This window comes from Hibiscus syriacus, unplaced genomic scaffold (genome assembly GCF_006381635.1).
Source record: "Hibiscus syriacus cultivar Baekdansim isolate YM2019G1 unplaced genomic scaffold, ASM638163v2 tig00116969_pilon, whole genome shotgun sequence".
In the NCBI taxonomy this organism is placed as follows: Eukaryota; Viridiplantae; Streptophyta; class Magnoliopsida; order Malvales; family Malvaceae; genus Hibiscus; species Hibiscus syriacus.
Genome location: NW_024063493.1, coordinates 112,536 through 256,714, shown reverse-complemented (window position 1 = coordinate 256,714; position 144,179 = coordinate 112,536). Strand labels below are relative to the sequence as shown.

The following is a 144,179-nucleotide window of genomic DNA, read 5'->3' as shown; positions in this document are numbered from 1 at the left end:
AACTTGACCCCACCCTGATTTCTGTACTAATTTAGAGATAGAGGCTAGAGACACACACGTCCCATCTACCATGTGGGGAGTGTACCATTACGCTAGAGGATGTTTCAATGCAACTGAGGCTCTCGGTAGTTGGAACTACCATTTGTAGTGTGTTAGATGATGATTGGGTGGTCTATACAGGAAGTATCTTGGGAGTAGCTGATGTTATTTCAACGGTGGCCGAATAAGATTAAGGTGGTTGGAAAATGAATTTAAGGAGTTGCGCGAAAATTGTTCAGAGGACAAGGCAAAAGCATTTGCCCGGGCATATATACTGTAACTCATTGGAGGGATATTGATGCTAGACAAATCTCAGAACCAAGTTCGTTGTATGTAATTGTGATATCTAATCGATTTTGAAGTAACTGACACACTGAGTTGGGGGTCTACAGTGTTGGTATTTTTATTTAGAGAAATGTGTCGGGTCACAAAATATAGTAAGACTGTTATTGGCGGGTGTCTCATGCTTCTCTAATCGTGGGCATGGTACCACATGCCTGTTTTGTGCCCGATCATTAATGAGCCATATGTCTTTTTGTTACTTTCAAGGTATCAATACTAAATTTATTTTTAAATAATGTTTTGATTATTAAAGAATGGCATATATATATATTAAAGAGGTGGTCAAGTAATAGGAAAAATCATTGTGATATCCCATAAGAATTACAAGATATTTGATTACTCATTGACCATAAAGTTAGTTTAGAGGTACATTTTTTAATTTTAATTTTTTATTTATATAATTTGAATCTCATATTAATTTTGATAAGAAATGACCATCCAGCTCAGTTGGTAGAGCACAAGGTTCTTAACCTTGAGGTCGTGGGATCGAGTCCCATGGAGGGCATTTCATAATTTGGAGGTCTCTTACGGAAGTTGTTCTCAACCTAGTGTTGGGGGCAGCCTACTATCTTACCTCCCCCTTACCCATTACATATGGGAACAAGGGACAGCTATTTTTTTTATATTAATTTTGATAAGAAATCTATATTTTGGTTTTAATTCAAATTATTGTCATATTTGGATGACGAATGGAGGGTTTTTATCCCATCTAACTTGAGTGGGCTATTGGATGTATGGGTGGCGGTTGTGCCTCTTATTTGTTATGCTATTGTTGAGTGGCATCTGATTGATCGTGTGCTTCGTCAATTTGGTTTTACACAATATATTCCAGAAGCACTAAGAAGCATCGACAATATGCATAACTTCGATAGACGGGACAAAAAATGTCGATTGGTTAGTGAAACATAGAGACTGGTTAGTGATGTGGGAGAACTGACATCAACGCTTGCCCCATCGATAGTATATATTAAAAACTGGTTGCATGGTTTCACCTGGCTATATTGAATGATTTAACGCAAACGAGAAGCTATTCTTACTTTTAGAGGGAGCACGAAGGAGGCAAATATATCGTATCTGAAAAAACGTCTGATGTCATAACATCATCGTCCCCCAACTACTGGACGAAGAGCAGATGCTTCTGAGTCATCCTCATTTATGCCACCGAAACTATCACACCAGCAACTAGCTATACCAGTTTATATCCCTAACCCTCCAACTTACATGGGGACACCATCTCACTTTTAGACGCCCCGCAGCCAGTTTAGATACCACATTCGCCAGTTGAGATGCAATATAAGTCATTTCATATGCCACCATCACATGACTATACACAAAGTCCACAGAGTTTTATGACACCCACTGACAGATGCTTTTTGACTATTTTTATAGATCTAACATTTAGTTACTACGCGAATTATCTTGCGAGTGATCCTCCACCACAAACACCTCACCCGCAGTATGCGTTCCAAACATCGATGTTTGGTTTTTCACAGTTTTTACGGTTCTTAACGAGTGGCAAGATGGTCACTCAGACACCTCCAGGGTTCTTATTCTACAGAGGTCATACATTGACATTCAACCCTTATCGAGATAATGTTATTGAGAGTGATGATGATGATGAGGAAGACGAGATGATGATGATAAGAGTGTTAGGTATGGCTCATAAATATACTAGAAAAAGAAAGCCTCGTAGTGGGGGTTACGATTATGTGGGTTTCCACCCCACGATATGGTACAAAGTTATTTTTCTAAATATGTACCAGAGTTTATTTATTATAAAAGAAGATGTAACCTAAACCTATGAGACATTGAATTGAATAAAAATTCTAGTGCCGCCTAGGGCATCGAGGACGTAAGAACATTGATGAACCTCGATAAAAGTCTTGTGTTCTTTCCATTTTCTTTACCCGATTATTCAACAATTGGTATTAGATGTCATGAGCCAAATTCAAAGTTGCGAAATTCGATGGTCAAGGTAACTTCAGATTATGGAAAACAAGGGTGAAGGATCTATTAGCGCAGCAAGGGATCCTGAAGGTTTTGCGACCTACAAAGCTGGCATCGATGGAGGAGGAAGATTGAGAAGAATTGTAGCAGCGAGCGGAAGAAAGCATACGATTATGTTTAACGGATGAGGTCATATATCACGTCATACATCTATCGTCTCCAAATGAAATTTAGAAGAAGTTAGAAAGTCATTTTATGTCCAAATTCTTAACGACTAAACTGTATCTAAAGCAGTAGTTGTATGTGCTGAAGATGCAGGATGATCATGATTTGGCGCAACACGTAAATGCCTTCAATCAAATCGTTTCTGATTTGGCTCGGCTTGATGTGAAAATTGAGAATAAAGACAAAACAATGATTCTGTTGTGTTCGTTCATCCCTCTTACAAACACATGTTGACTACTCTTACATATGGGAAATAGACTATCAGAGTTGAGGAGATTATTGCAGCCTTGTTGGCTCAAAACCAACATAATCAGAATGTAGGGGAAAACTCTCAAGCTGATAGCTTATATGTCAAGGGTAATCGAGACCGTGGATGGAAGCCAGAGAAGGCAGTGTTTGGGAAGCGGAATTTCAGATCCAAATCTACGGATAATAAGACAATTCACTATTATAAGTGCAAGGAGGCGAGACATATGAAGCGAGACTATCCGAAGTTGAAAAATCAGACTGATGAGAAGCGTGATGACTCATCCAAGTCTGTGAATATGGTCGAGGATGACAATTCTGATTACAGTGAGGGTGATATACTATCTATTTCAACGACTCAACTGACATATGCCTGGATTCTTGATTTTGGATGTTCTTATCACATCACGCCAAATAGGGAATGGTTTTTGACATACAGGTCGGTTAATTCTGGTTCTGTTTATTTGGGTAATTATCGATGTTACAATATTGTTGGTATTTGTGATGTCAAAATTAAGATGTATGATGGTTCTGTTCGGACGTTGTATGGTGTTCGACATATCCCAAGTTTGAAGAAGAATTTGATTTCTTTGGGCACTTTGCACAAGATATCCCTAAGGCTGATAATGATAGGGAAACCATTCGGATTTTTAAAGGAGCTTTGATTGTGATGAAAGGAAAGATGATTGCAGGGAATATTTACAAATTGTTAGGGAGTACCGTTGTAGGTGGAGTTCATTCTGTTGAGTTATGTGATAATACAACCAAACTTTGGCATATGAGTCTTGCTCATCTTAGTGAACGTAGTATGGTTGAATTACATAAAAGAAATTTGTTGCACTGTGTTAAAAGCTGTAAGCTCGATTTTTGCAAGTATTGTGTTCTTGGTAAATAGACTAAAATTCGTTTTAAGACTGGGAAGCACACAATTGAAGGGATTCTTGATTATGTGCATTCTGATGTATGGGGGCCTTCCACGACATCGCCTTTGGGTGGATCTAGGTACTATGTTACTTTTATTGACGATTTTTTTATGAAAATTTTGGATGTATTTTTTGAAACAGAAGTCTGACGTTTTTTAGAAGTTCAAGCTGAGGTAGAAAATCAAACAGGATGAAAAATCAAGTGTTTGTGGTCTGATAATAGTATGGAGTACACAGATTCACAGTTTCTAAACTTCTGTAAGGAGCATGGGATTAAAAGACATTTTATAGTGCGCAAGACACCACAACAGAATGGTGTTGTGGAACGGATGAACATGTCGTTGAATGAGAGAGCCAAATGTTTGCGGTTGAATACAGGGCTTCCTAAACACTTCTGGGTTGAGGCTGTTAACATGGCATGTTATCTTATCAATAGATCGCCAAGGGCATCATTGGTTGGGAAAGTTGCAGAAGAGGTATGGACCGGTCATGATGTTACTTTTAATCACTTACGGATTTTTGGTTGTCGTGCTTATGTGCATGTACCTGCTGATGAGATATCCAAACTTCATGCAAAATCGAAGAAGTGCATTTTTCTTGGTTACAAGAAAGGTGTCAAAGGATTCAAGTTCTAGAATCCAGTTGCGAAGAAAATTGTGATAAGTAGAGATGTTGTTTTTAATGAACAACCCATGTTGCAGCAGAAGACAGACACGACAATGGTGGATTTCGAGCAGTTTTCAGTTGAGAAAACAGAAACTTCTCAACCGATTTCTGGTGGTTTCGCTACAGATGATTTGCAGGATTATAGTCTCGCTAGAGACAGGGTGAGACAGACGAATATAAAGCATCCGAATAGATTGGGTTTTAAAGACTTGATCTCTTTTGCACTTACTATTAGCAGCGATGATCCGATTACTTTTCATGATGCTGTTACTAGTCAGGAAAACAACAAGTGGATGACTGCCATGGTTGAGGAGATGGAGTCTTTGAATCACAATCGCACATGGGAGTTAGTTCTCCTTCTTGAGGGTAAGAAGCCTATTGGTTGCAAATGGGTGTATAAGAAGAAACCAGCAGTAACAGAAAAAGAGGGGGATAAGTCCAAGGCTCGTTTGGTAGCAAAGGGTTTTTCACAGCAGAAATGTGTTGATTATGATGAAATTTTTCTCCTGTGGTTAGGCACACTTTAATCCGAGCAGTACTTGCATTGGTGGCTAGTTGGGATTTGCATTTAGAGCATATGGATGTGAAAACTGCTTTTTTTCATGGTGATTTAGAGGAGTAGATCAACATGCAGCAGCTTGAAGGTTTCATTCAACCTGGAAACGAGCATTTAGTTTGTAGATTGAAGAAATCTTTGTACGGGTTGAAACAGTCTCTGAGACAATGGTACAAACGGTTTGACTCCTATACGATCAAGATTGGCTACAAGCGATGTGAGTATGATTGTTATGTCTATGTTAAGAGCCTTGATGATGGTTCTTTTATTTTTTATGTTATTGTATGTTGATGATATGTTAATTGTTGTGAAGAACATTGATGATGTTATCGGTTTGAAAACTTTATTGAGTTAGGAATTTGATATGAAAGATTTAGGTGCTGCAAAGAAAATTCTTAGAATGAAAATTTGCAGGGACAAAGACTCAAGGAAACTGTGGCTATCTCAACGGGGTTATGTTGAGAAAATGCTAGAAAGGTTTGCGATAAACAGCGCAAAACCAGTGAGCACTCCATTGGCGAATCACTTTAATCTCTCATTAGAACAGTGCCCTAAGACAGATAAGGAAGCTGAAGATATGGCAAAGGTTCTGTATTCTAATGTTGTTGGCTGCTTGATGTATGCAATGGTATGTACTCATCCTGATTTAGCTCATGATGTTAGTCAAGTTTGTAAGTACATGTCTAAACCTGGTAAACAACATTAGGAAGCAGTCAAGTGGATCTTTAGGTACTTGAAGGGTACTGTGGGACATGGAATTATTTTTGGTAGTCAGCGGGATAATCCTTTGGTTGTAGGATATGTGGATTCAGACTATGCGGGTGACTTGGATAATAGAAGATCTACGACAGGGTATGTCTTTACTCTTTGTGGAGGGCCTATTTGTTGGAAGTCAATTGTTCAATCTGTTGTGGTATTATCTACAATTGAAGAAGAATACATGGCAGCGGCTGAAGCAGTAAAAGAAGCTTTATGGCTTACTGGTTTAGTGAAGGAGTTGGGTGTTCAACAAGGTGGAGTTAAGTTGCTTTGTGAAAATCAAAGTACTATTCACTTGGCTAAGAATCAGGTATATCGTGCTAGAACTAAGCATATTGATGTAAGGTTTCACAAAATCAGAGAGTTGGTTGCATCTGGAGAGATTTTGTTTCAGAAGGTACATATTGATGAGAATGCCGCTGATATGTTCACCAAGCCAATTACGACAGACAAGTTCATGCATTGTTTGGACTTTGTTGAATGTTTCGAGTTGTTAAAGAAGTAAGGTAACCCAACCCACATTAAATGTTTCCTAAGGGGCAGGATATTCGCGAAGGTGGAGATTTGTTAGGTATGGCTCATAAATATACCGGTAAAGTGGGTTGGGGTTTATTTATTATAAAAAAAGATGTAACCTAAACATATGAGACATTGAATTGAATTAAAATTCTAGCGCTACCTAGGGCACCGAGGACGTAAGCACATTGCTGAACCTCGTTAAAATTCTTGTATTCTTTCATTTTCTTTACCCGATTATTCAACAGAGAGTGAAGAAGAGGATGAGGAGCATATAAAAAGAAACATTCCTCGAACTATACAACCACCTCCTCGCGGAACACATTCAAGGAGACATCAATAGATCCAATAATATTGTAATCTCGATGGATCTAATAAAATTGTAATCTTTTCATTTATTGTTTCTTGATTATGTATTTGACTCTTTTTTTTTATTATGTATTTATATGAAGTAAGGTTTTATATTATAAGATGTGCTTCCTTAGGCTTAAACCCCTAAAAACCTTAAAACTAATTACAAAACTCTAAACTCATTATAACATAAACCTTAAACCTAAAACTACCCTAAATGAACTGAAAATTGATATAACCAAGAGGCGCGTTCTCTAAGGGGCGCTTTCAAAAATACCCATAGAATATGTGTTTCATGGCACGCGCCTTCTCTCCCTTTTGGTTAAGGTGCATTTGGTGATGTGCGTCCCTTTCTCTCTCTTAAAAATGAGTGTTAGATCATGTAATATTTCAGAAATAGTGATTAACATATAATATTTAATTCAAACCATGATTTTTAGGTCAAAAAGCCTAAATTTTGAGCTAATCTTAATATTTACTGTAGGCTAAAAACCCAGTTCTGTTCCAAACAAACGTGCTTTTGTCCCCTATCGATCCTGTAATAAGCTCCGTCCAAGATGATGACAAATTTCGTCTCTAGACACGGACCATTTCCTTCCTTCCTTCCTTCTTCACAGTGCTTCTTCTTTGCAAAGGCAGATTAATGTGAACGCAAACCAAGCCGCCACCTTTCTTAAATGCCACTCCCTTGACCACCCTTGTTTCACTTTTTCTTCTTTCCAAGAAAAAAATAAAGTCTTCTCTTTCTTGTCGGTTTCTTCAAATCTCCGGTATGTTAAAGGCCTGTACTTGCCGGAAATTCTTCCTCTCTTTATGTCTCTTGTTCTGTTTCTCCTTCCCTTGCTGTGTAAAATCCGATGAGCTTCAAGTATTGCTGACGTTGAAATCCGCACTCAATAAATCAAGCACCGATGTTCTCGATTCATGGGAGGCTGCCGGTCCTGTTTGCAGCTTCAATGGAGTCACCTGCAACGGTGACGGATCGGTTAAGGAAATCCAGCTTTCAAATCAGAGGTTGACGGGAGTTCTTCCTTTGGATTCGATATGTCAGCTTCAATCCTTGGATAAGCTTTCCTTTGGGTACAATTTATTGTACGGTGCAATCACGGACGATCTCAATAATTGTTCAAAGCTTCAATATTTGGATCTGGGGAACAATCTTTTCTCCGGTTCATTCCCGGATATATCATCGCTCAGTGAATTACGGTTCCTTCATTTGAATAGCAGTGGAATTTCGGGTCCTTTCCCATGGAATTTACTTGAAAACATGACCAATCTTACTGTTTTGAGTATCGGGGATAACCCTTTGGATCAAACTCAGTTTCCAAGTGAAATCCTGAAGCTGAAGAAACTGAATTGGCTTTATTTGGGGAATTGCAGCATCGAAGGGAAGATCCCTCCCGCCATCGGAGATCTCACCGAGCTTATAAATTTGGAGCTCCAATTGAATTATTTATCTGGAGAAATTCCATCGGAGATTGGAAATCTTCACAAGCTGTGGCAGCTTGAGCTCTACGGCAATGAATTGACTGGAAAACTTCCTGTTGGATTACGAAATTTGACAAGCCTAGAATATTTCGATGCCTCAAACAACAATCTTGAAGGAGATATCTCGGAAGTGAAGTATTTGACCAACCTGGTGAGCCTGCAACTCTTTGAGAACCAGTTTACTGGTCAAGTACCCCCCGAGCTGGGTGAGTTCAAGAAACTGGTGAATCTGTCTCTTTACACCAACATGTTCACTGGTTCTCTTCCGCAAAAGTTAGGCTCTTGGGCTGATTTCGACTTCATCGATGTATCGGAGAATCTCTTGTCCGGTCCAATTCCTCCAGATATGTGCAAGAAAGGAACCATGAGAGGGCTGCTTATGCTTCAGAATAGGTTCACTGGTGAAATCCCGACTACTTACGCGAATTGTGCCAGTTTAAAGCGGTTTAGAGTGAGCAACAACTCACTTTCAGGCAGAGTTCCGGCTGGAATATGGGGATTGCCTCAAGTGGATATAATTGACATTGCTTACAATCAGTTTGAAGGTCCAATTTCATCTGATATCAAGAACGCAAAAGTGGTCGGGATATTGTCAGCCGAATACAATCGGTTGTCAGGAGAGTTACCCGAAGAGATTTCAGAAGCCACATCTTTGGTTAGAATTGAGCTAAACAACAATCAGATTTCGGGGAAATTCCCTCGTGGAATTGGGAAACTGAAAAGGCTGAGCAACCTTCAATTGCAGAACAATAAGTTATCTGGTTCTATACCAGAGTCATTAGGCTCTTGTGCTTCCATCAGTACTATAAACATGGCTAACAATTCTCTTTCAGGCAAAATACCATCATCTTTAGGATCTTTGCCGACATTGAACACACTGGATTTATCTCGAAATGAGCTTTCTGGCAGAATTCCAGAGAGTTTGTCTTCCCTCATGCTAAGCCTGTTTGATCTATCCTCTAACCGGTTAACTGGTCCTGTACCCCAGTCCTTCAGCATTGAAGCGTATAACGGGAGCTTGGCTGGAAACCCCGGCCTTTGCAGTTCGACCATCCAATCTTTCAAGAAATGTCCACCGGATTCCGGCATGCCAAAATTTGTTCTAATGCTTATAGTTTGTTTAGCCGTAGCTGCAATCTTGCTGGCTACTCTTGGGTGTTTCTTATATTTAAGGAGGACAGAAAAAGATGGAGACCGTTCATTGAAGGAAGAATCTTGGGATGTTAAGTCTTTCCATGTGTTAACTTTCTCCGAAGATGAAATTCTTGATTCCATAAAGCAAGAGAATCTGATTGGGAAAGGAGGGTCCGGGAACGTTTATAAAGTAATGCTTGGTAACGGTGTAGAACTTGCTGTGAAACACTTATGGAACACAGATTCTCATGGCCGCCGGAAGAGCCGGAGCAGTAGCCCGATGCTTGGCCGACATTCGGGAAAGGAAAAGGAGTTTGACGCGGAGGTGCAGACACTGAGCTCAATAAGACATGTCAATGTGGTGAAGCTTTACTGCAGCATTACTAGTGAAGACTCGAGCTTATTGGTATATGAGTACTTGCCTAACGGGAGCTTGTGGGATCGGTTGCATACGAGTCGAAAAATGGAGCTTGATTGGGATACTAGGTACGAGATTGCAGTCGGTGCAGCTAAGGGACTGGAGTACCTTCATCTCGGATGCGACAGGCCGGTGATCCACCGGGATGTCAAATCTAGTAACATTTTGCTGGATGAGTTCTTGAAGCCTAGGATTGCTGATTTTGGACTTGCCAAGATGGTTCAAGCCAATGGTGGTAAAGACTCAACCCATGTCATTGCAGGCACCTATGGCTACATAGCACCTGGTAACTAGTTGAACTTCAGTTGTTTACTTCCCAAAATGAAGCTTTAATTATGATTATCTTTACAGATTCAGTTTTTGTTAACAGTATTGCAAATATTGAATTCTGCAGAATACGGTTATACCTACAAAGTAGACGAGAAGAGCGATGTGTACAGTTTCGGAGTGGTATTAATGGAGCTAGTGAGCGGAAAGAGACCAATCGAACCAGAGTTTGGAGATAATAATGACATAGTGTCCTGGATCTGCAGCAAACTAAAGAACCAAGAGAGTGTTTTGAGTATAGTGGACCATAGGATCCCTGTTGCTTTCAAAGAAGATGCTGTCAAGGTGTTGAAAATCGCCATTTTGTGTACGACCAAGCTGCCCGCACTTAGACCCACCATGAGAACCGTGGTTCAAATGCTGGAAGAAGCTGAACCATACAAATTGGTCGGCATTGTAATCAATAAGGACGGTGAAGTGCAGAAAAAGGATACCATGGAATCCGCTGATAAGCTCAACCTGTAGTTGCAAAACTCTGTAGTAACAATTTTTGGAACATATTATTTGTAAAGCATCAGCTAGAGCCTGTAATAGTAGTATTAAATGTACTGTATGCTTCAGCTATAAAGAGCCTGTAACATATTATTCGTCTGAATCAACCTCGGAAATGGGAAATTGCTGTTCAATCAAATAAAAACTGTAAAATACATCATAGATCATTAAATCATGTTTATATAAGTGTTTTGATTACTAACTTTTCAAAGTTATAAAATAGTCATTAAATTTATAAAATTATTACTACCATATTATGATAGGTGTAAAAGTTTGATAAATTCAATGATCATTTTATAACATTTGATAAAATATAATGATCATTTTATAATAATTTGATAAATTTAATTATTATTTGTAATATTTAAAAGTTCAATGCTAAAACAGTTATTTGAGCATATTCAGTGATCTCTACTATAATTTATCCTAAAAAATGGTGATCTAAGCGCGTATGTAATTTTAGCAATTTGTTGAGTATTAACTTGATTATTTAGTTATGTCTTTCTCCATTTAAAAAGAAAATTGATAGAATGTGTGTGAAATATTATTTATCAAAAAACAAGTTAAACTATGTGAATAATCTCTTTTGTTTTTGGTATGATAGAATTTGGTCATCAATTTAAAAATTAACGTTATATGTATTTCCGGTTCAAGTTCTTAACGTTATCGATACGTCTTCACCGTTAACTTCCGTAAATCTCTTAATAAAAGTTCAATTTGTCCCATATAGTTCATTTTGGATTGTTTGTGCATGTTTTTAAATATTTGCTTTTAATATCGAATTTTCCTCAAACAATTATGTTTAATAAAATATATATTGAGGTTTGAAAATAAAAAAATCTCCTAAGTTTTAAATGTTTATTTTTAAGTTTAAAACAAATATGGATTATGTGAAGGACAAATTTAACGTGAACTCCCTAGATTTGACCTAATTTCTTTTAGGTCTGGTCTAGGAGATTACATTTAGTGATATTACAGCCCGATTCAACCTTCAGACTGTGGAGCTCGACTATAAAATTTTTAACCAAAAATTATTTTTTTGGGTAAAAATGAAATTTTTTGAAATAAAATTATTATTATTTCTTTACTTGTTTTTATTTTGGAAAGGGTAAATAAATATTTTGATTCAGAACTTCGAGTATCAACTCTGATATTAGGATAAAGCCATTTATAAATAGTTTAATATGTCACCCCGTAGGAGTTCTCGATTTACGATCGATCAAGGTTCAAACCACCTAGGTAGTAACAAGATATATCAGGAACTTAGACACTTGTATTGATAGTCGGGCATGAAAAAGAATGTGTCAGAGTTTGTCGCTAGGTTCTTAGTGTGCCAACAGGTTAAAGCGGAATACCAGGTTCCCTTAGGGTTACTCCAGCCTATTTACATACCTCAGTGGAAATGTGATAAGGTAACCGTGAACTTTATGACCAGATTACTGATGACCATACATAGATACAATACATTACTGATGACCATTAGGATGAATTATACATTAGAGTGGCTAGCTCGGTAGTACATCCATGAGATAGTGAGGTTACATGGAGTACCAACTTCCATCATTTCTAACAGTGATCCTCGGTTCACTTTTTGTTTCTGGAAAGCTCTTCATGAATCCTTAGGCACCAAACTAAACTTCAGTACTGCTTTCCACCCTCAGACATATGGTCAATCAAAATGCGTTATTCATATCTTAGAGGACATGCTTAGATACATCGTCATAGACCTCTTCTTTATTAGACAGAGCTTTTTGAAGGGAAGATCACATGCCCAGACTTAATTTGAGGAATTGAATAGAAGGTTTGGATAAATCAAGGTCGATTGAAGGAAGCTTCCGACAAAAAAATATGTTGACCTGAAACGCAAGGTTATAAAGTTTACGATGGGGGACAAGGTGTTCCTCAAGGGTTATCCATGGAAGAAAGTGTTGCGGTTTGGACGCAAAGGAAAGTTAACTCCACGCTTGATAAGACCATACGAGATTCTCAAGAGAGATGGACCAATGGCCTATCGATTAGCCCTACCCCTAGAGTTAGAGCATATACACAACGTGTTCTATGTATCTATGCTTAGAAGATATCTATTCGATCTTTCCCACGTCACACTCTTAGAATGGATCGAGGTGAGTCAAGACATGACTTATGAAGAGGAGCCATTATGATCCTAGACAAGGATATTAAAGAATTGAGGAACAAGAGAATTCCCTTAGTTAAGGTTCTGTGGAGAAATCATGGGGTCGAGGAAGTGACTTGGGAAACTGAGGAGGACATGCAGCTCCAGTATTTGTATGTTTTCTATCCACGTAAATTTCAAGGATGAAATTTCTTATTAGGAGGGGATAGTTGTAACCCCCTGAATCATGGGTTGGGAGTTTCGGGTTAACCCGGGAGGACCTTAGACAAAGTCTACTAGCTTGTGTGAAGCCCTAACCCAAGTTTAAATAAACTTGGGCTTGGTTAAAGCCCAAATAGTATGAAAAGGGGATGACTTTGGGATAAGCTTGAAATTATATGACCTAGGAAGCAATTACACCAATTTATTTTTGAAATGCTAGAATCCCATTAATTTGGATGATATCATGCTTGAGAACTTCTCTTTTTCTCCCACAAGGTTGTCTTCATCTTTCCCTCTTCATCTCCTTATTCCCCTCCAAAGAACAATTAAAGGTTGGAATTTTGAGGTCTTGCAAGTCCAAATTGTAAACACCATGGCAAGGGTTACAATCTACTCCTCATTAGCTTCCATTCAAGCCTTCAAAATTAAGATTAAGCTAAGTTACCCTAAATGGGGGGTTTAGTGAGAGTTTAAGAAACCATAGATTTTATCCCATTTTTTTTTATAGATTTAAGTTCTAGGAAATGTTCCTAAACATATCTTAAGTTCCTAAATGGTTAATAACTTATTTCCTTTGTCATGATTAGTGAGAGACGTTGTAGAAAGCTCCAAGGCCAAAGACAACGAGAAGTTGATTCTTGGTTAAGTTAGGACGTTTTCCAGCAATCTAGCACTAAGTTCCTTAAATCTGTATGGTTGGTTTGTTGAGTTCATGAAGCATGCTCAAGTATGTCATGGTAGATTTCATTTGTGATGTTTTCGAGCATGAAATATGACTCCTTTTAACCCCTAATAAATCACATAAGACATTAATAATGCTTGGTGGCCTTATAAGGGCATATGGGTAGAGTTTGGTCATATTTTCATGCTTAAAACAAAGTATTTTGGGCACAAGTATCGGTACTAGAAGAACAATGTCGATATTGTTCCTCAAATGGCTCAAAACAAGGCGTATTAAATACTTTCATATCCTCATACTTCTGCATGTCAGCATGTTCATGAAATGAATGCATGTAGTATATAATAGTTATTAGTCTGGCACTGAGCTTGTAAGCTTAGCGTTCGAAATTTTGTCTCCGTGCGCAGGTCAGTAGAGGATCGAGGAGCCTATTGCGCATACACATTCTAAATCAACCATTTTTTTAGAGTATGTCTTGAGTCTATTAGAAGGCATGTATTGTATGGACCTTGTATCAATTTAAGTCATAACTATGTTTAAACTTTAATATTATTGGAGATTTATCATTAGGTACTCCCTATTTTGTAAACTAAACTATTATGTTTTACCTTATTGTGTTCATGGATGGTTTATTTACTATAAATTTCACATGATTTTAAGGGAACAAAATTTGGGTAAGTCATTTCAGTGGTTCGTGTAATACTTTAGTCCTTCGATCTTCAGGTCTGATCGGATTAGGGTGTTACAACACCCTTGACCCATGGGAACCTGCTGCTGGTGCATCCTCTTCATCGGTAGTTCCCTCGGGTGTACTGACAGAATTTATATTTGAATCGAACCCGCTGTCAACATCCCAAACAATATGAAATTATTTTATTTATTCATTGTAAATTACTATTTTGTGATATGGAATTATCGAAATGGGTTTTGATTAGGACGTAAATTTTACAGGAAATTTCAAATGAAACGCGCAGTTCGTGTCGATCGTGAATGATGGTTGGGTGTATTTAGTTTGTTTGACTTTGTTGTTAAGATTAGAGTGTTAAATTAATTATTAAATATTTACCATCGGCACTGATTCAGTTTGCTGTTCGAGCTGATCATAGAAAAGGATATTATCGTCCTTAATTATTTATCGAAGTGTGCCTCATTATTCAATGCTACATTATTTTATTTGAATGCTTAATGGCTTGTTTGGTTAAAATTTATTTGAAAGAATGTTAGTCTGTGAAATTGATTGAGATAAATGTGAAAATGTCATGTGATACATGTTGAACTGTTGAAATTGGAATATTGTTGTGCATACATAATATATGAATGTGACGCATTATCGGAATCAGAATATATGCTTCAGAATATATGTTCATGAAATATTGTTATTTGGATCAGATCATACATTGGATATGTATGTCATTTGCATGTCATATTGGGACATATTTTGATAGGAGAAGTTTAGTGCATTTACTTGATGGGGTGATGTCACTTTCGAATTCAGTGGCCTCTACCTTTGTGGCGGACCTTACTTTATATGGTGTAATTTGATTGTAGATAGTGTGGTTCTGGGGAACCCACTCTACGAATGGTATGATAGGAGTATGGATGGATACATAAGCATTTGCATAACATTCAAATTTATGATTATCACTATTTGATTCAGACTATGATTAATATTGGTTGGTTCTGATTATGCTATGACTTATGTTTGTTTTCACTTTAGTGACACACTAAGCTTATTAGCTTACACCTCCATAGTTTTTCTTTTAGATACTTGTACTTAGGAGATCCGGTACTTGGAGAACTACATCATTTTTAGATAAAAATTGATACATTTAGCATGAGATTTTTATTTCGGATTTTTGTTCATATTTTTATTTTTGGATTATTTCTACTACTTGTATTTGGGACTTCGGACAACATAATTAATTTTGGATTGTTTATGCATTTTTTTAAAATATTTATTTTTCAAATCGAATTTTCCTCAGACAATTATTTTTAATAAAATATATATTGAAGTTTGAAATTGAAAAATATTGTTAAGTTTTAAATTGTTGTTTTTAAGTCAAATATGGATTACATGAGGGACAAGTTTTAACGTGAACTCTCTAGATTTGATTTAATTTCTTTTAGGTCGGGTCTAGGAGTTACAAATGAGTTATCTTGAATTTTTTTTTATTTTTAGTATAGTTTAAGTTTATATAATGGACATTTTATAATTTCTAACTCACTTTTTAACAATAATTTCAAATAGTTAAATCTTAAATTGTACTTTTGTAAACACTTATCAAAAGCTGTGCCAAACTGGCCCATAGTGAATTAATATTTAATTTATTTTTATGTAAGTTAAAAAGTAATATTTTAAATTAATAAAATCTATTAAAAATAAGTATTGATATTTAATGTACAAGAATTTATAATTTTATATATCGTTATTGAATTAAATGATAATACATTATTATAAACTTAAAATTATTTAAATTCATTTTTAATGATATACCATTATTTTATTCATTGAAAATACATAAAATTATAACAAATAGAAGATATAAGTAGACTGAAAAACAAAGAGAGCCAGACTTTAAGCCCACCAAGACAAGGCTTTCAATTAAATCAAAGGCGAAAGAGCCCACTAATTTACGGTCATCGCTGATCATGCACCCACAAAAATTGGCATGGGCCTAGCTAGATGCTAATGAAATGATATTATGCGATTCGTATGGCATGGATTAAATTTCAAGGTACATGTAATTTTAGACATGAATTTAAAGCTTATCCAAATTATTCAGGTGAAATGTCTTTGTTCATGCTTTTGGAAAGACAAAAAAGTTCATCGCAACTCTCAAAATGTCCTCCAAAGAATAACCTTATCCTCTCCCTCTTAAATGAAAAGCAAACTTCATACATGCAAACGTTGAGGAATATCATTCGGATACAGCATGTAGTTTTATTCAGTTGAAATAAAATGTTATTTGTTAATGTATATTTTGGTTCTTAATCATTTGTTTTATGCCTAATTTTAGTTTGAGTATTTTTATGGTATTTTGTATATGTATAATAATCAATTCTTTATGTATAAATGATTTATATAAATGCTTAATGTATTAAAGACTTACATACATTTTGTTATATTAATAATTTACATGAATTATGTCAACATCAAATATTTTATTCAAGAGTGGACTTCTGTATTTGATTAGTTGGTCAATAGCTCATCTTTGTTTCTTCATATATATTCCCTTAGGTTATGGGTTTCATACTCACCAGGAGCATTCTTCTCTCTTTTCGTAGAATCTCTCATTCTCCTTCCTTTTCAATAGGATTAGGTTTAAATTTAGAATTTATCGATATATATATAAAAAGGAGTGGGCATCTTTGCTTGCCTATTCATCCTTCAGCATAATGTTTCTATTCCCCCTCAATCAAACCCAGAGATTCCCCAATATCATTCATGAAATAAGCATTTAATTGTAAATGGAAAGCTTAGTTAAAATTCTTTGGTACTCTTAACTTAATCTGGTCCAGACAACAAACAAGTGAAAAAGGATTCACTCTGCATAAAACACAATTATTTAGTTCATAAATGATCTAGCCTGTTGTCAACACACCTTTTTCGTCCTACTAGGATTCAAACTCCTAAAAATAGGATAGAATTTTAGGATTCAAACTCCTAAAGATATGATAGAATTTTGCTAGGATTCAAAAAATAGGATAGAATTTTATGATTTAAACTCCTAAAGATAGGATCCACAAGCACTATAAATAGCCATTGTAACTCACCATTGTAAGACACGATTTACACACAAAACATAGAGGAAAGCACGAGAAGATACAAAGGCAAAGCTATTGTAAACGATTCGAAAAATAAATAAAAGGTAGTATCTTTTTTACTTTTGATTTGGTCTCTTACATTTACGTTTTAATTATTATTATTTTATTTATTTAACTTTATTTATAAGCACATTTTCCTTGTTACTCATTTTATTTAATTGTTTTGTTATTTTTCTTTTCTTTTTTTTCATGTAATATTTTTTACATTTTATGTATTTTCTTTTTTACTTTAGTATATATTTTATTTTTTTTAGATTATATATAAATATATTATTTTTTATTATCAGTTTTATTAATTATATATATATATATATTTACTTTTTTATTTTTTTATTTTATATATATATTATTTTTACTTTTTTATTATTATTTTATTTATTTGTTTTATTTCTATATTTTTTTCTTCTTTTTCTTCTTTTTCTTTATTTTTTATATTTATTTTACTTACTATTTTAGCTTTGTTTTCTTTATCTCATCTTTTATTTAATTTGTTTTCTCTTTATTTTAATTTAATTAATTTATTTATTTCTTACCTTTTTATCTATTACCTTTTTATCTAACATGGTTTTTTGACCTTCTTAAGGCCACACCTTTAAAACTATCTAAGGTAAGTAATTGTGATCGTATTTTTACCTTTTAATTTTAAATTACAATTTTCTTAATTTAAGACAACCGACAAATTACGTAGTACCGAAAGGGCGGTTCAAGGGTGCTAATCCTTCCTTGACCGTAATCGACTCCCGAATCCGACATATCTTTGGTAAGACGCAGATCAGGTAAGATATAAGGTATCCGATTAACATATTTATTTTTTAAATAAATAATCGGTGGCGACTCCAATCACATTTTTCAAGTCGAAGCCCAATTCCGGGGCCCAACCGAAAGACGGTTACGACAGCTTGGCGACTCCGCTGGGGACTTTCAAGTGAGTCAGGCTAAGGTAATTTTCAGTTGTCTTTTTAACGAAAAGGGTAAGTTTAAATTTTAAGGTAACATTTCGATCCTTATTGCTTACTTTTGATTATATTTTTTCGAGTAAATAGTTGTACTAACCGTTTTCTCAATGATTTCAGCACTTAAAGTCTTTTTTCATCTAAGGCTCTATACCCGAGCTCCAAACCCTATTTAAGTGGGGGTGAAAGCGACGCCTTCGTGTGAATTTATTCACCGTGCGGGCCTAGCAAGTAGCCTTCGGGATTCATATACCTTATGTCTTCGTGTGAATTTATTCACCGTACGGGCATAAGGGAATGTGTCCTCTCGAGTTTAACTTAGTCCACACAAGCCTGTGATGGGTTTAGGACTAAGGGTCTGGCAAGCCCAATGGGGCACCGGCAAGGATAACTCGGGTACATTTTTTAGAACCTAACCCGAGAGACTTTGAAGAATTAGAGCCTACCCCAAAACCTCATTCCAAACCCTAGGATGCCGGAATTATTTCCTAGTTTACTTTATGTTCAAAGCATGCGAACTAGAAATTTATGCGGTTAGGACTTGTTCAAAATCAACTTGCGGGATAGAGATCATGTTCGGGTAGGAATAATAAGCATGTGAGGTAGATATCATGTGGGGTAGGACTTTCATTTTTATGATCATTTTTTATTATTTTTCACCTCACTAACTCTTTTCATCTTTCTTTTATTTTATTTTATTTTCATCACTTGCATCATTCAAAAGAGGTCATTGATCCACTAAAACGTGTTTGTTAAAACTCGAATAATCTGAATCCATGGACAAAGGTGTTGTAATACAAGAGATGAAAATACAGAGGATAGTCTACAAGGCGACTATGTGTCACATTCAATCCAGAAGACGTGGTGCCCACAATTGAAGAGTATATCACTCTGCTGCATTATAAAGGACTCAGAATGAACCAGGTCTACATCAAGCACAATGAAAGCTTATCTTTGAAGAACTGACTGGCAGAGGTTGCAGGGGCAGGATGAAGGTTATGTATCTTGGAAGTCCCTTTGAACACGACAATGGCAAAATAATAGCTGAAATTGGAGACCATTGCTGGCGAATTCAAGAAACAGATTAATGAACTTCACATAGTTCCTATCAATTAAGGGCTCCAATGACGAATTCGTTGGGAACAGGCTCAACAAAAGTAAATGCTCGATATGCGATCATTCGAGACTTCTTGGACCAGTACGAAAAACAACTCAACATTTTCACGGTTCATCCAGAGAGGCCGGAGCGGTTCGACAGGTTATTCAACCGGTGAAAGATGAAAGCAGAAGACTAGTCAACATGTCAGAAGCTATCAGGATATTTTTGTCTCTTAAAAGATAAAACATTTTTGTTCCCAATAAGGATTATTCATAATAACAGACACATTTCTTGGATCAATGCCTCGAACATTTCATGCATTTTTGCATCTTCATCTACATTTTTAAGCATTTTCATGAAATTTCTTCCTAGAAGATTCGATGAAGTGGATTTAACCACATGGAAGCAAGATTGTAATCTTAAAGAAAAAAAACTGAAAATAATACAATGGGAGCCTGATCAGCTGATTGTAGGACAAAGCCTGCCATGATGATCTAAAGAATCTCCATATCCTAAGGGCTACGATGTTGAAGCTGTTAGCTGTTACCACATAAGAAACCCCAAACATTCCTCTAAAATCTGTAAGGCACTTATCGAATGGGGCATGACATATACCATTTGCACTTAGAGGATTGTTTTGTTTGAACACATCTTTTAAACGATTGAATTCATGTTACTTTCTAAGGTGGAGTAATTGAACAAATTTTAATCTTTAGTTATTTGAATATTAAATGAATTAAGGATTCTTTTAATTCTTCAAGAATTATAGATTTTTTGACATATGACAAGATTAGACATTTCTTATCCTCTCTCAAACCCCAGAATAAAATACCTTGATTCTTTGCCCAAAATAACTCATGGTCATTACCAAAAAGACCAAATTTTGACATTACCTCCCTTTGAAATTCTTGAACATTGCCTTTATCTTTTTGATACACCCATACCTTTCTTTGAGTCAATAAGATCACACCACTGTCTTTATAGACTCAAAATTGACATTTTAACCCAAGGCGTTGAGTTGTTCATCTGAACATGAGCTTTATTCTAAATACACAACTTGGGGCATCTTGCGGGGAGCTTGAACAGTGAGACATCTGGGGAAAAATAAGAATTCATCCGAAATAATTCTATCACACGTTAATTACACTTTTTCATGTGAATATAATTAATCCTGAAAATCTATCCCCCTGGGGATACCTTTCCTGTGAGGACTTCCATTTATGAAATGATGAACGGCTTTCTTTCTTTATCCCTTCACAACAAGAGAAAATATATATCCCTTGTGTCCCCTTTTGAGCATGTAGTATTTTTCTTCTGATTCAACCCTAACCAAGGATCACCCTCCATATTGGGGGGCAAGGTGGAAGAAATCTGCTCACATGAGTGAAGACATCAATCAAAAGGAGACACCAAAAGGTGGACCAAATGGCAAGTGCGAAGATCCAATCAAGAACAAAAAAGAAAAGAAGCAAAAAAGCAAAAAAAACACAAAGAAAAAGAGAAACAAGAACAAAAGGAAAAAAGAGCAAAAATCAAAAAGAAAAAGGGACAAAAAGCACATGCAAAGATTCCCTAAAGACAAATGGCACATCAAGCTTCAAACTATGAGATTGATCAAGCACAATCATTCCCGAATCTCTGAATCACTTCACTCGAAGATCATGGAACATCCAGAGAAAATCCAGAGAAACACATATGAGCAGATCCAAATTAAGCAAGACAGAATTGAAGGCATCAGAATGAATTGATCTTTGGTTCAACACCCTGAAACACTTGTTTGGGCCTATTTATCCTTTTCTTTCATAACCACGAACCTTGGCCTACATTACGTGCCTTAAAAGTCCCTTATAATCATACATGGATTTCTAAACAGAAGAGACTATCTTCAGATTTCATCCCGCCCATCAGGATTAATCTTTGTTTGCAAAAAAACAATGTAATTAATGTATGGTAGAGAAAAATAACAAAGGGGGGTTCAAGACGTAAATCCTGAATAACGTCTTGAAACCAAAGGAGGATTCGAGTTGAAAACCTGAAAAGGCGGCTCGAATATAAAAATTGTGCAACTGAGGCGATCACACAAATTACTTGATAAGGCATCGCACAATCCGAGTGTGACAACGAAGGTTGGGAGTCAGAGAACACTTCCAGTAGAGAAGTATGCAAGCTACCCCATCAATCCTTTGAGCATCAAATACCAAACCTTTGAGCATCAAATGCCAAACCTTTGACCAAACACAATGACCTGAAACTTTTTATCCTTTCTTTACTTGACCATCTCTCAAAGATAGCTTTGATCTTGACACTTGTCAAATAGCTATAATTTATTGAAGGATTAACATTTTAATTAATTCTTTGATATCCAATGAACTCTAGTTTTATGATTCGTCTCAATTGTAAAACCGTGAAAGGGGCAATATTTTTAAAACTTGGGATTAAACATTTTTTGAAACTCTTTTAATTGATATTAAAAGAGAAAGAAGAACATTTTTTTCAAACAAGACAGTCTCTCTAGAGTGAATCTTGGTAAATGACATGTGACTCTTAGACACAAAACTCATGCTCAGAATCAATGCTGAAGCAAGAAATGAGGAACATTTGGGGCATCTTTGAAGATTCAACATGAAATATTGGGGCATTTTTTGGGCATCTTTGGGGATTCAACATCCTAATGCAAATTATCAGGCCTTTTCAAGAGATAAAATATAACCAATTCATGTTATATGCATCTTATGCATACATTTTAGAGCATCATTTTTTTCCCACATACATAATTTTTGCAGCTTTTAGAGTCAAGTTTCGACTTCAAAATGAAGGATACTCGATTCAAAAGCACCTTTAAAGATTGATGTTGGTTGCTTAACTCAGCAGCAAGAAGCTACACTTCAACCAATTTGACATATTGAAAGATCGACAGATCTTAGAATCAACTTCAGACGAGTTCAAGAGATAATTCAGAATCGATCCAGTTCGCATTTTCAAGTTGGATTTCAACTTCACGACGAAGGATATCCAATTCCTGGCTCAACTTCATGACGAAGGGGCCACCCACGATTTCAACTTCACGACGAAGGGAATCGTGCTCACTATTGTCTCTCTTGAGACAGTTTCCCTTGAAACAAACTTTGTCTCTCTTGAGACAGTTTCCCTTTAAACAAAATTTTTTCTCCCTTGAGACAGTTTCTCTTGAAACATAAACATTGAAAACATTTCCCTTGAAATGAGTTTTGTCTCTCTTGAGATAGTTTCCCATGAAACAAAATTTCGTCTCCATTGAGACAGTTTCTCTTGAAACATAAACATTGGAAACATTTCCCTTGAAATGAATTTTGTCTCTCTTGAGATAGTTTCCCTTGAAACAAAATTTTGTCTCCCTTGAGACAGTTTCTCTTGAAACATAAACATTGAAAAAATTTCCCTTGAAATGAATTTTGTCTCTCTTGAGATAGTTTCCCTCGAAACAAAATTTTGTCTCCCTTGAGACAGTTTCTCTTGAAACATAAACATTGAAAACATTTCCCTTGAAATGAATTTCGTCTCTCTTGAGATAGTTTCTCTTGAAACATAAACATTGAAAACATTTCCCTTGAAATGAATTTCGTCTCTCTTGAAACAGTTTCTCTTGAAACAAAATTTTGTCTCCCTTGAGACAGTTTTCTCTTGAAGCATCATCTTTGAATATGTTTTCCTTGGAACTATTTTCATCTCCCCGTAAGACAATTTCTTTTGGAACTAAGTTTTGTCTCTCTTGAGACAGTTTTTCTTAAAACAAAATTTTGTCTCCCTTAAGACCGTTTCCCTTGAAACAAAAAATATCTTTGAGATCGTTTCCCTTGAAACGAGTTCTATCTCTTTCAAGACAACTTCTTTTGAAGCATCATCTGAACCATTACACTCAGCTCAGGCACATACTTGAGATGGTCGAGAATCATTTCTCAAATCAAAAATAGAATGTGCACATCAGATTTGAACATTTGAAGAATTCAAGATCAGGGATCAAAATTTGAAGATTCAAGAATCAAGATTCCAGTCAGGCAACTGGAGATCGAGATTTCTCTCTAGAGCCCTAAGATAACATATGTTGCATATGCATTTTAGGCACACCTAAGAGCATTGCATCCATAGCATCACATATATGCATAACTTTTTCAGGTTTTAGGTAGAGTCAATTTCAACTTCGCGGCGAAGGATATTGAACTCAAAGCGACAGGATTTGCTCGAGAGTGGATTTCAACTTCACGACGAAGGATATCTAGCTCGAAGCCAAACTTCTCAATTTCAGAGCCAATTTCAACTTCACAACGAAGGATATTGGACTCCAGACAACGCAAATTCAACTTCACGACGAAGGGACCGCTGCCTGTCAACAACAACTTCTCAATTTCAGAGCCAATTTCAACTTCACAATGAAGGATATTGGACTCCAGACAACACAAGTTCAACTTCACAACGAAGGGACGGCTGGTTGTCAACAATAATTTCCTAGTTTCAGGGCAAATTTCAACTTCACAGAGAAGGATATTGGACCCAAGACAGCACAAGCTCAACTTCACAGCGAAGGGGCGGCTGACTGTCGACAAGCAATTTCGGAGCCAATCTCAACTTCACAGCGAAGGATATTGGACTCGAGACAACACAAGTTCAACTTCACAGCGAAGGGACGACTGGTTGTCAACAAACAATTTCCCAATTCCAGAGCCGATTTCAACTCCACGACAGAGGATATCGTGCTACCCGAGACAACACAAGTTCAACTTCACAACGAAGGGACGGCTGGTTGTCAACGAACAACTTTTCAGTTTCATCCGCGATTTTAACTCCACGACGGAGGATATCGTGCCACTCGAGACAACACAAGTTCAACTTCACAACGAAGGGACAGCTGGTTGTCAACAAACATTTTTCAAATTTCAGAGCCAATTTCAACTTCGCAGCGAAGGATATTGGACTCGAGACAACACAAGTTCAACTTCACAACGAAGGGACGACTGATTGTCAACAAGATTTCGTTCAGAGTCAATTTCATCTTCACAGCGAAGGATATTAGACTCGAGACAGCACAAGCTCAACTTCACAGCGAAGGGGCGGCTGACTGTCAACAAACAATTTCCCAGTTCCAGAACCAATTTCAACTTCACAGCGGAGGATATTGGACTCGGAACAATATTTGGATTTCAACTTCATGGCGAAGGATATCCAATTCTCAGGCTCAACTTCACGACGAAGGGGCCCTGTACGATTCCAATTTCACAAACAGATTGACCCAACTTCACGATGAATGAGTCATCTGTAACGCATCAACACCGAAGTCTTCAGGTCAAGTTTCACCTTCACGACGAAGTATCTTGATCCAGAAGATGATTCAAAGGCCACTCGCCAAAAGCTTTGAGTTCGATTCCAACTTCACGACGAAGGATATAGTGCTCAGAAGCTTCCAGATGAACTCGACTTCACGACGGATGAGTCATCCGTAACTCAATTCGACAGGGAGTTATTGAAACATCATAGTCAATTTTCAACTCCACCGAACGAAAAGTGTGTCTTTCAATCTTTGCCCTATCCCCGTTACACGACTATGGGCAAAGAGGGGCAGCTGTCAACACACTTTTTTCGTCCTACTAGGATTCAAACTCCTAAAAATAGGATAGAATTTTAGGATTCAAACTCCTAAAGATATGATAGAATTTTGCTAGGATTCAAAAAATAAGATAGAATTTTATGATTTAAACTCCTAAAGATAGGATCCACAAGCACTATAAATAGCCATTGTAACTCACCATTGTAAGACACGATTTACACACAAAACATAGAGGAAAGCACGAGAAGATACAAAGGCAAAGCTATTGTAAACGATTCGAAAAATAAATAAAAGGTAGTATCTTTTTTACTTTTGATTTGGTCTCTTACATTTACGTTTTAATTATTATTATTTTATTTATTTAACTTTATTTATAAGCACATTTCCCTTGTTACTCATTTTATTTAATTGTTTTGTTATTTTTCTTTTCTTTTTTTTCATGTAATATTTTTTTACATTTTATGTATTTTCTTTTTTACTTTAGTATATATTTTTATTTTATTTTTAGATTATATATATAAATATATTATTTTTTATTATCAGTTTTATTAATTTATATATATATTTACTTTTTTTATTTTTTTTATTTTATATATATATTATTTTTACTTTTTTATTATTATTTTATTTATTTGTTTTATTTCTATATTTTTTTCTTCTTTTTCTTCTTTTTCTTTATTTTTTATATTTATTTTACTTACTATTTTATCTTTGTTTTATTTATCTCATCTTTTATTTAATTTGTTTTCTCTTTATTTTAATTTAATTAATTTATTTATTTCTTACCTTTTTATCTATTACCTTTTTATCTAACATGGTTTTTTGACCTTCTTAAGGCCACACCTTTAAAACTATCTAAGGTAAGTAATTGTGATCGTATTTTTACCTTTTAATTTTAAATTACAATTTTCTTAATTTAAGACAACCGGCAAATTACGTAGTACCGAAATGGCGGTTCAAGGGTGCTAATCCTTCCTTGACCGTAATCGACTCCCGAATCTGACATATCTTTGGTAAGACGCAGATCAGGTAAGATATAAGGTATCCGATTAACCTATTTATTTTTTAAATAAATAATCGGTGGCGACTCCAATCACATTTTTCAAGTCGAAGCCCAATTCCGGGGTCCAACCGAAAGACGGTTACGACACCTGTATAATGCGAATTGCCGAATTCCCCCACCAATGTTATACAGTAGAATATATATTATATGAATCTCACACGTGAGAGCAAATTCCTTTACTCAAGCCGATAGCTAACAGTACCATAGGAGTAGGACCCCATAAAGTGAACTTTGTGTTTGTATATTATTGAACCACGAATAGCAATAATGGACGAATCATGGAATCTGTCATGCAATGCCAGAAAAGCAGTTGGATTTTGATTACAAAAATATACATCACAAACATTATACACATGCATGGTCGTGACTTGATTAGTATTGTATATGGACGCATGCAAGTGGCAATATAGGTGACATATATATCTGCAGATTGTGGAACTTTGGGCCATGGCCATCCAAGAGAAAGCAGGACTAATCACATCAAGAGTAAAGAGATGTTATTCCTCTAATGTATAATATGAGCTAGTGGAGGTATAAAAACTTTGAAAATAAATTAAAAAAAAAGCTACTTTATGCAAAAATATCACATGCACAGGGGGGAACCTGCTTTCTTTTCCATCATCGAGGGGTTATTACTTACTGCTGCACCCAGTGATCCCCTCAATCACCTCATTTATATACTCTCTTTTTTCCACCTCCTCTTCTGCAAACAAAGTACTCCTCTTTCCTTTTTTTTAATGAAATGGCACCAAAAGTTGTTCATCTCCTTCTGGTGTTGTTGCTTAGCTTTGTGTTTTCTGATTCTTTTCAAACTATAAGAGATGATCAGCTGCAGTTCTTCAACCTCATGAAGGACTCTCTATCGGGGAAGGCCTTGTCTGAATGGAATGTCAGTGGAGGGAAACGTTATTGCGATTTCCAGGGTGTTGGCTGTAACAATCGCGGGTATGTTGAAAGTATTAACATCTCGGGCTGGTCCTTGTCGGGCAATTTTCTGGATGATGTGTGCTCGTATCTGCCGGAGTTGCGCGTTCTGGATATCAGCGGCAACAATCTCCATGGTAACTTTCTTAACCGCATTGTTAACTGCTCTCTCTTGGAAGAGTTCAATATGAGTTCCGTGTACCTTAGCGCAACACTTCCGGATTTCTCGAAGATGACTTCTCTGCGTGTGCTCGACTTGTCGTATAACCTCTTTACGGATGACTTCCCCATGTCAATAACTAATCTCACCGATCTCGAGGCGATCTACTTCAATGAGAATAATGGTTTGAACTTCTGGCAACTTCCGGGGAACATTTCCAGGCTCACAAAGCTAACGGTCATGATCTTCACTACTTGCAGGTTGCACGGTCCGATCCCACCATCAATAGGGAACATGACTTCACTCGTTGATCTTGAATTGAGTGGCAATTTCCTTTGGGGTCAGATTCCTAAGGAGCTTGGGAAGCTGAAAAACTTGCAGCTGCTTGAGCTGTACTACAACCAGCACTTATCTGGTCCGATACCTGAGGAACTGGGAAACCTGACAGAGCTCGTAGACTTGGACATGTCGGTCAACCGATTGAGTGGAAATATTCCGGAACCTTTATGTCGGCTTCCAAAACTTCAAGTCCTTCAACTTTATAACAACAGTCTTACAGGAGAAATCCCAGGTGCTATTGCAGAGTCAACAACCTTGACCATGTTATCACTCTATGAGAATTTCCTAATAGGAAAAGTTCCACAAAATCTGGGGCGATCGTCACCTCTGGTTCTTTTGGACTTATCAGAGAACAATCTATCAGGTACATTGCCAACAGAGGTATGTCGAGGGGGAAAATTAATTTATTTGCTCGTCTTAGATAACCAGTTTTCTGGAGAGTTGCCTGATAGTTATGTAAACTGCAAGTCTCTTATACGGCTCCGAGTTAGTAAAAACTATTTGGAGGGCTGGATACCAGAAAATCTTCTAGGACTCCCTCATGTTTCAATTATCGACTTGGCTGACAATAATTTTACGGGTCCTTTGCCAAGTTCAATTAGAAATGCTAGGAACTTATCTGAACTGTACATTCAGAACAACAAGTTCTCTGGTTTTATTCCTCTAGAAATCTCTGGAGCTATAAATCTGGTGAAGATTGATCTCAGTAACAATCTCCTGTCTGGATCAATACCATCAGAGATTGGTAATCTGAGGAAACTGAATACACTAATGCTGCAAAGGAACAATCTTAGCTCTTCAATCCCCAGCTCAATTTCTTTGTTGAAATCAATCAGTGTCGTTGATCTTTCCGACAATAACTTGACAGGCAACATCCCAGAGAGTATCGGTGAACTGTCGTCGAACACCATCAACTTTGCAAACAATGATCTTTATGGACCGATTCCAGTCTCATTAATTAAAGGTTGGTTGGTGGAAAGCTTTTCAGGCAATCCTGGTCTTTGTGCTCCAATCCATGTTCAAAGCTTCCCCAAGTGTTCACACGCTCACAACCAAAAGAAGCTGAATTCTATGTGGGCAATTATAGTTTCAGTAATTGTCATTACTGTTGCAGCTCTCCTGTTTCTGAGACGTTGTTATAGTAAACAATGTGCTCTAATACAACACGATGAGAGCTTGTCTTCCTCGTTCTTTTCATATGATGTGAAGAGCTTCCATAGAATATGTTTTGACTTCCAAGAGATCCTAGAAGCACTGGTTGAAAAAAACATAGTGGGGTGTGGAGGATCTGGCACGGTGTATAGAATCGAATTGCAAAGTGGAGAAGTTGTTGCAGTGAAGAAGCTGTGGAGAAGAACAGGAAAAGACTCCAATCCAAAAGATCAAATGATCTTAGACAAAGGGTTGAAGACCGAGGTCAAGACTCTCGGAAGCATAAGGCATAAAAACATAATCAAACTATATAGCTACTTCACAAGCTTCGACTGTAAACTGTTGGTGTACGAGTACATGCCGAACGGAAACCTTTGGGATTCTCTTCATAAAGGATGGCTGCTCCTGGATTGGCCGATTCGACACCAAATAGCACTTGGAGTTGCCCGAGGCTTGGCATACCTTCACCATGATCACTTTTCACCTATTATTCACAGAGACATCAAGTCCACCAACATCCTACTTGACGCCAATTATGAACCGAAAGTCGCAGATTTCGGAATAGCCAAGGTTTTACAAGCTAGAGGAGGCAAAGATTGTACCACAACTGTCGTAGCAGGCACCTATGGTTACTTAGCCCCAGGTAAATTCATGTGCATCTTGTAAATGCAGTCTTTGTCGTTTAATGTTTAAAATTAACTAAGATCAATTGAGATGGGTTTGACAGAATATGCATATTCAAGCAAAGCAACGACCAAGAGTGACGTGTACAGTTTTGGAGTGGTGTTGATGGAGCTAATAACCGGGAAGAAACCAGTGGAGGCAGAGTTTGGGGAGAACAAGAACATTGTGTATTGGATTTCAACAAAGCTGGATACGAAGGAGGGGGTGATGAAGGTGTTGGACAAACGGTTGTCGATGTCATTCAGGGACGAGATAATTGAGGTGCTCAGAATTGCGATGCGTTGTACGTACAAGAATCCATCCCAGCGCCCACCCATGAATGAGGTTGTTCAACTGTTGATCCAGGCTGACCCTTGCAGGTTCCACTCTTGCAACGTGTCAAACAATAAGACCAAAGAAGCATCAAATCTCACCAAGGTAAAGAACCAAGCAGAAGCGTGATCAGTGATCAGTGGTAAATGATGAAGCATAGCAGACCCTAAATGTTACAACTTAATCTCTTTTTTTTGGTTTGTTTTCTTTTGGTTTTACTCTTGTAATGACTTAATCACTATTACTGCTTTATGATCACGCATAGGCTCTGGATGACATCATTGCGTATATAGCTTTTAATAGCCTCTCTTTTGGTTTTTATTTTTTCCATGAGAATGATTCTTAAGAGGCTTTCATTGTAGCACCATAGAGGGAATAGTACCTGTTCTAAATATAAAATTGATGACATGATTCCCACGGTGAGGTCCACTCCATGCAAAGCTATCCATTAAGAGTAGATGAATTAGCTTGACTCGCTTCAATTGTCTCCGCATACAAGTTAGAGACAGATAGGCCTGTAAATGAATTGAACGTTCAACGAACCGTTCATGAACTGTGCGGCGGGAAGTTTGTTTATGTGTGTTTATTTATTAAATGAACGAACATGAACAAGATTTTGTGTTCGTTTAATTAAATGAACGAACATGAACATAGGTCTCGTTCGTTCATTTACGTTCGTGAACGTTCGGTTATGTTCGTTCGGTTATGTTCGTTTATATTCGTTCGGTTATGTTCGCTTATGTTCATTCATTTATGTTTAACCCAATCTTCTTAAATCAATTTTGGTGACCAATTTGTAAGTATCTTAAAAATATTAATTAATCTGATATTCTGATGACCAATTCCATAATTAACCCAATTTTATTCGAAGATTAAATCCAATATGTTAACCCGTGAGGAACCTCACACCTATATTCATTTCCCCCATTTTTTCCCAAACCCTAGTGTTCACTAGAGAGTGGAGACGATCGCTGAAAGCTTCAAAACAAGTTATATTATAGTGCAACCTGAAGTTTTACAGATATGCTTTCATCTCTTTCTCTGTTTTATTTGACTTAATAGTTGATATGTAAAGTTATTACTGGTATCTTCACATCTAAAACTCAAGAAAACATTATACTTCTTTCTAGAAATAGATGGGAAGATAAAGGTGACAATCGGAAGTATATGAGCATCAGTAAAGAGAAAAATATATAGAATTTTCCAGAAAACAAAACAAAGGTTTCTATGTAATTTCTGCAAAAGAGTGTAATAGCGGAAGTAATGAGTTTTTCAGGAAGAACCCATTAATAAGTAGAAAATACACTTTGACAATGAACTTTTGTTTTCATAGTTCTTGTGTGACATTTAGTTGTGGAGTAGACTTTAGGTACGTTAAAATTTTGAATGGTGGTTTAGCAATAATATCAGTTACGATATGTAGCATCGAAGGGATTTCAGATCTATGTTATTGCCTTGTAGTCCAATTTGTACCGTTCGAAATCTTCATGCTGTTAAATTTTCTACTCTTCCAACGGAAATGACCATTATTAACAAACCTCACTAAAGTCTGACATTGATGTCACAAAACTTTTAGCCGATAAATTTATTAGAATAACGTAATGGAAAATGATTGTTCATATGTAATCATGGACCACTAAGATAAATGTTATATCGTTAAATTAAAGTCGTGTGAATCATTTAATATCTTTAAAAGATCGATCGAAATATTTGATATCTTCAAACATTTCATCACTGCTAATCAGCTCTTACGCTATTTATCACTGTAGATTTAGTTGATTTGCATTGTCGACTATTTTTCATAAAAGAACAATGGAAGGTAGGGTCTCCAGCGTTTATGTTCGTGTTCATTTATGTTTGTGTTCGTTTATATTCGTGTTCGTTTATATTCGTTTATTTATTAAATGAACGAACATGAACAAGTTATATTCCTTAATAAACGAACATGAACAAAAAAAAAATTTGTTCGTTTTTGTTCGTGTTCGTTTATGTTTGTTTATTTATTAAATGAACGAACATGAACATACCTCCATTCGTGTGCGTTCGGTTCATTTACAGGCATAGAGACATATAAGGAAAGCATATGCCTTCATTTCTCTTTCAAAGTTTTCAAGCCTTCGTTTCTTAAAAGGTAATTGTGAGCATGAATGAATGCAAAATCAAAGTGTGCATGAATTTTAAAAACGACCATTGGGTTTGTGGGGTCTCCATGGAAAGAATGAGATTCAGGGGCGAGAAATGTAATATGTAACCAAAACGACAGGTGAATTAAAAAGCAAGGTTGGCCTTTCCAAAAAAGCATGGCCATAATGGATAAAGGAGGACAGGGATGGGATGTCTTCTGCTTAAGTACAATTATGTGATCAACATCAGGCTCACAAAACGCCCTTCACTGTCAATCAAATCAAATCATCTCAGCCTAAACTCAAAACTACCTGGACTGTCTAAAACCAATAGAACGGAAGAAAATTACTCCAAACTTCAACTTTATTAGACATTTGTATTACCAAAACACATCAGAAAATCAAAATTAAATTACTCATTTACTGGATTTTTCTATTTGATTTTATGTGAAACTTTAAACTGGTTTTATATCACCACTCAGTCAAAAAATAATGATTGGAGAACTTTTTAAAGAAAATATTTCATTTTATTTAAATTTCTATTCAATCTATGTTGTATCATATTAATTTTCATCACTCCATGACTTGAATGAAAGAAAAAATATATATATTTTTAATATTCTCTCAACAATTATTTATTTAAAAATTAATTAAAAATATAAAAAAATGTTATTATGATGTTAGTTGTATTTTAAAATAGGATTAATTTAATATTTTTTTAATTAAATTAATATTTAATTAACTAATAACATTATTTTTTTCAACATTTGAGCGTCAATAAAATTAAGCAATTCAGCCCTTTAAGATAACTTTTAATTTATTTTATATATAAACTAAGCCTTTCAAAGGCCCAAATGTTTTAAATTCTAGACTCATACCCAAATTTTCAATCACTTTATTTAATAGGTAATTTAATGGTACTGATGTTTGAGTAAGTCTCTTTCTTTCAACAATGTTTTAAAATTAACAATTTGATATTAATGTTATCGATGTATAACAGATTGGCCACTCAACCGTTTACAACCATTAGTGAGATAACGAATTACTGCTGTGATGTTTAAACCGATGGTTTGACATTATTTAACCACGCGTGACAATCATTTTGATCGTTCTTTTAACTCTCCTCTTCCAAGAGGACTCAATCCCTAAGAGACCCTAACTTACAATAGCTTCGATTCTCATTTTGATCTATAGCACCTTACATTCCCATAGAACTGCTAGCAGTGGCGAAACATCATGAGGTCAAGGGGAGCCTTAGCCCCCATAAATTATTATTTTAAATATTAATTAATATGAAATATATATATATATATTTTTAAAATATAAATAAAGAAAAATTTACTCGTTCTCCTTCAATTAAAAATGTGTTTATAAAAAATAAAAAATATTTTAACCCTGCTATAATAAATTTTTAGTTTTACTCATTATTGATTAATGATGAATTAGAGTTTAGCATAGACTCTGAAAAGGTTGGATTGATAATATGAATATAAAAAAAATACTAAACTGGATGATTTAATTTTAAACCACCTTTTGTCGAGTCTTCGTAAAACTGAGTCATCATTAGTTAGTAGTTTCATTGAAAGGTAAAATGTCACAAATCAAATTGAGGATTGAAATGGTGGTAAATTAAGGATTTTTTAGGAGCCCTTTGGTTTATGGAATGTAGCATTACTTATGAGAATAAGATTACGAAAATATAACATTATCTGACATATTATTAAGAATCTTACATTATTGTGGTGGTAAGTTAAGAATGTTATCACTGTTGTTGATAACAAAATAAAAAAATATAATATGTCTGAAAAAGTAAAGATAGCATGCTAAAACAAAATAAAGATACCATAACTTCTGTACATTCACACTCTATATTTTATTGAAATCTATAGACACTCGACATAAAATATGCATCAAATATTTGAATGAGAATTGTCTAAACACATGAACTATCCATGTTACATAAAATCTTCACCCATGTAATTTATAAGCTTACAATGTTTGTTTAGCTTACAATTAACCATAAAAAAACAACTATTTCCAACCTAAAAAATATAATAGTCATGACATTATAAACTTAAGCATATATGTTAACTATATTACATACACACACAAAAATTTATGTCAAAAATAGCTTAACATATACTTAGTGAAGTTAGACAAAAAAAAAGTTGACAGTATATTCTAAAGCCAAAACCAAAAAAGTGATCTACACATCTATAGAATAACCAAAGTCAAAAGGATGGTTGATACTTATGATATTCAAGTAATTGCTTAATCACATAATTTTTTTTGAATTTTTTTCACAAAGAAAAGAATAAATCTACCTTGTGTGCATCTTTGCTGATATACTCTCATGCAAAAAGCATTTCATCATTAAAGAGGCCTTCAATTTTCATGATTTCTATGAAAATTGACATTCTTCGATAATTACCTTCCGCCTTCCTTTTGAATAATGCAGTAATGTCCTTAATGTTTCGTGCAGTTTCACAATATGCAACACCAAACTTACTTATCTCCTCAACAAGATCGGATGACCCATCATCACTCTGAGACCTTTTCTTACTAACTACTTTGTTCATTGTAATGGTAGAGACAGTAGCAACAAATGTTTGGCAAGTTGAAGCATCAACATCCTCTCTTGATTCAGAATCTCTTACTCCATATTCTTGAACAAGTGCATCTATAACAAGCTGAAATTTCATCTCTAACATTCCTGTTTTCCATGGAAAAACCAAACACTTCAATATCAAATTACTTTTTCTTAAAAAAATGCAAAAGGAGGAATTAGTTGGTGATGCAGGGGGATCCGAGACAGATGATGTTGAGCTGTCAGATTGCACCTTGATGGCGCTGAGATACCATGAATTGGCAGATCAGCGCAAAGGCGGGAATTGATTGTGACATGTTCTTCATTGGGGTCGTTTTGAGTATGTTTCAGTCTTTTGGCCATAACTTTGGCTACAGGTGTCAGAATCGCGCATAAGACCCCAATCCGGAAAGCTCTTTTCGACGCGCACGCTCTCCACATGAGCTACGCTCCATGTGGCCTTTTTTTCAACATCAAATTCTGCCGTTTTCCCCTCCGAATCACTAGAATTAGATATTTTTTACTATTTATGGTAATATTTCGATTGTCAATTAGGAAGTCAATTTAAATCCGATTTAGGTTGGATTTTTTGGAGATTGCTTATTTTATTTCGAATTTCAATTTAGAGTGATTTTCGGGATTTTGCTATTTTTGGTAAAATTCGAATAAAGACGATTTTTGGCTATAACAGTTCGGCTTGTGGACTGATTTTGGGATTGTTTGATTTGATAATATTTTATTAAACCCTAGAGACTTTTTTTCTCTGGATTTTTTTGGGCGAATTTTCTCTTGTGAATCATCTGTTGGAGCGCTTGCAGGATAATCACTATTCTGTCTGGCGTCAGTTGGTCTAAAGTACTGCAAATCTAAGCTTCAACTAGCTGATATATTCAGAAAGCCTCTTACAAGAAGCAAGTTTGAATTTCTTAAAAGAGAAACTTGGAGTTTCCAACAACTAAACTAAGGAGGAGTGTCGAAGTTGTGCTTCAGATGCTGCAAGTTTTAGTCAAAACAATCTTACTGTATTTTTCTTTTTCTTTTTTCAAAATTTAATTACCTTATGATTTTAAATTTTAGAAGTTTGTTTAGTATAAATCTGGTTGTTGCTTGATTTTAGGATGAGGTTGTTATTTTATACAACATTTCAACTTCAATAAAATGTATGTATTTTCTTCCCTTCATTCTTTTAAGAAATTCAAACTTGCTTCTTGGAAGAGGCTTTCTGAATATATCAGCTAGTTGAAGCTTAGATTTGCAGTACTTTAGACCAATTAACCCCTCCTTTTGCATTTCTTTAAGAAAAAGTAATTTGATATTGAAGTGTTTGGTTTTTCCATGAAAAACAGGAATGTTAGAGATGAAATTTCAGCTTGATTATCAACAAACACTTCTGTGCATCCTTCTTGATTCAAGTTAGTTCAAATCTACCAAAATTTTTCTTAACCATAAAGCTAAGAATCAAAGCCTATCACAGACTACTATAAGTCAACATAATGAAGGTCTATAGAGTATGTTCTGCAATTTATGTGCTCTACTCTCCGGCTAAAGGGAGTGTGATGTTTGCGCATGTGGATATGAGCAAGGAGAGATTGCCTACCTCTTTTTCCTTAAGAGGTAAATCAAATGCAACTATGGTAAATAAAAGAACATCCTGTCTTGCATATTTGACTCGAAAAGGCTGCGTTGCAAAACTGTTATCTTTTTCATCGATCTTCCATACTCCATATCCACCAGCCTCACAACCCAAGTTTGGAGCTGCAATGTTTTTCTAGTCTTAATTAGGGGGAAATGCTGGTTGAGAAAACTTATTACATTATACATTGAGAGCATAAACAAACTTTAAAACAAGTAGGAGAAACCAACATAAAGTTCCAAATATATTCACCATTAAACAAAGATGAAAATCAATGATTGGTCATAATTTAAGTATCAAAGGAAATTAAATTTGTTTGCTTCCGCTGAATCTGAATCAGAATTTAGCATGGAAAATTCTTTCGTAAATTGCAAGGTCCCTGTTTAGGTCTCTAGAGGGACCAGTTTCAATACAAAACACTAGAATGTATCAACATTTCAAATGTTTATAATATAAACAACAACAAATAGCAAATTTATAACCTAAGACAAATGTTTTAGAAGAAAAAAACACTATTATTTCAACAACTTACCATCATATTGTAAGACTCTGGAAGGCGTAGCGAGAGAAGTAGATGCTTCATTGTCCCATCTGACTGTAATCTTGAGTCGATACCATCTAAACACTCAAATGAACATATGAATGACGGTGTGCAGGATCCAAAACCAACAGGAAAACACAAGAATTCCACCATACCCTTGCTGGAAAAGATCAAGGTTATGAAACCTATGGATGTAAATTGCAATCTCGTGGGTAGTATCCAACATGACCACCGGCTGTAATTTACCCGGGGCCGGCACTGCATCTGGTAACCTTTTTGCTTGTCGTCGTCTACTTTTTCATGTATTTATTTCTTCATTTCTCTATTATTCAAACCACTTGACCACCCATGATGTTGAAACACAAATAATCAAATATCCCAATACTTTCTTCTCTCCTTTGTTTTCACTCCCAAGTAAACCATCAGAGAACAAAAGAAACCACACGTAAAAGAAGAGGACTCTCTAGCAACTCTCTGTACCATCAAATGCTTCTTAACAATACGGAAAGCTGCAAACAAGGAATTGTAATGAACAACATTTAAGAAAGGAGCAATTATACTCTTTTTAAGAACTTCAATTTAGAATTTAAATATGATAATGTTAATCATACACTACTATTGTTTTTGCATTAAAGGCTGCTACATTATAACAATGCTGCTGTTTAAACCAACGTAACTCTAGCCTTTTTTTAAGGATATTATAAACAAAATCGAATTAGCGCTGTTTAGAATAAAATTATGAATCTTAATTTACACGTTACAACCCTAAAAAAAAAGAGAAATTTCGATTTGATGTTTAACTTAAAATAAGCACGAATCATTAAAAAGAAATGATGAGCACAAGAGAGGAAATTACGAGATAGAAACAGAATATGACAAACCTGGGCTTAGATCTGCAACTTTGTTTAATTACCCCCTTTTCCTTATTTATAATGTTTCATGTTTCAACGTGTTGTTTTTAGAGTTCGATTTAATTACCCTGCATGCATATAATACGAGCCTGCTAGATTAATTTTATTTAAAGGGGAAAATTACTTTAGACCATTGAATTTTGTCTGTTGATTCGTTTATACAATTAAACTTTTAATTTTGTCAACTATAACATTAAATTTTAGTTTTACATTCAGTTATATCACTCATTCGTTAAGCCAATAACGAGACGATGACATGACTAACGGTAGCTGACGTGGTCAGCCACACCAAAATGACATCGTTTAAGTGCGTCTGTTCAGATACATAAAACGACATTATTGTAGACACATAACTTTAGGGGTATATCGATTTTGTCACTCACATTTTAAACATTTTTCTTTTTTAGCACTACACTTTCCGGCAACCAAGCACCGACCGTCCTCGGTCATATTTCGAGGTAAATTTGATATCAAAATGTTTGTATTTCATTCACGTTTATTATCCTAGGATTGGTTAAAATTAGTTTCGATGTACGTTGTTCGTCTTCTCAAAATAATACTTTTCACCGTTCAGATTTTCAAACAAACACCACAAATCTCATAAATCTAAGAAAGTCTCCAAACATCTAAAAACTATATAAATTATTTTGTCTAATTTCATCAATTTTGAGTGAGTTTCTTAGGAAACTAATCATATGAGAATCATGAGGAGTGAAATACGAATATTTTGGTATCGATTTTGTCACAAAGATTGGTTGTTGATGGCGGCTAGAAAGTACAGTGCCAAAACAAAAGTATTTAAAAGTTAAGTGACAAAATCGATACACCCATAAAATTAGTTCAGTGTCTAAAACGATGTCATTTCAAACATCAGAACAATAGCAACGAAACGACTTCGTTTTAGTACGACAACAATCGTTAGTCATGTAATCATCTCGTTAGTGACTTAATGACGAAGTGGCATAATTGAATGTAAAATTAAAGTTCAATATTATAATTGATAAAATTGGAAGTTAAGTGATATAAAAGAATCAACGTGTAAAGTTCAATACCATCTGAAGTAGTTTTTGTTTGGCTCGATCGATCAACCGAAAACTGCCAAGAGGAGGTGAATTGGTTTTTTAAAAATTGAGAATTGAGGAGAAAAGATAGAAAAAATGACACAATGATTTATAGTGGTTCGACTTCTAAACTAAATTTATATCCACTACCTTAGCTCCACACTAATGAATTTACAACAAATTCACTATTTTTATTTTCTAGACTCAAGAGTAACATTTACAAATTTTCTAATTTTCAATGGATAAACTATAATCACCCCTTTTACAAAAAGTAAAAAATTTAAACAAGAAAAACTTCTCAAATGTAGGTGTTTACAATTTGAGCTTACAAAAATACTATGTACAAGAGAAAAGAAAGAATAAAGAGTGAAAAAAATTTTCTCTTGATCTTGATTGCTTAGATAGGTGTTGTAACATTCTTTGAGTACCCTAAACTTGTTTTTATATATTGGAATGAATTTGTAGCATTTTTAGCCTTTAGGAATGTTTTGAAGTCATTGAAGATAAATTTTCTACAAAACAAAACTGCTCAGGACGTAGAATATCGATACTCGAACTAGGAGTATCGATACTGCTTTTGTAATATTTAAATAAACTAATTGTTAAAAACATTTGGGATCACCAATATCGATATTAGGGTTTCATGGTACCAATACTACCAGTAGAGTATAGATACTTCTCTTAATTGTGGTATTGATACCTTAAGAATAATATCGATAATGTTCATACAATATTGGTACTACTTACCCAGAAAATATGTTTTGTGTTCAAATTCTTATTTTTATTAAATTAAAATAAATTTAATCCTACTTTTACATATTGTCTCAATGTAATTATACTTTTAATATATATATTAACTTTAGAAAATAGTTTTTACATTAACTTATTAAATCTATTTTATTATTACCTTAATTTAAAAATAGTTTATTTTTATTTAAAAATATATATTTTATTTTAATCTAAACTTTTAAAAATACATTTTATTATTATTTTAACTTTTCAAAGTATATATTTTTATCATAATTTACTTAATATATTATTTTATTAGTTTAAATTATTAAATATATTTTATTCTTATCTTAACTTCAAACTATTTTAACATAAAATATATATTTTTAAAATACAATAAAATAAAATATTTTTAAATTAATTTAATAATAAAATATATTTAATAAGTTAATATAAAAAATATTTTTAAAGCCCATATATATAAAATATTATGAATTTAAGTTAAGTATTTATATATATCATGTTGTCTATTTTAAACCAAACATTGGTCTTGACTTGGGTATATGCTTGGTTTCTCAAGTGTTTAGGTTCAAATTCTTTTAGCTTTAATTTGAGTGGAAGATTACATTAATTTTAATTTATTAAAAATATGACTAAATTGATAGAATATGTAAATAACAATAACTAAGTGTGTGATCATACCAAAATACTTAACTGATAGTGATCACATATAAATTAAATTAAAACAAATTGACCATATATTATTTTTTAAAATCAATGAGGAAAAGTAAACAAAACATAAACATAAGTGATAGTTAACTCTATAAAATATTAATCTTTTTGTCTTAAATTTTATAGCAATCTATATAAATTTAATTAATATTCGTATACAATATAATGTTATTACTTCTATTTGAGTTTAAACCTATCTCAAAATTAAATATTTAATTGATTAAATGTGATTTGAGTTATTATTTAGTATTTTTTTAAGAAAGTAACTGGTTTTATTAAAAATATAAAATATTCAGAATTAGAATAAAGATTTACAACAATAATTGTAAATGTAAACTAAATTATATTTAGAACATTTTCCTATGACCATTAACACAAAAATTAGCTACCTAGATCACACAAGGACAAATAAAGGAAAAGGATAAAGATACGAACAAATCTAACTTCATTGACAACAAACCACAAAAGGGAACGAAGCTACTGAAGACCACCGATAAATTATAAATAAGAGTCAAGGGACGTGAGAAAATTATTCATGAACACAAAACGTGTATCCAAATCAATCCGAGGGTCTAAAGCAGAGAAGATCATCATTATAACAAATAAGTATCATCTTGATCAGCCGTAGCGATATCAAATCCAACAACGGTCAAACAAGCGAAAATTATAAAAATATATATATAGAAAAACATGTCACAACCAAAAGACATTGAAAAATGTGTCACAACCAAAAGACGTTGAAAAACGTGCTCTGCAAGTTGGAGCCTTAAGAAACTCCTCCAACTCAGAACCGAAGCACTTCAAGTTCTTACTCCAGCTGCAAGTAAAACCAGTCAAATTTGGGATTCAATATGAGAAAAGAAAGATAAAGTACCATGGCAGAATCTGATATGGTTTCCCATGCACATTCCCAAGCACGGCCTCATTTCTTGGATGGCTTTCCTTGACAAGCTCCCAACTAAAGATCGACTGCTGCGAATTGGACTCATCAGCGAATCTCAATGTGTGCTCTGCAATTCTGAACAGGAAACAAGAGAGCGTCTTTTCCTCAAATGTTCTACTACTGACGCCATTTGGAAAGGTGTGTTTTCACTATCTTGTTTGCAATTCCAGAACTGTTCTTGGGAGGTTTTCATGGCTCGGGCTAGCTCTCTGTGGAAAGGCAAATCTTTACAAACTTTGGTCATGAAACTTGCTCTCAACGCTATTGTATACATGATTTGGGAAGAGAGAAACAAGCGGGTATTCCAGAACTGTGCTAAGCCAACTGAAGCAATCTTAAAAGCCATTAAAGATACTGTTAGTCTGCCACAACAAGCATAAAAATCAATGTCATAAAGAAAAGCTAAAAAACAAAAAGAAAAGATAAAAAGCTAAAAAATAAAAAGAAAAGGCAATCGATGGTCGACAACAAACATCAAAATCAATGTCGCCACAACTAAATAAAATCAAAGAATAAAAAATTGATTTGATATAAAGAAATTTACACAAGTTGTAAAGAAAAGAAAAAGGAGAGAGAGAAAAAGATATTGGCTCCTAGATATCAAGTTATTACGTGATAAATTTTCTAAAAAAATATTACATGCAGAAAAAATTTATTCTCATTGGTATAGTAACACGAACAACTTTTTATCTAATCTCACTCTAGTATCTATTTATATAGGTATAGTTATATGATTACAAAATAAATCTACTTAAACTATATTTCTTATTCTCGATCAATATAAAATAGAATGAAATCCCTACTTGCAATCAAATTAAATTTCATATTTTCTATAATTAATTTGAGATATATTAAATTTGGATAAAACTCTAATAATTACTGTCTGTTTCACTACAATTATTGATTTTTATAGTGAAATTTTTTAAATGTTGATTATAATTGTTTTAAATAGTTAAATTTTATAAATATATATAATAGTAATAATGTTTTCTTAAAATTTTGTAAAAATATTCTTAAATTTTCATTAATAATAAATATTAAATAATAAAAAGTTAAAATTACAAAAATGACAATTTTAATAGTAAAACATATGAGCAACAAAGAGGGGCGGCCGCCATGGCCATCCGTAGACCCCTCTGAATCGGAGTCAGCTTTATCTAATTCAGTCGTAATCCAAGAATGGCACGTCTCAGTGTGGTGGGGGGCCATATTTTTTATTTCATTGTCATCCTTTATGCAAAAGCCATAAGCAACCTGCTGGCGATAAGATAGACGACATTACTCGTGCTCTGCTTCCGCTTAAAAAGTCTATGAATTATTATTATTATTATTATTATTGTCATCCAATCCTTTACAACCATTCCTTCCACCATCTTTGATGAATCCTCCTCTGTGTCTCATTACCTTTTTGTTGTGATCTTGAAAAAATCTGTCCAGTTCTTGCAATTTTCAGAGCTGTCGGATCTGGAATATTTAACATAAAAAAAAATCAGATGTCAGGTTGGCACGTGCCCACCCTACCTTATACATAGATCCACCGCTGACTGCTGCCGGAGACATGGTTGAACTCGTGCATCACACCACCTGTGTCAAAAAGTGCATAATGAGATAAACGAACTCGAATTCTTAAAGTGGAAATTATTATGATCGTAAGTGGTGGTTTTGGTTATGGTCTATAGGCGGCAGCGAACGTGCCAGGTAGGCCGTGAATCATGAACAAGATTACTTTATTTAATGAAACAAAGTGTTTCCTTACACGAGATTGGGCATTTGATTTCCAAATAAAAACTCGGTGCATCTAATTCCCACTTGCATTGAATAAAAATGTAAAAGAGACAGAATGAAAAGGAAAGCAGATGAGCTCTGCTTCAGAGATATTTGTCCAAAGGGAAACTCACTGGAAATGCCTGGCCGCCACTAGTGAGTGATAACTTGGCAACTGAATCACTGTATTTCTGTTAACTTGTCAACTTGAAGTAAGCAAAGCTGGTTAAGTCAGCCGTTTCTTGTCATTTTTTTTTTCAATTTCGCATCATATTTTGAATGTTTGTTTTAGTTAAAAACAAGTCATTGTCCTTTCTGCAGGATGTTTGTTCCTTTGAGAATTGAGATGCATCAATATTATATAACCCATCAACTATAGATTGTAGCGTATGGGTTTTAGTTACTCTGCTTTGCCCTCATTATATTGATGGGGATATGTCAGTCTCTTCTTCTTTTTATCAAAAACTGTTTAAACTTCCAGTTAAATCAATCAAATTACTAACAAAATTGTCATTTATCTCAATGAATTATCATTAATCAAAAGATCAGAAGTCAAGATAGAAAATGAAATCAGACCCAAGCTAAAAGTATCTTTGAATAAAGTTGAATGATATAAATCTTTTGTCATCCAAGTCGTGAGGAGTGCACAAGAAAGTGATACCAGTGTATGGAGATATATACACTTTAAAGTGTTGTCACCTATTACATGTACAAGCAGGCCATTATAAATGTTAAAAGTCATGGAACTTATAATTATAGCGAGCAGCCCCATTACCAGCACGGTCCATGGTTGTGCTAAAACGTTTCCATATTCCATGGCTAATGTGACTAAATGGTTGGCTACCTAATTATTTATATATATTATATGTATACACTCTATATAGCCTGTTGAAAAAGTAACGAAGAGCCTAAGAGTAAAATAAAGCAAGATATTAGATTGGATCCAAAGAATATGTATTCCTCAGTGTGTTGGGGAAAAGAAGTAATTTACTTGTAGTAAATATTAGTGGCAAAGTCAAAAATCAAAACCCTGATTTGTTGTGGTTAGCTTGGGAATACCACATTGGATGGTTAACATTGAAATGTCATTTCCCGGAACAAAAGGATGGAGAGTGCGGACACTTCATAATCTAATAGTTTAATTTTTTTATTCTCAATATATATAAATAAATATTTTTATTATTATACTGAGATAATTAAATTTATATTTTTTACTAAATTCAAATCAATCCAAAACTCAAATTCTATTAATCCAATTCCTACCCTGTCAATGATTCCGCTGCCCCACGGCTCCCAAGCCTCCAACGATGCCTATATATGGCGATTGTCTTTCTCTCTCAACTCAGTATCTTCTCTTACTATCCTCAGAGCCAGTTTTATTTTTCTTTCATCCCCGTTAGTTTACGCTAGTTTCAACTCATTATCATTTAACCCTCGAGGCTGAAGAGATGGCCAAAGAGATGCAGAAGGCTAGCATGTCCATTGAGAGAAACCCCGGAGACTATGAGAATGGTGATGTCGGCAAGAACTTGGATGATGATGGTCGAGTCAAAAGAACCGGTACGGTACTTATTTGTTTCTTCTTCCCTTGGAATGCTTATCATTGTTATCCTTCTTTGCATGGTCCTTATTCTGCTTTGATTTTTTTTTATTTGAAGGGACTTGGCTTACTGCAAGCGCTCATATTATCACTGCCGTGATTGGATCTGGAGTGCTATCTCTTGCGTGGGCTATTGCCCAATTGGGTTGGGTGGCTGGACCGGCAGTTCTCATGGCTTTCTCCTTCATCACCTTCTTCACCTCCACCCTTCTTGCTGATTGCTATAGGGCTCCTGATCCTGTCCATGGAAACCGAAACTACACCTACATGGATGCTGTTAAAGCTTACTTAGGTACTCATTCCACCGCATTAATAGCGTATTAACTGATTGTTTACACTTCCAAGAAAATACGATATTTTTTAAGAGAAAAATTTTCCCCGTGTAGATAATTCAATCCATTCCCAAAATCCCACAGAAATCATTAATGAAACATCAAATTCAATGCTTATATTTTCGCAGGAGGAAGAAAAGTCCAACTCTGTGGATTAGCTCAGTATGTTAATCTTCTCGGAATAACCATTGGTTACACTATCACAGCATCAATTAGCATGGTGTAAGTTTGAAATTCTCCTGCATATTAAATTGTTGGAATTTCACTGGTTTTATTAATTGTTTCTTTTGTGGTCTCCTCTTTTGCTTGTAATCAGAGCTGTCAAAAGGTCAAATTGCTTCCACAAGCATGGCCATCATGTGAAGTGCCAAACATCGAACAACCCTTTCATGATCATCTTCGCATGCATCCAGATCGTTCTCAGCCAGATCCCGAACTTCCACAATCTTTCATGGCTATCGATTCTAGCTGCCATCATGTCCTTTGCTTATTCTTCCATTGGTCTTGGACTGTCCATCGCCAAAGTTGCAGGTAACTTTAACAGCTGATAAGAATGACAGTGAAGCTCTCTTTCCACCTTAAATCAACAAACAAAACCATCGATCAATTTCTGTTTCATTTGCTTGATAGAGTTGTTCGAATTTAATCTAAATTTAACTCTTCCCCTGAATTAACATCAAGGTGGGGGACATGTAAGGACAACCTTAACTGGAGTGACAGTAGGGGTGGACGTGTCAGGATTCAGAAGATTTGGAGGACATTCCAAGCTATTGGAGACATTGCCTTTGCCTACGCATTTTCTACCGTGCTAGTTGAGATTCAGGCAAGTATTTACATATATAAAATTCAGTTTGTCAGGAATTTGTATATATAAGATAATGCGATGATTGCATGGAAGTTGTGCCTAGTTAAATGTCTGTATGAAATGCTGAGATGATTATCTCCCCTGCATTTTTTCACATGTGCATACAAAAAATATGATTTTTTAGGATTGTAAGATGCTGAGATCCAAAGATTCCTATGGATCAGAATGTTTCAGAATTTGGTCCTATAGATTCTATTGCATTTTCCAAAAGGAAAAGTGAAAGCTTTATTTTTTTTCTCCAACTTTTTTCTTTTATCAGTTATCATGAACCTATTAGCAGTAGATTGTGACGTCCAATATAGTTGAGTATCAACTGTTTTTTGTCCCGTCTCGGAAAATAATCACCTTTTCAAAGTGCAGCCTCTCGATTCATCGCAATCGATAACTAACACATGCTGAAAAAGGGATACAGAGGTATCTAGAAGTCTTACTTTTTTTTTATGAACTCAGGACACGATCAAATCGAGCCCACCAGAAAACAAATCAATGAAGAGAGCAACAACCCTCGGTGTCTCAACGACCACTGTATTCTATGTCCTTTGCGGCCTTGTCGGATATGCAGCCTTTGGAAACGACGCACCAGGAAATTTCCTCACTGGCTTCGGCTTCTATGAGCCCTTTTGGTTGATCGACTTCGCCAACATTTGCATTGCCATCCATCTTATTGGTGCTTACCAGGTAAAACGCATACATATATATATATGAAATTTCATCCCATTGATGACTTCGTGGTCTAACCTGGTTTACATCTATCCAGGTATTTGCCCAACCCTTATTCGGATTCATCGAGAGCTGGTGTGCCAGACACTGGCCAGAAAACAAGTTCATTACAGGAGAGCATGCCGTTGATATTCCATGCTATGGTGTTTATAACGTCAACTTCTTCAGGCTGGTGTGGAGGACAGCCTATGTTATTGTGACAGCCGTGGTAGCTATGTTATTTCCCTTCTTCAACGATTTCTTAGGACTTATCGGGGCTGGCTCGTTCTGGCCATTGACCGTCTACTTCCCGATAGAGATGCACATTGCTCAAACGAAATTGCCCAAGTATTCGTTCAGGTGGATATGGCTGAAAATTCTGAGCATTATATGCTTGATCATTTCGCTCGTTGCTGCTGCTGGATCTGTTCAAGGACTGATTCAAAGCCTCAAGACATACAAGCCATTTTCGACTTAGGATTGAATGAATATATTTCTCTCTCTCTCTCTCTTCTTCTTCTTCTTCTTCTTCTTTTTATGTTCTAGGACTACAGTGCTTTGATTCCGTGTGAAATATTAAGAAATTAGTGACAAGTGTAATTTCTTTTTCTTTTGTTCAAGGACTACAATGCTTTAATTCTGTGTTAAATATTAAGAAATCTGTGGAAACTGTAATTTAGTTAACTTTTTCTTTTGATTTCCAAATCCGTATCTGTGTTAGAAAGCGTAATGCAAAAACTAACCTTTTCTTAAAATTTGTTCTAATCTGGAAGACAAGCTAACCCTATATTCAAATGAAAAAACAGATAAAAAGAATGTCGAAATTATTTAAGTCGCTGTTGACAACATTTTTAATATAACCAGAATATGGGGTATAGAAATCTAAACAAAATAAATATAAGACTACGACATTGACTTGAAATTTATCATTGTATTTCTCCATAATTCAATTTATTGTTGAATTCTAACCCGTTGTTATGTAAAATTAATGATGATTAGATTAAATTAGTGATAAGATCAATTAGATTATTAATTCTATATCCAACCAATTGATCGTTGTTTTTTTATAGTTCTCAATTTTTTACTAGTTCACGGTAATACATTATAATATTTTTCAATTATATGTTGACAGAAGTTATGATGTTTTGCAAATGAAAAGGAAAATGGAACAAATAAATTATCCTATGATGATTTAGGTAATAAAGAAACCTTCAAATTTTCAAACACGCTAATTTTAACACTTTTTTCCTTTTAAATTGATCGAGATTGATTATAAGTGATAATGTGTGTTTTAAAGACTCTTAATTATTTAACAATAAATGCTCAAATATCTTGTAATTAATGATATTCGAATCCTAAATCAATAAAAACAACAATCATTTCTTTAATCATTGAAAATCACTTGGATCATGGTTAATGCCTTCTAAATTTGCCACTAAGTTGATGTTTTAGGGGCTGTTTATTTGGCTCTGAATGGAATCATTTAGCGCTGAATGTTAAACCGTTCAGCATTCAGCGTGTTTATTTCTAACCTCTGAATGAAGATTGTGTTGAATGATTCAGCAAAACAGTGTTGAATGATTCAGCATCAAAATACATTCTGAATGATTCAGAGCTATTATCAAACATCATGTCACATTCAAAGCTAATTCATACAGAGCCTCTGAATCATTTAGGCCATTGAATCATTCAGCGCTTAATCATTCTGAAGTAAACAAATATGCCCTTAATAATATTTAATTATGTTTATAAACACCAGCGAACCAAAATATATATAAAAAATTCACATTGTTTGAAAGTGAAGTTTTGGTTGCCTTGAAGATGTTTGCTGCCTTTGTTAACAATCAGTTTTCTTCTAATATTCTTGCTCTGCAAACTGATGGTGGTGGAGAATTTAGATTTTTGGAAACCATATCTCATCACCTGGGTATTCAACTCTGAAAGTCTTGTCCACATACTTCCCAACAGAATGGAGTAGTGGAAAGAAATCATAGGCACATAGTGGAAACTGCCCCTTGCCCTGCTAGCTCATGCTTCACTTCCTCTATCATACTGGTCTCATGCAGTCTTGAGTGCAGTCTTCCTTACCAATAGAATGCCAACCAGGTTGCTTGGGAATGTCTCACCTCATCAGAAATTGTTTGGTAAGCCACCTAACTATAATTTTTTCAAGGTGTTCGGCTGTGAATGTTTCCAACATCTTAGACCTTTCAGTAAGTATAAAATGAACTTTCGCTCAAGATCTTGTGTTTTTCTTGGTTACCCACGGATGACTTAGGTAGTTCTGCTACAGATGCTAGTAGCTAGGATCACATGGCAATAGTGTCAACTCCTCAATCTGCAGATGAGTCAGAAGCTCAAATTCAGTTACTAACTGCAGAACAGGTAAATCAGTCACATGCAGAAAACAGGCTGAGGATGGGGCTGCTTCACGTGAATGCTCTCAAAGTCAAAATCAAGAAAGTGAGATAGGGAGAATGCTAAGGAATACACATGCTATGGCCACTCGAAGCAAACATGGCATCTTCAAACCAAAGGTTTACACGATTCAATGTAAAGGACTGCTTGTTGTCATTCATGTTGCACTTGAGGATCCCGATTGGAGAGATGTTGTTCTGAGTATAACGCACTTCTGAGCAATAATACATGGAGGATTGTTGAACTGCCAGCTGGAAGGAAGGCCATTGGTTGCAAATGGCTCTTCAAGGTTAAAAAGAATGCAAATGGCTCAGTTGAAAGGTTGAAAGCCAGATTGGTAGCTAAAGCGTATTCTCAAATACCAGGCTTTGATTTTATGGACACATTCAGTCCAGTTGTTCGATTCTCTACTGTAAATATACTACTTTCTTTGATTGTAACATGCAACTGACAGATAAAACAAGTTGATGTGAACAATGTCTTCTTAAAAGGTGAATTGAGTGAGGATGTTTATATGCATCAAATACCAGGGTTGAAGAAATCTCACCTAATTGAAAAATGCTAGTGTGCAAATTACAAAAGGCCTTATATGGTCTAAGGCAAGCTCCAAGAAACTGGTTTCCAAGAAACTCCAATAAGTCAGATTTTTATTTATGGCTTTCCTTTATTATATTGATTATAATATATCATTTCCTTGCTTTATTTTGGATTGATCCTTCAGATATTTATTATTTATAGGGTTTCTTGTATCTTAATTTTTGGCTTTGTTGCTGGTAAAAATGTAATTATCATTACTTAATATATTTTCAAGTTGAACCTTAAACTTCCTCCAATTCCTCCGTTGCTCTATGGGAATGGTATTTACTTATTTTTGATTAAGTGACTGGGACATGATCCTCTGCTAATATTAAAACATGGGTTAATTTCTGTTGTATTTTTAAATTTAGGGGTGTGGTAGTTTTGTACCTTGATGGGAAAAGAGGCTTTGGTTTGGCGGTTAGCATAAAGTTTATGTTGCTGTTGGCTGTTATTTGTTTCTATTGGGCGTTGGGAATGTGCAGGAAAAAGGGGATATTGTTTATTGCAATTGATCAAACTAAACCTCTTTCAGATCAAGGTCCTTTTGATATTGTACTGCACAAGGTTAGCAGGATATGTCTTTGCATACGTTTAATTGTATCTAGTTTATCTGTTATTAAATTCATGATGAGATGAAAAGAGAAAAAAGAGATGCAAATAAACACTTGCACATTTATGGTCTTACTTAATATGACTCATTTTTGTTTCTAATGCAGCTGACTGGAAAAGAATGGCGCCAGATTCTTGAGGTTGGTGTGCGTCCCCCCCTCTTTTCCCTTACAATGGATGTTGTGGAATGATTGAGTGTGAATCCACTTCTGTTTGATACATTATGTTGTGGTTTTGATGTGTTTTTACATGTGAGGAACCAAATAAGGACATGTGTCAGACAATTGTGGTGTTTAACTCTCATAAGTGGCTGACATAATTTGCAGACTTATTGCTCTTTCCTTCCTCATGAAATCTGACTGAGTAGTTGAGGTCGACGCCTTAAGATTCCAGCGGGTGAGGATGTTTCTACTTCCATGGCCATCTAGCTGATTTTTCAGGTTTTCCTTAGCATTACCTGTGAAGCAAACTTTGTTTTGAATGGCTTTATTTGTCCTGTGTATAGTATTACCCCTTTCTGTCCTGACTCAAACCTAGCAAGTATAGAATCTGTTGTTCCTCTATATTTGCTGTATCATGCTTGACGAAGTGACTGGAAAAAGGATTCAATTGTTTGTAGCTACCATAATGTGTTCTAGAATGACAGTAACCAACTTATGCCTAAGCAAGGTTAAAATTCTTTCAAATTTTATTAGTAGCTGTTTGCTGGAACTTGGATGTTGCTAGCTGTTAGATTTGTCTAGAAATTAAGTTGACAAGTTGGAAATTTTATCTTTTGTTGGTGGCCAACTTATTGGAAATTTCATCTTGGTTGGTGGCCAAACTTTGAACATGTGAATTTCATATTTGGTGGCTAACTTGTACACATTGGAAAATTCTTTGGTAGGTGGCCAAACTTTGAACATATTGTTCTTGAAACTCAACTATAAAAAGGCCTAAGTATTTCCATTAGATATCATCCCAAAAACAAGTTCTCTCTTCCTCTTGTATTCTTTATTCTCCCACTTTGGGAATTCCAAAGAATTCCATTTGTTGTAATATTGGCGATATAGTGAGGTTATCATCCGGTGTGGTGCCCGAGGAGTAGACGATATTCTCGTCAAACCTCGTAAATTTGGTGTGTTCTCTCCTTTATTATTTTTTTATTCGGTTCTTTTCCATTGTGTTTCAATATTCAATAGTTTGACAGGTTTATCCGCTGTGCAACATTTGGTGGTTTTAATCTTGACATTTTAGGTCAAATTTAAAACTACGTTCGTGTGGGAAATAACCTGTTTTCCCCAACAATTGGCATCAGAGCTTCGGTTGAGGTTATCCTGGTGGTTCCGTTGCTGAAAAGATACAGTTCGTGATATTGAATATTGTTCGTTAGAATTAAAATGCCAAAATACGGATCAGTTGAGACATCAAGCTCTTCATCTGGACCGGTGAGGAGGGTGATGTCAAATGTAAATTTCTCGGTGGAGTTGTTCGATGGATCCGGTCATTTTGGCATGTGGCAAGGCGAGGTGTTAGACTCTTTATTCCAACAAGGTCTAGACGTCGCCATTGAGGAAGAAAAGCCCGAATATATGGAGGAGAAAGAATGGGGAACAATCAATCATTTGGCGTGCAGCACGATTCGATCTTGTCTTTCCAGGGAGCAGAAGTATGGCTACAAGAATGAGACTTCTGCAAGTAAGATGTGGAAAGCTTTGGAGGAAAAATTCCTGAAGAAAAGCTCTCAGAATCGTCTCCACATGAAGAAAAGATTGTTCAGATTTGATTATCAACCAGACACCAGTATGAATGAACACATCATTGCGTTCAATGAGCTAGTGGAAGACTTATTGGGCATGGATGAAACCTTCAAAGATGAAGATTTGGCTTTGATGTTGTTGTCATCTCTTCCAGATAAATTTGAGCACCTTGAGACAACGTTACTTCATGGTAAGGATAATGTTACCCTTAAAGATGTAACTGCTGCTTTGTATAGTTATGAACTCAGGAAGAAAACCAAGAATGAGAGCAAGTACAAAGCAGCAGAGGCCATGGTGGCAAGAGGTCACTCGAAAAGTCAAAAGCCAAAGTGGAGAGGGAGATCAAAGTCGAAGTCCAGACTGGGAAAAGATGAATGTGCCTTTTGTCATGAGAAAGGTCATTGGAAGAAAGATTGTCCGAAACTGAAGAAGAAAGGCAAAGCTGCTCCAGATGCATGTGTTGCAGAGCATGATGCACATGACTCTGACATATCATTGGTTGCTTCATCAACAACATTCCATTCCGATGAGTGGATATTAGATTTGGGTTGCACCTATCATATGTCCCCTAATCGGGAGTGGTTCTCCGATTTAGTGGAACTAAATACATGAGTTGTTTATATGGGCAATGACAATGCCTGTAAAACTGTTGGGATAGGTTCAATTCGATTGAAGATTCAAGATGGATCAACCAGAGTTCTGACGGATGTCCGATACGTGCCCAGTTTGAAGAAAAATCTCATCTCGTTGGGAGCCTTAGAATCCAAAGGCTCAGTAGTTACTATGAGAGATGGAGTTTTAAAAGTCACATATGGCGCACTTGTGATGATGAATGGCATCAGGAAAAATAATTTGTATTACTACCAAGGTAGTACAATTATTGGAGCAGTTGCAGCAGCTTCCGGAGGTGATGATTTGGACGCAACCCAGTTGTGGCATATGCGGTTGGGATATACTGGAGAGAAATCCTTGCAAATTCTGGCAAAGAAATGATTGTTGAAAGGTGCAAAGGCTTGCAAATTGAACTTTTGCGAGCATTGTGTTCTGGGAAAGCAGAAGAGAGTGAAGTTTGGCACCACTATACATAATACAAAAGGTATTGTAGATTATATTCACTCAGATGTATAGGGTCCTTCAAAGACATCGTCTTTGGGAGGAAACCATTATTTTGTAACTTTTGTAGATGACTTTTCCAGAAGAGTTTGGGTGTATCCGATGAAGTGCTTTAAATTTTCCTGAAATGGAAAAATATGATCGAGAACCAGACTGGTAGAAAGATCAAACGTCTTAGGACGGACAATGGAGGGGAATATAAAAGTGACCCATTCTTTGACGTTTGACATGAGTATGATATTGTTCGACACTTCACTGTTAGACATACACCACAACAGAATGGGGAGGCAGAGCGTATGAATCGAACACTATTGGAGAAAGTTCGATGTATGTTGTCTAATGCTGGGTTAGGCAAGGCATTTTAGGCTGAGGCTGTGACATATGCTGGCCATCTCATTAATCGTCTGCCGTCATCAGCGATAGGAGGAAAAACACCATTGGAGGTATGGTCTGGAAAACCTGCTACTGATTATGATTCCTTACATGTATTTGGATCCGCTGCTTATTATCATGTGAAGGAATCCAAGCTTGATCCGAGAGCAAAGAAGGCTCTCTTTATGGGAATCACCCATGGAGTGAAGGGATTCCGCCTTTGGTGTTTAGACACCAAGAAGATAATTTGTAGCAGAGATGTTACCTTTGATGAATCTGCCCTAGTAAAGAAGGTAACAAGTGAAGCTGTCCAGACAAGTAGTACTCCGCAGCAGGTGGAGCATACTCCAAAACAGGTGGAGTTTCAGCAGATGATGATCCCAGAAGTTGATGCAGCTGATTCTTCAACTCCAATAGAAGAATCAAAAGATGAAGAGGTTCAAACCCAAGAACCATTGGAGACACCAGAAACACTTGCAGTTACAAGGCCAAGGAGAGAAATTCGTAGACATGCTCGATTTATTGATATGGTGGCCTATGCTCTTCCAGTTGTTGATGATGATATCCCTATCACTTACCAAGAAGCAATACAAAGCTTGGAAAGTGATAAGTGGAAAAGTGCCATGGATGAAGAAATGCAATCTCTCTAAAAGAACGACACTTGGAAACTGGCACAATTACCGAAAGGTAAAAGAGCCATTGGATGCAAGTGGGTATTTGTAAAGAAAGATAGATCTCATAACAAGAAAGATGTTCGCTACAAGGCACGGTTGGTAGCTAAAGGCTACGCTCAAAAGGAGGGAATCGACTACAATGAAGTATTTTCCCCTGTTGTGAAGTATTCCTCCATTAGAATATTGTTGGCCTTGGTAGCACAGTTGAATTTGGAGCTAGCTCAACTTGATGTAAAGACGGCTTTCTTGCACGGTGATTTAGAAGAGGAGATCTATATGACACAGCCAGAAGGATACAAAGATAGTGGTTGTGAGAAATGGGTTTGTAAGCTGAACAAATCGCTATATGGATTGAAGCAATCTCTGAGGCAGTGGTACAAGCGATTTGATAGCTTTATGAAGAGGCAAAAGTATACTAGAAGCAAATATGATCATTGTGTGTATTTGCAAAAGCTCAAATATGGATCTTTCATTTATCTTCTCTTGTACGTTGACGATATGTTGATCGCTTCGAAGAGTCAAAAGGAGATAGACAAATTAAAGGCTCAGTTGAATCAAGAGTTTGAGATGAAAGGTCTAGGTGAGGCCAAGAAGATTCTTGGTATGGAGATAAGTAGAGATACAAAGAGAGGGAAGCTTTATTTAACACAGAAACAGTATCTAAGAAAGGTATTACAATGTTTTGGCATGAATGAAAATACCAAACATGTAAGTATCCCATTGGCTTCTCATTTGAAACTTAGTTCTCAATTATCTCCTAAAACTAACGAAGAACGAGTGTATATGGCAAAAGTTCCATATGCTAATGCAGTTGGGAGCTTGATGTATGCAATGGTGTGTACGCGTCCTGACATTTCACAAGCAGTTGGAGTTGTGAGCAGGTACATGCATGATCCTGGAGAAGGACATTGGCAAGCTGTGAAATGGATTCTACGGTATCTCCAACAAACCGTGGATGTTGGTTTAGTTTTTGAACAGGATGAAGCACTTGGTCAGTGTATGGTTGGATATGTTGATTCCGATTATGCTGGTGATTTGGATAAGCGTCGATCAACTACTGGGTATTTGTTTACTCTTGCTAAAGCCCCAGTAAGTTGGAAGTCTACATTGCAATCTACGGTGGCCTTGTCTACTACAGAGGCAGAATACATGGCAGTTTCAGAGGCTGTAAAGGAAGCAATTTGGCTTAACGGGTTGATGGAAGACTTGAGAGTTGTTCAAAGTCACATTAGTCTCTATTGTGACAGTCAGAGCGCTATTCACTTAGCGAAAAATCAAGTCTACCATTCAAGGACTAAGCATATCGACGTGAGGTATCACTTTGTGCGGGATATCTTTGAAGAAGGAAAGATTGTACTTCAGAAAATTGCGACATCAGAAAATCCTGCAGATATGATGACCAAGGTGGTAACAGTAATCAAGTTAAATTATTGTTTGAACTTGATTAACATCCTGAAAGTATGAACACCTTCGGGTATGTGGCGCTTGTGAGCGCAATTAGAGGCACTACAAATTTGGGGAGTTGAAGAAGTTGAGTAGGCTTGTTAATTTCAAGCCAAGGTTGAGATTTGTTAGATTTGTCTAGAAATTAAGTTGACAAGTTGGAAATTTTATCTTGGTTGGTGGCCAAACTTTGAACATGTGAATTTCATATTTGGTGGCTAACTTGTACATATTGGAAAATTCTTTGGTAGGTGGCCAAACTTTGAACATATTGTTCTTGAAACTCAACTATAAATAGGCCTAAGTATTTCCATTAGATATCATCCCAAAAACAAGTTCTCTCTTCCTCTTGTATTCTTCATTCTCCCACTTTGGGAATTCCAAAGAATTCCATTTGTTGTAATATTGGCGATATAGTGAAGTTATCATCCGGTGTGGTGCCCGAAGAGTAGACGATATTCTCGTCGAACCTCATAAATTTGGTGTGTTCTCACCTTTATTGTTTTTTTATTCGGTTCTTTTCTATTGTGTTTCAATATTTAATAGTTTGACAGGTTTATCCGCTGTGCAACATTTGGTGGTTTTAATCTTGACATTTTAGGTCAATTTTAAAACTATGTTCGTGTGGGAAATAACCCGTTTTCCCCAACACTAGCCATTTTTATTACGTTAAGAGTAAATAAATAGTCCAGTAAACAGATCTTAATTTTTTTTTAGTAATTATAGGTCTGTAGAGGTATCAGCTTCTTAAATCATGCTCAACTTCTTAGGAATCTGTTGCTATACTGTAATTTCAGTTCATTAGTATGTAAGTGTAGGCACTGGTTAAAAATGTAGCACATGCCTAACTCCTTTTGATACTGTTTTTTTAATTGTCTTCTTTTAGTTGTAAGCTTTCATATAGTGAGCCCTTTTGATTTATATTTTCAAATGGCTTCATTTGCTTTATGTTGCTTAATTTGTTGAGTCTCTCTTTTTTGTGGTGGTCTGTTGATTTGGTTATTTAATGGGGTCCTGCTTTCCCTGTTGCTCTTCTTTCTTAAATATCTTGTTCTTATATGAAATGTTTCCAAGTTTCAATAGTTCAGTTTCTGTGTGGCTTTATGTTGCAATCAGAGGATGTTTTGCTGTTAGTCACAGTGCCGAAAGGAAAAACTAGAAACCTGCCTTGCGATTTTGTTTGAATACCCAGTGCATTATAAACATATGAAGCATTCTATGTCTGTTTCAAAAGTGTTTCTTCTGAATAGAGTGAATGGAATTCTTAAGGGGGAAATTATAAAAGGTGAAAATTAAGAAAAAGGGATTGTAGATCTTTTTCCTTTTCTTTCTGGGTAAGGGTTATGAAGTGTTTGATTTTGGACTGCAATTGGTTTCACATGCGTTGAAAGTTATTATAGTGAAGCTTGTCTCTAGGGTTATTTGTATGCTTTCTACACATTGTGTTGAGACCAATCCTTCTTACATTCTTTACCATGTAACTGCAGGATTATAGACAAACACATCCAGAAGTCACAGTTCTCGATCCTCCTGATGCTATACAACATTTACACAATCACCAATCAATGCTACAATATGTTGCGGACATGAATTTATTCAACTCCTATGGTAATTTGCGGTGTCTTTTATTTTGTTGGCATTAGAACGCATTCCTTTTCCTCCCATTCACACCAGCTACTTTTTGGTTTTTGCTGAAACATCATCACATGAACTCCCTTCCTGATCAAAGTTGATATTAATGTTTTACCATGCAGGAAAAGTTGGTGTTCCTAGGCAATTAGTAATTAAAAAAGACACATCATCCATTGTTGATGCTGTAAACAAAGCTGGGCTGATGCTGCCCCTTGGTATGCATGTTTTGTCTTGTGTTATCATATGTGGTAGCATTCTATAGGGCCATTGAAGTTGTACAAGCTAATATGAATTATAGATTGTGCATTAGGCTTAAAAATCTGTTGTGTGGTTTGCTTAATGCCTGTGAGATCAGCCAAAGAACATATAGAGATGCTTTAATTATATCATGCTCCCAATCATGTGATTTACTTAAAGCTTTATATATATATATTATAAGTGTGTAAAACTTATTCTACTCATAGTTTTCATGGCAATTTGTTCTAATCAAACTTGCATTTTCCCATCGTTTCAGTGGCAAAACCATTGGTTGCTGATGGAAGTGCAAAATCGCATGAATTATCACTCGCTTATGATCAATACTCTCTCCAGAAACTAGAACCTCCACTTTTTCTTCAGGAGTTTGTTAACCATGGTATGGAGCTGCAGTTCTTAAGAGGTTTTTATAACTTCAAGGTTTACGTCTTTAACGTGCAATGCCTAACTGCTGTACTGTTTTTCCTAACGTCTGTAGGTGTCCTCTTCAAGGTTTATATTATTGGAGAAGCCATTAAAGTGGTTAGGCGTTTCTCTTTACCTGATGTGACTAAAAAAGAGCTCTCCAAAATTAAGGGTGTTTTTCGGTTTCCATGCGTTTCCTGTGCTGCAGCTTCTGCAGATGATGCAGATTTGGACCCTAGTGTGGCTGGTGTGTTGCCCCATCCAGGAATTCACCCCTTCTCATTTGCTATTTTTTTTAGACTTTGCTTGTGGCCCATTTTTAACATGAATGTTTGATCAACATAATTGTATTTGGAATTTGTCTGAATAAGTTTGCTGGGTTTTGCCAGAAAAGGTTGAACTTAGTTGATTGAGGCGTTTCAGTTAATTTCATGCAACATATGTGGGGTATTAGAAAAATGGGCACCCTGTTCAAGTATGGAAGGCTGTCTTAAACCTTGCCTTTTACTAGATTAATAGACCCTTACTTTTGTCTTCTCTTCTATTGCAGAACTTCCCCCTTGCCCTTGTAAGGTTGGCCAAAGAGCTTCGGCGGCGCCTGGTAGTTTTACTTTTTAACTATTATTTCTCTGGTTTATACTTAGAGAAAATAACCCAGTGACCAAAAATCCCATATAATATACGATTTTAACCAACTTTTTCCGGATTTGCCAAAATGACCAACAAAATCGCAATGCGATCGCTAATTCGCAACGCGATCTCCATTATCGCAAATTCGCGTTGCATTTCGCGTTGCGATAGTTGGAAATCGCGTTGCGATGGTATACAGTGTCGTTGCGATTTTCCCAATTCGCAATGCGAATAAGTAAATCGCAACGCGAATTGGGAAAATCGCAATGCGATACTGACTATCGCAATGCGATACTTACTATCGCAATGCGATAATACAAAATCGCAACGAGATACTGACTTTCGCAACGCGATTCTGACTTTCGCAACGCGATTTACATAGCGCCATTCGTATTAACGCGTTTTTTTTTTCAAATTCCAAACACGGATTTTTTCTTAATAAATCGGAAACTGAACCGTCCACACTAATCGCAACTCATAACCTCAAACCCAAAATCACAACACTCAGTCCCATCTCCATCTCTCACTCTCTACGGCGAAATTCGTCCCCATCTCCGAAGATTTCCGTCCCATCGCCGGCGAAATCCCACAACCATTCACAGTCAAAAATCCCTCACAATCATTCAGAAATAGAAAATCAACCTCCGAGGTTAGTTTTTTTTTTTATTTTGAAATATTTGCATTATTTAGGTTTTTCATATTGAGATTGATGATAAGTTTACTGGTAATTTCAATAATAGATTAACCATTTCACTTAGATTTCTTATTAAATTCATTCGATTGCTGCCAATACTGCTAAACTGTTTAGCCTGTGAAGTTAGTATTTGTCTTTGTTTTGTCTTTTGGTTGAAGTAATGCAGAAGAAGAATAGTTTCGAGAATGAAAATCGCAACGCGGAAATAACTATCGCAACGAGAGAATCGCAACGCGAAATAAAAAATGCAACGCGAAACAAAAATCGCATTGCGATTTTCATTTCGCGTTGCGATTTTCATTTCGCGTTGCGATTCTCTCGTTGCGATTCTCTCGTTGCGATAGTCATTTCCGCGTTGCGATTCTCATTATCTCGTTACGATTTTCATTTCAACCAAAAGACAAAAACAGTGTTGCAAATTTTAGTTTCAAGAATAAACTACTATTTTGTTTATTGTTTTGTTTTTGGTATATCTTGACAGTGTAGTTTTTGGTATATCTAATGGTATGTTTATTGTTTTTTGTAGAAATTTTTTTCGGCTTCATTGACATTAAGAATAAAGTTAGCCTAGCCACTACAATTGCTTCGAAGCTTTCACCTGCACAAAGAAAATTGTTTGAAGAAACCTACTTCGGGCCATGGTTGAGAGTACAGCATCCGGGTGGAGATGCTAGTTTGACCCATTTGTGGGTTCAGACCATGACTAGCGATCTACCCGACAGTATACAACGTGGTGAGGAAGAGATATGGTTTCATTTTCCACCGGCGTATACTTGTTTTTGGGCGGAAGGAGTTCTGCTTAATCACTGGTCTACGATTCGGACACGATGATGTAGGCCGGTACACTCGTCTATCACCCGCCCATCATGGTTATCCAGGGTTTTTCCTGATGAGTCATAGAGAAGCCGAACTTACACGTCAACGACATGAAAAATTGTTTTAATAAAAGATGGTTTTACTCGGATGAATGACGTCGATGTTGTCCGAGTATGCCTTCTACTACTTTGTATGCCGGCTTTTTAGGCAGAGAGGCCAGACAACCTATTCCTCAGGAGCTAATATTATTGGTAGAGGACCTAAATGCATGGAATCTGTTTCCGTGGGGTTCGTATATGGAAAGCTACCTGGACTAAGTTGTCGTCTGCCTTTGATGACCGCAAAGTTTGCGGGGCGATGGGTCGAAATACACTTTGTCAGGCTTTGTTTGGGCCTTTAAGGTAAGAATTTCTATATAATGTTTTTCAAATTATAATTAATTATTTAACAATTACTAATGTTTGTTATTATATTGTTTGTAGATTTGGATATTCGAGGCCTTTCCCGCCATGAAGACATATGCAATAAAAACTTCAAATGATATTCCCAGGGCTATTTCCTGGAAGAGGAAACGTCTGTTGGATTGGGAAGACTTAATACCATATGCGACAATAAATAATGTAATTAACACAAATACTATCATATAAACAGTTATTAATAGTAGACGTTTAACTTTGTTTTAGTTTCTATATTTTTAGGAGGCCAATACTCCATTAATGAGACTGACACCCACGGAGGCTGAGCTTGCCACTGATTGGTGGCAAGCTAGTCAGCGTTTTTTTGATGGCACGAATGATGAGCAGCTCCACTTCCTCCACTTCGAGAGCCATCACCTCACCCAGAGCCATCACCTGATCGACCCGACTATACACCTCTACAACGAGAGCCATCACCTATCCCGTCACATCATCGAGCCTCTTCTCCACCATCACCTCATGATCTCCACCATCACCATGACAAAGATGCCACGACAAAGATGCCACGACTTCTATCTGGTGAGGTTGCCGCTCTACGTGAGATGGTAGTATCGTTGTAGAATGAGGTTCATACTCTACGCACGAGGTAAGTTTAAGATTTTTCATATTTAACTTGATGATAAATTTACTCGTAATTTCACTTAGATTAACCATTTCACTTAGATTGCTTAGTAAATTTATTCGGTTGCTGCCAATTCTGCTAAACTTTTTACTTTAACACTGTGAAGTTAGTATTTGTCTTTGTTTTGCCTTTTGGTTGAAAGTTTGAAATATATTATCTTTGTTTTCACTGTTTAAATATCATGTCTGTTTATTTACTGATATTTGTATTTAATTATTTAGCGGACCGATAAGGTGGATGCTTTACGTCGGGTTTTTCTTGCACGACAGAGTTCACGCATCAGACGGCGTGCACGTGCTATTAAGTCTCCGTATACCCCAATAGTGCGAAGACACCGCAAGAAGAAGCCCGACTCGCCTGTCATCCCTCAAGAGTCCACTCCTATCGTTGAAGAGGCCCCTATCATCCTCGAGAGTCCCCTCCCACCGTTCAAGAGGCCACTGTCATCGTTGAAGAGGTCCCTCCCACCATTCAAGAGCCCGATTCACATGGCGCATATGTAGGATTATTTTCATTTGATATTTTTTGTAAATTTATGTAAGTTACTAATATATGTCTTTTTTTGTAAAACAGCATATCGATGCATGGGTGTCACGTCTTCTAATAATTAGGAAACTTAAGGAAATAAAAGAAATACACGATATACAATTATGTCGACGTCTTTTAACGCCGTTCACTTGAAGAATCAACGAGATGAATCATTGCGTGGGCAATGGACAAGCTAAACTTTATCCTGCATGGTGGGAGGTCGATAAGGTTATAGATTGAGTTTAAAGGTATTCATAAATAAGTGCGCAAATGAATGAATTATTACTTATGATTGTAGGTGTTTATCCCTGTTTTGGAACGTAACCATTGGCTTCTCGTCGAGCTTCAGATCCCATCCCTTAAGGCAATAGTATATGACAGTATGATAAATTACATATCATTGGCTGATTTAAGAGATATTATTAAGGGATGGAGCTCTTATTTGGCTAAATTCTTGGATGCGATAAATTATTGGACTCGTTCTGGAAACAAGAAGCCAAAGAAGCTCAATATTACAGTTAGCAGAGACGAGACCGCACCACAACAAACGAAAGGACCCAGAGGGGATTGTGGTCCTCTCGTATGCTTGGCGTTGGACCGTTTGATCACAGGAAGTATAAAGTATCTACATCTCACCGATATAGATAGAGCTGCAGTAGGCTTGTGGTTTCGACATTATATGGCTAGATCGATATACGAGACGCTGCCTACCTGCATCCGCGTTATAAAAATGTCCATAAACAATTGGTATGTTTATAGGCTTGTGGTTTAAAAATGTTTGGTTAAGTACCTAGAATTCAATAATTTGCTGTTTGTAGGTTTTAGATGTGTAGAAAGTGTTGTTTGAGCAAATGTTTGGTTTATGCAGGTTAATCTCAGAAGTGAGCTGCGTGAAAATGATGTATGGCAGCAAAGTTGATTCAATAGTAGAAGTGTTATTTTCTCTAATAATTATTGCTTATTTTTTGATTGTTTAATTGATTTGTAAAAGGTGATTTGTAAAAGTTGGTTTGTTTAATTGATGTTAACATAATTCTTATTTGTGCTTGTTTAATTGATTGAAATGTAATGGTTGATTTTGTTGATTTCAATCTGCATTATGTTGAAGGCAAAAAGTACTATCGCAATGCGAAATGAAAATCGCAACGAGAGAATCGCAACGCGAAAATGAAAATCGCAACGCGAAATTAAATTCGCGTTGCGATTTTCATTTCGCATTGCGATTCCCTCGTTGCGATTTTCATTTCGCATTGCGATAGTAATTTCCGCGTTGTGATAGACATTAAGATGATTGCCTATTAAGTGATAACAACTGAACAGATCATAGCAATTTTCAAACTCAAGTTACTAATACATGCCTAACTGAAAATGTTAAAGTTCACACATAAAATCTACATAATACAACGTTTGCATTTAAAAATCACCTAAGTTAACAGTCCCAAAAGGTGAAGCCAGTTGTGATTGGATTTTAAAGATGATTGCGATTTTGATTACCTTTTTCTTGACACCATATGAGCTTTGGATTTTGATGATGATCCATATTTTGGTAGAGGAAAAGATGATTGTGATGGCACTGGTGATCCACATGTCAACCTTGTATGACCACTTTCCTTGCACCGACTACATGTCGATCTCTTCTTCTCTTCACCCTTAGACGGTATACGATCGGGACTTTTTGGTCGGCCAGGTAGCCTTCTGTCCATGGCTGGTGGCAAAACTGTTTGTAAGTCATCTGGTATGTCCCACTCAGAAGGATGTGAAAAAGGGTAGACAATCTCGGCATAAGTCTGTCGATATACTTCTAGTGTAGCAATCCATAGCGTATGTGCTTGAATCATCTTGGTTTAGATGAAGAGCAACTTTTATAACATGGCCACACGAATAACCAGATGTTTGCCATTTCATACAACTACACGTCCTTGCATTTAGATCGACAAGCCCATTTAAGTTATTATCCAGCACTTCAAACAAAGTGTTTGAACATGGTTCAACTCTCCATGACGTTGACTTCACAACACGTTTCGTTATCTTTTTTTTAGTCCATGGTGTAACACGATGTTCCAATGTTCCTGTAAATTTAAATAAATAATACTTAGTAAAATATATGATAAGTTACGAATTCAAAGAAATAATACCTGCATGGTTTCTTTTCTTGTAGTACCACTGTTGAATAGAGGCTCGAAAAAACTCCATTAACATAGTAATGGGTAATTTCCGGGAATGACGACTTAGAGCGTTAATTGATTCTGCACTATTAGACGTCATGAAACCATATCTTGCTCCAAGTTGATGTACTCTTGACCATCTTTCAAACCCGACATCTTCTAGTGTTTGAGCACACTGAGGCAAAACACGTCTTAAACAGTTTATATGCTTATTGAAATCCACTTCCCGATAAGCCTTTACAGCCTTCCAGTATGTCCATTTGTGCTTTTTTATACCAGCAGACCTTAATTTTAGATTTCTATACAAATGAACACCACAAAGTCCATGAAAAGCATCTGGGAAACACCTTCTAACAGCGTTGTCAATTGAGTTTGCCCTATCGGATATGATTGTCAGATTGCTAATAGGACCTATGCAATCCCTAAGATGCCCCATAAACCATGTCCATGAATCAGAGGTTTCAGATTTGCCAACCCCGTAAGCTATTGGCAATATCCCATTGTTAGCATCCATGGCTACTGCTAATAAGTTTACTCCAAGGTATCGACCTTTCAAATGTGCTCCGTCAACTATAATAACTGGGCGCATGCAAGTAATAAACGAACGAATCTACAAAATAATATACACAAGAAATATAATCATTTAAATGTGAAATGCATGTAACTAACAGAAATGAGTCAACAGAATTATATTGATTTACTAACCGCAGCACTAATGGCGATAAACAGCAACTCAAAGCGTCCATCTCTATCTGTTTTGATATGAGTTACCGACCCAGGATTTTTCAGCTTTAAATTGTGACAATAAGCCGGCAGTTGGGCAAACGATGCTTCTGGCGACCCCCTCAACAATTCCAAGGCATAACATTTGGCTCTCTAAGCTTGAGAATATGATATACTAATCTTGAACCGAGCATTCATGTCAGTCATAATTTCATGTCCCCGATATACCCTGCCATTCAAAAACATTAACTCAGCCAGAAAACCACCCAACACCTTTTTGTTTGCCTGTCTATGGTGAGGAAAAACTTGGGTTCTTGAACATGTATGTTTATCAATAAAAGTCCTAACTTGAAACATTGCGCAATCTTTTATCCTCTTTGCAATCATACGCCACGTACAGTTTTTGTCAATCGTACACCTTGTTTCGAAACGATCTTTGCTTGATTTGTTAACTTTTAGTTAATAGCCATCTTCCACACATTTCGTATACAAAGCTATCTTCAAGTCTTCCTTTGTATCAAAACAATCATCTTTCTTGATACGAATAACTTTTGTGTAACAATCAACTGCTTTCTTTGCCAACTCTTCTTCCGGTAGCTGAAGTAATTCTAGCATATTCCAGTTATACTCCCGTGGCATTTTCTTTTTTTCGGGGACTTTTTCTTCTTCTTTTTCTTCTTCAGGATTATATGAATTACAAAATAGATGTTCAACATGTTCATTCACAGTCGTAACTTCCTCCTCATTATCATCAACAACATCTTTCTCGGCAACGGGTGTTTAATCATAAAAATTCGGGTATTGACCAATAACAAAATCATTACACGCAGGGTCTGTTTCTTCTTCTGAAACATCATCAAAATCTGTGTATTGACCAATATCAAAGTCCGGGTATTGACCAAGATCAAATTTCGAATACTGACTAGTACTCACAATTTTTTCTCTTGGCTCATCATCGTCTAATTAGTCAATACGAAAACCGGAATTTGGTGCTGAAAGTTGATTTGGATTTGGATTAGAGAAAGGCTGTGGGTTTTGAGACCCACTTAGTTGATTACTACCCGCTACTGACCCAACAATACTACTTCTAGGTTCAACAACATACAATGTAACATCATCACTTGAAACATTAATGTAAGCAATGAATCGTTCAACATCTTCATTGTCGGTTAACAAATAAACTTTACCATTTCTCTTATAAGATAGCCTAAATCCACTTAGGGGCTCTAAATTCAATTTCTTTGAAACACGTAACATTAGGGTTTCATAAGTTAACTTCTTTAATAACAGTTTTAGTTGAAGATTCATGGGTAAAGGCATATATTGTAAAACACCATGAACATTCTCCCATGACCCTCCAAAACACAAATCTATCCAAACATGATCAACATTAGATGATTTCATGGTTGTAACTAAACAAACGAGATGCGAAACTAAGACATGTTGCCGGATGGGGAAGGATGTCGTTGGATATAGGAACGGATGTCGCCGGAGAGAGTGATAGATGGAGATGGAATGAGTTGCGATTTAGGGATTTAGGTTATGAGTTGTTGCTGCTGCGTAGATATATACACAAAAAATTTGGATTGCGAAACTAAAACCTGTTGCGAACTTTGAAACTCGCATTGCGATTCTGTATTATCTCGTTGCGAAAGTCAGAATCGCGTTGCGAAAGGCAATCATTTGACCATCGCAATGCGAAATGCAAATCGCAATGATAGAATCGCAATGCGAAATGAAAAAGGCAACGAGGATTAACATGCATAAACTTTTAACAATTATTGAATTCTAGGTACTTAACCAAACATTTTCAAACCAAAAGGAGTATATATGTTAACAAAACTTGCATTATGTGTATTTTATGTGTGCACTTTTAATATTTTCAGTTAGGCATGTATTAGTAACTTGAGTTTGAACATTGCTATGATCTATTCAGTTGTTATCACTTATTAGACATTCATTTGACTATCGCAACGCGAAAATGGCTATCGCAACGCGAAAATGGCTATCGCAACGCGAAAATCGCAATGCGAAATGAAAATCGCATTGCGATTTTCTCGTTGCGATTTTCATTTCGCATTGCGATTTTCTCGTTGCGATAGCCATTTCGCGTTGCGATAGTCTGTTTTGCCTTCAACATAAAGCAGATTGAAAATCAACAAATTAACTATTACATTTCAACACAAATTATGTACACATCAATTAAACAAATCAACATTTACAAATCATCTTTTACAAATCAATTAAACAATCAAAAAATAATAATAATTCTTATTTCTTCATCAATTATTGAATCAATGAAACCACAACTTTGTGACCCCGTACATCCATTTCACGCAGCTCACTTAAGGATTAACCTGCAGAAACCAAACATTTGCTCAAACAAGACTTCCTACACATCTAAAACCTACAAACAACAAATTATTGAATTCTAGGTACTTAACCAAACATTTTCAAACCAAAAGAAGTATATATGTTAACAAAACTTGCATTTGACTTACCAATTAACAATGGACACTTTCATAACGCGGATGCAGGTAGGCAGCGTCTCGAATATATTGCTCTAGCCATATAATGCCGAAACCACAAGCCTACTGCAGCTCTATCTCTATCGGTGGGAGGTAAAAACTCTGTGCTTCCCGTCGTCAAACGCGCCAAGCAAAGGCATACGAGAGGACCACAATCCCCTCTGGCTCCCGGCGATTGCTGTGGCGCGGTCTCGTCTCTGACAACTGTGACATTGAACTTCTTTGGCTTCTTGTGTCCAGAATGACTCCAATACTTAATCCCATCCAAGAATTTAGCCAAATGAGAGCTCCATCCCTTGAAAATATCTCTCAAATCAGACAGTGATATGTAATTGATCATGCTGTCATACACTATTATCTTCAGGGATGGGAGCTGAAGTTGGACGAGAAGCCAGTGACGACGTTCCAAAACAGGGATAAACACCTGTGATCATAAGTAATAATTCATTTATTTGCGCACTTATTTATGAACACCTTTAAAAAATTTAAAAAATAAACACTAACCTTATCGACCTCCCACCATGCAGGATAAAGTTTAGCTTGTCCATTGCCCAACAAAAATGATTCATCTCGTTGATTCTTCAAGTGAACTGCGTGAAAAGCCGTCGGCATTATTGTATATAGCGAATTTTTTTTATTTTTCCTAAGCTTTCTTATTATTAGTAGACGTGACACCCACGCATCGATATGTTGTTTTACAAAAAATACATATATTAGTGAATTACATTAATTTTTAAACAAATTAATCAAAATCATATATAAGACAAATATAAGACTTACCTCCCCATCCAAATAGCCACTGTCTTCAACCCCTAATAGCACACCCCACCAAGACCGATCAAGCAACAAAAACATTTCATCGTTGAGTTTGCTGATGTCAGTGTAACACCCTTGGCTCCGCTCATGTAGATAAAAATCAACTGCGGTCTTAGCCCAAAGGGTATTATCCACAATTGTTTCCGGTAGTTGTCTCCTCTCCACTTCAGATACCAGAAGGGTACTAGCCGGTAACTCATACGAGAGCCAACTCTCATCCATTATGTCCGGAACCGGTGGGGGTTTCTCAATACTTCGATATATTACCCCATGTGAATCGGGCTCTGGAATGGTGGGAGGGACCTCTTCAACGATGACAGTGGCCTCTTGAACGGTGGGGGGGAATCTTGAGGGAGAATAGGGGCATCTTGAACGATTGGAGGGGACTCTTGAGGGATTACCGGTGAGTCGGGCTTCTTCTTGCGGAGTCTTCGCACCATTGGGGTGAACGGAGACGTAATAGCACGTCCACGCCGTCTGATGCGTGAACTCCGTCGTGCAAGGAAAACCCGACGTAAAGCATCCACCTTATCGGGCCGCTAAAAAAATTAATACATAAATCAGTAAATAAACAGACATGATATTAAACAAAGACAAATATGTTTCAAACTAGCATTGTATTCACCCAAGTCATTATTCTATCATAGTTCACAAAATGCTCAGATAACATTCCAGAAGTAAGCACTTATATAAACATTTAAAAGGACAACATATATAAACATTCCAGAAGAAGAATAGTTTACTTTTGCAACACGAAACTTAAAATCGCAACGCGAAAATGACTATCGCAACGCGGAAATGGCTATCGCAATGCGAAATGAAAATCGCAACGACAAAATCGCAACGACAAAATCGCAACGCGAAACACAAATCGCATTGCGATTTTGTCGTTGCGATTTCATTTCGCATTGCGATTTTGTCGTTGCGATTTTCATTTCGCATTGCGATAGCCATTTCCGCGTTGCAATAGTCATTTTCGTGTTGCGAAAGTAAACTATTCTTCTTTTGCAAATTGAAACTTGAATGGATTGCATTACTTCAACTAAAAGACAAAAACAAAACCAAAAACAAATACTAACAAAAACAGTTTAGCAGTATTGGCAGCAACCGAATGAATTACGAGTATGAAAAATCTTAAACTTACCTCGTTGCGTAGAGTATGAACCTCATTCTGCAACGATGCTACCATCTCACGTAGAGCGGCTACCTCACCGCGTAATGTAGACACCTCAACACGCCATGCACCATCGTCTTTGCGTAAAATACCGACCTCCTCACGCAAGGCATTGACCTCATCACGTAACTCCCCTAACTCATCCCGTTGAGGTGGAGGTGGAGAACAGGGAGATAAACGTCGTGGCATCTTTGTCGGTCGCCTATCTTGCGGTGATGGTGGAGAAGAGGCTCGATGATGTGACAGAATAGGTGATGGTTGTCGTTGTGGAGGTGTATAGCCGGGTCGATCAGATGATGGCTCTGGGTGAGGTGATAGCTCTGGGCGAGGTGATGGCTCCCGAAGTGGAGGCTGCTCATCAACCGTTCCATCAAAAAAACGCTTACTAGCTTGCCACAAATCAGTGGCAAGCTCAGTTTCCGTGGGTGTCAGCCTCTGTAGAGGAGTGTTGGCCTCCTAACAATATAAAAGCTCAAACAAAGTTAAACGTGTACTAGTAATAACTTGTTTATAAACATATGGTAGTATTTATGTTAACTTACATTATTTATTGTCGTATACCGTAGTAAATCTTCCCATTGCAAGGTTCGTTTCCTCTTCCAGGAAATAGCCCTGGGAATATTATTTGAAGTTTTTATTGTATATGTCTTCATGGCGAGAAAGGCCTCAAATATCCAAATCTACAAACAATATAATAACAAACATTAGTAATTGTTAAATAATTACATATAATTTTGGAAACATTATATAAAAATTCTTACCTTAAAGGCCCAAATAAAGCCTGTCAAAGTGTATTTGGAACCATCGCCATGCAAACTTTTTCGATCATACAAGGCAGACGATAACTTATTCCATGTAGCTTTCCATAAATACGAGCCCCACGGAAACAGGTTCCACGCATTTAGGTCTTCTACCAATTTGATTAGATCATTTGGAATAGGTTGTCTGGCCTCTCTGCCTAAAAAGCCGGCATGCAAAAGAATTAGAAGGCATACTCGGACAACGTCGACGTCATCCATCCGAGTAAAACCATCTTTCTTATTCAATAATATCGTCAGGTCTTCCACGTGTAGATTCGGCCTCTCCAGCTCAGGAAAAACCCGGGATAACCATGATGGGCGGGTAATGTGTCTAGTGTACCGACCTACATCATCGTGTCCGAAGCGTAGACCGGTGATTAAGCAAAACTCCTCCCGCCCAAAACAAGTATACGCCGGTGGAAAATCAAACCATATCTCTTCATCACGACGTTGTATAGTATCTGGTAGATCCCTAGTCATGGTTTGAAGAAATAGGTGTGTCAACATCGCATCTCCATCGGGATGTTGTACTTTCAGCCATGGCCCGAAGCAAGTATCCTCAAACATATTTCTTTGTGCAGGTGAAAGCTTCGACGCAATTGTTTTGGCCAGGCTGACTTTATTTCTTAAGGTTAATTGAGCCGAATAAAAGTTCTACAAAAACAATAAACATACTAAGTTAGATATACCAAAAACTACACTGTGAAGATATACCAAAAACAATAATAAACATAAAGAGTAGTAGTTTATTCTTCAAACTTAAATTTGCAACACTGTGAATTTCTTATTTGTCTTTGTTTTTTGCTTGAAGTAATGCAATTCATTTAAGTTTCAATTTGCAGAAGAAGAATAGTTTCTGAAAATGAAAATCGCAACACGAAAATGACTATCGCAACGAGAGAATCGCAACGCGAAACTAAAATCGCGTTGCGATTCTCGGTTGATTTAATAAGCAATCTAAGTGAAATGGTTAATCTATTATTGAAATTACCAGTAAACTTATCATCAATTTCAATATGAAAAACCTAATCATAATGCAAAAATTTCAAAGAGAAAATAATTAAAAAAACTAACCCTCGTTGGTTGATTTGGTTGATTTTTCATTTCTGATTGTGAGGGTGGCTCTGAGAGATGGAGATAGACGGATTTCGCCGGAGATGGGGACGGATTTCGTCGGAGATGGGTGAGAGAGTGAGAGATGGAGATGGGACTGAGTTGTGATTTTAGGTTTTAGGTTATGAGTTGCGATTACGGGATATACTGTGGACGGTTCAGTGTTCCAATATATTAATATTCGTGTTTGGAATTTAAAAATAAAATACTTGGCCAGGATACTAATGGCGCTTTGAAAATCGCATTGCGATTATGTATTATCGCGTTGCGAAAGTCAGAATTGCGTTGCGAAAGTCAGTATCGCGTTGCGAAAGTAAGTATCTCGTTGCGATTTTGTATTATCGCATTGCGATAGTCAGTATCGCATTGCGATTTTCCCAATTCGCGTTGCGATTTACTTATTCGCATTGCGATTTTCCCAATTCGCGTTGCGATTTACTTATTCGCATTGCGAATTGGGAAAATCGCAACGACACTGTAGACCATCGCAACGCGATTTTCAACTATCGCATTGCGAAAATACAACGCGAATTTGCGATAATGGAGATCGCGTTGCGAATTAGCGATCGCATTGCGATTTTGTTGGTTATTTTGGCAAATCCGGAAAAAGTTGGTTAAAATCGTATATTATATGGGATTTTTGGTCACTGAGGTTATTTTCTCTTATACTTATACGTATGTGTAGAATAATTTGATTAAATCATTATTTTTCTTCTGGATATATATAGGGTCTTCGGCTCTTTAACCTGGACATTATCCGGGAGAATGGAACCAGGGATCATTTTTATGTGATTGACATAAACCAGGGTTTCAAAAAACGGTCCGCGACCGCAATTTCGGCCGCGATATAGTGGTTTCGCCGCCGTCCGAGTTACCCGGGACGGCCGTAATAGCGTCCAATAGCGCCAGCGACGGCCGCAATCACGGTAAATCCAAAATAACCGAAAACGCGACCGCGATTTGAAACCCTGACATAAATTACTTTCCTGGCAAGTGAAACTTGTACCTTTATAGCATGCTATCATCATTCTCTGTTGGAACTTTGAAGCACCTTGCAGACAACTGACATGCTCTGAATCGTTTGTGAAAATATTGCAGGGTATGGGAAAATGCCTGGGTATGAACATATATTTACAGATTTTCTCTTGAGGCTGCTAGTGCAGAGTCGATACAAGAAAAGATCGAGCTAGAAACTTTCTGAAAGCCTGGGACACTTCAAAGCATAAGATGGTGGTGTTAATAACATGTGCAAGTGCAAGGTATGATGTGTCTTGCGGTTGTTACTTTACCCCCCCCCCCTCCCCCAAAAAAAAATATCATCGTGTAATCCCTGATAGCAGCTGGAGGAGGTGGGTGCCATATCAAAGCAGATGTTTATTGTCAAATTTCCATTCAAAATTAACAAATAACTTGATGTTCTGAATATGTTTAGCTATTTTCATTTTAGATGTTTATTGTCAAATTTGCATTTATATCATCATATAGTTTTTTTTAATATTTGAACCTAATTTCGAATTACAAAGACGAAATGTATGTAAGAAAAATTGATCTTGATTTAAGTTTTAATGTTAACAAGAAATTGTCTCCTTCTGACAAATGTGTGTTTCTACAGTAATATTACCTACCCTGGTTGAAAAAGGGGGTAATGAAAACGCATAATTTTGAAAAATAACCGAAACTAAATTGAAGGGCAAATCCACCTCGAAATCAAGGTCCAAAGACATACATAGATGTTCATCAGAGTACATTTCAAAAACCCAGAGAAGCAATAGATGAAGAAGAAACTACCCAGTTGAAGCAGGTGCCTCTAGAGCAGAAGCAGCGAGAGCAGCCTCAGCAACCTGGGCATTATCATTGTCGACGCCGCTTGAAACAAGGGTCCAATCAGGAGGGAGCGGAGGTAAAGGAGCGTAAACTGTGGGTTTCCTCCTTACGTCCCATTGCTGCGTCTTGCGTGGCCTCGTCTTCATATGATGCTTGGTTGCCTTCTTCTGCGGCCTCGATGAACATTCTATCAACAACCCACAGCTGGAGATTGTTAGAGAAGGGTGATTACGTGCCTTAATTGAAGGAACGGATGAGATGGAATTGGGAACGAAGGTGATTTGGGGAGCACAAATTATGGAAACTACTGGCATTCCCATGTTTTTCTATTCTTCTTTGGTTCAACACAAGAGAACAGCGTGACATCAAATGAGTGTCTCCGGACCTTAGCTTTTAAGATAACGTGTGCGTTATCCTCTGCAACTCTTGCTTATTACATCACATAGAGTAAATTTCAATTAATTTGGGCCTATTTTCCTACTATGGGTTTGGGTCAACCCATTCAATATCTGTGCCTCTACGTCACGATTCACGACATGCCGAGTTCTAAGCCTTCCTCACTCGGCCAAAAAAAAAAAAAACGTTGGCACTGACCCACGTACCCACAGACAGAAAGCACGCAAAATCCTTCATCTCAGTGAAAATCAGTAATCAGACTGTAATTCATTGGAATAAAAATGGAACCTCTCCACTATAATAAAAAACCCCCAAATCCCTCCATCCATCGGATACCGCCAGCTCCTTCCTTCCGAATCCAGTCCCCACCCACTTTGAACTCGACCCATTTCTCATTCATCCCCTACCTCCCATACCTCTTCCCAAATACATCCGTTTCCGTCTAATGTACAAAAATGTTTATAGGGTCACATTTTTTTGCTTACAACCCGTTTTCCGATATGACTTCCACTCACATGTATACTGCTATATATATGCAAGACTCAGAGGGTTTTTTGAATAAAAAGGGCTAGTGCCAAAACCAGAAACATAGAAAAACCCCATGGATCCTTGCCCTTTCGTACGACTTACCGTCGGCAATCTAGCCTTGAAAATTCCGGTTGCTTCGAGACCTGCTCTGTCCGTTGTTCATCCTTCTTCATCTCTATGTTTTTGTAAGATTAAGCTTAAGAATTTCCTCTTACAGACCGCCGTTGTTCCCTGCATGCCTCCTGAGAATCAGTTTACCGACAAACAGCTACAGACCTTAGCCGCTACATTCCACCTCAGTAAAACCGATATCGACAAACTCGCAGAGAAATCCATCTTTTCCGCCAAGCCTTGTCTCAAGATCGCTATCCACACCGGCCGGAGAGGCACAACTTGTGGGATTAACTCAGGCCGTCTGATGGGAAAAATGTCGGTGCCGTTGGATCTGGCGGGAGGGATTGTGTTTTCCTCAATGGCTGGATTTCAGTCGGGAAAGAAGCTAATAAAGGTACTTCTGCCCAGTTTCACTTGAATTTTAAAGCAGAACCCGACCCCAGATTTGTTTTCCAGTTCGACGGTGAACCGGAATGTAGCCCTCAAGTGTTTCAGATCCAAGGAAATATCCGGCAGCCCGTTTTCACTGGCAAATTCAGTTTTAGGAACACCGGTGACCGGAATCAAAGATCCAGGTTAGTTATATAACCCCCATTAATGATTCAATTTTCATGCTCTTATGCCAAGTTGGTTAATTTGAACACAAAATAGTGCGGTAAAGCAAACTCGAATTTTTTTGTACTTTTTACTGTTTAGTTAGTTTGCAGTGTTTGTTTTTGCTTGTCAAATAAACTTTTTCAGTTAAAATCGGACAGGCCATTGCAGTCGGAGTCGAGTAACTCTCTGTAGGCCTGTAAATGAAACGAGACAGATCACGAGTTACCCGAGATCGACTTGATCAATACTCGATAAATACTCGAATTGAACGGACTCGAGATCGAGCTCGAGAGTTCTTAACGAATCGAAACGAGTTACTCGAAAAGCTCGTGAACAACTCGAAAATATAATATATTAATATATGTATTTTTTTAAATAATACAGTAAGATTTTATGTATTTAAGGTTCATATTCGAGTTTGAGGCTTCAATCGAGTTAAATTTAAGATTTTTTTTTATTTCGAGTTGTTCACGAGTTTCAATTCAAGATTTTAAGTTCGAGTCGAGCTTGAAAATTTTAAGCTCGCGAGTTTTCGAGTCGAGTCGAGCTTCATTTTAGAATTTTCGAGTCGCTCAGCAATACTCGAGCTCGACTCGACTCGTTTACACCCCTAACTCTCGGAGTTGGTTAATAAAACTTAAATTAAGATAATTAAATTTATTTACATTGTATAAAGTAATATTTTATACGTAGCCTTTAAATTGATTCATATAATGTTATTTTATATGTTGGTAATATTTTAAATTAACCCAATAGAATGAATATAGAGTTTATCAATATATTTAAAGGCTATAAATATATTGTATTTGTCTTACAAACTAAATTTTAAATAGATATGTTCTTTAATGACTGTATAAATTACTGAACGACTGTTGTATAAAGTACTGAACATAAATTAAGTATAATGAATGAATTACTAAACATATTAACATAATATTATTTATTTCTGATTACAATTTACATAACATTATTGATATTTTAAAATCATATAAAATTGATTTAGTTGCACGAATTAAGTAGTCTTTGTAAAAAATTAATTGTTATTATTCTTTGAGGACCCGAATTCAAGCATTATAGATGTCATGAGTGTGAACTTTTTTTTTTGATAAGTTAGAATTTTATTATCCAAATAGCAATATGCTACAAATACAACCAGGATTCAATACAAATCATTTACAATACAATAATCAGTGGTCATCAATACCCCAATGTATGTAGAGAGTAAGATTCACATTATCTACTCTATTGAATTTCCTACCGTTTAGTTGAAGACATACAATAGATTTAATATCTTTTAGAAATTCATTTATAGGCCTAGATCGGCCTTGGTACAGTCTTCTGTTCCTTTCTTCCCAGAGAAAGTAAACCAATGTATTCAAAGCAATCTTCATTACAATAGATAACAATGATTTTCCTTTCCAATTTGAGCTCGTCATTTCCAAGAATTCTTCCCATAAGTAGTCTGTAAAATGCAAACCAGAAAAAGAGAAAATGTGTTCCCAAAGAGAAACATCAGTAGGGCATAATAAGAAAAGGTGATAGTTTCCACTTCAGAGTTACATAAAAGACAAGAGCATTCATTAGTAAGACCAATTCGGTGGAGACGATCCTTGGTAGGGAGTCTGTCAAGAAGAGTCATCTAGGTTATCATACTATGTTTTGGAATGTGCAGGGGAAACCACCTTCATTGCCATGTAAGTATGCAAATATTTTGTTAAGTGGGACTAAGAAAAGATGCCCTCTTGGAAAGGCAAAAACAATGGTTTTGATAAGGAAAAAGAATATCCCTTTTTGTAACCTGGAATCTGGATTCACGCTAATCCTAGAGAATCTGTACCTTTCACAAGCAGCAGCAGCAGCAATATTTCTGAAGGAGATCCTTTCGAAAGAAATGGTAAGAATACCGTAAGATCAGAAAATGCCTGGTGAATAGGATGGAATATAGCCATGAAAATGGAGAAGGCGGCTGAAAAGGATATGGAATGAAAACAAAACAGAACAAGTTGGCTTTATTTGTTTTGACCTTGAGAGGTAAATGAAGCTATTTTTACTTCTCAAAATCAGAAAAATCCAAGTTCAGAATTTTAACAAAGTCGATCTTGTACTATGCAGTGCATGCATAAACTAATTCAAGTATTCAACCCCTTCTCGTATTATCAAATAAACTGTTTCCCATCTTTCAAACATATTTTTTAAAACACGTTCATGCATGTTACTCGAAATGATTGATTGAACGACATATTTCTGGAAAAAATTATTAACTACAAGAGCCTCATTGGTCGTGTCAGCCATCAGTTGGTGCTCAAGCTCATTTATTAAACCTCTGGCTTCTTTTTTCATTCTTCCGTTTTTTGATGAAAACTTTTTCTAATCGAAATATCTATTTTGATCTTAGGTATTGTCATCAGTCACTTAATAACCAATAAAGCAAAAAGAGAGGGCAGATTATAAGGGCTAAAGATGGGGAAGGAAAGGAAAGCAGAGGAGGCAGATAGCAGCTCTGCAGAAACTAATGAATGGAGATGATGAGTCCCTAACTTCTTTCACTACTCTCTCTGCAATCTTTTTTCTTTTAGGCCCTTATTCAATGCTGCATTTAATGTTTTCCCAATCTTTTTTTACAGGAATGGAAGCATACAATTGATGTACAATTCATCAACTCTTATTTTTTTTAAGTAAGATCCAACTGAGCCAGTTCAATTATTTAAGTAAGATCAAGGTCAGAGTAAAGCATGGTCCATACCTTGGGATGCAAGTCTTTAATTATTATTATTTGTCATGTTGAAGCAGTTTTTCTTTTCCATCAGTACAAACTACAAAGACGTATTCATTTCCATCAAATTTAACGGCACGTGAAGATTGTTACTTTGATCCATTGCTAATGGTGGCGAATCTGTGTTAAAAGAAAAAAAGAGGAAAGAAGAAGAAGAAGAAATGACATCATGAGTTAATTTGGATATTTATCCATTCGAGGTGGAATTGACAAGTCTTGTAACATATCTTGTAACATAGGAAAAAACTGTTTGCATGTTTATCTCTTTTAAATGACAAATGTCGTCACCTTTTCATCAAAATTGACAAGTCTCTGATCTCATCTCCCCACTCAAAAAAGGGGTAAAATTTTACGACAACGAAGATTTATTAATAACACTTTAATAGTATGGAGTTAAGGGTATCTTAATCTGTTGGCTTTTTTACCCCACTAACACTGTTTGTTTTTATTTTTACTTTTCTAACACCGTTCCACCAATATTTCCAAAACTAGCACCATTTCTGCTGAGTTGGCAAAGGCGCGTCCCCGGGGGCGCGCTTTACCCGGTTTTTTCGCTGAGTTGGATGCCACGTGTGAAAGGCGCGTCCCCGGGGACGCGCCTTTGCCAACTCAGCAGACACGTATTTGTTTTATAATAAATAGTTTATTTTTATTATTATTATAAATTAATAATATATTATGTAAAATGTTTCGATTATAATGTAAGAATTATCAAGTTTCGAGTATTTTTGATTTTGATTATCGATCTATTAATTTTATCAGTTAATTATTTAAATGTTATCAATCTAGTCATCTCATATCAATATTTAACGAAAATATTGATGCATAAGTTAATAAATTAGTATAATTACATATTTAATCTTCAAGACTTACATATTTTATAAAATTAGTCTTATTGAAAATTTAATTTAATAAATTTAATCCTCCAATCAGAACATAAAATGTGTCATCGTATACATAAATTTTTTAATAACTTTTAATTTGTTTAATTTAATATTTTCTCTACTTAGAAGGTGGAATTATTATTATATTTTAAAAAAAATTATAACTAATAATATTAAATATTATATTAAATAAATATATTAAATATATTTATGTATTTAAAAGTTAAAAAAATTATTTAGGTGTACATACATTGACAAATTATATAAATGCAATAACATTAAATTATTAGAAATAAAAACATTCATTTAAAACTTTAATTACATAAGAGTTAACGGTTATATGATGATAACAGAGCTGGACATTTTTTTCTATTGTGCCCGATGTTTCTACAATGCCCACATCGTTTTTGTTCTGTTGACTTCTCCCGAATATCCATATCACAATGTATTCTAGTAGATTTTGGACGACCTGAGTCCCTCAATAGCAATGGATCTGGGACAATTGTAAGCCAAGTTTGAATCTCATTTGGGTCTCTTTCGTTTCCTATGGGCGGAAACTCAAATTCATATACCTTGAAAACTTGTGAAAGTTGGTATACGGGATCAACATAATTTTGTAGTCCAAATGCGAATGTGAGCAAGCAGCAATGACATGAGAGCATGGATATTTGAGTGCTTGAAAGAAACCACAATCGCACCACCTCTCTTGCAGATTAACTCTGAAAGAGTTAGCTTCAATCCCTTGAAGCGGACGTGGCATTTCGGTTACACGAAACAATTCACGGGTGCGAGAAAAATTTGTAACTAACATCCCATTTGATGTAGCCATTTTTTTCTGTAAATCGGCTACTAGTCTTGGGTGGTAAATATGTCCGTTTGCATCCAAGTAAGAGCTTGTCCACCGAGTTTTGCAAAGAGTTGACCCAAACGAAAATAAGTCGTTTTGACCAACGCCGTGACTGGTAAATGACGCGCCCCCTTTAAGGTTGAATTTATTGCTTCAGCCAAGTTTGTTGTCATATGACCATAGCGATACCCCCGTCATATGCATTTGTCCACATTTCTTTGCTGATGTCCATAATGTACTCGCACCCCTTCTTATTTTTGCCAAACAACTCTTGTAGCATCGACTCAAACCTTTGAGGTAAGAGTTCGTAACCTAAGTCATTAGGAATATGTAATAGTTAATATGAAGTATAAATAAGTAATAAGAAATTGATAGAAAAATTGGGAAAAAGTAACATACCCATCCGCACGACTAACTGACGTTCATCGTTCTTCTTGTATTTTCCGTAATAGTTTGCAGCAATATGACGGACACAATAACGATGTTGAACATGTGGAGGTCTATACATTGTACCCAAAGAGTCCATTGCTGCTTTTATCCCGGCTCCTCGGTCTGAAATAATGCATACTCGTTCCCTGGTGACAACATGTAAACGTAAATTTTTAAGGAAAAAAGCCCAAGACTCAGTGTCTTCTCCTTGAACGAGGGCAAACGCAACAGGAAGAATATTGCGGTTTCCATCTTGGACCACAGCCAATAATAAAACTTGCTTGTATTTCCCATACAAGAAAGTACCATCAATTTGGACAATTGGTTTACAGTACTTGACTGCATTAATACACTGAGGGTAAGTCCAAAAGACTCGGTAAAATTGGCAGCGATCGCGAACCATTCGATCATTCACGTAATGATGTTGAGTTTCGAACTCAACAATTGTCCCGGGATTAAGTCTTTGCACAACATGAAACCAACTGGGCAGCTCGTTGTAAGAGGAATCCCATTCGCCATGAAGTTTGCAAATGGCATTCTGTTTTGCCAACCACGCTTTTTTATATGAGACAGTGTACCCATATTGGGACTGTATAGCAGAAATCAACACTGCAACAGCTATATGAGAGCTTTGCTTCACAATGGGCATGATTGCTTGACAAATAATGTTGGAGTCCAAGTTGGGATGATCCTGGTTTATACCTGTTGCACAACATGTATGAGGACCGTTGTATCTGGTTAGTTCCCATAAGTTGTTCTTCCTCTTCCTCTTTGATACACGGACCATCCATTGACATCCGTTGTGACGTTGGACGCAGTAGCAGACATATTTCTCCGTGTTAGATCGATCAACTCGGGACTGAACTGAGTTACGAATATTGTAACTCTTTATTGCCATCATTGCTTCCTCCTTCGATGCGAACTCCATTCCAATATGTAAATTACCGTCATTGACTGATGATTGAAGTCCATAGTTTCCAACATCAGGAAGATCTGGAAATTCAGGCTCATACATTGCATCATAATCAGCCTCATACATATGTGCAGGAAGTTCGGCTGGTGTTGTATTTATCGGAACGTCATCCTCGTCATCATTAGAATGTACGTTAAACTGTGGTGAGTCAGGTTCAACGAATAATCCCGTTTCAGCACCATCTGCACCTGGCTCCCGAAGAGGTTCTTCTGGTGGAGATGAGGGTTCCTCCGATAATCCAATGTTGAGGTCAAATAAGTTCCTGCTTGCGTGTCCTCCCCTTGAACTTGAGGCCATTATATCATGTGGGATGTGAATAGACTGTCGTCTCGTTGGCATTTCCATATGTAAGTCGAAAACATTGGCAGATGAATGTCTGCCCCTTGAAGTAGAAGAGATGTTGCCATATGGATTATTGGTGAAGCCACGTGGGTTGAGATCATAAGCAGTTGCAGATGAATGCCTTCCTATTGAACTTGATGGCATGGTATATGGCGTTGGATCCGCCATTAATGATGTGAAATCATTACAGATAAGTTGTGTCGGGCTATCAACTTGATCAGTTTGATATGCAATGCCAAAGTGAGAGGAATATGAGAGACCACGAGTTACACGAACCTCAATAAAAGTGGCATACATTTCAATAAGAGATTGTGAACTCCCCATATGAGCATCAACCATCATAGAAACATCATCATCGTTTGAAAGCTGAAATGATGTATACGTGAGCGGAAAAAGTTCAGTAGGAAATCTGTATTGAAGTGAAGATAGTCTTCTCTGGCCTGCTACACGAATCTTTAACGAAATTTTTGTGATTAACTCCTCAATTGTGATGTTTCTCTTCAAGGTTAAGGGGATATAATGATCTGACTCAAAAACAACCCCCTCTTCAGCTTCCTTAATTTCTCCATCATACAAAACAACAGCAGAAAGACGACTCATTTTCAGAGAATTTGAGAATTTAGAGTTTGGGAATTTGAAAGATTGTGAACTGAAGTTTGTTTTGAAAGTTTATAATACGTTGCATATAATAGTTTCTATAATCGGTTCACTATTCACGTGAAGGCGCGTTCCCGGGGCGCGCCTTCCATTATTTCGTCAGAGAATATTATCATTGCCCTATTATGTCATTCATGTCCCTCGGGGACACTAGATATATCAGTACCAATCGGTTCACTATTCACGTGAAGGCGCGTTCCCGGGGGCGCGCCTTCCATTATTTCGTCAGAGAATATTATCATTGCCCTATTATGTCATTCATGTCCCTCGGGGACACTAGATATATCAGTACCAATCGGTTCACTATTCACGTGAAGGCGCGTTCCCAGGGGCGCGCCTTCCATTATTTCGTCAGAGAATATTATCATTGCCCTATTATGTCATTCATGTCCCTCGGGGACACTAGATATATCAGTACCTATTATTTCACTATTCACGTGAAGGCGCGTTCCCGGGGGCGCGCCTTCCATTATTTCGTCAGAGAATATTATCATTGCCCTATTATGTCACTCATGTCCCTCGGGGAATAACTTAAATTTAACTTCTTTTGAATGTTCAACAAGTTAAGAATAACTTAAATTAAAACGTTATGTGAAGTTTGAATAAATTAGATAAAATGTTATTGATAAATTGAATAAATGTGAAGTGATAAGTTGATTGTGACATTGAAATTGTATGGAATGAGCATTGAAATGTGACATTGAATAAATTGCCAATTCACCCCCCTCTTGGTTGATTCCGTCGATCGATGAACTCAACATAAGTTGATTTTAATGTATACGTTTTAATATAGTTTGTTAATGATAAAATCATATGTATGGAGTCCTTTAATTTCAATTTAAGTATTGTGAACTATAATTGGAATATAACTTTTAATTTCGAATACAATTGGAATATTAAGTTGAAATTTAATGTTAAATTTCGAATACTATAATTTATATTTTAAATTTAAATTTGAATAATATTATTTTTATTTTAAATTTCGAATAATATAATTTGTATTTTAAAAACATTTATCAAACATTTAATGTTAAATGTGAATAAAAAATAACATAAAAAAATATGTATGTAACAACCATGAAACATTTAAATAACATAACCAAATTACATAAAATTCTGAAATTTAATTATTTAAATAACATTAAATATAACTGGATCACCGATGTCGTCGTCTCGAATGAGTTCCACATGGCGGTGGTTGCCTATTTCGTGGAGGATTTCTTCGTGGAACTTGTTCTTCAGTCTCCTCATCTTCACTATCATCATCAGCAGCATTTTCTTCATTTGGTGCAGATGACGCTGAAGGGGCTGAAGGGCCTGTATAAAATAACGACCCTGGAGGAGTGCTAGTAACAATCCCACCGCTCCCCGGGAACTGTGGAAACTGTGGAAACATTGGCATCGATGTATGTGATCCAGATGAAGATTGAGGTGTCTGCGGAGAAGCACCACCAGCCAAATAAGATGCATATGAAGCATATGCTAGATCATTAAACATAGTCGTATATGCACCTCCATATGGTATAAAACCCTGCGGGCTAGGCATGTAACCTGGCGGGCTAGGCATGTAACCTGGCGGGCTAGGAATGTAACCCTGCGGGCTCGGAATATAACTGCGGAGATGGCATATAAACTGGTGGGCTTGGCATATGAAGTGGAGGGCTGGGCATGTACCCCTGCGGCATCGACGAATAAGGATGTTGTGGTGGGACTGATGCAGAACTGGTAGCGCATTCTCTCCGTCCACGCGTCGGGGGACGATGATATTGAGACGGTTGACGTCTTTCTCGGCGCCTAGGAATGTTAACCCCTCGTGCTTCCGCCGAAAGTAGAAACGGCTTCCCATTTTCATTAAACCAGTCCATATAGTTATCCGTAACCATATGACCAGTTTCAGCGTAATATTGTCGAGGGGCCAACAGTGTATATCGGTTCTCCCAAAGCGCAATCCAATCTCTGTGTCTCACCACCCAGTTAACATCTTTCTTTCCCCGTCTATCTATGTTATGCACGTCGTCTAAATTTCTAGGAGCTCCAGGAATATATTGCGTACAACCATACTGACGGAGCACGCGATCAACTGGATGCCACTCAATAATAGCATAACATATAAGAGGTATAACCGATATCCATACCTCTAATGACCCTCTAAGGTGGGGTGGGATGCAAGCTTTCACTTCATCGCTCGCATAAGGTATCCACTGAAACTGAAATATAAATATACAATTCAAATAAATAAAATATTCTAATTATATCTAACATTTTAAATTAAAATATTAATAATTAAACAAATTTAAAAACATACCTCAGACCCAGCTTTCGTATCAATAAGTAAACGAATTTCCTCTAAAACAGTAGGTATACTTTTATGGTCCTTTCTTTTCATCGACCACCTATGAAATATAATATAAACTAAATATCACCCTATTTAATTAAAAATATTTAAATCAAAATTTAGTTCGAAAATTACCTCAACAATAAGGGGAATACGTATGGTTCATTCACGATCGGGCATAAGAAAGGCATGCGGAACCACGCCCATGATTGTAGAAGCAGAAGACATCCACCGATAGCAGTTTTCTTATAATTCGTCGCCCGACACATTTCTCTAAAGAGAAATGCCAAAACTGCAGCACCCCAACTATCTTCCAGCTTCATCAAAATCGATCAGATGCCGCAACCACATACAATGCACCTGGTTGCGAGATTTGTCGGGCATCAATATTCCTCCAATTATTCGTAGAATATATGCCCGAGCACATGCCTTTGCTTGATCCTCTGAAGCATTTTCATTTAAAACCTCAAAATTAGCTTTCAACCAAGATAAAGCTATTCTACCTCCATTAAACTCTGGCGGAGCAGCTCCAAGATAATCAATGCACATTGATTGCCAATCACCATCCGCCATACCACATATCATATTTCCGTCGACGGGAAGACCTAGATGCATAGAGACATCCTCCAATGTAATTGTTGCCTCTCCACATGGAAGGTGAAAAGTGTGTGTCTCGGGCCTCCACCTCTCAATCAGTGCAGAAATTAGGACAGGTTCGAGTTTGCAACCGCCTATAATTGTTGCAATATACCCGAACCCAGCAGAAGCCAAATATGGCAAAATACGTTCCGGTGTCGGTATACGTGGATTTTTAATAAAAGTTTCTAAAATACGATCAGCATCCTAAATAATATATATTATAAAAAGTAAAAATTAATATAAATTCATAATAACTTTAAAATAAAAATAAATTTAAATATTAACATTAATTATAAAAAATATTACCATATCGCTAAAATGTCTGGAGATATGATCAATATCCAATCGCAACAGCATTTCGTTTTCCATTATAACTGTAGACAAAACAATATAATTAGCAAAAAATTAATAATTCTAAATAAATAATAATTATATAAATATTATTTTAATAAAAAATAATATTTACATAAATATTTATATAAAAAATAATAACTATTTAAAAAAATACTAACATAAAAATAAATTTCTTACCACTAATAACAAATTTAAAACTCAAATAGTTGGAGAATTTGAGTTATATAGAGAGGAGAAGATGATTTTGGTGTGAAGAATGAGTGAGGGTTGAGGGAGTTATATAGGGGAGGAGGAGGGGTAGTTAGGAAAAACTGATGGGGGCATTTATGACATTTAATGGAAGGCGCGTCTCCGGGGATGCGCCTTCCACACGTGTCTGCTGATATGGCAAAGGCGCGTCCCCGGGGACGCGCCTTTCACACATGGCATCCAACTCAGCGAAAACACGGGTAAAGCGCGTCCCCGGGGACGCGCCTTTGCCAACTCAGCAGAAAGGGTGTTAGTTTTGAAAATATTGGTCGAACGGTGTTAGAAAAGTAAAAATAAAAATAAACGGTGTCAGTGGGGTAAAAAAGCCTAATCTGTTGATGTTTTAACTGTAACTAAAGAAAACACATACTGAAAGGTCCCATGTTTAAGAAGGATACAATCTTTTGCAGGAAAAAAGGCAAAACATTTCATAAAATAAAGGGCAAAAAGTGTTGCAGTGAAGCTCAAACTCAAAGAAAGAAAAAAATGTAGAAACGCTTTACATTATGGCAACCCAAACCTGATATCTCTTCTACCATGCAAGAGAGGAGAGCGAATGAAAACGAGTATATAAGGATAGATGGTCATTTTTTTTCCTTATATCCACAGTTGAAAAAAAGAGGTGGCTTTTATAATGGACAATAGTTTACTTTTACAGTTTACTTCAATCAAGGGTCGTAAACCAGGTTGCCACACTTGCATTTCCAACTTATGGGCTTGTAGTTTGAGATATCATTGCCTCTAGTGTAAGAAATCGAGAAGAACGCAGCCGAGAATTGGCGGGTTCTCCTGTTTTTGGATAGTGTTGTGACAGGAACTTGTATTGCCTCACAGTTGGGGCAAGAACTGCACCTTCTCTCACACCTCGGTGGCCTTGACCCTATCAGACTTCTCATCACCAATTGCTTCTCTTTTTCAAATCCTTTCTGTTTCACACAACATTATTGGACCCTGTCAGTTCTGATTGGATGTTAAGAAATGAGCAGGGAAAGAAATGGGATTTCGATCTTGATACCTGGGCAACCTCGAGCAACCTGGAAAGAGACCTTCCTGGAATAACAAGAAAGCAAGTGTAAAGATGAAGTGGGTTTTCTTTCATTTCCTTATTTCCAAATTGAGATATTGGGAGACTGTTGAGTGAAATTTAGACAAGGAAAGAAGAAAGTTACCTTCTGCAGCCATGAATGTAACTTGGGTGAAGCTTGAAACCAGCAGAAACAGCAAGGAAATAATAAGATGTCTATTTCTGTGGCAGCAAACATACTTGGGAGGGCTGCTCATTTTCTTTTTCTTTTTCCTCAAAGAAAGAAGGGTGAATTTTTCAAATCCTTAAAGGATGAGAGATATGGAGAAAGGGTATTATAGCAGTGGAAGTTAACAGAACCAAAGCAGGGAAATTAAATATAGTCGGCAGTGTAGAGGGTAACTGAATCTGATTTTTTTTTCTTCTTTAAGCGTCCCCAAGCAGAGTTTTTCAGGACTTGAATGCCACCTCCACAACCAGAGTAGTAAGATGGTCTGATTTTTATCTTGTAAATCTCTGAAAGCACAGCAATGAAGGACCTCAAGCGAAAAGGGAAGGACATCAGCCTCGTTTCATGAGCCAAGAAACCAATCTATATTACCAATAATATATATGTATACATCAAAATAAGTGCAGTAACAGTAGCAGGGGAGGTAGAAAAGCAAAGCAAAAAGAATTCACAGTAGAGCCAAAGGAAAAGAACGAAATTGAAAACAAAAACAGCAAAACTAAGAAGATCACACCAATACCAAATGATAGAGAGTTGTCTATGGAAAAATGATTCGATCATTTATGTAATTTCAAAGATGTTATTGGGTTTAGCATTTATCCCTTTCCAATTTGTCCACTCCAACTCGCCATCACGTATTGTATTACCATTTTCCCAAGGAGGATACTATTTTTGGGTTTGGTAATGGGTATGTAAAAGAGAGGATATGGAGCTGACTTCACAATATTTTACCTGCAACTGCAAACAAAACCTCACGCACGCTCTTGGGAATCACCCAATCACACACTTACTCCTGTCCTGTCACACCCACTCTTTAATCTACTTTGCAAAATCATAATCTACTTTCTCCGGTGCTCCTATAAGTTTCATTTCTGTTTTCAGATATCATAATTTCCTTTGTTTATTCAGAAACCCATAATTTACTCTAATCCTGAATTACCACAATAGACCAGTCTCTTCAATAATCTAATAATGTTACTCCAAACAAACACTGAACTTCTGCTGATTGTACTTACGAGAAACAATGAAATTCTAATAGTTGCTGATTACTGTTGCTGATACCTTCTCCATTATTGAGTGCAGTATTACACCAGCATTACGATTTACGGCCTTTACAGGCACAGCAGAGCATTAGAAGAACGGCAGGAGATTGGGCCAAAAGTCCACCTGCAACGTAAAATGCCAACACAAGGAACAGAGTGTGAGCTGGGCTGGGACCCGAATGACCCCATGAATTAATCAATATTATTTACTATATCTAGAACACCAACAACAGTCCAACACCAACCTACGAGGAGTTGCTTGCTCCCGACCTTTTGCTGTTTTGTCTATATTATCTAGCTTCCTTGTGAATCTATATATGTCCACAAACAGCATACTAAATCTCTTAAAAGGTTATTTACATATTTAGAAAATTATATTCATATATAGGTTTCAGATTTCAAAGAAGTAAAGAACTCAGATAACATAGATCTTTCCAACGAGCCAATGACATCTGCTTGCTTTGTGCCTGAAAATAATGTAGGTTTCATGATCAACTTAACTAAGTAATAATATTTCTAGCATTATGTACAGTTCATAGCAAGTAATCCATCTTCACAGCCCAAGCAGGTCGCCCATGGCTATGGCTATTAAATGCTATATAAATTTACATGCAAATGTTCTAACACTTTCAAGACATAAAGGGATACCACCTTCACACCCCACTTTCAAAACCTGCAAAAGTAAATTAATCTTCGGAGTTCCAACCTCCAGCCTGGACCATAGAGCTATTCGCGATTTACGTAAATTAATGAAAACAAATCGGCAACCTTCACAATAGAAAATTGTCGATCATGTGTTGGACTACATCAGCTCCATCAGAATTTTAAAACTGGCTATTGAAATCTGCTTATGAATAACATGGAAATTGGAAATTATAGTTGGAGGATGATGGATTAATAGATTTCCTGAAGTTCAATCTTCATATATACCTTAATTACTTGATAAGTCCCAGTTTATTCTGGGCTGCCTTTATATAAATGCTATAACTATCTTTGGAAGATGGTATTGATGCAGCAGGCTCAACTTGCAGATATTTGGGCCGTACCAAGTAGGCTGAGCTTGACCGGCCCTTGACTCGTACAACTCTACTCATCAAATTAATAAAATCATGGTTATAGTACTCAAATAGTCCCCTAACTACATGACACTACTTTAAAAGTTACAAAATGATTCTTTAACTATAGGGTGTTGTTTTGTTGAGTGTCTCAAATATTAAAAGTTACAGGATGATCACCGACTATTAATTATGTTGTAAACTCATACATTTCGTGCAGTGAGAATATTATCCCTTGAAATTATGACGTTTGGAGGGTGAGTGGGGTGTGTGTGTGTGTTTTTTTTTTCAATTGTGAAAGTAGGCTCTCGTCAGGAAGAAGAAAAAGGATTGCAACAAAAGCGGGCCAAAGGTCCGCAAACACATGGGCCAAGAGAAAGCAGACAAACAAGACCCAAAAAGGTAACGGAAATCTTGAACAACAAAAAGGAGCAGAATAAAAACATCAAAGGCGGACGCCATACAAACAAGACATGCATCAAAATCTTCACCGATTACCCTATGAGTTCCAACCAAAAAGGCTTTTTCATATTTTTTGTCCAAATACTACTTTTTAAAGTCTTCGGCGAATGAGTTAGTGGTGTCCTAACAAGAACAAAAATGCAGGGAAAAAATCTCAGAATTTAACATGAAAATGATGTGATGTGAAAAGGGGTGGAAAAAAATCCGTGAACAGAAAATGTGGAACAGCTTGTGCTGGTTCTTTTACAATAAAAAAAAGTTATTTTACAATATATATGGCTGTCAAACAGGGAAAATATAATAGAACCTGGAGAAGAAAGTTGTCTTGAGCTGTACTAAACAACAAGATTGTCAAAGGGAAGATTGACTTTTACAAAGTTGTAGGTCCATTCAAGCTGCAACGAAAAGAAGATGGTTAATGGTGACCTACTAATTTGACCTTCTCCTTCTCCATCTCAATCTCCACATTTTTTTAAAAAAATTCTTCTGGTAATACTTTAAAAAACGCTTTGGGTTCTGTAATTTTATGACGTCTTGATGATTTTTTTCATCCTACATTATATATGATTTTGGATTTCATATATAATTAAGAGTTATTTATTGGAAAGAAAATGAAAGTGATAAAGGGTTTGGCTGCCTTCAAATATTACTGCACCAGTACCTGAATAGCATATCTGTCTCGCAATAACCAACCTATATAGTATCATATATCGACAGCCAACGATCAAAAAGGTCAATCAAGGTGTGATGTTGACGCTTGACCCTCTTTCTCACCACTCCCATCTTCATCATTGTGCTAGGTTTGTTTTTAATTGTAATTTGTTTTTCATGCTTTAATTATTTTCAATTAGATCAGTTTATCGATAGAGTTGAGTTTATTGTATTTGTGTAATTCTCTGAATGAAATATGTTTGAATTAATTTTCTACCATGTTTGATTATTTCTCTTTTTTTTTTCTCAAGATTAATAGTGAACAATTGATTGTCTTTTATAGAGATGGTGGAAGTGTGGCATTATCTGTTGTTGCCTTCACCAAGTATACGTATTAATCAGGCAAGCAGCTTAGTTCTGCTAAATCCACTGCATGCATGTCACTATACAATTTGGTGACCTACCAAGAAGAAGAAAGAAAGTTCCTTCAATTGCTTCGGCATATCAATCACATTCTCCACATTTTTCTACAGCATTTTACCACTGGATCATGTAATATATAAATGTATCCAGCATAAGATTCCCATAAATGGACTTTGCAATTTTGCATCCAAAAAGAATTTGACATTTGTTCTCAATTTCCACGTTTTCTTCTGGAGTTTTTTCTTAATTAGACTGAAAAATTCACGAACATTTAAATTGATCCCAAAATCAAAGGTTCAAAGGTTCAAAAGTTTAACCTAAATTTGGATTATGACAATAAAAGAAGCACTAAAAAAATTTCTTCAAATTATGACAATAAAAGATACCATAGGTTAAAAAAGGCAGCAGCTTTTATGTATAAAATTAATCATTGATTACTGGTATCATTCTAGACAAAGATAGACAAGTAGAAAAAACCCTAGAATCCTGTTCTAGCATTTTAATTTTTTATATCGAAGTCTTTCTTTATGCCATACTTTTATTTTCTTCTGAAAAAAATACATATATAAATATATATATATATATATATATATATATATATATATATCTTCTGATAAACATGTTTATCCTTTTCCAGCTTTATAAAGCCCCTGCCTCTTTCTCTCTCTCCTATAATTCTTGCTTGAGTGGACGGAGAGAGAAAAGCTCAAAAAGGAATACTAAGTAAAAGCATGGGGAGAGCTCCTTGCTGTGACAAAGCTAACGTCAAGAAAGGCCCATGGTCACCTGAAGAAGACGCCAAGCTCAAGGCATACATCGAGCAGCATGGTACTGGTGGTAATTGGATCGCTTTGCCTCAGAAAATTGGTATTATTTTAAGATAAACAACCCATCCATCACCTCTGCTTGCTTGATTCTTCTTTCTTTTTCCAACTAATTGTTTTATGGTCTCTGATTTGATGAGTTTCTAAAAGGGTTGTTTTTGTACTTTAGGCCTTAGAGATGTGGGAAAAGCTGTCGCCTCAGATGGTTAAACTATCTCCGCCCCAATATTAGGCATGGTGGGTTCTCCGAAGAAGAAGATAGGATTATTTGCAGCCTCTATATCAGTATTGGCAGCAGGTATTTTTGATCCTGAAATCCATTCTTAAAGTCAACAAAAGAGACAAACCCTATGTTTTGTTTGATTCATTTTAAGCAAACGTTTTTTCTTGTCTAAGAGATTACACCTTACATGATTGTTAATAGGTGGTCTATTATTGCTGCACAATTACCGGGGAGGACTGATAACGATATAAAGAACTATTGGAACACGAGGCTAAGAAGAAGCTTCTCGGTAAGCAACGCAAAGAGCATCAGTCTCGTAGAGGTAACAGCTTAAATCGAGCTCTCAAGAGATCAGCTAGTGTGGGGATTCCATGGTTCCAACTGATAACATCAACCAAAGCCCTTACTGGCCAGAGTTGCCTGTGCTAGCGGCGGCGGCGCCCATACAACACTCACGTACTCAAGAACATCAAATTGACCACCAAGCCTCGATGAGAAGATTACTTATCAAGCTTGGAGGAAGATTTTCTGATGATGATCACGTGATTAACGATGGTACAACTCTTCATCAGTTTCCTAACGACTCATCCTCCACTGATCAACATCTTTATGAGCAGACTGTCTACATACCCTCTTCTTCTCCCATGGATGTCTTGAACTTAAACAATAACATCGATGCTCAGTTGTGAACTCTCAGTACATGGATGAAGCAAATATGCACATGCTGCAAGGACAAAACGGTACTTTTCCTCAGAGCTCCAGGAAATGGGATATAGCAACCCACAGAGATTAGATGGAATGGAGTTTATGGGGGAGATATGGTCAATAATAGAGCCGTTAATCCTTGTGAAAGCGTTGGCTGGGCTGATACAAGCTCCCTGGTTGGCCCTCCTTGTGCTGCAGAATACGGAGTCATACAACAAGGAATGCTTCAAGAATATGCTTTTACTGAGATGAGGTACCCAGGAGGAGTACAATAGCATAGGAAATGGTGGGTGTTGAATCTAAGACGAAAAACCCTAATAATAATCTCGTTTGAGTTATATATATATATGCTTGCTTTCATTGTTCGTGCTTAATTAATCAATAATGACTGTAATTTTATATTTCTATTATACTGTTCTCATACTCATTATCTTATGCTGATTGTTGAACTAGGGAATTATGAAGCGATAATGTCTAGTTTTGCCAATGATTTTCTGATGTGCATGCATTTTCTAGCATTGCATATCCATGTTCATATTATTACATGTTACAAATGTTCCTTTGGGATGTCCAAACAAGCCGCAGCTAGCTAGCATGCTAGATTCCTTGAGAAAAATTCATTGTATGTAGCTAGGCATTTGCTAATGAAGTAACACACTAGTCATACTTCCGCAGTCTCATTTATGCATTCCTCTACTGGCTAGAACTGAATGCATGCTAGCAGAAATAAATAAAATCTCCAAAGGCTAAAAGCACATGCCACCGCCCTTTAATTATGAATGTTCCTAGAGAACTAATCATCGACATTTTTATGCCTGTTCTGCCATACATGCAAGCTGTTATACATCTACGTGGCTCTTTTTTTTCTTAGATCTGATCTGTGTATGCTTCTCTACTTCCACTCTTTTCACTACCAACAGCCTTACTGCCTCATGATGCATATTTGATTTTATACCTACAAATATGAATCTAGACTTAGTTTTAAAGTTCAACAGCAAGATCCAGGTGTGTAATGCTTGTCTGTTGGCTCTAGTTACAGCAAAGTAATAATCTATGGCTGTTATAGGAACTGATACATGTATAGAAATATTAAATTAACACCTGAAACCCAGCTTAATTCTCATGAACACTCATCCCTTTGTAAGTATTAATTAGCTCCTGAATGGCATCGGGAAACATGTCAATGCAGAATAATATCCAGGGCGTTCAGGGTCCAAATAGCCCATCCGCCCGTGTGAAAACTGACAAAGCTCATCAATTGTACATAGGGGTGAGGAAAGATACCTAATCAAATTAAAATTTTAAAAAATTTATTGAATATAAACTATCTCACCCCTCATTATACACATATTTATAGCTAGATATAGTCAAATGTAGTGTCAGTATCCTTTTGCTAGATAGATATTGGAGTTTCAGATTACCATTCAGCATGTACCATCGTATGTATATAGCAGAAGCTTGAGCTTCCCGTTTATGTAAATCTCTGCCAAAATGACAATCTCATATAAAAAGCTTTGACTTCTGGTGAGTCGATTCAGTTGTAACAAGTGGGGTGACAAAGTAATTAAATGTGAAATTGTTTGCCAAGTTTTTCTATTGTTTGGTAAGGCATCCGTTAAAATTGGTTGACAATTTCCATAAGCCCTACCTGTTCTTTGCAACGCCTAAACCAACTTTTAAAACCCAAATTTACCACTTTATCAATTTCGAGCATCTCATTCAAATACATTGGCAAGTCAACCTATGACATGCTAGTTTCTAGTCATCATTTCCCCCTCCAAAGCCAATATAAAAGGTCTTATCCAGTTATTGTTCGAAATGTTTACAAATTCCGACACAGTGATTTTGCAGAATGCGACAATTATAAAATATCGGCCAGCCAGACAGGCAAAGGAATAGAAAGGGCCAATAATTCTGAAAACAATTAATTATAGGGCTGGCATGTATATATAAAAAAGAATAAGCAAATTGAAGTTAATTAGAATTATCTGTAAAGCAAGAAAGAATATCCCAGGCGAGGAAGAAGCAGAACAGAAAAGGTCCAAAGAAAGAAACCAAGAATTCCAAACTCGAAGCTTAATTAATCAAAAGCTTAAAGCAATCCTTGATTAAGTTAAGGCCCCCTGTTCCTGGGCTGGGAGACGTTGCCCTAGCCATGACAACAACCAAACGACGACTTATTCCCCTCCTTTCTGGTATTTTTAATATTATATATAAACCTTCTTTTATTAAATAATCATATTATATTAGCCTTGGGGATTTTTAAATTACAGTGATAATGACACTCATTAACAGGAGATAAAATAATCATATTGCTCTAGGTCTTGGATTCGTACGTAACAGTAGGGGAGAAAAAACAATACGACAGCATCATTTTGCTTGGTCAACAGTGGGATTTGGAGATGATCATACTTCCCTCTCGTCCTTCAACTTTTGTCATTGTTTTACATTGCATTTTCTAAATTAATTAATACTATATGTATGTTTCCCACTTGAATTACTTTAAGAACTAAGAACAAGGTACATTCTTAGAAAATCTTGGAAGCATGGATGGGATTTGGAGATGATCATACTTCCCTCTCGCCCTTCAACTTAAGGTTTGGAGCAGGACCGAAGCGCGACGGTCATTCTAAATACGGTTGCAATATAGAAATAAATAATATCATTGGAATACATGTTTGTCCCCTCGAAATCCGTTTCAATAGTGTTTAAATGGTGACCAGTTCGACTAGTGCAATCAATGTTAATAAGTGAATATTCTGCACGATATCGTTTAAATGATTAATGACTAAAATACCCTTGAACCCTATAAAGGCCAAATACTTTAAACTCTAAATTGATCGAAATATTCTCGAGTGTTGAAATAACATGAATATTCTCATGAATTGGATTAAGGGAATGCTTGTGAATTAGTTCTGTAGTACCAGTGAAGCTTTAAATGTTGTAACGACACCAAGGGGTTTGGAGTACAACCTAAGTGTGTCGGTCACCTTTGCTATTGTTACAATATTGGAAGGAATAATTCCTGAGTACATGTTTGCCTCCTCGAGTTACATTCAATGATGGTTTGCGAAGGTGATATGTTCAAGTACACTATGTAGTCGATAGTGAGAAATAAATGTTCGTGAAGTGTTTTGTTCGAATAATCAGTAAATACCGCTTTATTGAAGTCTAATTTGTTGGATAGAAATTGAAGGCCTAATAAATCATTAGAAATCTGGAATACTATAAATTTTTGTTTTATCCTCTTTAGACCAAATTACCATGTTTTCTCCAGTAGCAAAATGAATAAAATGCTTTGGATTGCTGAGTAATGAAATCACTCATGATACACCCAAATCTTAAATAATTCTGATGTAAAGTTTCTGAATACCTTTCTAATGCACCCAAATCCTAAATGGTTCAAAAGCATCATTTTCTAAATATCTGATTTGATCTGTTAATAGTTGAACCCTTTTATAGGGATTTATTTTGATATCTGATCAATGTATAGAAGTTTCATGTTTCCCTTCCTGATTACTACCAAGCACCTTCGGAAAGATATGAATCATCTGGTGTGTTCCTTATGCACATAATATTTGTATGATTTTAAAAGTATGACTCTAATATTTGAAATAAAAACATGATTTTTTATCTCTATTTTCTAATCTTTGATTTTTGATCTCTAGTTTCTGATACCGAATACATCGACTCTTTATTCTGATATTTCTATTTACTGGTTAATGTTTATATTGGGGGTACTATTTGGGATATGTTATGGAGTTTTGTAGGTCAGGACAGATCAAGCTGGTAAATCCTTATGGACCTAAGGTGACCATTGGGTAGGCTTCTAGGTCTATTGGGCCTAGTGGTAAGACCTATGGACCCTAAGGCACTCCCTTATGGTGGATCCTTTGTTTGTATTTAGGGTAAGTTCTTATAGACCTGGGGGCACTCCCTCAGGTGGATCCTATGTTTCGGCTAGGGTAAGTCCGTATGGATCTAAGGTATTCCTTTAGGTTATCTCATACGCCCAATGGGCCTAGGGTAAGTTCTTATGGATGCAATTCTAGAGAACTGCATATGGAGTGTTTTAGTGGAGGGTATTACTATGTTTTTAAAAATTATTTTACTGAAATAAACTACTTTTTGGTTTTGTTGGAATACACTAGACTCCCCAACTACATCTTCTAAATTTGTCTCTTGAATGTTTTCTCCAGACCTGCAAGCATCTTGAGTGTTACCTGAAGAATTAATTAGTAAGACCTCAACTCATCGCTATGACATGTATATGCTTGAATAACTAGGGAAACTTCATGTTGCACCAAATGTCTGTATGTCCTTTAGCATCATCTGGTAGTATATATTATTGAGCTTTCCCAAAGCTCACTCTATTACTTACCATTTCAGGTTAACGAAATTGATCATTTCTAGTATCGACATCAGTATGGGAGTTCCATCGACGTTGCTTGCAGAGTACGGTACATATGTAATTAGGGGGCATGTAGGTCACTTTTATCTATATATTCGAGTTGAAACTGGATTGGATATTGTATATTAATGGACATTGTTTTTAATAAATGTATGATTTTCTGGACTGTGTTTTTACTTATAAAATTGTTTTATGGTGTTTAAATGGTTTATCATAATTTTAAATTTTCTCGTATTTTTACTGTGGGTCAATCTGGTGGCTATAATATAACACATCGGATCTGATCGGGTCACCCGTATCGGTATAGGGGTGTTACACAATAGATAGTACGTCAACCCGTAGAGGTCGACGTCCTTCTGTACCACCTTGTAGAGGTGGTAACGCTTAGTGTCGTAGAGGCTGAGAGACTAATAGTGATAGAGATCTTCTAATTCTTAAGGTTGAGAAATATGAGGGGCGTACTCGAGTGTTCGCTTCTTCTGATTCAATGGAGCTTACTCCTGCCACTAGGGACAAAACTACAGATGATTTGGAGGATGTTGTTGTTGGTTATGAAGCGTTACATTTACTTTAAAGATCAACTGGGGTTCAACCAAAGAATACCTTGTTACTGTATCATTGATTATGTTGCATAATGGAGAGGAGTACTTCAAAGGGCTCACTCGAGCATCCTGTCTGTTGGGGAGTATTGGTATATTCAAACAGAGAATACCGCTATTACTATATCATTGATTATGTTTCATAATGGTCAGTTAATTACTTCTATATAAGAGTGTTTGCAGCTTAGTTTGTTATGTTCGAATAAAAGTGAGTGAGCTTGAAAAAAAACGAGAGATAAGGAGATAGCTTAGCAAAACTTCGTTTGTTTGAGGGGTTTGTAACTAGCCGAAATTAGTGTTCGTTCGTATTTGTATCGTATTTTAGTCATAAATATACCAAGTGTTCATTTACGCTTCCAATATTATTTTTCTTTTAGGTATAATTTTTTGTCTTTTACATTTTGGATCCGTCAAAACCACAGTGGAAACAAGCAACGTTTTAATCAACATCATTTTTCGTTTAAATTGCTTGGAATTTGCCACGATCTTATATCAATGAAGAATTACGTGGGATCAGAAGAAATTCTACGTGAACTTGTGGGGTGGTTTGAAATCATTGATTAACCGAGCCAATGCATGGAAATTTAAGCAAAGACAAATTGATTGATAAGTTTTGGAGTTTAGATTTAAAATATTATCAGTTAAAGAATACATCAAATATTTGATGGAATTAAAAGTATGCCAATGGCAACAAAACAAATATAAATATTTTTAACCAAAACTTAAACTATCAGCTGAAACTATGCGAAAAAAATTTACCATGCATACAAATCAGCTGTATGACCTTAAGTGGAAAATCTGGCAATTAGGAGCATATGAGTTCTTTTCTGTGGCACTACCGAACTTCTGGCCGCTGCTTCATTTCTTCTAAGCTGGATCTGGACAAAGTATCGTGCCCACCAAGTCATGCTCCTCAGCTTAGCCTTCAAATATCAAGAAACCACTTCAAATACCACTCATATCCGAGCAATGAAGAAATCATATCTGCCAACATTTATTTCCCTAAAGATATACTGGAATTTGCCCAACTTTTAAACTATTGACCAGATTGTCTAGTTCATTGAAGTGCATCCTAAGTCGCTAAGTTTGCCAAATTACTATTGAAATTTTACTTGACGGCATTTCAAAGGCCTATCCAACAGTAAATGATAAAGATAGTGACGGCCACTTACTGCCCTTCAATATTGGACACATCTGCAGCTCTAGCTTTCCGCTGACCTGGGAAACCTACATTTGTGACAATCATAAAAGTTCTTGGCATGTCAAAAGGCACAGATTATATCTTTCAAGCGGATATAACACAATAGCTTAATGCATTTTTTTCTTTTCAAAATACAAACAACAATGATCAATGAAAAGTAGAACATGGAGAAGAATAGAGCAAAATGGGTTTGGAGGCCTCGTCTCTGCAGCCCAATATGGATACTAGTGATTAATTCAAAAAAAATGTAGAACGTGGAGAAGAATCGGTCATGATGACATAATACCGCTTGAAATGCAAGGAATGGGTAAAGATTGACAGTATGTCTTAACAAAGAATCAATCATAAGTAGGAAAAAAGCTAAATTTAACAAAGAGTTGGAAGAGTCATGTGCGTGAAACCACCAGCAAGCAAACAAGGATCATTATGGAATAGCAAGCAGATATGACCTGCAAGTTCAGGGATCAGAATAAAACTAAAGCTTCTTTTACCGGTAAACACTACAACTCCATCAGTCGATACCCGTGCAAAATCTGGAAGTGTCTTGTTGAGATATCTTGGAGATAGTAATCTAATGCATCCGAAACAATTACAAGAGGAAAGACTTTGCAACCACGAACAAGAATCAGGGCCAACATGCAAAACTTTCTGAATGCCGCCCCCATATGCTTTCTTCAGAGTAGGTATCGCCCGTACAACCTCAAATATGCAAGAAAAGTCACCTGTAAACCAATATCAAATCCTATCTTAAAACTAAACTTAGCTTATCTAATAGCGCATCGATGCTCCGATGAAACATATCATTAAGATTCCACATCTACAAACAGATCCTCACGCAGTTCACTAAATATGCAGCAATTCCCGAATGGTAAAACACGACCCATATCACATTGTTTAAATGACTATTTTTCTAAACAAGTTTTACCAATTTACCTTCAACTCTGGAAACAAGGCTCTTTAAGCCGGATCCTGCAAGGGGGGAAATTATTACTGATCAACTTAGAAACATAAGAACATTGATTACATATTACATTATTAATCAATGCCAAATAAATTGAACCTAATCAGAAAACCAAACCTGATCCACTATGGAAATACGCAACAATAAGCAAAACGCCCTGAAGATTCATAATAATTAATAAAAAAGAAGTAATGAAATTTAAAAATATACTTCAACGGGAAAAATACCAGGACAGTGAGAATAATGGGGATAAATGGCGGAGAACGAGACTTGGAAAGCGAAAAGAGAGCAGCTCCGCTGCCGGCGTCGCCATAACGTCTAGAGGGATTCACTGGCCTCCTCGACATGCCTATAATTATAGGTTACGATTTTTTACGTTTTTTTTTTCGTTCTTGCTGTAAAACTATTCTGATTCAAATAAAGAAAATCAATTTACAGAAAAAATAAATAATTTCAGTATGATTAATTAGATTACATTTTCTGATGTAGATCCGTAAAACAATAAATAATTAGGAGGAATTTATTATTACCGAGAGACAAGAGACTCAAGCACACGTATATTTGTACGGGAAGAGCCAGAATCGGATCTCATTTGTTAATTTCAATAGGCGCCTCTGTTTGGCGCGTGATATCTCAATCCAAAGGTTTTGATTCTAAACGGGAAAAATTAACCATTATAGTCGGGCCCAATATCAGCCTGATTTTGGCTCAACACAACGCATTAGGTGAACGACACGTGTACAATGCTGCGAAGTTTATCAAGCTTCTGAACTCTTTATTCTTCCATTCCCCTTTTGATGTTTCAACCGTTTAGGCTAATCGATTTTATGTTTGTTATGCTAAAATAAGCTGAGGTTTCTGGGTTTTTTGGCCTTGAATTTTATTTACGGAGAAAGGTTACGCTTTTTCTTCTTCTCCTGGGAATGGAAACAATTGATGTTGATAAAGTTTCTCTTGGTCTGAGCAGCTATTTGTTATAATTTACCATTTGATTGGAGTTGCATTTTGTCAGGTTTATCAGCTGAGGAGGTCTGTTGATTGGGTATTTACTCAGGTATACATAAAAAAGGTTCTTTCACACTTCAGCTATAGATTATTGCGTACTGCTATAGCCGATATGGTGGTATTCTTGAGGGAAAATCTTTGCTTATAATACTTTGCCGTCGGTAACTTCGTTGTATTCTTAAAGGGAATGGTGTAAAAAAAAATTTATAGTTAACCAGGTCACAATTCTTAGAGGAGAGGTTCTTTTCGAACTCCCTTTCAGCAGGAAGCATGGAGAAGGTATAATCGTGGAATGCAAGAAGAATACGAGGAAGAAATGGAGAGAGTGGTAAGTTTTGGTTATGTTGGAGCATCTTTATATCTTACTACCACATTACTTCCTAGAGGTCTTAGAACATGATTTCCAAAGTGTTAGTTTAGGTTTTTATAGTTTATTTTTATAGGCAGTTAATACGGACTATGAAGGAATGATAAGCTGTAACATATAGCATTTGATGATCACAAATACTTGTATCTTGGGAAATTTTGTATCTTTGGAGATATACCTGAACTTCATGTGGCTATTTCCCGCCATGATTCTTGTTGAAGTTATCTATAATGATTTTTTTCTCTTTTTTGGTATAAGTTGGAATAGAGACCTAGGCAGAAAGTAAGTTGGGTGGACAGCAAGTCCTTTTTTGGATAAGCTTTGTTTCATTATCCAAGAATCAGAAAAGCCTGCTACTGTTCAAACATTTACAAACACCCAAACTAATTACATACCAAGAATTCCCCAGTCTATACAAAGTTGGGAATTTACACTATCAACCCTATTTATTATTTCTTCCTATGTAATCTTATCTGTACAGTATCCCTAATCTTTTGCAAAATGTACACTCTTCTCTATATTACAAAATTGTTTCAGTATTAGAGTAATAAGGGATTTTCCTTTCGGTTGCTTATAGCCATTGCAGCACGTATTCCCAATTTCAACAGTCCTGATAATTCCACATAGCTGAAGAACACTTGCCAAACTATCCTTTAAAACGCATTTTCAAAGAACAAATAATTTCTTGTTTCTGCCATTTCCCACATAGCTTACAGATCTCATCAAAACATCAATCTGCATACCTCTATCATTTTTCTTTTAACACGGATAACCTCACTCTATTTAGGCCTCCTATCCGTAGTCCTTGACATTTTATAACAGTTTCGAAAGCTGGGGTACTGAATATTTAGCAATGCATACTGATTACCTTTTTCGTATACCATTTGTGTATCAACTTATCGTTAATTATTTTTTGCTTATCTTTGTAGGAGCGAATAAGGCGCATGCAAAGTGTGTTTAACAGGGAAGGAAATAAGTACAAAAGGAGCTATGAGAGCTGGAGGGGGTATGGCCCTCGTGCTTATCATCAGCACTTCCATCGAGATGACTGGTATTGGAAGGCTGAAGCACAATATACAGACCAAAGAACCAATTTCAGGCAAGCCCTAAGAGATAGTGTGAGCTATCCATTATCACACCACTACTCAGTTTTAGGACTTGACAGGTAATGCTGCTGTAACGTAGGGTTTATAAATGCCCTTTCACCCTCTCATTGTCAGGATATCCAAGAGCTCAACTAGGTATTCAGCCATAATATTTGATAATTCTGGACTTCCTTTTTCCACAGGTGCAGAACACAACCAATACAGAAGATGAAATTAAGGTATACTGAGTTATATATTTATAATGCTTTTACATTGCTGCTTTTGTTTTGCGGTATAATATGCATTTCATTTTTAGAAACTGACTTCATTTTGATATGATATTATGCTTTTTCTATTCCGTGTGACATTTCTGGTACATCATTATCAAAAGTTTATTTGCTATAACTTTATCCATTGTACCGGTAGTTGATTTATAATCTTCTCAACGTAGACAGATTGTTAATTTATGTCTGGTCCATCAAAAACCATCTTAATTAATTAACAAGATTTTGTCAAACTAGGAAGTCTGAAAATCTTATGTGGATTCTTGTGTTTAAGCATGGTAATCTTAAAAATGGTTCAGTCTGTTTCATTGCACTTTTTGCAACCAATATCATATTCCAGAAGATGAAATGCTCTTGCAAAATCCTTGTTGTAAATGCTATCGTATAAGGGTTACTTCATTGCAAAGCTTGCTGGTCTATGTTATATTGTTATTATCATCTATACTTGTATAGCTGGTCAGCTTTCTGTGTATGTGTGTGCGCGCACGCGCTCGCGCGTTTTTAATTGAGTGAAATCAATCAGTGAACTTAATAAAAACTGGGGTTATATTGTCATTACTGGATTCATGTCACGCCTGTGTTGTTGTACTGAGATTACATTATCTATCTGCAGACTGCGTTCAGGGCCAAAGCAAAGCAATTTCACCCAGATCAGAACCAGGATATAAGGTGAGATGTGATGGACAGTCTACAAACTTGTAAATTTTAACAGCGTTGATTTGGTTTTATTATTTGGTGTTATATTTTCAGAAGCTGCGGAGGCAAAACTTAAAGAGGTAATGACCCCTACGAGGCTATAAAGCAAGAAAGGAAGAACATGATGAGGGCATAAATAAATAAATAACTTGTTTATTTGTCCTTGTTATGATCTCAAAGTGTTTATGTGCTTTGTCCTTAAGGCATGTAGCCATATGTATACAAGTTGCTAGTCGATTTTGATGATGATTTAACTGTCATTTTTTTAATATTAGTAAGTTAGGATGGGGGTTGAAAATGAACTTTGATGGTTTTAAGGTTTACTTATATATTTTATTGTGATCATATATAATTATAGTTATGTTTGAAATTAAAATGATTTTTTTTTAGTTTTTGGTAAGTTTGAAAGAAACAATTTTTATTATCGTAAATAAGTTTAAAATTTATTCGAAAAGATATTTGAATGATTATATCTTTAAATGTTTTAAAGTAATAAAATTTTACTGATTTTCGATAATGAATGTTTTGCAAATTTCATGTGACATCTCCGACTTGTATTCGGTGACCGATACGAGAAATGTGTGATACAATACAAGAGATTAACATCCAATTTAGAATGTCGTCAATTTTTTAACAAAAAATGATCAATTTGAAACATAATGAATAGTCAAATGACTATTTTATAACTTTTAATAATTGAATGATTCAATAAAATAAGATGCGATAGTCGATGATGATTTTATAACTTTTGATAATAGGTAACTCAATAAAACAAAACTCTATAGTCGATGACTATTTGTATACTTTACCCTAAATAATTATAGGTTTTACACGTATCGTTTTAATTATGTATTTTAAACATTTTTATTATTTTACAAAAAGTATATATATACGATTTACATATTCGCATTGTGATAGTCCAAAATCGCAATGACGTTATTGCATTTGTTTCTTAAGAATTTTCTCTAAAAAGATAGTATTCGCGCGAACGTGTCGAAGACACGTCTTACCACGACCACGACCCGAGACGAGACGGACGGCGGCGGCGGCGGCGCGCGAGAGTCCCCCTTGTTCTCTATCACTCAACAAGGAAGTGGGAAAGCCAAGCCTTAAATACCATTCCCAATAGTGTTTCCAATACTATGTGTGATTGAGCATTACCAACACTTGTTCCCAATACTATGTGGGATTGAGCCTTAAATAGTGATATTATTTTTGAATGTTTTGCTTAAAATTGCAATAATCGCAATTGATTGTAGATTGACTTTTAATTATGACATATTTAATCGTATAATACTAATGCAATTGGTTGCTGATTCAATTGTTTTAAGGTGCATGATTGTTAATTGTTTCCTGAATAATCACATTGTATTGGAAACAAGTGTTGGTAATGCTCAATCCCACATAGTATTGGAAACACTATTGGGAATGGTATTTAAGGCTTGGCTTTCCCACTTCATTGTTGAGTGATAGAGAACAAGGGGGACTCTCGCGCTCCGCCGCCGCCGCCGTCCGTCTCGTCTCGTGGTCGTGGTCGTGGTATTGGTATTGGTATTGGTATTGGTATTGGTAATGGTAATACGTGTCTTCGACACGTCCACGCGAATACTATCTTTTTAGAGAAAATTCTTAAGAAACAAATGCAATACCACCAGTCGTTGCGATTTTAGACTATCGCAACGAATTTGGAATAAATCGCAACGAGAACTTGGACTATCGCATTGCGATTTACATATTCACATTGCGATAGTCCAAGTTCGCATTGCGATTTACATATTCGCATTGCGATAGTCTAAGTTCGCGTTGCGAATCTGAAAACTGATTTGCGATACCGGAGATCACATTGCGAATTATCGATCGCATTGCGATTTAGTTGGTTATTTTGACAAATCCAAAAAAAATTAGTTAAAATCATATATTATAAAGTATTTTTTATCAATAAAATTATTTTCTCAAAAAAAAAAAGATAGATCTGGGATCAGTTTGAACTTTCTCGAGCTATGCCTATGAGTTAATTTTGGGTCAAGAAGCTCGGCTTACGTTTTCGTGTGTAATCATTCACTCATAGATATAATATTTTTCTTGCTCTTTTTACTTTAAAAAACACATGCGAAAGTTTCGTAGGACGATAGGAGCTTACCATTTTTACACGTGAGGAAAATGAATATCTCTTGGTTTCCCGTTCACCATTACTTGTTAAAAACATACCTCAAAATTTGTTGTTGAGATTTACCACTGATGATTTCAATCGTTATTATGAACATTGAATGGTTTCCTAATCGTTGCCTTTCTATTTCGTGTTTAAAAATGTTTACGTGGGTTGTTCTGTTGTGTCCGATTTGGATTTGTGATATTGACAGACAACGTGCTGTCTTAAAAAATTAAAAAGAGAGAGTGCTGTCTGAATTGTTAGGAAATCAAAATCAAAGACGTGTTGAGCTGTTACCTTCTCTTTTCCCCCTATTCCCTCTTTCCTTTTTCTTTTTAAATTTTTGGCATTTTAAAAGCCACCTCCTTTTGCAAGCTGTAACCCTTTAATTGAGCGAGAAGGAGCTCTTTGAAACACCCTTAATTCACCCCCTCCGTAGCTCCAAACTGAGAAGCGCAGGCTTCTCTCTCTCTCTCAGACACTTCTCGCCTCCTCTTCAAAATCCGTTTTTGTTATTCTATAAGTTGGGTTCTATATTGAGAGAAAGACACCTGTGGTTGAACAACTCTGTTTCGTTCTCCTATCATCCGATAATGTTGTTCAACATTTAGCTGTTTTTTTTTATTTTGTGAGCCCTCAGGATCGAACCAAACAGCAAAGTTTTAAGCTTTAGAAAAACCCAACAATGGCGCCGTCCTTTGATTTCTGGGCAAAAGGCAGCCATAAAGGAACCCCCGTGGTTGTCAAAATGGAAAACCCAAACTGGTCAATTGACGAGGTCGAGGCTCTATCGGACGACGATTTCCTCATTGGCAACACCCCAACCGGTCCTCGAGATAAAGCGCGTAACAAGAACGCCAAGCAACTCACGTGGGTTCTCCTCTTAAAAGCCCACCGTGCTGCTGGTTGCTTAACCTTCATTGCCTCCACATTCGTCACCCTCGGTTCACTCATCCGTCGCCGAGTCGCTTCCGGTCGAACCGACGCCGACAACATTTCCTCTAACGAAAACAAAACCGTTAAAACCAGGGTATATAACTGCATCAAAGTGTTCCTTTGGTTGTCCTTACTGTTACTTGGTTTCGAGATTGCCGCGTATTTTAAAGGCTGGCATTTTGGTGCCCCAAAGCTTCAATTGCGGTACGTTTTTACTTCGCCCTATGGTGTTAGAGACTTGTTCGGTTTGTTATACTCTCGCTGGGTTCTGATTCGGGTGGAGTACCTCGCTCCCCCTCTTCAGTTCCTCGCCAATGCCTGCATTGTTCTCTTCCTTATCCAAAGCTTGGATAGGTTAATCCTCTGTTTGGGCTGCTTTTGGATCCGTTTCAAGAAAATCAAGCCAATTCCCAAACAAGGCGCTGTTGCAGATCTTGAATCTGGGGAAAATGGTTTCTTCCCAATGGTTCTCGTTCAGATTCCCATGTGTAACGAAAGAGAGGTAAAACAAAAAGAAAAAAACAGACTTTTTCATCATTTTAAAAGAAAACTCATTTATAGGTATGGTTTAATTTTAACATTTTTTTTAATTTGCAGGTTTACCAACAATCAATTGCTGCAGTTTGTAATTTGGACTGGCCAAAATCCAAAATTTTGATTCAAGTTTTGGATGATTCTGACGATCCAACAACTCAGTTACTTATTAAAGACGAGGTGCAAAAATGGCAACAAGAAGGTGCCAACATTGTATATCGGCACCGTATCATCAGATATGGATATAAAGCTGGTAATCTAAAGTCCGCCATGGGCTGCAGTTATGTTGAAGACTGTGAATTTGTTGCCATTTTCGATGCTGATTTCCAGCCCACCCCTGATTTTCTTAAACGAACTGTTCCCCACTTTAAGGTAACTAAATTAACTTGTTGTGCTTTTAGGTTGAATTTATTGAATTCAAGCATAAATTATCATGTTTAGGGTTTGTTGCACTGAAATTCTGTCTTGGCTATATACTTACAGGATAATGAGGATGTAGGATTGGTTCAGGCTAGGTGGTCATTTGTGAACGAGGAAGAGAATTTACTAACAAGATTGCAAAACATAAATTTAGCCTTTCACTTTGAGGTAGAGCAACAAGTGAATGGTGTTTTCATTAATTTCTTTGGGTTTAATGGGACTGCCGGAGTTTGGAGGATTAAGGCTTTGGAGGAGTCAGGTGGGTGGTTGGAGAGAACAACAGTTGAGGACATGGATATAGCTGTCCGAGCTCACCTTCAGGGATGGAAGTTCATTTTTCTCAATGGTGAGCAACAAGTGAATGGTGTTTTCATTAATTCTTTGGGTTTAATGGGACTGCCGGAGTTTGGAGGATTAAGGCTTTGGAGGAGTCAGGTGGGTGGTTGGAGAGAACACAGTTGAGACATGGATATAGCTGTCCGAGCTCACCTTCAGGGATGGAAGTTCATTTTTCTCAATGATGTGGAGGTATGGCTCGAGCTTAATGTAAAAAAATGCTAGTTTGAATTTAGCAGCCGTTCAGTTTCTGGAATTTAATGTTTGTTTTCTATTATCTGTTTACTAGTGTCAGTGTGAGCTTCCTGAATCCTACGAAGCTTACAGGAAACAACAGCACAGATGGCATTCCGGACCTATGCAGTTATTTCGCCTCTGTTTGCCGGATATTATCCGTGCTAAGGTGAACACATTTTTTCAAAGCTCACTTTAATTAACCATCAATTGTCTATTTTGTTGGATTTTGATTCCTATGTTTGTTGTTTTCTGTAATTTGATTGATGCAGATTAGTGTATGGAAGAAATTCAACTGATCTTTCTGTTCTTTCTGCTTCGAAAACTGTGCTGCCATTTTATTCATTCACCTATTCTGCATAATTCTCCCAATGACCATGTTCGTTCCAGAGGCTGAGCTTCCAGCATGGTTGTCTGTTACATCCCTGCTACAATGTCATTCCTCAACATCCTTCAGCAGCCCGAAATCCTTCCCATTCATTGTTCCTTACCTTTTTTCGAGAATACCATCCTTCCCTTCATTGTTCCTTACCTTCTTTTCGAGAATACCATGTCAGTGACCAAGTTCAATGCTATGATATTGGTCTTTTCCAGCTTGGCAGTGCATATGTGTTACAAAAAAATCTGGCCGATCATCAGTGGGTGATCTTGTTTCCTTGGTTGAGAAAAGCCAAACACAATCGTGTTGGATCGAACCCAATCTTGAGGAAATGAAAGCAGAACTCATGCAAGAAGAAGCAAAAGGCTAAGAAAAAGAAGCATAATAGGATATATACAAGGAGCTCGCCCTCGCATTCCTTCTAACAGCTTCAGCTAGGAGCCTTCTGTCTGCACAGGGTATCCATTTCTATTTCTTGCTGTTTCCAAGGGATATCCTTCCTTCTGGTGGGTCTACTTGATTGGGGAGCAGGTTCTGTGAACGACATATAGGGCTTCTGTAGGAAGATGTGGATGATATAATTCAGGCAAAGCCAGCAGAAATCGAATCCGGGCGTCACTGCAAATGATCTTCTACTCTCTATATCTGGCCCCAATTCCACCCACAGTATAAAAGATATGGCAGAATAGCCTCTCCGTTTTGAAAATAGGCACTTGAAATTTGTGAAACTGTTCCATGTATGTAGCTAGTTTATCCCTCTTCTGTTTGTTTTTATTCTTTTGTTTTTATGCCAATTCTTTTGTAAGGAAAAAAACTGTCGTTACCAAACCATATCCAGGGAGAGTGAAAGGGAACTTCGTGATATCTTTATCATTATTGCTTGTGTCTCATGTTTGGACAACTTCCCCCTTTACCCATTCCAAAACGCTTCCCGCTGGTTTCATGAACAAAAAAACTGCCTTCCAAATCATGTATGGATAAGAAACCTTACATGGATTCAAGTCATAAATGTAATCTTTTAATGCCATGCTAAGTAGCTTTTTCATTTCCTGGCTGGCTACAAATAGCAGTGTCCTAATGTAATGTAGGTTAATATTTTTCTGAAGAAATAACAGATGAAGGCGTGACAGTTGAAAATATAGATGGAAAACATTATCCAGGAATTCAATCCTCCTACCCTACCAATAAACAAATCTATAAAATTAAATAAGTACGTCCTTGGTTAGCTGGGAACAGCACATGGGGGGGTTCTGTATTCCATTCTTGAGCAGTGGGGCCGCTAACCACCATCAAAGCTGGCTCACCGAATTTATGATTGTGAAGCAGCTGGACCACACTAGGACATGGACCCATCGGCTGCATAAATTTATCCCCACACAAAGAAATTTTCACTAAAAAAAAATTAACCGACCCTATTTATAATTAAATAAGGAGAGGTAGGTAGTAGTGAGAGCAACTTCCATGGGAGACCTTCGGCAGTTAGAATTATGAATTGTCCACTATGAAACTCGATCTCATGACCACAAGGTTAAAAACGTTACACTCTTATTAACTGAATTGGACCGGCAATTAAAACCAAGTGAAAAACAGGTGAAACATGTGTTTCCAGATGTTAGTCGAGACACCTCCGTTTTTCTTTGAGAATGTTTTCTTTTAAAAACAGATTTTAATTTTACAGTTTGTGGCACTGTCAATATTGACACGGAGATTGGTTGCAAAATTGAATTCCATTGTCCAGAAATGAAACAGCTGCAACGTGTGAATTTGATGTGTGGCATGTCCACGTGGCTTAACTTAATATATTGGTTTCCGGTATTACTTTCCTTTCTATTCCCTCTGCTTCCAATTTCATTTTCAAAAATATGCAACCACACTAATTAATTTAGGATGTATCAGGTGCGGCATGCTTAATTTACAGTTAAAAAACGCTATTAGAAATATTAATATTTTTAACATTTACGGTAAAGCGTTACCTAAATATATTTTTTCTACCGAAAATACTAATATGGATTCTACAAAAATTAGTTAGCGAAATTAATATTTTTCAGTAAAAATAATAATTTTTAAGTTGTTTTATCAAAGTATTAACATTTTCAATAAGACGTTTTTTTAATCGTATATTAGTTCTGTCGTACAATAGAACTATCGCAATAATTTATTGTTTTTTTCCTGCTTTTTCCTAGGATAAGCATAAAAACACAGCTTCTTCATATAGATTTGCAGGCCTTGGCAAAACTTCGCCCTCTATATAATATATTATATATATATATATAAATATATATATATATATTTCCTCAACCATTACTCTTGCACAATTCTTGAAAATGAATGCGAGAAAAAATTATAAAAGAAGCTGTTTTAATTGATTAATACTTAATATTTTTGAAAAAATCAATAAATTTAAAAATATATAGATTTGATTCGAGTGGTGATATAATTTTCTTAATTGATTTGACACATCAATTAATAAGAATTTTTATTAATTTAAGATGATTATAAGTTATAGTATTGTTTTAAATTTTTTAATCATTTAATAATAAATGTTTCAAATAATAGTTTGTGCTTAAATTAGATATCTCTAAACTTAACAATCAACCCTTTGATATTAAACTCACTTAATTCGTGTAATTAATAAAGATTATTAGTGTGTTGTATCGGAACAATATTATGGCCAGTGGCAAGTATAAGAAAATATTACAGAAAAAAGTTTCTTTACGAAATTCACATCGATCAACGTTTTTGTCTTTAAAACTTTACTTAATAAATAAAATTTAATATTCTTGGATTAGTTTGGTAGGGATTTTGGAAAGTGGTTATCAAAAGTATACTAAAAATCTTTTAAATGTATTGTTTAAAATATATTTAAAATTTAACTATTTGATATTATTGCTAAAAATGAGTTTGAGAAGATAAAATATTCATTATAGATATTATATTATAATTTATATATAAATTATGAATTTTATTTACTTTTAAGTATTAAAATAAACTATTAAGTAATAAATATTTTCTAAAGATGTTAATATTAAATTATTAAAGTAAAACGTAAATACATAATTGAGCAGGGTTCGTACATTAGTAAGGATAAAATTATAATTTATTTCCAAATGCAAGTTTAAAAAGAAATATTACAAACTTAGGGTCTGTTGGTGGTAGAAAATATTTCTATTTCCATTTCTGTTTTTATTTTCAGAAAATTGATTTTATTTTCAATTTTTTTTGAAATTAGAAAATATGTTTGGTTAATATAAATGGAAACTTGAATTCAAAACTAAATAGCAAAAATGTATTGGCAGCTAATTTTTTTAAATAGAATAAAAAATATTATTAAATAATTAAATTAAACTATAATTATTAAAAAAATTCCTATATAAATATACATGTAGTTATGTAAATAAACTATAAAAATTAATAAGAAATTCATCATAAACAAAATTTATTTTAATTTATAATAATATAATGTTAACGCATATTAGACATTAATTAAATTTAAAAAAAATACACAAAATATTACTATAGCAATAACACATAAAAATGCCATTAATATAAAATATGTTTGGTGGTAATTGAGTCCCTCAACTTTTGAGAAAAATAATTAGTGTAGTCCCTAAACAAGTTTTGAACCAAATATGATCCTTAAACTTAGAGAAAAAATCATACCCTTTAAATAGCAGAATCAAACGTTGTCCATGACGACGCTATATGATAATTCACGAACTTACATGACAATCTACAATAATGTGATAGTTCATGATACTATTGTGGTATATTCGATGGACGATGATGTGATAGATGAACTAATTTATTATTTTAAAGTTGAGGACTTATTAATTTTAAAAAAAATTAAAAAATATTTTATATTAAAATATAAGAATTATTAAGATATTCATACATTAAATATAAAAAATACTAAATAAATTATTACAAATTTTAATTTAAGGATTACATTGGTGTAAAAAAAGTTTAGGGGTCATATTGATTTTTTACAAAGTTTGAGTTTTCAAATATCATTAATATAAAAATTATTGTTAGATATCATAATTTCTTGTTTTCAAATTTTCAAAACAATTTTATGAAAATACAGAAAATATTTTTTTGTGTTTTTATATTTTATTTTCATTTTTCATAAATTATTTCCAATTTTATAACCAAATATGTTTTCTTCAATGGTTTATATTTTTATGAAATAAAAATAAAATAGTCTACATTTTTAAAACCAAACGAACCCTTGATTTTGTGATTGGTTTGAAACCATCGTTTTCTACCACAATTTATTTTTCATTTTTTACTCGTTTGACTTATTTATGTGGTTAAAACAAACTTTCTAACTAAAAGTGTTTTTAAAATCTACACAAAAAAACCTTAATACAAATATATATTAATATAACTTAATTTACAGTGACATACACGTTCTCATATGATATTATCATAACTATTTTTTCTATACATGAATCTTCAATGGCCACTTAAACACCCACTAATTTTGGTTGTCGACTGTCGAGGATTATTTTTAATTTTAAATAAAATCTCTATCCTTGTGACACGTTTTTCTTTGTTCTTATGGCACGATCCTAATGGTTTTTGATACGTGTTTTTCATACTTTTGTGGTCGTTTTACTTCTCGCACAAAAACTATCACGTCTTTATTTTCTGATTGTGTGGTGGTCACTCATAGTCAATCTCCTCTTTTGATAAATGTTGGTTGTCGATGTAATCAAAATTGTGTAGCAAAGCAGTTTGTTTGATTGTTTGCTTCACTCTTCACTCCTTTATCATTTCGTAAAGCATCTCATTCGACAGAAACAAAGAATTTTTATAAAGACTATTGAGTTTTGATTTGGTCGTATTCCCAATGGAAGGTTTTATTTTTCTTCGTATTTTTATGTTTAACGTTTAATTTTGTATGTTATTTATGATTATTATCTTAATTTTGTTCTCTATATTTTAATGCGTTGTAATCTTGTTTCTTTATTTTAATAAATCTAAATATCTAAATTGTATATTATTTAATGACTTTGATCACATCTATAATTATTTTATCAATTATAAAAATAATATAAATTAAAGATTTCATTCCATAAAATATCTCCAACCATATGAAACTAAATATTTATAAATTTATTAACATTCAGTTTTTAAGGATTCTTCAATATTATTTTCATATATATCTTAAAAAGTGTATCATTTATGATAATCTTATAAAGATGTCATATACTCAAACATTAGCGAATAAAAATTAAAATTACTTATTTTTCATCAAAAAGGGTAATGCAAAATTACTGTTGCTAAACACCATGAAAATGTTTGGTATGGTGAAAAACAATCACCTTTCAAAGGAATCTAAATGGTTTGAGGGTAATTGTTATATATATATATATATATATATATATATTGCATTATGGTTTCACAAGGATTTGTCTTGATTAATTCGGACTGAACGGATTGTATGTCTGAATTTGGTGGGTGAGTCTCCCATCGAGAATTTTCTACATACACAAATATTCAAACTCAAGACGTACTTAAACGATATCAATATGCTTATCACTTAAATTGTTAGCATTATGTTTGATACTTTGAAACATATTAACTTCCCTTTAAAATCACTCTTTCTTAGAGATTAGACTGTGGTTCTTTTGAATACATACGAGAAGTTTTTTTTTTTCATGCAAATGGAAAGTTAAAAATATTTTTGAGATACTGAGGCATAGTTGGGCACAGAGAAAGCTTATGAAACACAGAAAACCGGTGCCACTTTTCCACCTACAAGCAAGCAGTGGGGACTGGGACATGCTGAGGAATGAATTGGAAAATCTCTTGGCACAAGGTTGTTTATGGAAAATAATTAATTCCACTATCCTCTCCATCGACGGTGATTTTGTTATTGAAATATTTATAGCCTGGAAAAAAGTGACAAAACGGACGATTAGAGTGGTAAACGAATCGAATGTTCAGTGAATTATATGATAAAATTTATTTATTTATTAAACGAATAAATATGAACAAAGTTTTATGTTCGTTTAACTAAACAAACGAAAAAAGATTTCGTTCGTTCATTTACGTTCGTTTATGTTCGATAATTTATTTGTTTATGTTCGTTTGTTTAATTAAATTTATATTTATATTCGTTTATATATAATCTTTTAAGAATTTTTTCTTGATTTTAAAGAAAGTTATATTTTATGTTCATTCGTTTGCGTTTATTTGTGTTCGTTTATTATTTTAACGAGCGATTATGAATGAACAAAAATAAACTACATTACTTAACCAATAAATACGAATAAAAAATTATGTTTGTTTAATAGTTTGATGGATTCGTTTAGAGGCATGCATACAACATATATAGTGCATTTGATGCAGAAATATATGGAATGAATGAAGAGGCCATTTACACTTTGAACTCAGGAATGACAAAGTAAGCCCAATATCTGGGAAACAAACTGTGCCTGATGAAAAGGAATCCTGATTACCTTTAAAACAATTGATTTACCTACCAAAAGGATGGGGCCAGAAGAATATAATGGCCGAGGGATTTTATGGAGTACGGACCTGGAACCGGAAGGATTGCATTGCATGAAAGTAGAGTCAAAAGAAAAGACAAACTTAATGACAAGACTCGACTCACTCAAGCAGTTACGGCGGAGCGTGACAGAGACGGCGTAGCAACGCCACTTGCCTTCAACCCACCTGCACATAATTAATATTGCTGAGCTAGTACAAACCCACACCCGGGATCACGAGGATGAATAATAAAAAGAAAGAAGAGAATATTGGCTGCTACCAAAGTTGGACCAAAGAGCCTCACTTTAGACTGTGGATATTGACAACTCCAAACCTTATTTTCCTTGATTAAAAAAAGTAGATATTTGCGTAGGAAGGGAACTGATGTATAGATATGATCTGCAACTGTGAAGCCGGGCTATGCTGCTACCCTAATGCATGCCTACCTGAGCAGACCGTCACCTCATATCTTGTCCCGTTGGTCGCATTTATTTACTCTGTGTTTTAGATTAAAAGATTTCTCTATCGATTTGGGTTAAATGTGTTTAGCATTTGATTAATATATTACTCAGCTGTAATTGTCGAATAAAGGACCATCCATTAGCAACGTAAAAAAAGAGTACGGGGGAAGAGACAGGGGACAGTGAAACAAGAGACTAAAATTTAGTTTAATGAACCGAAACGAGATACCAATGAATGAGCAGGATGGGTAACAGATACAGCAGTAAATGCCCAGGTTATGAGAAGGAACCCATGCCTGGGACCAACGCCTAACCTGTTTGTCATGCAATTTAAACACCCAGATTTCATACAGAAACTTGTAGGGACTGGGACGCATATAATATAGTAATGGTTAAAAGCTTGGGGCCAACGTAAAATTGGTGCATCAACCAATGGCCCCTCCTATTAAAGTATTGCATGGTTAGCTGGAGTTTTATTTACACAAGGTTGTTGTAAAGTGGAGAAAACTGAGTAAAATAAAGCAGGGAGAATGAAAACATTAGAAAAGTGGCAAGAAACTGTTTCAAAGTTGCTTTGTAGATGAATTCTGTCTCATAATGTCCATCCAGGTTCAAATGAAAACTCTGGAAATAGAGGAGAATGACCTAATCTGAGGCAGGTTGAAGGGTGGAGAATGAGCTTTTACTTTTTAAGCTCTCCCCCGCAGAAGCAAGACTCCTTTGTTTAACTGCAAACAATTGGGAATATTAATCTTATCTACACAGGATTCTAACTCTAAGGATTCAACAACGTACACCCAAATCTTCTTGTGTTCAACTTTTCAAATATTGTTGATACAAAGAAAATTTCGGTGGAAGATTTGATATAATCTTGTCATTAATGACTTTGGTACTATAAAACTCAATTACTTGGGAAAAATAAAAGAATGGTGGAAATCATATGATCCAGCTCGAGCGCAGCTAAGATTAACCCATGATTGCTTTTCCTATACGTACGAACTTTGTTTCACAATTCCAAGCTGTCCACGACAAACATGTAATCATATTTGTTGACTAAACTCAAGGGGGGGTCTCCTTAACTTCGAAGAAATTCATATTTCACTGTTTTTTTTTTGTTGTGTGCTAAATATCACAAATCAGAAGCCAACCTCCGTAAATGGACAACATATTCCTGGCGGTTCATGTTCTTCATTTCTTCCAGTTCTTCACGGTAATTTTCAAGCTTCAAAGAATCAAACGAGAACCAAAATTTATCATGTCCATTAAAACCACATCATCAAATATAAGTTGGAAACATTTCATTTACCGGAAAATTTATATGGTCGCCCCACACTAGACTACCAGTGGGGTCGCGACCAACACAAGGTAGGTTGTTCCCACTATGGTACCGAGACCAACACCAATCAGGGCGAGACAGACACGACCCAGGCAGCTCACAAGAGCCACGCTGAGACCAAGACGCACACAACGTCGCACCGAGTCAAGACATGTTCACCCTAAACTACCTTCAAGCACGACCTATACACGTCCAGGGTTGCCTAGGGTCGAGACAGTCGCACACACAGAAGAGCATGGAGTCGTGGCCAACGCACGTCAAGGTCTGTCGAGGGCTTTAGCCATCACGCAACGGGACACACTAGGGGTCAGGACCAACGCACACCGAGTGTACGCCTAGGACCAAGAAGAGCACACAAAGGGGGTTACTTGGGGGGTAAGGGAACCGCACATCGAGGGGACATAGGGCCGAGGCCTGCGCACATCAAGGGTGCACTAAGAACCGAGGCCAAAATCGACTTAGGGTATGTCCACCAAGCAAGTTCGACCATTACTTGGGAACTAAAGCCAAGTAGCATAGTCATTGTTTGAATATAACTCAAATAAGAGAATTTTAACTAAAGTATGAGTTTTACTTTTAGTTAGACTCGGAGTAGTCATTGAATGTAAAAGGACTTCATTATAAAAGGAGGCATCCCCACCTCAACTGTATATGGAGAATTTTGTGTGAATAAACTCAAGCATTTGGGCTAAAAGTTTTCCCCACATACACTTACTTACATTTTCAATGTTTTCCCATCATACTTATCGTCATAATAATATTAACCAAAAATTTTAGGCTGACTTAGGAGCCACACTACCGAGCAAGACATCTAAGGGCCACACAGACCAGCTAGCCCCGTATCAAGTGGTATCAGAGTGAAGTTCGTCACTAGACGAGATGGCTCCGCAACGCAACGAAGCAACAGGGTCCTAGGGAGTAGAGACCCACAGTGCAGGAAAGAAGAGTGTCTCTTCAAAAGACATCATCACGTAATTTTAAGGTAAGATCGCTAAACTCGAAGATTCCGTGAGGGAGGTTAAGGAGGTGTTGGATCAATTGGAATGCATCAACTTAGAAAAGTTAGGGTCCCTTAATCTCAAGAAACTTGATGCCTTATAAAATATCCATGAGAAAGTGCAATCTGCATTCAACGGATTAGACGCAAAGAGTTCCCAACAAGATGATTGCCTTGGAAGCACAAATCATGGCCTTAACAAAAGAGATCGAAGAACTTAAGAACAAGAATTATGGAACTAAGGTCGAAAACCTGAATAAAAAGATCGAACAACTCAAGACCAAGGTGACCTTGTACAAAGCTATCATGGCTGAAAGCATGCTAACCAGCGCACCTAAAAGAGGTTCAAAATCCCTAAACCAAAAAAATTTAAGAGGTCGAGGTCTGCCAAAGAAGTCAAAAACTTCATGTGGAACATGGATCAATACTTCCGAGCTATGGACATCGAGAACAATACTGAAAAGGTAAACATTGCTTCTATTTATTTAACTGATTTAGCACTCTTATGGTGGCGACGTAAGTGCGCCGAAATGAAACGAGACGACACCACCATTGTAACCTAGGCAGAGTTCCAAGCCGATATCAAAGAACAATTTTACCCTCATTATGCCGAGAATGAAGCACGATCAAAACTAAGGCGTCTTAGTCAAGAAGGCTCGCTAAGAGAGCATGTTCGACAATTTGTCGAGTTAAGTCTATAAGTCCCGAGTCTAATCGAAGAAGATGTGTTCTTCACCTTCATGGACGATTTAGCACCATGGGCCAAAAATGAGTTGGAAAGAATGGTTGTTAAAGAATTGTCTAAAGCCTTGACAATCGCCGAATCTCTCATTGAACCTGGTGTTAAAAACCTAAGCCACCCAAATTAAAAGTCGAGGGTTCTAATAAGAGAAACCACGGTTAAGGCAAAAAAACAAAGCCTATCAAGTGACGATGAGGAGCCTACAAAAGGTAGATCCCATCAACACAACAAATCAAAAGAAAAGGGGACATCCAATCAATGTGTTGCTTTAATTTCCACAAGCCGGGACACTTTGCAAGGGATTACCCCCAAACTGAAAAATCTCACAACTATTCCGAATAAGACAATGAGTCAGAAGAAGAGGTGTGTAGACTTAGCTCAATTATAAGTGTTAAGCTGAGGGTAAATTCTATGCGACGAAATGAGCACCAAAGGAGGTGACCACGTAAGGGCAAAAAATTACCCATTTCAAGTCACACAAAATAAAAGCCAAAAACAAGGATTAATGTACGTGAACATCAACCTTGTCGAACAATCAGGTGTTTCCATCGTGGATACTAGGGCAACCGATTTATTCATATCAAAAAGTGTCACCGATAATTTTGGGCTCAAAATCGAACCGTCAAAGGGAGCAATCAAGACGATTAGCACTAAAGAAGTTTCAACCGTTAGAGTAACATGAAAGGTAGAATTGAAGATGGAAGGAAAACATAAATTTCATGGTAATCCCTATGGACAACTTTGATTTTGTCATCGGGTTGAACTTCCTTATCAAGATCAAAGCCTTTATCCTTTCATATGCCAAAGTAATGAGCATTATGGATTCTTGATGGAAAGGTAGTGTCCCATTGATACAAGTTGAGCAAGAAGAGACCAAGACCTTAACAATCATTCAACATGTCAAGAATGCTCCAAAAAAGGTGAACATCAAATTGAAAAAAACTTTTGAAGTCGCAAACAAAGCAAAAAAACAAACCTAGAGATGAGGGCATCGCTAAAACAAGTGGGGGAGAATGTCACGGGCTGCGAACTTGTGAGTGAAGTTGGCCCACACCAGACTACTCGTGGAGTCACGACCAACACAAAGCAGATTGCTCCAACCATGGTGCCGAGACCAACAACCATCAGGGCTCGACAGATACGACCCAGACAGCTCACAAGGGCCATGCTGAGACCAAGACGCACACAGCCTCGTACCGAGTCAAGACACACCCGCCCTAAACTACCCACAAGCACGACTTATGCACGTCCAAGGCCGCCTAAGGTCGAGACCGCCGCACACCAAGAATAGCCTGAAACCGACGCACGCCAAGGTTTGTTGAGAGCTTTAGCCATCACACAACGGGACATATTAGGGGTCAGGAGCAACACACATCGGGCGTGCGCCTAGGACTAAGACGAGCGCACAAATGGGTCTACTTGGGGGCTAGGGCACACAAGGCTAAGGCATGCACACATCAAGGGTGCACTAAAGGCCGAGGCCATCACTTACTTATGGCTTGTCCACCAAGCAAGTCCGAACATTACTTGAAAAATAAAACCAAATATCATAGTCCTTGTTTGAATATGACTCAAATATAATAGTTTTAACTAAAGTAAGAGTTTTACTTGCAGTTGGACTAAGAGTAGTCATTGAATGTAAGGAGACTTCATTATAAAAAGAGGTCACCCCACCTCCATTAGATATAGAGAATTTTGTGTGAATAAACTCAAGCATTCGGGCTAAATGTTTTCCCCCACATAAGCTTACTTACGTTTTTCAATGTTTTCCTATCTTACTTATCGCCATAATAATATTAATTGAAGAGTTTAGAGTGACTTAAGAGCCAAGCTACCAAGCAAGGTGTTCAAACTGCAGTCCAAATTAATAACCTCATCTTCACTGCAGTGTTCACATAGCCCAAAGAAAACAAAAATAGGTATCTTTTCCACGATCCATCTTTAACCGTCCACACTTGGACATGGCCGCTTTTTTATCTTACTTTAGTTTTACACATTATATCCAATGATTTAAGAAAAACTCCATTAGTTTCTTTGTTTTTACAAAGACGATATAGTATTTTATCCATATAGTGCCTGATAAGTCGTTTTCTTTGGGGATCACCTTCTTCCTTTTTGAAATTATAATGTGGTAATGCCCGTTTTCCTTTCGGAAAAGTTGAAAATAAACCATGTAATGGTAATCATGGTTCAACGTGTGACGTTGTGGTCAAGATAAGTTCTCCTTTTTGCATTATTGACAAATATTGAGCTGGTTTTTGTACTTTGTAGCTCCCATTTAAAGCAGAAAAGCAAGATCGAATAAAATACCAACATTTCATAGAATTCATCATTACGCCTCATTTAATCCCTCTCCCCTTCCCTCCGTTTTGTAATGTATTTCTTTCTAATATAAGCAGAAAGGAAAAAGGTTTCTTACAATTTGGTTACCAGAAAGATATCTAGTCCCCACCCTTGTCTTCCTTTAGGCCCTTATTCCCACCAAAAACTGCACCCATAAAAGACAATCTAAACCTACCTTTTCCACCTTAATTCCATCAATTTCTTAACTTTTTCTTGCACATGCAAAACTTCCTGTGTTTGCATTAGCAGGAGACAAGGGTTTCAGGAAGAGAAAATAACCTCAGTGACCAAAAATCCCATATAATATACGATTTTAACCAACTTTTTCTAGATTTGCCAAAATGACTAACAAAATCATAATGTAATCGCTAATTCGCAACGCGATCTCCATTATCGCAAATCAGTTTCCAGATTCGCAACGCGATTATTACTATCGCAATGCGATTTTCCAATTTCGCGTTGCGATTTTCCCAATTCGCAATGCGAATAAGTAAATCGCAATGCGAATTTGGAAAATCGCAATGCGATACTGACTATCGCAATGCCATTTTCCTAATTCGCATTGCGATTTACGTATTCGCGTTGCGATTTTCATAATTCGCAATGCGAATACGTAATTCGCAATGCGAATACGTAAATCGCAATGCGAATTAGGAAAATTGCAATGCGAATCTGACTATCGCAATGCGATTTACATAGCGCCATTCGTGTTAACGCGTATTTTTTTTTCAAATTCCAAACACGATTTTTTTCTTAATATATCGGAAACTGAACCGTCCACAGTAATCGTAACTCATAACCTCAAACCTAAAATTACAACACTCAGTCCCATCTCCATCTCTCACTCTCTACGGCGAAATCCGTCCTCATCTCCGAAGATTTCCGTCCCCATCGCCGGCGAAATCCCTCACAACCATTCACGGTCAGAAATCCCTCACAATCATTCAGAAATGAAAAATCAACCTCCGAGGGTTAGTTTTTTTAATTATTTTTATTTTGAATTTTTTGCATTATTTTAGGTTTTTCATATTGAAATTGATGATAAGTTTACTGGTAATTTCAATAATAGATTAACCATTTCACTTAGATTTCTTATTAAATTCATTCGATTGCTGCCAATATTGCTAAACTGTTTAGTATTTAACCCTGTGAAGTTAGTATTTGTCTTTGTTTTATCTTTTGGTTGAAGTAATGCAGAAGAAGAATAGTTTCGAGAATAAAAATCGCAACGCGGAAATGACTATCGCAACGAGAGAATCGCAATGCGAAATGAAAATCGCAACGAGATAATCGCAACGCGAAATGAAAATCGCAACGCGAAATGAAAATTGCAACGCGAAACCAAAATTGCATTGCGATTTTCATTTCGCGTTGCGATTCTCTCGTTGCGATTTTCATTTCGCGTTGCGATTCTCTCGTTGCGATTTTCATTTCGCGTTGCGATAGTCATTTCCGCGTTGCGATTTTCATTCTCTCGTTGCGATTTTCATTTCAACCAAAAGAAAAAACAGTGTTGCAAATTTTAGTTTCAAGAATAAACTACTATTTATGTTTATTGTTTTTGGTATATCTTCACAGTGTAGTTTTTGGTATATCTAACTTGGTATGTTTATTGTTTTTGTAGAAATTTTTTTCGGCTTCATTGACATTAAAGATTAAAGTTAGCCTAGCCACTACAATTGCTTCGAAACTTTCACCTGCACAAAGAAAATTGTTTGAGGAAACCTGCTTCGGGCCATGGCTGAGAGTACAGCATCCGGGTGGAGATGTTAATTTGACCCATTTGTGGCTTCAGACCATGACTAGCGATCTACCCGACAGTATACAACGTGGTGAGGAAGAGATATGGTTTTGTTTTCCACCGGCGTATACTTGTTTTGGGCGGAAGGAGTTATGCTTAATCACTGGTCTACAATTCGGACACGATGATGTAGGTCGGTACACTCGTCATATCACCCGCCCATCATGGTTATCCAGGGTTTTTCCTGATGAGTCAATAGAGAAGCCGAACTTACACGTCGACGACATGAAGAAATTGTTTAATAAGAAAGATGGTTTTACTCGAATGAATGACGTCGATGTTGTCTGAGTATGCATTCTACTACTTTTGTATGCCGGCTTTTTAGGCAGAGAGGCCAGCCAACCTATTCCTCAGGAGCTAATATTATTGGTAGAGGACCTAAATGCATGGAATCTGTTTCCGTGGGGTTCGTATATATGGAAAGCTACCTGGACTAAGTTGTCGTCTGCCTTTGATGACCGCAAAAGTTTGCGGGGCGATGGGTCGAAATACACTTTGTCAGGCTTTGTTTGGGCCTTTAAGGTAAGAATTTCTATATAATGTTTTCAAAATTATAATTAATTATTTGACAATTACTAATATTTGTTATTATATTGTTTGTAGATTTGGATATTCGAGGCTTTCCCCAGCATGCGGACATATGCATTAAAAACCTCAAATGATATTCCTAGGGCTATTTTCTGGAAGAGGAAACGTCTGTTGGATTGGGAAGACTTAATACCATATGCGACAATAAATAATGTAAGTTAATACAAATACTATCATATATAAACAAGTTATTAATAGTAGACGTTTAACTTTGTTTGAGTTTTTATATTTTTAGGAGGCCAACACTCCATTAATGAGACTGACACCCACGGAGGCTGAGCTTGCCACTGATTGGTGGCAAGCTAGTCAGCGTTTTCTTGATGGCACGAATGATGAGCATCCTCCACTTCCTCCACTTCGAGAGCCATTACCTCACCCAGAGCCATCACCTGATCGACCCGACTATACACCTCTACAATGAGAGCCAACACCTATCCTGTCATATTATCGAGCCTCTTCTCCACCATCACCTCATGATAGGCGACTGACAAAGATGCCACGACTTCTATCTCCCTGTTCTCCACCTCCACCTCCACGGGATGAGTCAAGAGAGTAACGTGATGAGGTCAATGCATTGCGTGAGGAGATCGATACTCTACGCGATAACGATGGTGCATGGCGTGTGGAGGTGTCTACTTTACGTGGTGAGTTTGTTGCTCTACGTGAGATGGTAGTATCGTTGCAGAATGAGGTTCATACTCTACGCAACGAGGTAAGTTTAAGATTTTCCATATTTAATTTGATGATAAATTTAATCGTAATTTCACTTAGATTAACCATTTCACTTAGATTGCTTAGTAAATTTATTCGGTTGCTGCCAATACTGCTAAACTGTTTATTAACACTGTGAAGTTAGTATTTGTCTTTTGTTTTGTCTTTTGGTTGAAGTAAATTTATTCGGTTGCTGCAAATTCTGCTAAACTGTGTATTCTTTAACACTGTGAAGTTAGTATTTGTCTTTGTTTTGTCTTTTGGTTGAAAGTAAATTTGTTCGGTTGGTGCCAATTCTGCTAAACTGTGTATTCTTTAACACTGTGAAGTTAGTATTTGTCTTTGTTTTGTCTTTTGGTTGAAAGTAAATTTGTTCGTTTGCTGCCAATTGAAACTATTCTTCTTCTGCAAATTGAAACTTGAATGAATTGCATTACTTCAACCAATAAACAAAGACAAATACTAAGTTGACAGTGTTTAAATTGAAACTTGAATGAAACTTGAATAATGACTTGGGTGAATTCAATGCAAGTTTGAAACATATTTGTCTTTGTTTTCACTGTTTAAATATCATGTCTGTTTATTTACTGATATTTGTATTTAATTATTTAGCGGACCGATAAGGTGTATGCTTTACGTCGGGTTTTTCTTGCACGACAGAGTTCACCCATCAGACGGCGTGCACGTGCTATTAAGTCTCCGTACACCCCAATAGTGCGAAGACACCGCAAGAAGAAGCCCGACTCGCCTGTCATCCCTCAAGAGTCCACTCCTATCGTTGAAGAGGCCCCTATCATTCCTCGAGAGTCCCCTCCCACCGTTCAAGAGGCCACTGTCATCGTTGAAGAGGTCTCTCCCACCATTCAAGAGCCCGATTCACATGGCGTCATATGTAGGATTCTTGAGAAACCCTCTGACGTGCCGGACATGATGGATTCAAGTTGACTCTCGTATGAATTACCGGCCAGTACCATACCGGTATCTGAAGTGGAGAGGAGACAACTACCGGACACAATTCTGGATAACACCCTTTGGGCTAAGACCGCAGTTGATTTTTATCTACATGAGCGGAGCCATGTGTGTTTCACTGACATATGCAAGCTCAACGATGATATCTATTTATTGCTTGATCGGTCTTGGTGGGACGTATTATTAGGGGTCGAAGACAATGGCTATTTCGATGAAGGGGTAAGTCTTATATTTTTCTTATATTTTAATTTGATTATTTTTTTTAATTTATGTAAGTTACTAATATATGTCTTTTTTTGTAAAATAACATATCGATGCGTGGGTGTCACGTCTTCTAATAATTAGGAAACTTAAGGAAAATAAAAGAAATACACGATATACAATTATGACGACGTCTTTTAACGCCATTCACTTGAAGAATCAACGAGATGAATCATTTGCGTTGGGCAATGGACAAGCTAAACTTTATCCTGCATGGTGGGAGGTCGATAAGGTTAGTATTTATTTTAGATTGAGTTTAAAGGTATTCATAAATAAGTGCGCAAATGAATGAATTATTACTTATGATTGCAGGTGTTTATCCCTGTTTTGGAACGTAAACATTGGCTTCTCGTCGAGCTTCAGCTCCCATCCCTTAAGGCAATAGTATATGACAGTATGATAAATTACATATCATTGGCTGATTTAAGAGATATTATTAAGGGATGGAGCTCTCATTTGGCTAAATTCTTGGATGCGATAAATTATTGGACTCGTTCTGGAAACAAGAAGCTCAATATTACAGTTAGTAGAGACGAGACCGCACCACAACAAACGAAAGGACCCAGAGAGGATTGTGGTCCTCTCGTATGCTTGGCGTTGGAGGGTTTGATCACAGGAAGTATAAAGTATCTACCTCCCACCGATAGAGATAGAGCTGCAGTAGGCTTGTGGTTTCGGCATTATATGGCTAGATCGATATATACGAGACGCTGCCTACCTACATCTGCGTTATAAAAATGTCCATAAACAATTGGTAAGTTTATAGGCTTGTTGTTTGAAAATGTTTGGTTAAGTACCTAGAATTCAATAATTTGATGTTTGTAGGTTTTAGATGTGTAGAAAGTTTTTTTGAGCAAATGTTTGGTTTATGCAGGTTAATCTCATAAGTGAGCTGCGTGAAAATGATGTATGGCTGCAAAAGTTGATTCAATAATAGATGAGGAAATAAGAATTATTGCTTATTTTTTTATTGTTAAATTGATTTGTAAAAGATGATTTGTAAAAGATGATTTGTAAAAGTTGATTTGTTTAATTGATGTGAACATAATTCTTATTTGTGCTTGTTTAATTGATTGAAATGTAATGGTTGATTTTGTTGATTTCAATCTGCATTATGTTGAAGGAAAAAATGACTATCCCAATGCGAAATGAAAATCGCAACGCGAAACTAAATTCGCGTTGCGATTTTCATTTCGCTTTGTGATTCCCTCGTTGCGATTTTCATTTCGCATTGCGATTCTCTCGTTGCGATTTTCATTTTGCATTGCGATTCTCTCGTTGCGATTTTCATTTCGCATTGCGATAGTCATTTCTGCGTTGCGATAGACATTAAGATGATTGCGAACGTCATTTCTGTGTTGCGATAGTCAAATGATTGCCTAATAAGTGATAACAACTGAACAGATCATAGCAATTTTTAAACTCAAGTTACTAATACATGCCTAACTGAAAATGTTAAAAGTTCACACATAAAATCTACATAATACAACGTTTGCAATTAAAAATCACCTAAGTTAACAGTCCCAAAAGGTGAATCCAGTTGTGATTGAGATTTTAAAGATGATTGCGATTTTGATTGCTTTTTTCTTGACACCATATAAGCTTTGGATTTTGATGAGGATTCATATTTTGGTAGAAGAAAAGATGATTGTGATGGCACTGGTGATCCACATGTCAACCTTGTATGACCACTTTCCTTGCACCGACTACATGTCGATCTCTTCTTCTCTTCACCCTTAGACGGTATACGATCGTGACTTTTTGGTCGGCCAGGTAGCCTTCTGTCCATGGTTGGTGGCAAAACTGTTTGTAAGTCATCTGGTATATCCCACTCAGAAGGATGTGGAATAGGGTAGACAATCTCGCCATAAGTCTATCGATATACTTCTGTAGTGTAGCAATCCATAGCGTATGCGCTTGAATCATCTTGGTTTAGATGAAGATAAACTTTTATAACATGGTTACACGGATAACCAGATGTTTTCCATTTCATACAACTACACGTCTTTGCATTTAGATTGACAAGCCCATTTAAGTTATTATCCAGTACTTCAAACAAAGTGTTTGAACATGGTTCAACTCTCCATGACGTTGACTTCACAACACGTTTTGTTATCTTTTTTTATGTCCATGGTGTAACACGATGTTCCAATGTTCCTGTAAATTTAAATAAATACTACTTAGTAAAATATATGATAAGTTACGAATTTAAAGAAATAATACATGCATGGTTTCTTTTCTTGTAGTACCATTGTTGAATAGAGACTCGAAAAAACTCCATTAACATAGTAATGAGTAATTTCCGGGAATGACGACTTAGAGCGTTGATTGATTCTGCACTATTAGACGTCATGAAACCATACATTGCTCCAAGTTGATGTACTCTTGACCATCTTTCAAACCCGACATCTTCTAGTGTTTGAGCACACTGAGGCAAAACACGTCTTAAACAGTTTATATGCTTATTAAAATCCACTTCCCGATAAGCTTTTAAAGCCTTCCAGTATGTCCATTTGTGATTTTTTATACCAGCACACCTTGATTTTAGATTTCTATACAAATGAACACCACAAAGTCTATGAAAAGCATCTGGGAAACACCTTCTAACAGCGTTGTCAATTGAGTTTGCCCTATCGGATATGATTGTCAGATTACTAATAGGACCTATGCAATCCCTAAGATGCCCCATAAACCATGTCCATGAATCAGAGGTTTCAGATTTGCCAACCTCGTAAGCTATTGACAATATCCCATTGTTAGTATCCATGGCTACTGCTAATAAGTTTACTCCAAGGTATCGACCTTTCAAATGTGCTCCGTCAACTATAATAACTGGGCGCATGCAAGTAATAAACGAACGAATCTACAAAATAATATAAACAAGAAATATAATCATTTAAATGTGAAATGCATGTAACTAACAAAAATGAGTCAACAAAATTATATTGATTTACTAACCGCAGCACCAATGGCGATAAACAGCAACTCAAAGCGTCCATCTCTATCTGTTTTGATATGAGTTACCGACCCATGATTTTTCAGCTTTAACTTGTGACAATAAGCCGGCAATTTGGCAAACGATGCTTCTGGCGACCCCCTCAACAATTCCAAAGCATAACATTTGGCTCTCCAAGCTTGAGAATATGATATACTAATCTTGAACCGAGCATTCATGTCAGCCATAATTTCATGTCCCTGATATACCCTGCCATTCAAAAACATTAACTCAGCCAGAAAACCACCCAACGCCTTTTTGTTTGCCTGTCTATGGTGAGGAAAAACTTGGGTTTTTGAATATGTATGTTTATCAATAAAAGTTCTAACTTGAAACATTTCGCAATCTTTTATCCTCTTTGCAATAATACGCCACGTACAGTTTTTGTCAATCATACACCTTGTTTCGAAACGATCTTTGCTTGATTTGTTAACTTTTAGTTGATAGCCATCTTCCACACATTTCGTATACAAACCTATCTTCAAGTCTTCCTTTGTATCAAAACAATCATCTTTCTTGATACGAATAACTTTTGTGTAACAATCAACTGCTTTCTTTACCAACTCTTCTTCCGGTAGCTGAAGTAATTCTGGTATATTCCAGTTATACTCCCGTGTCATTTTCTTTTCTTCGGGGACTTTTTCTTTTTCTTCTTCAGGATTATATGAATTACAGAATGGATGTTCAACATATTCATTCACAGTCGTAACTTCCTCCTCATTATCATCAACAACATCTTCCTCGGCAACGGCTGTTTCATCATCAAAATTCGGGTATTGACCAATATCAAAATCATTACACGCAGGGTCTGTTTCTTCTTCTGAAACATCATCAAAATCCGAGTATTGACCAATATCAAAGTCCGGGTATTGACCAAGATCAAATTTCGAATACTGACTAGTACTCACAATTTTTTCTCTTGGCTCATCATCGTCTAATTGGTCAATACGAAAACCTGAATTTGGTGCTGAAAGTTGATTGGGATTTGGATTAAAGAAAGGTTGTGGGTTTTGAGAAAAACTTAGTTGATTACTACCCGCTACTGACCAATCAATACTACTTCTAGGTTCAACAACATACAATATAACATCATCACTTGAAACACTAATGTAAGCAATGAATCGTTCAACATCTTCATTGTCGGTTAACAAATAAACTTTACCTTTTCTCTGATAAAATAGCCTAAATCTACTTAGGGGCTCTAAATTCCATGAAGAAAAGCTGTTTTAACATCTAGCTGCTCTATATGTAAGTTCAATGTAGCACACATTGCCAAAACTACTCAAACTGTTGTTAGTCGAACCACAGGAAAAAATATTTCATTGAAATCAATACCTTCTTTTAGAGCATATCCTTTGACCACCAGTCTTGCACGATACCTCTCAACTTGATCGTCACCATTTCGCTTGATTTTGAAGACCCATTTGTTACCAATTGACTTCCTTCCTTGTGGTAGTGACACAAGGTACCATGTATTATTTTTATGAAGGGCTTCAATTTCTTCTTGCATCGCCATCATCCACAGTGAAGCATCTGAGCTGTTTATTGCCTCCTGGTATGTTGATGGCTCACCGTCCTCTGTTAAAAGGCAGTATGCAATATTACCTTCTATAACATAATCTGAGTGCCAATTGAGACGTCTTCTCACACGATCTGATTGACGAGTTGTTGGAGCTTCAGAACTCTCTGGTTCTTGTTCATCATGTGCTGGTTCTGCTTCAGAATAATCTCCTTCTTCAAACTCTTTTTCCACATGTATCTGAGTAGTCTCTGACTTTTCAGCGCGATCATCGTCTTCTTTTCTTTTTTAGTTTATCTTCTACAAAGATAACATCTCTACTAATGATCACTTTGCGGGCAGTGGGATCTCACAAGCGATACCCCTTTACTCCATCAGCATACCCCAAGAATTTGCATTTTTGGGATTTTGGATCCAACTTTGAAATTTCTTGGGAGTTGTACATCACGTACACTATACTTCCAAATATATGGAGGTTTGAATAATCAGCTAATTTTTCAGTCCACGTCTCCATTGGTGTCTTCAGCTCTATTGCAGTTGATGGAGCTCGATTCACCAAATAACAGGCGGTATTAACTGCTTCTGCCCAGAATGATTTTTCTAGGCCTGCATCCCTCAACATTGCTCTTGTTCTTTCTAACAAGGTTCTGTTCATCCGCTCTGGCACTCCATTTTATTGAGGAGTGTTCGCCACTGTGAACTGTCTTTTGATGCATTCTTTCCTGCAAAAGTCATCAAATTCTTCGCTTGTGTATTCTCCTCCATTATCTGTTCTGAAACACTTGATCTTATTTCTAGAATCAAGTTCCACCCGCGCTTTGAAGTTTTTGAAAGTTGAAAACACGTCTGACTTCTTCTTAATAGGGTGCACCCAACATCTCCTGGAGTAGTCATCAATAAATGAGATAAAGTGTTTTGCTCCACCTAGGGACGTTACTGGTGCTTGCCATATATCAGAGTGAACCAATTCTAGAACACTTTTGCCTCTAGAATTTGATGTGTTGAATTTCAACTGATGCTGCTTACTTGTTATGCAATGCTCACACAAAGGAAGTGATACATTTGTTAAGCCTGGAAGTAGCTTTTGCTCCACAAGGACTTTCATTCATTGTTCTGACATGTGTCCAAGTTTCTGATGCCATAGCATTGCCGAATCTGATCTACATGAGGCAACAGAGGCTTCTGCTTCTACCAAAGTCTCTCCCTTCAGCATGTACAAGTTTGCAGCTATATTTTTTCGCCTTTCAGCACCACAAGCGCTCCACGGAACACCTTCATGATTCCTTTCCGTGTTTCAATCTTGTTTGCATTATTATCCAACAATCCGTAGGATAATAAATTTTTCTTCAGGCCTTTCGTGTGCCGCACATCTTGAACAACTTTAATTGTTCCGTCATATATCTTCAATTTGATGGTTCCCACGCCAACGATCTCTAAGGCATGATCATTGCAACTATAAACAGATCCTCCTGAGACAGGTTCATAATGATGGAACCATTCTCTTCTTGAGGTCATGTGATATGTTGCTCCCGAATCAATGAGTCATATATCTGCAAATCGTTTTCTTCCTTCCACGGTGGTTAACGCTTCACAGCATAGAGCATCTCCATCATCTGAAGTGTTTGCGGTATTGCCTTGTGGATTGGAGTTTTTATTTAGACTCCAACAATCCTTCTTTAAATGACCCTTATTTCCACAGTTGTAACACTTTAAATTCTTCTTGCTCCTCGACTTCGATCTACCATCTTTGTAACTGCTGCTTTGGCCACGTTCTGTTGATCTCCCTCTCATCATTGTCATCGTTGTCAACGCTTCTGCTTGTTGCAGATTTACTTGTCTGTCTTCCTTGTTCTTGCGCCGATTTTCTTCTTGTAGAACAGTAGCTGCAACATCATCAAAGACTAGACTAGTGACATTACTGTTTGTCAAGTTGATGATGAGTTGATCATACGAATCCGGTAGACTTTGAAGTAGAAGTTCAGCACGTTCTTATTCTCCTATTTTACAACTTAAGGATGTAAGCTGAGAAAATAAAGTATTCACTGTATTTAAGTGCTCTTTCACTGAAGTAGATTCTGGCATACGGAGAGTGTACAATTTTCTCTTAAGGAAAATTTTATTGTGCAGCGATGTGGCCTCGTACAATTTGGTAAAATTGTCCCATATCTCCTTAGCTGTCTTCTTCTCCTCGATGTTTGACAATGCTTATCTAATAATGCTAGATGAAAGTTTGTCATAGCATTCCCGATCATTTCGATCCATTTGTTGTCATCTGTGAAATTCACTGGCCTTTCACTGATAGTTGCTAGACAACCGTCTTTCCTCAGGATGGCCTTCATCTTCAATTTCCACAATGAGAAATTTCTCCTATTGAATTTTTCAATATCAAATTTTGTTGTCATAGCTTCTATTATTGATAGCTCCCACTATTTCACTATCGTGAATAGTTCTCTAGAACCTTAAAGAATGGGTAATACCTTCTTATTTTCTTATTTTGGAGGATTCACCTTTTGGTGGCAACCACAAAGACAATAAACAAATATTACACACTCAAATCTGGCTCGGATACCAATTGTTGCGGAAGACGGCTATCGGATAGAGCAAAATCGTAACTGATAATTTGATAAAATAAAAATGAAGATAAAAGAGACACAAAATTTACGTGGAAAACCCCTAAAAATTTAAGGTAAAAATCACGGGCAACGGTAGAAGAATTTTACTATTAGAAAATAGGAATTACAACCTCTCTCGATCTACCAAGGAGAAAACAATGATAATTCTCTATAGATAAAAAGGAGAAAACAACTCTCAAGAAACTCTCTAAAATCTCTCTAGTATTGAAAGAAAACCAGAATGCTTTGGGATGATTTTGAAGCTAAATGAGCTAGGGTATTTATAATGAAACTCAAGGACTAATCTTATAAATACCCTAATTTTTGATGCCTAATTTCAACAAAAATTAAATGCCTAATTTTTGATTTTGACAAAACACCATTTAATTCCTAATTTGGTGTCTAAATTATTTGACTTTTAACATTTATGACAGATTCAAGAAAAATGGAGTAATAGTTAACAGCGTACTATAACTAATGACAACTTACTAAATGTTCCCAGATAAAGCTAAATGTTCCCAGATAAAGGTCCTTGTATCCAGCAACCCTGCCAATGCGAGCCTGCCACCTTACACGCTGATGATGTCTACACAAACAAATATTAAATGGAATCAGTACATTAAATCAAACAAAAGATAGAAAAAGAATACATGAGGTCAAATATCATTAAAGGAAACAAAACCTAGTGACTCCTCTGAACATTGAGGCCCCTCTCGAGAACCCACTACTTTTCCTGCAAGCAAATGGATTGTAATCAACTTATCACAGACGGAAATTGAATTAAGATGAAAATCAGAAACCAACCTCCGTAAATGGACAACATATTTCTGGCGGTTCATGTTCTTCATTTCTTCCAGTTCTTCACGGTAATTTTCAAGCTTCAAAGAATCAAAAGAGAACCAAAATTTATCATGTCCATTAAAACCACATTACCAAATATAAGCTGGAAACAATTTCATTTACCGGAAAATTTATATGCGTGGAAGATCCCCAGTACTTGAGAGCAGCAAGATCATAAGCTCTGGCAGCCTTATCTTCCATGTCATAGCCCCCTGAAATTCGGAAGCAACTAGATTAATAACGATTACAAATGCAGTGTTTCAAATAATAATTTATTAAGAGAATGCTTACCTAGATAAACTGAAAATGCATGAGTTGATTGAAAAAGCATCCACGAAAAGGACGAACATGACAATGAGAAATTAATAACACAAGTCAGGTCACTTGAACAGATGGACCAACATATACACCCAAGTGGACACAGTAAATGTGTTTGGTTTTTGGTTTAAACAAACCTTGCCTCCCTTTCCTTGTTTGCCCTTCTTTCCTGCAACTGTTGTCCCACAGATGAGCTTCGTATCTACCCGTCCATCTATGTCTGGTGGTCAACATTTGACAAAGGTGAATGGTAGAACAGAAAAGAATACTACCTATACAGTACCAATGGAAAAAGTATGACCTGACCTTGTGACACCCCGATACTGGGATGTTCTTTGTCCAAAAGTGTCAATGGACTTCCTATGAACAGTTTGCTTCCGACCAACCTTTTCAGGCCTTCTTTTTTTTGTTTCCGTGGCCACACATTCAGCGGTAGTTGGTGAGATCTGCCTCGGAGCTGTAACGCAACTGGATTGGGAACCAGGATTCATCGACAAACTTTGGGACTGCAAGTCCCCACAACCCATTGGACAGACGAAGCCGGAAGCTGCTCCATCATCAACCATGCTACTAGTCATCTGTTGTTCCATTGATCCACGGGTAGAGAAGTGAGAAGCTACCCAGTTTTTAAAGTAAGGCAATGTTTCTTCTCCCAATGGAGGAATCTGGGAATCACAGTCTGCAAGTTGGGTATCCTTGGTTTCGTCCTCCAATGGCGAAAGAAACATGGCTTGGCAGGCAAGTCCTGAAAAGTAGTGGTGAGTTTGAACAGAAAAGTCTTGTTCTTGCTTTCTAAAGGGTTCTTGGAGAAGGTCCAGAGAATACAGCTGGTTGTGTTCCTGATTCGCATCTTGGTGGTAGTACATGCTGTCTAAGCTGAGTGGCATTGTTTCTCGTTGGTGACTTCCATATTGATGAGGGTCCATAATTGCACCACCCAGAAAGTCCTCCAGTTTTGGAGACGAAGTAGGAACAATCCCTTCAAACAAAACAAGCATTGAATAATACAAGTGTTGGGACAAATAATAATATCAAGAAAACTTGGGGAAATCTTGTTTATGAGGGAACCTTCTGACTGTGATCTATTGCAGAGAGCTTCCATGATGCATAAAGAGCCATCTGACTTAAGTGGCATAACAGACAAAGGAGCGTGAAAGCCTCCACTAGCACCAACTCCATAGCAGATTCCAGAGCCATTGAGGTGAGAAGACAAGTAGAAGCTGGTAGGAACACCATTAGATACAGGGGCAGAAGCTTGACTATGATGAGGGCACTGATGATGACGGTTTTTGGGATCAGTAGCCACCTGCATGTTCATGTGAGGCGAAAGGGAGAAGCCAAGCCAGTTATTATTGCTGTCATTGTTATTGTCGTTCAGAGACTTCATCTTCTTTTCTCTTTCTCTCTCCCTCTCTTGCTTTCCTGACTCTCAAGTTTTCAGCAGTTAAGAGTCCTCGCTGCAAGGCAACTCAATCATTGAAACGAAAATAAGCTAATCATACCGAAAATCACTTTGAAAATGAACTCGTTCTAGCAATGTTGCACACACACACACACATATATATAGTCTATTTTTTTGTTATATATATATATAGTCTATTTTTTTGTTACTTTTTTCTACAATAGTGTCTCTCAAACCCTTAAAGAATCTCAGATATAATACATATCACCAAAAACCCTTTTGCATAAACCAACAAAACCTCACTTAGGTTTGTCAAATGTCCTCCTGCTACCCATAAAAAATAGAAAAAGAAAAACCAAGAAATAATGACCAAGTTTCTCTCTCTCTCGGATTTTGAAAGCAAAAACTAGCTATTAATAAGTGACCAATAGGGAGAAGGGGTGGTCAGACAACAAAACTAGGTGGGCTTAAATTTACAGTCACAGATCCTTAGATAGATTTGAAGGGCAACACACTGCCATCCAGTCATTTCATATATTACACTCTTCTGTGCCACTCTGCACACTGAAGAAGATCCAATTTAAAAATCCAATGTTTTTTGTTTGCCCCTCCCAACTTAAATACTGCTCCAATTTGGTTCACAGCTTTCTTTTCATTCCAAAAATAAAAATAAAAACTCAATACTTGCGGTATGGGCAAAAAACAACGCAAAAGCTAATAGTTCTACCAGTAGTATTTAGAACTACGGAATACCAAATACTTTTTTTAGTTTTTTTTCCTTTCAACAATGACCATAGATCGGTCACAGCATATCACCCACCGTCGACTTTTTCTTTTTGATAAAGAAAGCTGCATTTGGGTGGGTCATCTGATATGACTTGTGCTGAACTCGGGCTTTATTCATCTGACAGTAATCGCCTTTCCTTTGGCTCTCATCTTCAATTGGTGATGCTGTGGTGACCCACAGTTTTCTTTTCTTCTAAAATGATTTTTTCGTTATAGCTTCCGTGATGGCAAATAATACAGGAAAAATTAGTCCGAAATGCAGAATGATGAAGCACATAATCTACTAATTTTCCTGTGCTTGTTGCTATTTTTAAACTTTTGCATGGCATGTTTTGCTGCAAATAATTTGTGGCTAGTGCGAGCAATTAGGAATGACAGCAGACAATTTTTAAAATTTTAAAAAGAACAAGTTTTGATAAAAATACATTATTAATTAAAAATATGTTTTAATTTGAAAGTTTGAGATAGAAAAAACAAATGCCTTACACGTTCCCTTGAATTCATCCCTGTGAGCAATTATAGAGCAGACTTGATTTGACCTTAAATTGTGATCATTTATTTGGATGTTAGAACGTAAATGTACATATTAAGGATGAACCTCGTATCAAACAATCTTTTGCGTGTATAAAAGATATGCCAGGGGGTTTAGAGCTCGTGAAGTTCATCGCATACATTTTGACTGTATTAAAAATTGTTTCCCTGAAGAGTCCTCAAACTATTGCTTTAAAATTGTGTTGTGTCCAAAATTTCAAAGCATATTAAGTACTAATACTATATTCAAATTGTATCCTCAAACAAGTGTTGTGTGGTAATGCTAATTTATTTCTTTAATGTCAATTAAAGAATGTATAAAACAGAAAATCTCAATCTGCTTTTCTAGTAGTTTTTTTTTCTGTTGAAATGTTTGGTCAACACCTACTCCAAGACACCATGAGCACACTGATGTCGAAACACGTCGAGACAGTACATGCTAAATTCCACTATCGAGGCGAAAACGTCTCCATGGGCGTATCTAATGCCCAGAACCATTGATTTCAGGGGAAAAAACTATCAAGTAATCTACTGTCTGACGGTAATCCTTTGTTTTCTTTAATTCACATCAAATGTCCACTGTGAGTTTATACGAGCTGGTACAAGCATTTCTTGTGTGAAGATGCCACTAGTTTAGTTTATTTATCTCTTTTATTCCACCAATATTTATTTTTCAGGAAAACAGTGCATTTTGCTGTCTTCGTTGTTTTCACTGGCAAATTCCCTTTATAGTTATCATTTGCAGTATACAGCATTAAACAATATTATCCATGAAAGTGTTTTTGCAGTGTCTTGTGACTTTAGAAGCACATTCGGCAACATTATAGAGGTTTCCTACCACACTTCCATTGAATTCAATACATAACTACATGGACCTTGGGGATATGGTCTTATAATTTTAAATATTGATTAAATAGATTTTTATTATTCACTTGAAGTAATGGGCCAGTCTTAGGTAGAACAAATGAAGCGTAATCACATTTTATTTCATTTATGGTATGTCTGTTTGCCGTAAAATGAATTACGGAAGTAGTTTTCCTCGAAATCCCGTGTTTGTTTCACGTAAAACTTTTTTCGAAAAATATTTTTCAGTGTTTGGTTGGAGGTAAACTGGTTGGTCAACGTAAAACATTTTCCTGGTCAACAGAATTTCCTTTGTGTTTTCTGGAAAATCAGGAAAATGACTTACGATCTGATTTTCCGTAAGTCATTTTTCGAACTTTTCACTTCAAAGAATAAATACTCAAAATAATTTTATTTTATGAATTTAGTATTAATAAAATATTTTAATATCATTTTAATCAAAATATTAATTATTAAAATATTTAAAATATATTTAAAATATATTTCTAATAATATAATATTATATTTTTAATATTATAATAAAATAATCAATTATATTATAATAATATAAGATATTATATTTTTATTTTAATAATATATAATAAATTATTAATAAAATTTATATTATTTATTAATTTCATAGAAATAATATTATTAAATTATTAATAATGAATAATATCATTTATATATTTAATATTAATATAATAATCTAATAATATTTTAATAAAGATATTTAAATATACTAATTAATATTTTTAAAATATAATATAACACTATTACTTTAATAATAATTAATATAATTTATAATATTTTTATTTCAATAAAATATACCAATATTAATATTTTATTAATAAAATTATAAAAAATATTTAATAATAAATAACTTATTTAATATTTTAAAATAATAATATTAAGTTTTATGATAAATAATATTACTTATTGTATTTAATATTTGTAATAAATAATTTAAAAAAAATCATCAACTAGTGAAAAAAAAATTTAAATATCTTCCCATCATCGTAAAATATTTTTTAAAAAACATTTTACAGAAATATAATTCATTTTTCATAATTCAATTTTCAGAAAATCATTACAGCTAAACAAATAGAGTTGTAGTTGTGTTTGTCATTTTGGGGAGATGACATGTTGCATGGAGGAGGAAGGTAATCATGGCGGGCATAGAGACAGATATTCAAATGTGAATGATTTGGTTCAATGGGAGGGAGAATTGATGGTAAGGGGTTCCTTTTGATTATATAGCAATCATGACTGAATCCATCCAACACCAAAGCCCTGAGATTTATTGCTTCTTTTACTTTCTTGAATCAGTGCATGGGGCATGGGCAAAGGGGCTGATCTGCCGGCCTCTCTCTATATTAATTTTCATTCTTTCATTTTCAACATCCTTTCTGGTTGGGTTGTGATTCGGTGCTGTTTCTTCTGTTTTACCCTATTTTTGCCACCATTGAACATTTTCTCACACTCCAGCCATGCTCCGCCACAAAGAGACCAAGATAAACAAATGGTAGTTATTATCATTTTAGAAAAAAATGCATTGCGATTTTGGATTTGACTTTCGCGTTGTAAATTTGATTATCGCGTTGTGATTTTAGACTATCGCGTTGCGAATATGGAAACTGAGTTGAAAAATTAGAATTCGCGTTAAAATCGTACATTATAAAACATTTTCGATCACTTTTGTTATTTTCTCAAAAAAAAAAAAAAACCTCAAGGGAAGAAGAAAACGAGGCACCGAAAGAAAGGATAAGAAGGAACCATTTTTTGTCTGATTGTAGAATATGTATGCTTATATTTGGTGAGAGAGGTGACCTTACAAGCTGATGGTGTGAAAGAAAAATATAAAAAAAGAAGAGACACCGCTGTGCTTTTAGAGGACAAAATACAGTAGAAAACAGTTTGCATTAGAAAGCGCTTTTCTTCTCAGTGGGTGTCAGCCCATTTGTTAGACATTGAGTTTAAGCAACGTTATTGCACGCATGGGAGAATTTGGAACATCAACACAAAACCTTGTCAAATTAGTGAAATAGAAGTGTGTAATCAGATGTGGTTAACCTAATCAAAAGACCATTTCTTGTTGGACAATCAATCAAATAGAATATTTAATAAGGGTGCAGCTAAAACTGGAGAGGAAAGGGAATGAAAAAGATTGAACAAAGGAAGGTGGGAGAGAATTAAATGTGGGGAAGGAGTAATGAGAGTCACGTGAGAACACAAAATCCAAACAAAATCTTAAAGAAAAGATTGGAAACAAGAGGCCATAGGGAGGGAGGCATGGAGATATCCCAAATTCACCAACATTACAACAGCTGCAACTCACTGTTCATTTGTATAACGCTTTACCATAATTCAACCAACTTCTCGCAGCTTAGTCCCATGCTGCCTGACCTATTTCTCACTACGCTTGAGCTCCTTTTAAGCTTTGCTGACATATCAAAGTTGTGGTTGGATTCACTGCGAAAAAAAAAACAGACTATAATAACTGCGTTCTTCTTTTGACAACATAGTAAACCAACCTCATCCTTCAAATAAAAATCCACGACCCTAAGCAAATCAATTTGAAAACAAAGAGGTGGGTGGGACGTTGTGGCCAGCCTTTTAACCTTTAATTTCTACCTTATCATGTCGCACCATCAAAAACTAACCCTTTGTGCAGTCTTTTAAGATTACAACGGGCCTTTAAAACGTAATCCATTTTGTTAGAGCTAACAAAATCCAAAATCAAATGAAAACACTGAGAATATTTTTTTTATATTTTCATATTTTCATTTACTTTTATTTTTATTTTTATAGAATTTTTTTTAAATTTTATAATTAAACTTTTTTCTTCAATGTTTTCTATTTTTAAGAAAATAAAAATAATATATAACTTTTAAAACTAAACAGGACCCTTAAATTCTTATTTTGATAAAACTAGTTTAAATACCTAAAGTAAAAAAATAAACATAATTTGAACACTTACTATACCGGCAAAAATGCCAGAATAATGCATGTGGGGAATATTTTTTCCCCAACTAATGCCCTTTGCCTATTATTTCCCCAAATGGGGTGAAATATACAGTGCTTAATGTGGTTCTTTGGATATCTCGGCGTTTTTAGGGTTAATTTTTCCATGATTGCTTTCTCGGCGTCTTTCGGGTTATGAAACTATGGGAATGCTCGGCGTCTTCAAGCAATTGGCCTGTGGGATATCTCGGCGTCTTCTGCATGCTACAAGGAATGCCAAGGTGGATCTCTCGGCGTCTTCACCTGTCGTCTGATGGGAATGCTCGGCGTCTTCAAGCAATTGGGATCTCTCGGCGTCTTCTGCATAGGAATGCCAAGGTGGATCTCTCGGCGTCTTCACCTGTCGTCTGGCGGAATCTCTGCATTACTCTCTGAATCGTGCATGCATTCTGGGGACTGAACGTCTTCATCTCTGCATGCATGCAGAGTTGATTTAACAGTTGAATATAATAATAGGAGTGCTCGGCGTCTTTAGTTAATAGGGTTACAGGGGCGTTCGATTTCCCGGCGTCTTAAGCTATACATGGAGAATATTTGGTTGCAGGTGGTCGTGATATCTCGGCGTCTTCTTCTTCCGAGATTCGTTCTGCATGCGCCTGTCTTCTTTGTGTTCGAAGCGTGAGATTCGTCTGAAGCGTGAGACTAATAATTTACTCGAAGTCTTCAATTACTTGTTATAAAATAGGGGTGGGTATTGTATTTCATTGCATGCAGTTGGTTTTAACTTACAGAAGTAAGTGAGGGATTTTTTTTTTGCATTAGATTCAATTGAAGCTGCTGCTTGAAGTGATATTGGAGATTTTTGTTGGTTCGGTAATTTTTCGAGCTTTGGTTTAACGTCGTTCAAAAACACGTAAGTTCTTTCTCGTTTCCCATGCGAACTCTGTTTTTTTCGTGTTGAAAGAATGCTCATATATGTTAGGAGAATGATACATTTAAATTTTGTTCATGAGACCATAGTAATGTAATTTAGAGTACTAATGATAATTTAAAATTAGAAAATGTAAGTTTGATGATTAGGTATACAGAAAATTTAAGTTTGAGTATTATTGTTAATTTAAATTTTCGTGTACTTTTTAGTTGTATTTTTATATAATAATTATTAGAATTTTATTTTGATTTAGTGGGAAAAAATTCCCATTATGTAATCCTGATATTTTTACCGTAATAATAATGTATTTAAGTATTATTTTTATAAAACAATTGTTAACATAATTTATATTTATTATTTATAGTTTTGTAAATAATTAATTTTCATTACATTATTAATGTAATTTATTCTGAATATCTATATTTTTACGTGTAGAGAAATGAGCAACAAATTTTTCACGATTGTCTATTACAATGGACATATGATTGAAAATGAGGTCGGAGTTATTTTTCAGTCTGAAACACCTATAAATATGATGTTTAAAAGGGACATCACATTTGCAGAGATCAAGGAGAGGATAGAAAGAAAAATACGTGCTAAAGTTGATGGTTTGAGGTACAGATTTATGGTATGTCCCAATCCGGTCAGGTATGCTGCAGTACCACTTGAAGAAGACGATGATATTATAACTATGGTTGAATTACATGACTCAACAAATATTCCAATTATTGAGTTATTTGTTGAGTTGTGTAATATATCTAATGTGCCTGGGTCATCAATAAATGCAGTTGAAACTTCATCTCAAATGGGTTTCGAGAGTCATTTCGATAACCCAACATATAGGTCGATGAACAGCTTTGTGGCGATGTTGGAAAGCGCAAATGAAGTTGGTGGAACATCTGGAGCCGCAGAGTATGATGCTGAAAACCGCTGGGAAGAAATACTTGAAGATTCCAGTGAAGATGAAGAAACTGAGGAACCTCTTTTGGCTGAGGATGATGCCATGTTCCATGGTGATGAAGCTGATATCAATATTGATGAATATTCGACATCGTATCAACCTACCCCTCACATGCAGGAGATTGATTATGAAGCAATGAGGGCACCTGAATTCCCGGAGATGCCACATTTAACTTCAGGCTATATGATTGAATTGTCCGATAACTCTGGTGAATTAGCAGTTGGGAAGCAATACAGAGGAAAAAAAGAAGCTACACTAGCGATTAAAGAGTATTGCATAAGAGGCCATGTAGATTGCAAGACTGCAGAGTCCAACCAGAAAACTTGTACGCAAAGTGTGTTAAATATGGGCCCGAGTGTAAATGGTTGATCAGAGTGTCCAAAATGCAGAGGCAAGATGCTTGGGTCATCACAAGGTACAATGGTCCACACACATGTTTGCAAAACTCTATCGAACAAGACCACCGACTACTGGACTCCGATGTAATTTGTCAATATGTGAAGGTTTTGGTTGAACAAAATCCAAGGATCCCTTGCTCGGTGTTAGCTGCATCTATTCGAGACCAGTTTGGATACAATGTAAAATACAAACCCGTGTGGCATGCGAAGGAGAAGGCAAGGAGGTTGATATATGGCGATTGGGATACATCATACAATGAGTTACCTGATTTGTTACGAGCTATGAAACAATTCATACCTGGAACCATCGTGAAGTCTCAGACCATGCCTGCATACGACCGAGAAGATCAACTTGTTCAAGGGAAGAGAATATTCCATATACTCTTTTGGGCATTCAAGTCTTGCATAGAAGGTTTTCCATTTTGCAAACGTATGGTCCAAATAGATGGTACGTGGTTATACGGTCAATACAGACATATATTATTGATAGCAGTTGCGCAGGATGGTCAACGAAATATATTCCCAATTGCATTCGTCATCGTTGAAGGAGAGACAACAGAGGCTTGGGACTTCTTTCTCAATAATCTACGTAAGTATGTCGTCCGAGAAGAAGGAGTTTCCTTGATATCCGATCGAGGAACTGGCCTTTTGGCAGCAATTGAACGACCAGGAAGTCGTTGGACACCTCCGCACGCATATCCCGCATATTGTATCCGTCATATTGGTAAGAATTGTATTGAGAAGTTTCATAACGGCCGTATTCGTAGGGAGATAGTCAGCATGGGTAAGTTTTATTTTCAGCATTTGTACTCATTTATGTGTTTGTTTATAAATTGACTTTAACACAATATCTATTTTGAAACAGGATATGAACTACGCCAACCAAATTTTGACAAGAGATTGGAGGATTTGAAGGCCATAGATGAGCGTGTTTGGAAATGGGCGTCGAAAATCGAGTGGGAGAAGTGGTCGCAAGCATACGATTGTGGTCGGAGATACGGACACATGACTACAAACCTTGCTGAGGCCATTAATTCAGTACTAAAAGGTACACGACATCTCCCAATAGCGAGTGTGGTGAAAGAGACATACTTTAGGTTGGCTAAAGTTTGGTCTGATAAAGGGAAAGAGATCGAGTGTCTGATAAATCGAGGTAAAATCTGGGCTCCGGCGGTGGTAGAAGCAATGGAAGCAAATGAGCGTATGGCAACCTCAATGTTTGTTCATGACTTCGATCGAATTGGACATACTTTTGTTGTCATCGCATGCATACGTCGCAACGAAGGAGCAGATCGAGAATCATTTACTGTTAATTTACGACAAAGATGGTGTGATTGTGGCCGCTTTCAGGCGTGGAGATATCCGTGTGCTCATGCAGTCGCTGCATGTATGCATACTGGAATCAATTCATACACTTATGTTGATGAGTGCTTTCACCTACAGAGGATATTAAATATATACAACCATGAGTTCAGACCGATCCCAAATGAATCTTATTGGGACAATCGCGATCATGATGAATGGTTGCCAAATCCACTACTTCGTAGAAGTCCAACGGGTCGACCGGAATCCACTCGTATTCATACCAGTATGGATATACATATTAGAGAGAAAGGCCAACCGAAGAGGTGTGGATTATGTAGAGGTGAAGGGCATTCAAAAAGAAATTGTCCAAACCTTCCACAGTATAGACCTCAGCAGTAATCTTATTATTTTATAAATTTTTATATTATATGCGATTCAATTACTCGAGTACATATTTAATAATAATTATTTAAATTTAATTACTTTAATGATTTAACTTTAATGATTTAATAATAATTACTTTAATGATTTAACTTTAATGATTTAATAATAATTACTTTAATGATTTAACTTTAATGATTTAATAATAATTACTTTAATGATTTAATGATTTAATGATTTAATAATAATTATTTTAATGATTTAATGATTTAATGATTTAATAATAATTACTTTAATGATTTAATGATTTAATGATTTAATAATAATTACTTTAATGATTTAATGATTTAATGATTTAATGATTTAATGATTTAATAATAATTACTTTAATGATTTAACTTTAATGATTTAATAATAATTACTTTAATGATTTAATGATTTAATGATTTAATAATAATTATTTTAATGATTTAATGATTTAATGATTTAATAATAATTACTTTAATGATTTAATTTTAATAATTTAATAATAATTACTTAATTTTAATGATTTAATTTTAATGATTTAATAATAATTACTTGACTTTAATGATTTATATTTACTGATATAATAATAGTAAATATATTCGATTCAATTACTTTAATTTGATACAAATAATTAAAATAAGGATTACAACTCTTGTCGGTGTCGGGGTGTTGTTGAGTAATAATGTCGAGGCCCACGTCGGTTTCGTTGTTGTCGTTGCACTTGTTCAGGAGTTTGTTCAGCATAACCAACCTGCTCATTCATCGAGGGCATAGGTTCTGGTGTTGTAAATACATGCCCACCACCACTATGCTCTCCCATCTGAGGACAAACACTCGTACTTGTGATCATAGATGTCATCTGATCAAAATCATTTGTTGCCCCAAACATAGGAGGGAACATGAGTGATTGATGAGGAACATGCTGAGGAGTGTAGGGCGTAACACCAGAATCACCAACCAATTGACTAAATGATCTTGTGTGATCAAAAGATTCTGGTGGGATATTATCCATTGTCTCTTGTTCTGCTCCACGGTGAGAAGAACTCCCACTCCCACTCCCACTCCCAGTCCTTCTTGGTTTCTCGGGTTTACCGAATTTTTTGGTATACTCTATAAATTGTCGCCTTTCTCTGATCGTTGTCAAGAACGGCTTTCCATGTTCCCAAAAATAATTCAGGTAATCCGAACTCTTGAAGTCAAAGTCATCTGGTTGTATGGGAGTGAGCGTTGGCAAGTATGAACCCCTGTTGTTCCAATGATTGATATGGTCAGCATGCCTCACCGACCAATCCTCACCGACCCTACCCCGCCCATCTAATCGATGGAGAGCATCATGATTCTCTGGAATGACTGGAATATGTTGGTGGAAGCCGAACTGCCTCAACACTCTATCGGCAAATTGGAACTCCACAAACATGAAATGGATCAATGGTGTAACAGCACACCAATATTCACAACCCTCCCAGACATGTTGCGGTACGCACGACATAATTTCTTGATCATGGTACGGCCTCCAAATAAACTATAAAATAAAATTATATAGTTATTATTTAATTAAATAATTATAAAAATCAACAAATTAATAAATAACAATATTATAATATAAACATAATAAAAAATAAATTCACTTATTAATTTTATATATACCTCAACTTTGCATTTGATGTCAATCTTAAACCTAAACTCTTTCACGTTGTTGTGCGCCAACCCCGTTCTTTCTATTTTATGCCTCCATCTGTATACCAATCAAAATAAAATTTTGTAATTATTTTTCATTTACAAAATATTTTTTATTTAATTAAAGATAAAATATTTTAAATCAATAAAATTACCTTCCGGCAAGAGGAAAGTCAACTGCAGTTCGGCTAATCGGTGTTAACCATGGAATTCTGTACCACGCCCACGATTGTAATAACATCGTGCATCCGCCGATTTCAGTCGTGTACGCATCATTAACAATTAATGATGCCTTGCACATCTCGCGATACAAGAATGCCAATATTGCTGATCCCTAACTATATTGACGGGTCATAAAGAAGTTCTCCAAAAACGGAAGATATTGTATATGGACAAGATTACTGGATTTATCTGGCATCAAGATTCCGC

General features: G+C 36.2%; 6 protein-coding genes and 6 pseudogenes across 6 annotated transcripts; 7 read left to right on the top strand and 5 right to left on the bottom strand.

Annotated features, from left to right (window-relative positions):
• Window positions 1-7,206: 7,206 nt before the first annotated feature.
• Window positions 7,207-10,528, top strand: LOC120191448 (receptor-like protein kinase 7). Its single transcript, XM_039194398.1, has 2 exons — window positions 7,207-9,896; window positions 10,005-10,528. The coding sequence occupies exons 1-2, from the start codon at window positions 7,343-7,345 to the stop codon at window positions 10,400-10,402; spliced, it is 2,952 nt and encodes a 983-aa protein (XP_039050329.1). The 5' UTR covers window positions 7,207-7,342; the 3' UTR covers window positions 10,403-10,528.
• Window positions 10,529-26,512: 15,984 nt separating this feature from the next.
• On the top strand, window positions 26,513-29,808 carry LOC120191460 (receptor protein-tyrosine kinase CEPR1-like). Its single transcript, XM_039194406.1, has 2 exons — window positions 26,513-29,179; window positions 29,264-29,808. The coding sequence occupies exons 1-2, from the start codon at window positions 26,704-26,706 to the stop codon at window positions 29,659-29,661; spliced, it is 2,874 nt and encodes a 957-aa protein (XP_039050337.1). The 5' UTR covers window positions 26,513-26,703; the 3' UTR covers window positions 29,662-29,808.
• Window positions 29,809-35,747: 5,939 nt separating this feature from the next.
• LOC120191456 (protein FAM135B-like) lies at window positions 35,748-36,726 on the bottom strand. The gene is made up of 3 exons (XM_039194403.1): window positions 36,572-36,726; window positions 36,408-36,493; window positions 35,748-35,997 (listed from the first exon to the last, which is right to left on the bottom strand). The coding sequence occupies exons 1-3, from the start codon at window positions 36,640-36,642 to the stop codon at window positions 35,774-35,776; spliced, it is 381 nt and encodes a 126-aa protein (XP_039050334.1). The 5' UTR covers window positions 36,643-36,726; the 3' UTR covers window positions 35,748-35,773.
• Window positions 36,727-43,924: 7,198 nt separating this feature from the next.
• On the top strand, window positions 43,925-46,545 carry LOC120191463 (annotated as a pseudogene).
• A 2,977-nt stretch (window positions 46,546-49,522) lies between these two features.
• On the top strand, window positions 49,523-71,628 carry LOC120191461 (annotated as a pseudogene).
• A 393-nt stretch (window positions 71,629-72,021) lies between these two features.
• LOC120191462 (50S ribosomal protein 6, chloroplastic) lies at window positions 72,022-72,588 on the bottom strand. Its single transcript, XM_039194407.1, has one exon. The coding sequence runs from the start codon at window positions 72,518-72,520 to the stop codon at window positions 72,161-72,163; it is 360 nt and encodes a 119-aa protein (XP_039050338.1). The 5' UTR covers window positions 72,521-72,588; the 3' UTR covers window positions 72,022-72,160.
• Window positions 72,589-84,975: 12,387 nt separating this feature from the next.
• Window positions 84,976-85,811, bottom strand: LOC120191453 (EPIDERMAL PATTERNING FACTOR-like protein 2). Its single transcript, XM_039194401.1, has 3 exons — window positions 85,487-85,811; window positions 85,333-85,367; window positions 84,976-85,243 (listed from the first exon to the last, which is right to left on the bottom strand). The coding sequence occupies exons 1-3, from the start codon at window positions 85,596-85,598 to the stop codon at window positions 84,986-84,988; spliced, it is 405 nt and encodes a 134-aa protein (XP_039050332.1). The 5' UTR covers window positions 85,599-85,811; the 3' UTR covers window positions 84,976-84,985.
• Window positions 85,812-89,836: 4,025 nt separating this feature from the next.
• On the top strand, window positions 89,837-91,353 carry LOC120191451 (annotated as a pseudogene).
• Window positions 91,354-96,737: 5,384 nt separating this feature from the next.
• Window positions 96,738-98,633, bottom strand: LOC120191455 (annotated as a pseudogene).
• A 418-nt stretch (window positions 98,634-99,051) lies between these two features.
• LOC120191459 lies at window positions 99,052-101,705 on the top strand (annotated as a pseudogene).
• A 2,604-nt stretch (window positions 101,706-104,309) lies between these two features.
• Window positions 104,310-107,172, top strand: LOC120191450 (annotated as a pseudogene).
• A 23,688-nt stretch (window positions 107,173-130,860) lies between these two features.
• On the bottom strand, window positions 130,861-133,052 carry LOC120191458 (AP2-like ethylene-responsive transcription factor ANT). The gene is made up of 8 exons (XM_039194404.1): window positions 132,613-133,052; window positions 131,851-132,523; window positions 131,682-131,764; window positions 131,518-131,526; window positions 131,350-131,438; window positions 131,191-131,264; window positions 131,069-131,119; window positions 130,861-130,972 (listed from the first exon to the last, which is right to left on the bottom strand). Exons 1-8 carry the CDS (start codon window positions 132,929-132,931, stop codon window positions 130,861-130,863), a joined length of 1,410 nt encoding a protein of 469 aa, XP_039050335.1. The 5' UTR covers window positions 132,932-133,052.
• Between the last annotated feature and the right edge of the window lie 11,127 nt (window positions 133,053-144,179).

Bases quoted from the DNA above. Each gene is read 5' to 3' on its own strand.
- LOC120191448 (XM_039194398.1), top strand. From the start codon at position 7,343: ATGTTAAAGGCCTGTACTTGCCGGAAATTCTTCCTCTCTTTATGTCTC. The intron at 9,897-10,004 runs GTAACTAGTTGA...TGAATTCTGCAG, and splicing joins CTATGGCTACATAGCACCTG to AATACGGTTATACCTACAAA.
- LOC120191456 (XM_039194403.1), bottom strand. From the start codon at position 36,642: ATGTTGGATACTACCCACGAGATTGCAATTTACATCCATAGGTTTCAT. The intron at 36,494-36,571 runs GTATGGTGGAAT...TTGAGTGTTTAG, and splicing joins CTTGATCTTTTCCAGCAAGG to ATGGTATCGACTCAAGATTA. The intron at 35,998-36,407 runs GTAAGTTGTTGA...AAAACATTGCAG, and splicing joins CAGAGTCTTACAATATGATG to CTCCAAACTTGGGTTGTGAG.
- LOC120191460 (XM_039194406.1), top strand. From the start codon at position 26,704: ATGGCACCAAAAGTTGTTCATCTCCTTCTGGTGTTGTTGCTTAGCTTT. The intron at 29,180-29,263 runs GTAAATTCATGT...TGGGTTTGACAG, and splicing joins CTATGGTTACTTAGCCCCAG to AATATGCATATTCAAGCAAA.
- LOC120191453 (XM_039194401.1), bottom strand. From the start codon at position 85,598: ATGAGCAGCCCTCCCAAGTATGTTTGCTGCCACAGAAATAGACATCTT. The intron at 85,368-85,486 runs GTAACTTTCTTC...TTGTTATTCCAG, and splicing joins TACATTCATGGCTGCAGAAG to GAAGGTCTCTTTCCAGGTTG. The intron at 85,244-85,332 runs GTATCAAGATCG...TGTGTGAAACAG, and splicing joins GGTTGCTCGAGGTTGCCCAG to AAAGGATTTGAAAAAGAGAA.
- LOC120191462 (XM_039194407.1), bottom strand. From the start codon at position 72,520: ATGGGAATGCCAGTAGTTTCCATAATTTGTGCTCCCCAAATCACCTTC.
- LOC120191458 (XM_039194404.1), bottom strand. From the start codon at position 132,931: ATGAAGTCTCTGAACGACAATAACAATGACAGCAATAATAACTGGCTT. The intron at 132,524-132,612 runs GTTCCCTCATAA...TTTTGTTTGAAG, and splicing joins CAATAGATCACAGTCAGAAG to GGATTGTTCCTACTTCGTCT. The intron at 131,765-131,850 runs GTCAGGTCATAC...GTTGACCACCAG, and splicing joins CAGTATCGGGGTGTCACAAG to ACATAGATGGACGGGTAGAT.